Source organism: Ictalurus furcatus, chromosome 17 (genome assembly GCF_023375685.1).
Source record: "Ictalurus furcatus strain D&B chromosome 17, Billie_1.0, whole genome shotgun sequence".
In the NCBI taxonomy this organism is placed as follows: domain Eukaryota; kingdom Metazoa; phylum Chordata; class Actinopteri; order Siluriformes; family Ictaluridae; genus Ictalurus; species Ictalurus furcatus.
The window spans coordinates 5,358,701-5,502,879 of record NC_071271.1 but is presented as its reverse complement, the minus strand read 5'-3'; the positions used below and the strand labels follow the sequence as shown (position 1 = coordinate 5,502,879).

Here is a 144,179-nt window from a genome sequence, read left to right as displayed (position 1 = left end):
GAAGGAGCTGCAAATAAGGTTGATGTGAAAGTTTTAGTATTACTTGGATATCATTCTGTTCAGCATCCAGTTATGTGAATCAATAAAATAAAGTTTGGCTTTGTACCAACCATATTGTGCCAGGAATTTATACAGGAGGCAGTTCCAAGTGCTGATCATTTCTATAATATTATAATTATATAATAAAATTGATAATGTAAAGCACAAACAACATCTGAAGTGTAGCAAGGAGATGGAGTGAAGCCCATGGCGAGGCCCTGAGCAGTAATGGCTTCCTCCGTGGGGTAGAGGGATAGAGGGATGTCCTCAGTGGGGCAGAGGGATAGAGGGATGTCCTCAGTGGGGCTGAGGGACAGAGGGATGTCCTCCGTGGGGCACAGGGATGTCCTCAGTGGGACAGAGGGATAGAGGGATGTCCTCTGTGGGGCAGAGGGATAGAGGGATGTCCTCCGTGGGGCAGAGGGATGTCCTCTGTGGGATAGAGGGATAGAGGGATGTCCTCAGTGGGGTAAAAGGATAGAGGGATGTCCTCAGTGGGGTAAAAGGATAGAGGGATGTCCTCAGTGGGGTAAAGGGATGTCCACAGTGGGGAAGAGCAATAGAGGGATGTCCTCAGAGGGATGTCCTCAGTGGGGTAGAGGGATAGAGGGATGTCCTCCGTGGGGCAGAGGGATAGAGGAATGTGCTCAGTGGGGCAGAGGGATAGAAGGATGTGCTAAGTGGTTCAGAGGGAAAGAGGGATGTGCTCAGTGGGGCAGAGGGAAAGAGGGATGTGCTCAGTGGTGCAGAGGGACAGAGGGATGTCCTTCATGGTGCAGAGGGATACATGGATGTGCTCAGTGGTGCAGAGGGATAGAGGGATGTGCTCTGTGGGGCAGAGAGATGTCCTCAGTGGGACAGAGGGATAGAGGGATGTGCTCCGTGGGACAGAGGCATGTCCTCAGTGGGACAGAGGGATAGAGGGATGTCCTCCATCGGGCAGAGGGATGTCCTCAGTGGGACAGAGGGATAGATGGATGTCCTCCATGGGGCAGAGGGATAGAATGATGTCCCAGTGGTGCAGAGGGATAGAGGGATGTCCTCAGTGGGGCAGAGGGATAGAGGGATGTCCTCCATGGGGCAGAGGGATAGAGGGATGTCCTCAGTGGTGCAGAGGGATACAGGGATGTCCTCAGTGGGGCAGAGGGATAGAGGGATGTCCTCCATGGAGCAGAGGGATAGAGGGATGTCCTCAGTGGGGCAGAGGGATAGAGGGATGTCCTCCATGGGGCAGAGGGATAGAGGGATGTCCTCAGTGGGGCAGAGGGACAGAGGGATGTCCTCCATGGGGCAGAGGGACAGAGGGATGTCCTCCATGGGGCAGAGGGACAGAGGGATGTCCTCCATGGGGCAGAGGGATGTCCTCATTGGGATAGACGGATGTCCTCTGTGGGGCAGGGAGGGTGGGATATAGTCCCAGCCTTGTTGAGAAGCCCCTCCTTAATTTTTTTTTATTTTATTTTTTTACTTTTTTAAGATAACATTACATTTTATTTAAAACCACTTTTGCAATAAATTACATAATTCATAAATGTTATACTATAAAAACAAATACTGTATATTATACATTATAAACTCTATATTTAGAAGTGAACAGTTAGCTACAAATTATGTTTAGCTTTATGTTAGCCAACGAAACACTAATTTCACGACCAAGTGCTAAGTAGCATATGCTTGTTGACGTGGAAAGACATAATTTGTGAACATCCACAAAACTATTAGAGAAAGGACTTACAACACTGCATGTGAAGTAATGAAAGTAAAGGGTTTTTTTTCCCCCTTGCATCAGCACTAAAACAAGATGCAGGGATGTGAACAGGCATGCAAATTTATGCACCAAAATAGGTCCAAAATTCTATTAAACTGGCAAATTCACATCCCCTTTTGTGCACTTTGAAACATGTCAGCACAGCACATTCATTTATGACCACAAAAATACAAACAGAGGACAAATGTAAAACCACTGGCTTACATCAATCCAAAATGGCAGGTTGACTAAAACCAGCGAACTTCTGGAAGCTAAAAGAAGCCTATGAATTGATCATGCTCAGTTGATATTATCAGGTGGTAGCTTCAGCCAAAAGCTAAACACACATGCATGTTATAATTAAAATGAAGCAAATATATGACTAGCAGATCTTTTAACAAACACAAATGGTTAACATTTAAGTGCAACATTCTTTATGTACTGTATGTATTGGTTCCTAATTTTAATCAGATCCCAGCCTGCTGGTTACAGGCTCCAATTTAAAATGAATTCAATTTCCCATCTTTTACAGAAGTGAGGCGGAGGGGAGGGGTATATATTTATTAGACAGCAGGTGAACAGTCAGTTCTCAAAGTTGACGTGTTGGAAGCAGGAAAAATGGGGTGTAGTGGTTAGTACCTACCAAAAGTGCTCAAGGAAGTAGAACCGTTGAACTGGCCACAGGGTCGTGGACTCCCAAGACTCATAGATGTGCATGTGGAGTGAAGGCTAGACCGTCTTGTCCGATCCCACAGAAGATCTACTGCAGCACAAACTGCTGAAAAAGTTCATGCTGGTTCTGACAGAAAGGAGTCAGAACACACAGAGCATCTCAGCTTGCTGCGAATGGAGCTGTGTAGCTACAGAGTGGTCAGAGCGCCCATGCTGACCCCCTGCACACCTCTGAAAACCACGTGAGCATCAGAACTGGACCATGGAGCAATGGAAGAAGGTGGCCTGGTCTGATGAATCATGTTTTCTTTACATCACATGGAGCCAGGTGTATGTGCATGATTTACCTGGTGAAGAGAAGGCACCAGGATGCACTATGGGAAGAAGGCGAGCTGGTGGAGGAAGTGTGATGTTCTGGGCAATGTTCTCCTGGGAAACCTTAGGTTACCACCTACCTAGACATTGTTCAGGAATGGTTTGAAGAACATGACAAAGTTCAAGGTGTTGACTCGGCCTCCAAATTCCCCAGATCTCAGTCCAATCAAGCATCTGTGGGACGTTCTGGACAAACAAGTCTGATCCCTGGAGGACCCACCTCACAACTTACAGGATTTAAAGGATCTGCTGCTTTTTTTTTGTCTTCATTGTCTTCTTTCTTGGGTCTTCATATAAAACTTTGTGCTTGAAATCACACTAATACATTTTTTTTTTTTAATAAATAAACATTATGATAACCATATGATGTGATAAACTGAACCAGACTAAGCATGGATTCAAATCATTCTTTTTTTTTTCCGTCAATATTTGTTGAAGATCTTCTCGTCACATCTTTAAGGTTCAGAGTCGTCCGTATGATGCAATACCCGACCCACACTTTCTTAAAAACGTGGCAAAATAAAAGTCTTTAATTGTCCTTAAGGGTATCAGAATTTATGGATAAAATATTGTTTAATGAGTTGAATCATTATTCTGTCCAATTCTGCAATATGTATATATATATATATATATATATATATATATATATATATATATATATATATATATATATATGTTAAAATCAGATCAAACTGTTTTATTTCAAATTTTATTTGACTAAATTAGCCTTTTTAATCTGCAAATTTGTTCAGACAGCTCACGTTTGTAGGTTTTGGGAGGCAAACATTTTATTCGATGCACTGCAAATGAATTCACATAAAGGACATATTGTAGATGAATGTCCCATATGCTATATATTATTTAAAAAATGTTATAATATGGAAAAATATTGGACTTGGACACAAAAATTCATGTTATGGCACTGCACCTAAATATTATATATATATATATATATATATATATATATATATATATATATATATATATATATATATATATATATACTGGGAAATGCTGACATAGCAAACAACATGATTTTGCTTTATCAAGCCTGAACACTAGATGGCATCAGATTGTTCCTGTAAACAGAAAGCTTGTTATTGCCAAGATGTGTACGTGTTTTTTTGTTTGTTTGTTTGTTTGTTTTTTGACAGTTACAGGACTGAAACTCACAGCATCCCAATCAGTAGTCCTGAGTCTGTGATCCAGAACTGCGGAGTCACCACTGGCCATCATTAACGTTTTTATCGGATTCAAGCTGGAATTATTTCAATATTGTAAACTCCCTACAGATCTCCCAGAATTATTCACATGTACACTTGATTTTCTCCAATACTACCATAGCTTGAAGACTGGTGGGGTCATGTTTGACATCTAATTAGAAATAAAAATGAGAAAGAAAAAAAACCCTTCATTGCCCAACATTAAGCCTCTCATAATGTTACATAAAATGTCCTTTTTATTAGCAACACAGCACCCTTTTGGTAATTAGAATTAATTCGATGTCTTCACTTCACTGTGTGTCTGCAGTCTGATCTAAATGCAATGATGGAAAAAAAATGTGCTCGCTGAAGTGCAAAACAAAACAGGAACACTGTGCGAGTGTAGGCGAGAGAGAAAAGAGAGAGGAACTACGTAAGATATTAAGGGGCGGTGCCTTTCTGAGTAACTCATACATTCTAATGCTCTGGACTGTACAGAGAATCACTCAGAGACAGAAGAACTAGAAATACATGTATACGGTCAATCTGATGTATTTGAAACAGTACAGCACTCTGATGTATTGTCGATGTTTCAGACAGTTTTTTTGTGAGCTTGTATCTTGATATGATACGAACACAACCATGGATAGGAGCCCTTGGGTTTCAGCTCTAGTCATATTACTGCACTTGACACTTTACATATCAGGTAAGAGAATTAAATTTTTTGATATATGTTACTCATGGAGAACCGATTTAAATAAAATACTAAATTAATCGGGTGTTATTAAGAGTGTTAACGCAAGAGAGCGTCATGTAGTGTACATTTTCCATAATTACATAAGAATGGAGTTTCTATGGGTTTCATCATTTTCCATTATGTGTATGATGTGTGTGTGTGTGGAAAAAGTGATCGTATGTGATATAGCACTAAATTCATATGAAGCTATGACATAAGCTTTAAAAAAGAAAAAAAATCTGGGAAATTTTTTGAAAAACCCACTCCAACCTCACTTCTCAATATTCAAATGGTTTCTTTGTTTGTCAGGGGAGACGAGACCGAGAAATGTTATTGCACACATATGGGAGGGGAACGTAACTATAACCTGGGAACCTCCTCAGGAAAATCCTGGGGATTACCTCTATCAAGTTCAACTGTTACAGTAAGTCTTTCTCTGTGTCTGTCTGTCTCTCTGTCTGTCTGTCTGTCTCTCTCTCTCTCTCTCTCGCTCTCTCGACAAGGTGGTTTGGTGGTTAACACACATTTGCCTTGCACCTTCAGTGGTGGGGGTTCACAAGGAAACACAGTGTATACATATAATATTATATATATATATATATATATATATATATATATATATATATATATATATATATATATATATATATATATATATATATATATGTATATGTACATACACAACCTCACCATCCACTTTATTAGGAACACCTGTACACCTGCAGTTATGTGCAGTTATCCAATCAGCCAATCATGTGGCAGCAGTGTAATGTATAAAATCATGCAGATACAGGTCTAGAGCTTCAGTTCATGTACAAATCGAACAGCAGAATAAAAAAAGAATGTGATCTCTGTGACTTTAAACGTGGCATGGTGGTTGTTGTCAGGAAGGCTGGTTTGAGTATTTCAGAAACTGCTGATCTCCTGGGATTTTCACACACAACAGTCTCTAGAGTTTATAGATAACGGCATAAGGTCCACAGGTGTTCCTATTAAAGTGGGCAGTGAGCGTATGTGTGTGTGTGTGTGTGTGTGTGTATGTATATATATAATATAAAATATTTGATTAAAATATAAATACTGCACTATATGGCTGCAATCACTAATAAATAATATATGCACCTCTTTGTCTTGTCCTAGTTATACTGATTCTCCTGCGGTCTGGGAAAATGTTCCCCACTGTAATCTCCTTAACGCCACCAAATGTAATATTGGATATCTTTCAGTGGATTCAAACATCAAAGTGAAAGTTGGAGCACTCACGACTCAAAACAATATTTCTTGGAGTGTTAAACGGAATATTAATATTCGTCACAGTGAGTATTTGAGCTGCTTTACCCTGTTTATATTAATCTTGTGACAATCTACAGGTTTTACAAAACTTTTTCTTAAACAGTGGAGATTTATATCGCATTTACTTCGTATAAATGGCATTTTAACTACAAATTACTCCTCTAATTGAATATAAAACCTTTGTGTTGTAGGTCAACTGTTTGCCCCAACGTTCAGTCTGTCATCCACCTCATACACTGTGCGAGTCAAGATACACAGGAAACCAATACTTGATGAGATTTTTAGCAGTGGAGTGCGATACACCACGTATCTGTGGCAAGATGGGCAGGAAAACCAGGTATGATTTGCACTAGAATGTACTCATTAAACTCACATTTGCATGATGTCCCAGACCATTCAAAGAAATATTTAACCTGTTTTACATGTTCATGTTACATGTCATGGCTGGTGAAGAGTGCTCTGTCATTTCATAATGCTCTTTATTCCTTGGTACACAGACAGTGACAAAGAGTGATGATGACACTGATGATGATGGTGAGATGACATTCATCTCATTGCAGTCACTGCAAGTGTACTGTGTGTTTGTGAAGGTGGAGAGTATAGCAACTGATGCTAACAACAGCTCTCCTGTACACTGCATAAAGCTACCAATAGGTAACATCAATATCCGTAGATTGTTGTTTATATATGCTCAGAGCAAGGCTGAAATGTATTGCCTTGGTCCAGTAAATACTTATCTTGCTTACCCATAATTGTCTTGTTTACAGATGTGAACCTGATTATTTGCATCGTTTTACTGGGACTATTGGGCATTATGGCGTTTCTAATAATCTTTATATGTTTTCTGAGGCGACCTCGGAAAATGCCGAGTGCTTTGGTGAGTCATCTCTGTCTTTATCTAGTTTCACCCAAACTACATATAGAGAACAAGCTAGTTTCAGTGAGCAAAAAAGGAACAAAGTAAATTCTAATTGAAGCTTGCGGTTGATGCATGTGACCAGTGAAACAGTCAATCACATTTCTTAGAAATCTAACCAGCAGGGAAACTCAGGGATTTTTCGGAACAATTTACAATTACACTATGGCCGTAAACAGTTAATTCAAGTCCACTAATCACACCCCTATGAGTAATTATAACACCCCGTATTGGATCCTCAGGTACTATGTCTTCAGTGGGGTTGAAGTCAGGGCTCTTTCACCAACTCTTTCAACCTTGGCAAACCATGTCTTCATGGAGCTTGATTTGTGCATAAGAGCAATGTCATGCTGGAAAATATTTGTGCTTCTTAGCTCCACTGAAGGGAATTTGTAATGCTATACAAACACATTCTAGGCAGTCGTGTGCTTCCCCAAGAGTTTGGGGGAGAACCACATATGGATGTGATGGTCAGGGGTACACAAACATTTGGCAACCATTTAGTTTTGACTGTTTGTGTGAGACCCACTTGTCTGTGTTTGTTACATAAAGTTCAATTCTAGCAGTAGTTTGTTATAATGATACTGTTACTACACTAACTATAGGCTTCTTTGGAACTATGTTCATTTTTGGAGGAAAACTAAACTAAATATTTGGCCATATTGTGTCTGTAATGTCAGTTACTGGAAACTAATCATGCAGTTGTACTGAAAATCATGGTTGTTCACCTACAGCCGAATCACAACCGTTCTGATATTCCATACAGCAGCACACTTGTTCATGGGAAATTGCTTAAATATGTACCTTGTGTGTTTTTTTTCCCTCTCAGAAACTTGTTGTAAATGCAGGGAAGCCATTGATTATCAAATCCGACCAAGTGGAGACCGTGACAGACAAGGGATGGATCGTCATCACCAACAACTCCGACACAAAAAAGAGCATTGAATTTACCGAGGAAGACAAAGGGAGGAGAGGAAGCCTGGACAGTGGAGTGAGCGTAGAACAGCTGCACCTGACCGTCAGCAACGCAAAGACGGAGGAACAAAATGGAGATCTGCAAGTGGACAGTGGTTGTGGAAGTCTAAAAGGAACCGAGGTCAGTGGAAGTGTTGGGAGAGTCACAAGACAATTCTCCATGAATGAGATACACCGCAGTGGTGAAAATGGTGGAAGTGAGGACAGTGGATTGGGATTGGGCCCTCATGAAGCTTCTGGTTCTCTAGAGGGGGAAGACACTGGACTATTATCCGAGGTAGTTGTAGGGGATGGATATCGGAGTCAGAGCCCCTCAAGTGTGGATGTACAAAATGACATGGACTCAAACATGGCTGCTCCATCAGCCGGATATAGGTCTGGTCAGGTGACGTGTACGTGCGCAGACCACGAATATTGCATTTGGTGCAAATTTAAGAATCCTTTCACTGAAGACTGTCCACCAGTAACTCAATCACAGACAGACTTTAGACAAACCGACGTAGGGAACTCTGTGAGTTCGAGCTACTTGAAGAAGACTTTTATGCAAACAGTAAACCTTTTAAACATGGAAGTCCCAACGACAGAGACTGCCCTTTCAGATAATGACTGCACCGAGTCTCCTCTGCTTCTCTTGTCATGTCCACTACTTCTCCAAAATGAAAAGAAACAAGACGGCATAATGCACACAAGGTCTTTCGCACTTGATAACATGGAACTTACATTTTCCTGAACTGCTGTCTGGAGACCTTTGCTTGAAAAAGAGAACAAATGTGGCTTGAGATAACTTTCAGCTGGTACATCAGGGTATTGTGAAAAATGGACTAATCTTATTTTCATGCATGTTTTTCACACAACCTTGTTCACTGCATAAATTGTCATTTTAGATCATTAAGAGTCTCATCATCTATTGGTGATGAAAGTATATTGTGCATCAAAGCCGATTTGGACAGATGGGGGGGGGGTGTTCTTCCTACGAAATAAAAAAAAGGCAAAAGAAAAAAAATTTTGCCATATGCTGCTCTTGACTCACGTGTAAAACATATGGTTGTTGTTTTTTTCTGAATGTCTGAAATGTACTACAGTGCAGTAATTCGACAGTGTATGCCTCCTTGGTTTTTACTTATTTGAACTAATCTGTTCTGATCAAGTACACAATAATTATTTGTAGTTGTAAAAATGAGCACTTCATGACTTCAGAAAACATCGCATTGATTATTCGATTACAAGTTAAATGCTGCATTGCTTCAGATGGACTCGCGCTGGCTGTATGAGGAACGATTCACGCACAACACTTCTCGATGTCTGGCCACGAGGATCGAAGTGATGTGCACATGCTTTTCATAGACCTCAACCCATCATAAGCAGAAAAATGGGAGGAATCAAAGTGCGGAGCATTTTGTTCTGCCATTCAGAGTGGCTTTATCAAGCCTCGAAATGACTTTATACTGTGTATATAGAAGATATTACAGCATTAATAAAGTACAGCGCATTTGCCCTGATTGTGGTCTGAACCAGAGGAGATTGGGCGCTGATGCAGAACCAGTACTGGTCCTTATCTCTACTTATATTAAGTTTATTTATTTATTTATCTATTTATTTATTTACATATTCACTCACTCACCTATCCAAGTACCAATTTTTATTTTATCACCATAGGATAAACAGGATAATTCTCTTCTAAAATCAAACAACAATAACAACAGCAACAACAAAAACCCCAGCAGGAACACTGAAGCCAAAGTTACAGTAAAGCCAGCAGACTTCTCAACAACCAGTAGGGAAGTGCTCTTCTTGTGGAGGTTGAAAAAGACTTTTTTTTTGGTCAACAACTTTTCCCTCGCCCGTCTAAGCGTTCAAGTAATAAACTCTTTACTTGTGCTAATAGAGATTACCATGCTTTGGAGATTACCGCATGGGGAAATGGCAAGGCCAAATGAATAAAAGAAAACTGTTCAAAACAGTATCGAAACTGAGCCCATGACTATAGATAGACTTTTTTCTTTCATTCCTCTACTCTGGGACACTGTGCGTTTTCTTGTGGGCGGTGGAAACACCGAATTTGTTTGTGGAAGCACACGGTTATTTTTCATTCATCATATTTTCATGACCTGTGAGTTTAAATGAAAACTGCTTAGTGCAATTTCAGGTCAGTTTAGTCCTAAATTTGTAATAACTGATAAATAAATAAATTATTGTCTAATATAGACTATATTTTGTTTTTGTTTTTACTTTTCCATAAGCAATCACTTCATAAGGAATTTAGAAAGCCTTTTGCTAAGCGATTTGTAGCACTATCGCTAATCACTCAGCATTTTTGCTAAGCTGTTGTTACTTTTCCTCTCTGTAGGATAAGACAGTGTGAGGAAAATTTGTATTTTTAGCATATGTAGTTCGAAAGTACATCTCTTTCTCTCTCTCTCTCTCTCTGTTCCTTTCCAAAATGAGAGAATATCATCTTCCAAAGATTAGCCTCAATGAAAGATTAGTCCCTGCTGATTTGCGATAAATCACTCAGCCCTGATTCTACCACTGCACGACTGCACACATCTGCGTCTCCATATCCATGACAACGCCATGTTTCTTAATATTTCATTGCTAGGTAGTGCGTCTATATTTCAATCTTTGCTTAATTATCTTTATTTGTTGACGTTTCGATGTAAATGAACGTTATTAGTCATTTTTAAAGTTGTTGTTTTTTTCCATACAGGGAAATTTAAAGTGACTTTAAGCAGTTTTAAGTCAAGTTGCATCGAAGAGAAGTCGGATAGACTGTAATGAATTATGAGTGCACATAATTCTTGCTGTTATGGGAAGTACAGTAGGAAACAATAATTGACAGATTCAAATAAGAAGTGTTAGAGTAAAACTTAGATGACATATTATTATATACCAAAATATCACACCAGCACACAACATACAACATACAGTATGTAGATAACGTCACCCTAAACATAGAGCCTTTTTTATATGTGCATTAATTCAGGGGGTTCATTTGAGAGCAGTGGAGCTGGATATATGACAGGCAGGTTAAGGGCCTTGATCAAGGGCCCAACAGTGACAGCTTGGCAGTGCTGGGGTTTGAACTCATGACCTTATGGAGCTGATGTAAATCCTGAAAACAGTAGTAACAGCAGCAAGCAGAAGTCAAAAGATTAACTTACTCATCAAAAACAAATAAATAAATAAAATAATAATAATAATCCCAGCTGTCTTCTAGGGAATTACCTTATTTCTACTTATGCACAGATTTACAAGCTTCAACCCTGATGTCTAATGTTATTTATTTATTTGAGTTTTCCTACATATTATTCCATATGGAAAAATACAATATTTTTGAAGGTTTTAATTGACATTATGACAACTGAGATCATCTAAGCTCTTGTTTTTTGGCTGAATGTTTGTCTAGGTGTGGACTGAACAAAAGTGTTTTGTCCTGAATTTGTCTTTTAAAAACACACACACATTAAACCAGAGAAGTAATGCATCGGTAAACAACACTATCACCTAAATCGTATTGGTAAAGCAGTGCTAAAACAGCTTCGGCTATACTACCACACGACATTTTTAGATAAAAGATGCAGTGATATATTGTGGTAGTTCAATATAAAGCAAATAGAATTCTTTCTAGATGTCTACCAACACTGTGGAGAACTTTTCTCTTATCTCTGACCTCAATCTAAATTTGTATATGAGGCAGAAACCAGTTTACAATACTTGACAGTTTCATTCAAGATAAATACTTACAGACAAACCCCAGACTTCGTACTACATAGCAAATATTGTATATTCCCTTAAAAAAAAAAAAGATCATTAGGATCCGATTTCTCTTTTCAAAGGAATTCTCTGATTGATTTGGAACGTACTCGTACGTTAGATTGAGTGTACTAATCATGTGCCTTTTTATATGCAGGATTCATAACACACTTTTACGAGAGCTTTCTCCTTGGTGACACACGATGTCAACACTGAACAGTGTCACGATTGGAAAAACTTTCCTTACGAGATATTTTGGAACATAAAGAAACCGTAATGGATTCCATCTAAAGTGTCTGTCATTTTCATGCAGAAATGCTTTTGACTTACTTTAATCACTCTCTAAGGGGAACTTCTATGAGAATTGCAGCATTTAGAAAAAAAATGCAAGTTGATACACAAGGCAACTTCCTATTTTACATTACAGTTCTTAAAAAAAAAACACCCCCAAAGTGTAATAAAATAACAAACTAATAACTAGTAAATCCCTAATAACTTCACTCTTCAGATCAGCTCTGGAGATTGAGAAGGTCAGGGATTATTCTGTTGCAGGATACACAAACATGCCACGTTTATCATTTTGACGTTTATTTATTTTTATATATAGATAAATAGACTGGCTTGGTGTTGCAGCGACTGATCAATGAATGTGCTCTAAACATACAGTACAAGATGTGAATGAGGCACTCTGCTATTCTATTGGGGTTTTTTTTAAAGAAAGAAAGAAAGAAAGAAAGAAAGAAAGATAGAAAGGGTATCCCAGGGCATCAGCTTGAGACTAATTGTCTGTAACCGTGACTGGAATCCTGCAGGAGTCAACAAAAAAAAGCTGCTCAAGCAGGAGGTTTTTACTTTGATGGGAACATGAAGAGTCTCTCATCAACTGGAGGCTACAGCCTGGAGATTGCTGAGGACTGTGCCGCTTGAAGTACCATGGAAATGGTTTTGGACTTCACTTTGACATGGACGTTCTCGCTGTGGTTGCTGGGACTACAGTTGCTGCAATGGCCTTGGGACTGCAATTACCACATGCAGTTTTACACTCAGGTCTCCATTAGTGAACAGTGGACTAGTTCAACAAAGACTTCATATAAAAACCATACTGAACTTTCCTTTACTTTCACACTATCTGTTGTTACCCAGATGAGGATTGGTTCCCTTCTGAGTCTGGTTCCTCTCAAGGTTTCTTCCTCATATCAACTTAGGAAGTTTTTCCTCACCACCATCGCCACCGGCTTTCACAATATAGATCAATTCACACACTTAAAGTCTGTATCCTGTGTTTATATGTTTCTGTAAAGCTGCTTTGAGACAATGCCCACTGTTAAAAGCGCTATACAAATAAAATTGAATTGAATTGAATTGAAGAGTGCAAAGCTTGGAGGACAAACAAAGACCATGTTCATGTTCTTGTTCATTAACATATGGCAGTCTGTAGTAACTTCCTAGTCGGAGTTGTGATGGGTAATATTATACGCTAGAATTTCGGGAAATTAAGCCAACTAAATTTGTTAGAAAGAATGGCCGGAAGATACAAAACTAAATAATATCTGCATGAGCAGGATTAAAAAATAGTTTGTAGTTGAGACCAATTATATATATATATATATATATATATATATATATATATATATAAAAAAGAGCATGCTGACTGTGTTGGTATTTCTACCTCTGTCAACCCCCCCCCCCCCCCCCCAAATCCCATGCATTTTCCAGGTCTTTTTTTTTTTTTTTAAAGAAGAAAAACAAAAAACAAACAAACCCACCTCTAGTGTAGACCACACTCACCCTTTTTTTTCAGAATCCATGGGTGATGCAAACCTTTGGCCTTGACTATAACTCAAACAAAGAAGGTAAAACCCTGACTGAGTGAGTGATGTTTTTATATCATGAATAGAAAGAATTTGAATGTAAAGCCCCACAATTATTCATAAACCATCACCACATAGAAGCTCAACAACTCTAACATACTGTACCTTCATGATTCTCCATAAACCTCCTGATTTTAAAGACAAATCAAGTTTGTTTGTTTTTTTTATTTTTATTTGATAAGTTCTTCATTTTCTCTCAAATGCAAGAATTGTTTGTTTCATGTTCTTTAAAATGTGGGGAGGGTGGATGTACTGAATACTAATGCTGGAGTTGGTTTAACCTTTAGATCAAATGGAAATGAAAACCCATCAAATGGAAATGAAAATAGCATTGAAAGGATGGTTTAGGATTGTTTAAAGGAAGGTTACCTACAGTTTAAAAGAAATACTTCAGTGGAGTTTCTGTTACTTCATGTCTCATGTCTATTATCATAAGCTTAGTCATGACTGGTGGTTGGTTTCCACCCACATGTTCTCACACATGACTTCATCATCACTGCATGATCGGTTTGTTCAGTGAATGTACAGACTCTACAGAGAAACAAGAAGGATATGGGGATTCAAATATGATTTTCACAGAGATCATGCACATACACTCATCCAAACTGAACAGCTGGAAATTAGAAAAGAAATCCTTCAACTGTCCACATTGGGTGAGTCTGTGTGAGTGACTGTTCAGAGTAAGTACGGTATTTCCTTCCTGACAGCTCAAACAAACCTGGCCATTTTTTTTTTTTTTTTGCTGATCTCTCACATCAACAAGGTGTTTCCATCCACAGTTTTTCACACCATTCTGTGTACATACGCGAGACTGTTTTTTGTGAAAATCCCAGGAGATTGACAGTTTCTGAAATACTCAAACCAGCCTGTGTGGCACCGCCAACCATACCACAGTTAAAGTCACACATTAGAGATCAGACTTTTCCCCGTTCTGATGTTTGATGTGAACATTAACTGAAGCTTTTGTCTTGTATCTGCATGATTGCTTATGCATTCTGCTTCTCCCACACAATTGGCTGATTGGATAACAGCATAAATGAGCAGGTGTTCCTATTAAAGTGGGTGCTGAGAGTATGTTTAGATTTACATCTTGTTTTAGTGTTTCAGTTTTAATTGGTAATATTTAGGTACTTTTGTTATACAGACCATCTGACTGTAGAACATGTTGTTTTGCAGCTGCCTTCCTTCTTATATATATATATATATATATATATATATATATATATATATATATATATATATATATATATATATATATATATATATATATATATATATATATATATAAAGGTAAGGCACGTCATCCAAAAGCTCTGTGCTCATTATTTTCCAGGTCACAAGCTTTTTGATACCCACAATCCTTCTGCATTAGACAGTTTAATGCACTCAATGGTATTTTCACAAGATATTCAATTATCCCAATTATCCACGAGTTAGCTGTTGAACAATAGCAGCTAACATCTAATAGATAAAACACTAGCTCTGTATTTCATTGTGACAGGCACTGCATGGGGTACTAATGACATGTTTCAAATAATTTCCAATGGAAACAATTTATTTAAAAAAAAAAAAAAGGAACGTGGTCTTGCAGAGTCCAGTGATTAATATGCAGTACTGGGTAACCCCCTGTTTGGTTTTGAGATGACATTTTTTTCTTCGTACTTAACGCTGTCTTTTGCTAGCGTGAAACCAGCGATGCATCACCCTCAGAAAATGTCATGAAGGCTAACAGCCCTGAACTCCCACAGCGGACTAATTTATTTCAACTGCTTCAAACTAGTGAAAGGAAACCACAAAATGTCTGTTATCATGCATGAAAACTAACAAACCAACAGTCCTCATACCCCACATCCTGTCACAGCAGCAGATCACCTTTTTACATATTTTTTTCTGAATTTCATGCTCTCTATTCACCTTTAAGAGCTGAGGCTTTCTGTAGAATAGAAAGAAAAAAAAAGACTATTAAAGGAACTAATAAAAAGTGCAAGAAGAAATTTCTATGAGGAAAAGCAATTAAATACATGGTTTGGATGTTATTTTGTGGGCTTTACAGGATTTAAAAAATATATATATATTAATTTAAAAAAAAAAGTAAATATTCTGTAAACCAATTCACCTCTCTCATTATATCTGTTTAGACTAAAAATACCCAACAGTCAGTGCGTTTACATGGATAACAATAATCCGATATTACCCCGATTAAGACGATACTCTGATTAATAAACTAGCATGTAAACAGTGATTATTGATGACATTAATCCGATTAAAGTCATACTCGAAGTAAACACAAATCGAATTAAAACATGTGGAGTATTCACCAGCGCTCTGAATACACTCCAGTGTTCTTTTGCCTACTTTTGGGAAGAAGAAAAACAACTTTTTTGATTATTGAGCTTTTTTCGATGAGGAAATGACACTTCTTATATGTTCTGCTTTATTCTAATCCATCTGTTTTCATGGCTGTTTCTTTTCACTCACGTGCAAAAAGAAAAGGTCAACATGTGTTAGTTCAAAAGACAGAAAGAAAGAAAGAAAAAAACACTTCAGTAAATTTCTTGATATACTGCAGCTCACTGTACCCAGATGGGACCGACCCAATGATTTATTTGTGATGCGTATTTTCTGACTTTGTTTTTTGCCACAAAATACACATGGATAAAAAAATAGCGCACAACACGAGAGCACACAAGTTCCCTGTGAAAAACTTGCAAACGCACAGGTTTCTAATCTAACACAAGACACACAGCGTGGAAGAAAGGGAAGTGCGTCGAGGCGCTTGCATGCTTCAGGAGCCAGGCTGAATAATCTCATTTGATTTATAATAAGGTCATAACCAGAAAAAAATGTATTGGATCAATTTGCACATATGCAGTATAAGAAAGCACAGAAGTGCGTGTATGTATTTCTTATGACAGCTAATGAAACTGTCCTAGGGTTAGGGTTACCCATCCATATACAGTTCTACAGAACCATGATTCACTGCATCTTAGCCAGTGAAAATATTACGAATATTGTCAAATATATTTTCATGTTATAAGATTACAATAAACCAAATATGAGATTATTAAAGATATTTATAGGCATTTGTACTCATTTCAAGCTTGACATATTCTACTGGCAGATAATTTAGCTAATTTTAAGAATTTCTTTTAAAAAGAAATACTGTGGTTTACTGATAGTTTCATGACGTATGATTTAATCTTACAAAATAATTGTTTTTCTAAAATGGGGCTCTTTCAGCCTTCTGCTGTTTCATATTGCGGTGTGTGACTATCAGTAGTGCCTTGTGTTTGTTTTCTTCTCCTACCATGTGCATGTGTGTGTGTGTGCAGTAACATCATGCTCTCCTCAGTCTGCAACAGCAAAAAGATGTTTGTCCAGACTGTGGATGTGCAGGTCATAAGGAGCTTCCTGACCCCTTCGTCCTGTTCCATTATTCCACCAATAAGATCTCTCTCGCCCTTCTGCACAGGCATTCCTAATGAGGACCGAGAGTCCTGAAATCTTTCTGGATGTGCAGCTGGGAAAAGACCCATCCACTGAAATGTCCCCACACTACACTGATGACATCTTCAGCCTTCCTTCGCTTCAGGCTTTTACTTCCTCTTTCTCCACATTTCACCTATCTTTGGCGTATACATGGAGTATTGCTCACCCTGGCTTGAATATAACATTTTTCAACATAGATTTCACCTTGAAAACCAGCATCCATTAAAAAGTGGCACTCTCAACTCAACTCAAACCTCTTGCAGTACAGCATCCCAATCCCTGCAAAAATCCCATCTCTTATTCACAGCAAATGAGAATTAAACACATCTGCAGAGAGAAAGAAGAGTTTCATGAGAAAACTGAGGAAATGTGTGATTTTTTTTTTTTTTACAAATGTGGATTCCCTAAGAATTATTTCATAGATTCAGTTTCAGTTACCATAGATAGCATATTTTGATACTTTAAGCTCTTAGGAATATCTGGGAGTTAACCTGTTCATATCCACATTTAATAAAGAGATTTATTTATTCTTTAAAAACCAGCTAGTGTTTCTGTGTTGTATAATTCTTCTATTCATGGAAGTCTAACCTTCAGGTTGCATCTGAGCTACTTCATGTGTACGATGGTTGTATGTTTATGGCTCTCTTGGGGCCACGGAGGATTTCTAGATTATATTAATATATAATATTAACTATTACATATTACAGACAAAAAGTTTACCCCCTCCTCAGGATGCAGGGCTTCTCCATATGGTGATTGGTCGTCCACGCAAAGGGGCAGAACCTTATATCATTATTTAAAAGAAGTAAACAACATTTTTTTTTCTTTTTCGTTTTTTATTCTGCAAATATTAATGCCCAGTTGCTTTATATTTAATGAACTTAAAAGTAATTGTTTCATACGCAAAAATTTGGACACCCTACTAAAGCTTCAAATAAATGCTCATCAGTCAATCACAGCTGGAGTCTTTCTAGTCTTGCTTTAGGAATTTTTACCCAATTTTTCCTTGGAGAACATTGCTAGTTCTGAAATATTCTTGGGGAATCTTGCCTGCACAGCACATTTAAGATCTACCCATGTATGTTTCAAGACAGGGGATGGTGAGGGCTATTTCAAAAGCTTCAGATTATATTTCTTGAAGTTCCAGCATGACAATGCCTCTGTACACAAAGTGAAGTCCATTATAAGAATTATTACAAGACATGGTTTTGTCCTGCATTGAGTCCTGAGCTCAACCCCACTGAAGACCTTTGGTATGTTCAGTGGAACCCTGACTGCGCACCAGGGCTTCTCACCCAGCCTTACTAATGCTCTTGTGATTTAATGAGCACAAGTCCCTACAGCCACACTCCAAAATCTAGTGGAAAGCCTTCCTAGAAGAGCGGAGGCTGTTAGAGCACCAAAGTGGGAGCAAAAACACTATTAATTCCTATGGGTTTGGAATGGGAGGATCGAATAAGCCCATATGGGTGTGATGGTCCAGCGTCCATCATACTTTTGGCCAGATAGTCTATGTTTTGCAAAAGCCAATCGATTTTAAGTTTCAGCTTCTTGACTGACTGAGTCACATTTGCTTCCAGAATCTGCTAATACATGTGTATTCTGCATCTACCGGTACAATGTTTCCTATACCACTGACGGCCACACAAACCACAATACTTAACAGTCTGGTTTCATGCAAATCATGTCTGTGTATATAATGCTACCGCCACTCCTGTGTTGCATCAAACCTTCCTGCAGGTCCTCAGTGTCATTTGGGGATTTTGGTTTGCCTTTCTGCCCAACATTTGGCCAGTTATAGCTGAGAGTTTCGTTGCTCTTCCTGATCTTGCCTTGACTTCTACAGCTCCCCTGTGGAACAGTGGAAATTGTGAATTGGAAGCAATTTTTTTTGTATCCTCTGCTTTGTGGGCATCAATTAGCTTCATTTTCAGAACCTCAATCAGCTGCTTAGAGGAGAGGAGTCCATGGTTGTTGAGTGTTAGCACAAAGTTTGAGAAGTCAGAGAATTACCTATGCACTGGAATTGTTAGACCTAATGACAATTCTTGACCTGTGTAAAGAGTTAGTTAAGTTCTGAGACTTTACAGTTGGGGTGACCAAACTTTTGCACATGCTGCATTTTTTCCCCCAATTTATTTAAGCTAATCAAATATAAAGTCGACAGAGAGCAACGTCTTCTGTGGGGCAGAGAGACAAAACAGGAAACTGGTGTGAGTAACCATTGAGACATGTGACCAGGTCATGTGATGTGCTAGATAATGTAGTTCTTGCTGCATTCATTACTGGAACTAAACAGTAAATGACACCCAACATCCCAAGTACAGTTGCAAGAAAAAGTTATCAAAAAGCTATTTATGTTAATAACCTATGCTACACAGTATGTGGAGATTTCTCTTAATTAACCAATAACAGTGTGTTGATGTCATTTTAATAAACCATTATATAAAAGAATTCTGCATAATGCATAATATATCTGTTTTACTGATATATGACTTTTGCATTTTGGGTCACTTTCAACTAAAGTGATCAACGTCTCATTTGGCCTACAACACTGATAACAAGCACACATGGATGTGATGTTCAGGTGTCCACATACTTTTGTGTGTGTAGTCCCACGTGTCCTATTTAATTGGATCATTTATCCATAATTTATAATCTATCCCATTGTTAATTGGGATTTGAAAACACACACATACTGTATACTAAAAAAGACACGGTGCCCATGACATGGCGTCCAGATGGTGTAGCGAGTCGCATCGCCACCTCACATCTCCAGGGTCCCGGGTTTGATCCTGAGATTGAGTTACTGTCTGTCTGCTGTTTCTATGCATGTACTCTCCATCTACATTTTGGATTTTCTCCGGTTCCTCCCACCTCCCAAACAAGCGTCTGAGTTAAATCATCCTAGGTCCTAGAACGTTCAATTCAATTCAGTTCAGTTTTATTTGTATAGCGCTTTTAACAATGGACATTGTCACAAAGCAGCTTTACAGAAATATATAAACACAGGATACAGATTTTAAGTGAGTGAATTTATCTCTATTGAGCGAGCCGGTGGTGACGGTGGTGAGGAAAAACTCCCTAAAATGATATGAGAAAGAAACCTTGAGAGGAACAAGACTCAGAAGGAAACCCGTCCTCATCTGTGTGAGAACAGATAGTGTGAAACTAAAAGAAAAGTTCATTATGGTTTTTACATGAAGTCTGTTTGTTGAACTATTCCACTGTTCACTAAAGGAAGTGTGAATGTGTGCACATGGTGCCTCACAGTGGACTAGTCTACAATTCAGCGTTCAATATATTGAACGAATGCTTCACAAAACAATGACTTTCCACGCACAGAATGATTTGCTCCATTGGAAAAACATCCACTTCTTACAAATGGGATGAAAACTATGTAAGAGGAAAGATGATTCAGCAACAGCCAAGGATAAATGAAAGATTATTTAATTAACCTTCCGTCTAACTGTATCTCCTGTAAATCTTTAAATCACACATAAAGTGGCTTATGCAGAATATTATTCAAATGAGGTCAATTATTTTTTAACATATCAGTTTAATTTACAAAAGTACAGCCTTGTATTATTTTTGCCCGTTGCGCCATATTATTCTGACTGACAGGACATGAGATGACTTGACTAACATTATGTAAATATAAGACAAAATAAACAGTAATATTGTGAGGAAACGTCACCACGATAAACATTTCTGTTAAGAGGAAAAGGAATTTCAGGGGTTTTCCCTTGTTCCTCCTACTGCTTATTTCCTGGAATGGTGTTGAATTGAATAATAAAAAGCCTTTGATTCGGTCTCTTTTACTTTAATTTGACACTCACACCCAGAATACAGACGCAGACTCACCCACAAAAACACGTATTGAGTCACAAAATAATGACATTCACTATATTAGCATAGCCATGGGACAGCGCTGGCCCTGGAGGGCAAGGCATCAAAAAAATTCAATAAAAAGAGGCAACTTTTATTTAAAAATAAATAAATAAAACAAATAAAGAAGTAAACATCAAATATAAAAAGGCAACTTTTTAAAAAGGCAGTTTTATACAGACATTATTATGGAACTGTGCAGTCAGGTCCACATACATGAAAATGTAAAATCCTGAAGATTTCAGTAATGTGTTGTATAATTACTGACTGCTACCAATTTCCCCCTTTTTACTCCCTCCATTAACAGACACAACATGTCCATGAAGAGCGTCAGTCTCCTAACTCGGATCTGCTCAGTGTTAGTCCTGAAAACAGATTCATGAGTTTATTGCTCATCTACCAGTCAGGATTTACACTCACATCAATCAGGTGAAATTGTAGGACTAAAATATCCGTCCTTCCATCAATCCATCCATCAGTCCATCTGTCCATCCATCAATCCATCAGTCCATCAGTCCATCCATCAAGCCATCCATCACTCCATCCATCAATCCATCAATCCATCCATCACTCCATCCATCCAACAGTCCATCAGTCCATCCATCCAACAGTCCATCAGTCCATCCATCCATCCATCAGTCCATCCATCCAACAGTCCATCAGTCCATCTATCCATCAATCCATCAGTCCATCAGTCCATCCATCAAGCCATCCATCACTCCATCAGTCCATCCATCCATCCATCAGTCCATCCATCCAACAGTCCATCAGTCCATCCATCCAACAGCCCATCAGTCCATCCATCCATCCATCCATCAGTCCATCCATCCATCCATCCATCAGTCCATCCATCCATCCATCAGTCCATCAGTCCATCCATCCATCCATCCATCAGTCCATCTGTCCATACATCAATCCATCAGTCCATCCATCAATCCATCAGTCCATCAGTCCATCCATCAATCCATCAATCCATCCATCACTCCATCAGTCCATCCATCCAACAGTCCATCAGTCCATCCATCCAACAGTCCATCAGTCCATCCATCCAACAGTCCATCAGTCCATCAGTCCATCCATCCATCCATCAGTCCATCCATCCAACAGTCCATCAGTCCATCTATCCATCATTCCATCAGTCCATCAGTCCATCCATCCATCCATCAGTCCATCCATCAATCCATCCATCTGTCCATCCATCCATCCAACAGTCCATCAGTCCATCCATCCATCCATCAGTCCATCCATCAGTCCATCTTCTGTACTGCTTATCCTTACTGGGTCGCAGGGAACCTGGAGCCTGTCCCAGGGGCCATGGGGCAAAAGGGACACCCTGGACGGGGTTCCAATCCAACGCAGGGCACAACACACACACATTCACACACTACGGACACTTTATTGGACTAAGTCTAAAATATAAAATTATTATCTTAGTTGCTGCTCTCCTATAACTAAAGACGGACATACTGTAGGTGCAGCCCTGTGTGTTTAAACTTTATTACTTAATCTCTCACTCCATTCATTATTTAGCTTAATAGACTTTTAATTAAAGTACTAAAACGACAGAATCTTGGTGTTCAGATAACATTTAATCGAAAGCAGCTTCAAACTAAGCTTTCATTAAAAAAATAACATTCCTAAGTCAGAGGCGTTTATATAGCCTATTTATTAAAGTGTTATTCTGTTAGCTCAGAGGTTTCTATTGATGTACAAGCCTAGGCCTTTTTTATTTACTTGTCAGAGGTTTCATTTAAACTTGCAAGTATTATCCTTTTATATTAGCTTTTCAGATGTCGCATTCAAACGAGTCTAACATACATAAGTAGTGTCTGTGTTACTTATGTTAGTAGGAGGCATTAATATGCCTGTTCCTCAGTGGTGGAATGCACTTCCAATCTCAATCCGGACCGAAGAATCTCTCACCATCTTCAAAAAACAACTAAAGACCCACCTCTTCTATGAACACCTAACAAACTCAATAATAATAATAATAAAAAAATAAATAAAAAAATTTAAAAAAAAGCACTTACACCTCTACTCTGCACCTTGCTTCTTCTGGAATTCAATTAATAGATCTCGTATGGTAGCACTTCTTGTATTGTTCTCTGCTTGATATCGCTTTGCTTGTATCTTTCTCATTTGTAAGGCGCTTTGGAGAAAAGCGTCTGCTAAGTGAATAAATGTAATGTAAATGTAATATCCTTATCATCCTTATTATTAAAGGGCAATATTTTATTATCGAAGGGACATGTACTGTAAAACTATAAAGTGATAGTTGACCATAATACAAACCTTCTAACAACAGTGTTTGTGTTTGTAACTGCTCGGGTTACACTAAAAACACTCGTTTGAATGAGTAGGTGTATAATACAAAGTTTAAGAACAAGCTCATAATATCAAAAGAAGAGTTTGATTGTTAGACTGCTTTTGGTTAAACTTTTGGTTATCAGTAAATGACCCAGAATCCATTTTATTTTTAAGTTGAAGAATTAAATGTAAGCGGATCCCCTGCTACACTGAATATCACTTCCTGAATATTACTAGAAATGATGATTCCCGAGGGCACCGATGCCAGTAAAAATCACCAGTGGGTCATCGTTTTGGGTTTCAGTAACCAGGATGAAGGAAATGTATAACAATATCGCAGAGAAATTCAATCTGTTTAATACTGCAGTGCTGTGTATTTGATTGAAGTGAAATGCTATGAAGAAAGTCTTTATCTGCATTTAATTGCTTTCTGCGTTAGGCATGAACTTCTACAGCGGTTCTTGAAAGTTTGTGAACCCTTTAGAAGTTTCTATATTTATTCATAAATATGATCTAAAACATCATCAGATTTTTACACAAGTCCTACCAGTACAGTATGTTATGTTTGGAGAAAGGAAAACTCTTATGCATTCCAGCATAAGAACCTTATTCCTTCTGTGAAACATGGTGGTGGTAGTATCATGGTTTGGGCCTGTTTTGCTGTATCTGGTCCTGGGCGACCCGCCATCATTGATAATTGTGCAATGAATTCTGAAGTATACCAGAGAATTCTAAAGGAAAATATCAGGACATCTGTCCATGAACTGAATATCAAGAGAAAGTGAGTCATGCAGTAAGACAATGTCCCTAAACACACAAGTCGTTCTACCAAAGAATGTTCAAGGAAGAATAATGTTAATGTTTTGGAATGGCCGAGTCAAAATCCTGACCTTAATCCAATAGAAATGTTGTGGAAGAACCTGAAGCAAGCAGTTCAAGTGAGGAAACCCACCAACATCCCAGAGTTGAAGCTGTTCTGTACTGAGGAACGGGATAAAATTCCTCCAAACTGATGTGCAGGACTGATCAACAGTTACTGCAAACGTTTATCTGCAATTATTGCTGCACAAGGGGGTCACACCACATAGTGAAAGCAAAGGTGCACATACTTTTTTAAAAAAAATTATCATCATAGATCAGCTCTTTCATCGAATGTGTGTATGGAAAAAAAAGTCAGTGCTGATTGGAGTGTTGAAATTACTGTGCATATTTATTAGTTACTGATACAGTACTAATAATCATATGCCAACACTTTTTCCTTGATTTTCTACTTGACCTTCTGATTTATGGACCTGCTGTAATTGACGTGTATATAAAAGGAATAATCAAAGTCCAGGTTTATGCCATGCCATTATGCAATAAAGATTAACTGTATGAGAACATGTTTTCGGATATCGTTCATTTTTCCGTATGTCACCTGATGTAGGCATACAGATGGGTGAGAAGTTTAAAGAAAAGAAAAACACCCTGAAGCTCTGCTATGCTGTAAAGGTTTAGGGTTGTTAGCATGGCTTGGGCTCACTTTTCCCGTTAGAGGTTATGGTCACTGCAAATCAATACAGTGTTCTTCTCGCTGAATAACACTAGGAATATGGGAGGGAAGCATGGTGTATTTATACAGTAGGGATAGGTTAGAGCCAGAGAGGGAAGGCAAACAGATTACAAAAGAGCACTGTCCAATAAATAACCGAGCAATGGGAAGAGACCTAGCAGCGTGGACAACAAGTGCATGCAGTCATTTTCACTGAAACCTTATTCTTAGAGAGCAGATCATCCAGACTATCTGTAAGAACAGTAAGTAATTAATACGTTTTAAACTAAAAGCTTAACTACAATGCTGTTTTTAAAAGTCCTTTTAGTGCCTTTAATGTGAAAGTAATCACAGAGACGTTGTCCTATGACTCACCATGTTTACTCACTGTCAAAGCTCATGATCTGTTTATGAATTATTTCCTATTATTTTGCAAACTGCGTAGTGATTGCCTCAAAAGATTTATGACGTGAAAACAGCTATCTACAACCTATATAAAAACGACTCTGCATTTAGATCTATGGGAAAGACATTTGTAAATATTGTTGGAAATTGTGGAAATTTAACGACCGCATTGCTTCGAATTGCACCTGATGTCAGCAAGAACAGAGCGAACAGAAAACTTAATAACGGTGCGTTCTGTGTGTATTCCTTGTGATGAACTCCTTAATGTCATTGAAATTATTCTTTTTATACTATTTTATCATTTCCTTTGGTAAGTTGCTTTTGAAAAACGCATCAGCCGAGTGAGCAAATGTAATCGATTATATTTTATTTGAAATTTACAGTATATTACTGGAAATGTACATATAGTGTGTATACTGTAAAAAGTCATATACTGTACAATAAATGACAGAACCCTAGGCATAATGCATATTTGGCATATATTGCATTTAAGCCACTGTGAAGCTTATTTTTCAAACGAAATAATATAAATAATTCAGCTGCAATGTTATTTATCTCATGAGATTATCCCTGAAAATGTTTTTAACAAACTCAAACTTGCTTTATGTGCTGCAGGTATATTAAAATTAGCAGAATACAATTTATGTTGAAGATTCATTCTTATATTCTATATAATTTATTTTATTTAATTGGTACAGGCAAATCTGTGCACTCGAATTTATTAGTAATATTCCCCCAGGTTGGCAGTTGTTGGTGTAATTTTCACCAGATTTCAGCAACTCACCCCAATCACTCAGTCACAATATTTGAGGTTGATTATAAGTAACTACTGATGCCATTAACCTCCTACCGAGATCTGTGTCATGTATAATCATGCTGAGCCAGCCTAGCTGACCTCGATTTTGGAAGAGGAAAACATCTAACTGGCTTTGGCAGAGGTTTCATTATCAGTCACAGAGGCTTCGCTCTGTTTGAATAGGAACAGTGAGTAAAATTACCTGCATTTAGATCTATGGGAAAGACATCTGTAAATATCATTGGAAATTGTGGCCGAAAGCAAACGTTTCATGACGGCATGGCTTCCGAACTGTTGTTAAGGGAAAAAAAAGATCAACAGTTCTTCAGGCAGCTGAAAAGTCCATTTAAAAAAAAAAAGGTAATAAGTTATTAGAGCTCATACTAAATGTTTAGAAATTAAAACTAAATCTAAGATAAAACAAAGGCAGTCTTAGTAAACACAAAATACAGTTGTAATTATAATTATAATGTTATTTATTGAAGCAAAAAAGTTATCCAGTACCAACTGAGCCTGTGTGAAAATGTATTTGCCCCCCTAGTTACTAATCCCCCAAATCTATGAAACTGCATTCATAATGGGGTTTAGCTGGACTAGACTCAACCAGACCTGATTACTGCAAACCCTGTTGAACCACATCAACACTTACATTGAACTTTTTCAACAGCATGAAGTACATTAAAAGTTCTTACCCACTACGCCAAAGTTGACAAGGAAGAAGGTGATGGAAATACATCAGTCTGGGAAGGGTTACAAACCTATTTCAAAGGCTCTGCAGCTGCGGCTCGTCTGTGGGGCTGAGCCTCAACAAAATATTCAGCCACTTGAAAACATAGAACTCAATATAAACTTAATCAGAGTTTCTAGGCTATTTTAAGTCGTAAATTGAGATATGTTAAAAATTATCGCATGGCTTCGGTTGACAGATTGGCTATATTAATGATTGCACTAAGCTTGGCTATATTAATGATTGCACTAAGTGGGGCAGCTGGTCTTGGAGCCCTCCCGAGCTCAACAGCGCCCCACATTTTCCCAATGTAAATCTGTGGTGAAAAATGGAAATGCAGCACACTGTAACTGAGAGCCATATGGGTAGATATGAGACCGCCACGCTTGTTTTTACGTTACACGAACGTAGTTCTGGACAACGCTATATCATTCCGCATCAGCAAAGCATATGTGAGCCTGTGTCAGTTAAGCAAATGCATCAGATCGTGAAGATGGCGAGTGGCACAGATCATCCCACGTGTACTAGTGTCAAGTTTCTGTTACAGATCTCGTTTGACAAGCCAGATATAAAAATTGTAAACAAACAAAGGATAATGGTAGGTCATTCAACAGGACATTTTCCAGGTCATGGTACGACAAAGTCTTGGCTGTATGGTTGTGCTAAACAGAATAAAGTTTTCAGGTTCAAATGCTTGCTTTTCCATTCTTTAACAGGGGGACAGTGTAGCGTAGAGTGTGTGGAGTGGCGTCGGTGTGTGAGAGTTAAAGCACTTCTCTGAAAAGTCTAAAAAAAAAAAAAAAAACATGAATCTAGCCAAGCTCATCTTAGCTGTGCAATGAAACTAGCCATGTTTGGACAAGCTAATATAGCAGCACAGTTAGATGAGAGCTACAGTGTTGGTGTGCGAAACCACAATCTGCCCCACCTAAATTTATGGTCAGGAACCACTAATGAGGCTCTGGGACTCCAAAGAACCACAGTGAGAGCCGTTATCTCCAAATGGAAAAACTCGGCACAGTGAACCTTCCCAGAAGTGGCCGACCTTCCAAAATTCCTCCAAGAGCAAAGAAATGACTCATCCTGGAAGTCACAAAAGAGCCAAGGACATCAAAGAACCTACAGGCCTCACTTGCATCAATAAAGGTCACTGTCCATGACTCCACTATCAGAAAGACACTGGGCAAAAATGGCCTCCATGGAAGAGTGGCGAGGTGAAAACCACTGTTAACCCAGAAGAACATTAAGGATCATCTGAATTTTGCCAAAACATACCTCGATGATCCTCAAACCTTTTGGGAGAATGTTCTGTGGATTTATGTGTCGAAAGTGGAACTCTTTGGAAGACAGGGGTCCCGTTACATCTGATGTAAACCAAACACAGAATTCCACAAAAAGATCATCATACTTACAGTCAAGCATGGTGGTGGAAGTGTGATGGTGTGGGGTTGCTTTGTTGCTTCAGGACCTGGGCAACTTACAATAATTGAGGGGAACATGAATTCTGCTCTCTACCAGAAAATCCTCAAGGAGAATGTCTGGTCTTCAGTCTGTAAGAAACTCGAGCGCAACTGGATTATGCAGCAGGACAACGATCCAAAGCATCGGAGCAAATCCTAGTCCTAGAAGTAAGTGAAAGACTGATCTCCAGTTATCAGAAGCGTTTGATTGCAGTTATTGCTGCTAAAGGTGGCACAATCAGAGTTTAAGTTTAAGGGGGCAATTAGATTTTCACATGGGTGACAGGTGTTGGATAATTTTTTTTGCTTCAATAAAATAAATAAATAAATCTAAACAGTATTGTGTGTTTACTCGGGTTGCCTTTGTTTTACGTTGTATTTCGTTTGAAGATCTAAAACTATTTAGTATGAGATATACACAAAAACAGAATAAATCAGGCAAATACTTTTTCACAGCACTGTATGTGTGTGGTGTATTGTTCATTTGTTTATGTATTATTGTATTGCTATTGTAAAGCATCTTTGAGCTCTGGAAAGGTGCTATATAAATTAAGCTTATGGAATGTTCAGTATTGTGCAAGATTAGTTGGGTAGCTAGATAGGTAGATAGAGAGAGAGAGAGAGAGAGAGAGAGAGATACAAACAAGTCCACACAAATACCTGTAGGAGTACTCAGGATGGTGTGTGGGAGTGATCAGTTTCTGTGAAAGATGGTGGATGTGATTAGTTTCTGTGGGAGTGGTCAATGTGTGCGATTTACAAAAACAGTCTTACACACAACTATAATACAATGAGCTATTTCAAAATAACAACACAATAATGGGTGTAATACAACGCCTTCTTTTCCACTCCCTTGTAGTGACGTGACTATCCGAGAAGCTCTTCTCATCATCATCATCATTCACAGATTAACGGTAGGCTACTAAATCGAATCTTATCATATCATATTGTAGCAGACACAGCGGTTTTCTCAAAATATTGAATCCTTGGTTTATTAATTAAAAATTTTATGATATCGTGTGAAATCCTGAGGTTTACACCCCTGCTCCCTTATAACCGCTCTTTCATTTTAATTACTATAATCTGTTCACTCCAACGAAACTTCCTCATTCCATCTCAGTTTACAGGTGTTAGTGCACTTGAAAAGTTAAACATTAGAAGATACAGAATTTAATTAAAAGTGTTCCAAAAACAATGTTGTAGAATGGTTTAAACATATCCTTAGTTCATAACTAAGAGTTTCTTTTTACAAGCCAATACAAGAAACTGCTGATAGAAGGTTTTTTACTAAAGAATTCCTACACAAAGAGTTGACCCGGCTGCTATGGCATGGCATGCTTCATGAAAATGCGCAGTGTAAAAAAACAAACAAACAAAAAAAAAAACACATGAAAAATAAAATGAAAAGGAGAGCATTGCTAAATTTCATACATAAAAGCACTTATCTAACGCGCACATGGTCTGCACTCATATAGCGCATTAAAACCAAAGTGCTTTACACTGTGTCTCATTCACCCATTCACACACACACTCGCACACCAGTGGTAGCAGAGCTGCCATGCAAGGCAAGGCACTAACCTGTCATTGGGAGCAACTTGGGGTTCAGTGTCTTGCCCAAGGACACTTCGGCATGTGGGCCAGGAATCGAACCTCCAACCCTACGATTAGTGGACAACCCGCTCTACCACCTGATCCACAGCCGCCCATCAAAATATTTTCAGCAAATTGTCAGTAGAGACTATAAAGTATGTGAGTCATAATAAGAGAATTTGGGGTTTTTTTGTGTGTTTTATTAGAGTAACAAATGAGAGCATGAAGAGCAAAAAGTGGTGTGGTGCTAACATCAGGTGTGGGGCTAACTACCAGGGTGTAGTCATTGGGGCTGCTTAGTTTTTTTCAGTTATACTGAAGTATATCACTGAGAGTTGGAACAAAAGGACTCGTGCAATATAGGAGGTTATTGTTCAACTGTGAAAAAGTATAAAACTTATACAGTATAATATACTATAGAGCCATAATGATGAATGAATGAATGCTGGTGCAGTGAATAGATTGATAAAAATCTAAGTTGAGAGTATTGGATATACTGTACATCCTTACAGTACAAGTGTGGTGGTGTGGTGACATTCTTTACCACACTGTAAGTGGAGCAGATGATTACTGAAAGAGCTGCCAAGTGCCCTCACAGTCTCATGGATGGATAGGAGGTGTTGTTCATTTGGCTAATTTGGTTCAATTCCACCCACCTTCTTGAGAGAGTTCAGTGGGCAACCCAGGACGTCTTGATCAGATTGTCCAGTCTATTTTTTTTCACTTCCCCATCACATCATTGCAGAAAAGACTCCAAAGGATCTCAGTCTTCTCAGTAGGTAGAGCAGCTCCGTGATTTTACTCACAGACTACTGATCCAGTACAGGTTCCAGGATGCTGTGGAGCTGTTCACTCTAGCTCACACCATTTGATCACATAGTGGTGATGATGAACGTAGTGGTTGACTGATATGGGCGTTCAGTGGCCGATGCTGATGCTTATATTTACACAGAATCTCCTTTCACAACTGAACAATGTAATAAACAAATAAAAACGCAATATTTTTGAACATATGTTGCACTAAACCTAATTTCCTCTGCATTAAACATAATGATAATGGGGCTTTATTGGCCACATATACATTACAGCACAATGAAATTCTTTTCTTCACATATCCCAGCAAGATAGTTCCGATCAGTAACCCAGAGCTTTAACCACTAAACCACTACTTCCCCTTAAACACTAAACATCCCTCATGCACTTGTACACACTGCTTATGTAATAAATGGTGGCTAACTCAATTTAATTAACTCAAATGACTCAACTCTTTGAGCACTAGACATTCAGCCTTACCATTTGTTCTCTGGGAATTCCAATACCAGTGCTTTCTCTGAAGCATTTCATTGTGTTTGAACGCAGACAAAAACAGGAGCTTGAGCACTTTTATTAATCAGTCATGATTGCAGGCTGAATGGCCGATGCCAATTACATTAACACATTTAATATCGCCCAAATTAATCAGCCAGTGCGATTGATCAATCAATCACTAGTTGAACGCACCAGAGAAGTCAAAGAATCCTTACAGTGCCTCCTGACCAGACAGCAGGTAGATGACTGAATCATCCACCTCAATGTGTGGCTGGATCCATTGCTGGGCTGAATGGGGTTCTGTTTGAGCCTTCCCAGCATCTTCATCCGTGTGGTTTGGTGCTAAGGTCACCAGGCTGTAGTCATTGGGGATGTTCAGTTTTTGCTGCTGGCACCAGGCAGATCACAAGATCTTCCACAAGACTGTAAGTCTTGTACAGGAAGTTAGCATAGCTAACCTGCACATGCCCAAAGCACTCTGGAGCTGATGCCATCTGGTCAGTCCAATAGCCTTCCTCATGATGATCCTCATCAGCTCCTTCCTGCCATGGACAGTTGTGATGGACAGCTAGGACAGAGAAGAAGAGAAGGATTCATCGTCAGGAGGCAGGGCAGGGCATGGCAGGAGGAATGTTGGTAAACAGGTTCAGCTTGTTGTCCCACTCCACACTTCCCTCAGCGTGCCTGCCATTGTTCGCCATGTCACGACATGTACGTCATGTGTTCAAACATACGTGATGATTTTCAACATAAACTCCATTCTAACTGCAGGAGACTTTCTATGATTCACCCACATTTTATGCTGAAGTCAGTCCTCTGATCTTCTGCTTCATCCATTTATATATCCATCAGATATATCCATCTTTATCCCCCAATGCAATATCCACATACGTTTTGCCATACAGAGTGGCTCAGTAGGTTAGGACTAACCATTGAAAGCAATATCAAAACATTCTTTATGTAAGAAGCATTGTCTCTCAATGACAGGGCTCACTGTCAGGTAAGATCACTTGACAGCAGGAACTGCCTATAACATGGCCACACCCCGGACAAGGACAAAGAGAGAGACGGACGAATGGAGAGAGAGAGAGAGAGAGAGAGAGAGAGAGACAAGAGAGACGTGTCCGGTTGCATTAGAACAGGAGTAGTGTTAAAGAATGTGTCTTTCTAAATCCTATATAGAAGAAAGCTCCAAATAACCACTGAATATCGTGTATCTTTTATGGTGAAGACAAAGCAACTGGGAAGGATAAGCACAGAGAGGGACAAAAAGAGAAGGAACACAGGTACACAACTAGTAAAGAAGAGAGAAGAGAAGCGTGCCGAGTTTTAACTAAGACGCCTGCATTCCTTCAACTTTGAGCGCTGCCTTTCAGGTGCAGCAACAAGAACATGAGGGTGAGTCACTATTCCCCCATTCTCAATTCGTCAACTCAGTTCCTCATATCAGATGAACAGTAGTTAAAGATCAGGAGAAATCAGATGGAAGTTTAATGCTATAGTTTGATTTCAGGGCTTTACTGGTGTATAATACACACTGTTTACAAAGTTTCATTTCAAAAATGACAAAACTACATACAATGTTCATATATGTAGCAATATCGATCAATATAACTCAAGTAACATAATATTCTACTACGACAGAACTGCCTCTAACAACATTTAGATGACTTTACTTATCCTGAATGTATTTATATCTGTAAAGCTGCTTTGTGACATTAAATGTCCATTGTTTAAAAGCACTATGCAAATAAAATTGGATGGAATTGAATTGAATTGAATTGAATATTAAAGCAGTGAATCTCAAATTGGGGAAATCATTGCAATGACGAATGGGTTAGGGTTAAAACTTCTCTAACTCGAAAACAAAACAAGTAGCTAGACCTAAAAATAATCCCAACATGGACTTAGCGTATACAAATAAAATAGACTAAAAGTATAAGAATGAAAAAGCTCTATGGTTCTAATAAATAGCCAGAATATTACTCTACACATTCAATTAATGAGGCCAATTATGGAATAGTTTATAAAATAAATTTGTACTGAGGGGATCCATGGAATTAATTCTTCACACAGTCTTATGGATGAATATAATTAAATATACACTTTAAAGCTTTAGTTTTTCAGGAAGCCATTCCGTCAGTGACCTAAACGTCTGTGATGGCTGTATGCAAACAGTATGCAAAATAAAAACCTGCATATTTCACCTACAGCGCAGTGTACCTGCTCTAGGTGCAGGATCACACAGTGTTGTTCATTTTTTTTGAGTTTTGAACGGAGACCATTTCAAAGCTTTGTAATGAATGTTTCATGGGCACATGTTCAGAAATAAACACCTGGCTGATAGAAAGTACGGCGAATATATTTGCTGTTTTTAAATGAAATACAGAACGAATTTGGTTGCAGGACATCGTACCTGTTTGTTTGCCATGATGGTGTGTTTTGACAGTTTTAAAACCTGTTTTGGAAACACATGTGGGTGGCTGATTTGAGTCAATGCTGTATGAATGCCTTCTAAGAACATAACTAGAATTTGTCATTGCTTTGACTACCACTTGGCAACAAGACATTATTGCTAGCCACACATCGTTAACATGGCGATGCTAAAAGTTTCCACTCACTAAAACCAACCTGAACAAGTAAAAGTAAAAGAAAATGATGCTATAGCGATTTAATGCACCACAAAAACGAGACACAAAAAAGGAAAAACTTTCCTCAATTTTTATTGTAGTAGTGTCTTTATGGATATAAATATAATGTATTAGAATGTGTGTATATACATGGATATATATATATATATATATATATATATATATATATATATATATATATATATATATATATATATATATATATATACACACATATATATACACACACACACATTTTTTTTTATATATGTGTGTGTGTATATATATATATATATATATATATATATATATATATATATACACACACACACACATACACACACACACACACACACACATACACATATACATACACACACTTTGGAAGATGAAAAAAGAAGAAGAAGCTTTTATTTGTCACATATAAACTACAACATGGTGAAATTCTTTTCATCGCATACCCCAGCTTTTTAGGAAGCTGGGCTCAGATATGATACGGTACCCCTGAAGCAGAGAGGGTTAAGGGCCTTGAACCCCCGACTTTCTGATCAGTAAACCAGAGTAACCCAAATAAGTGTTATGGTCAAGACAGTTCATGTACTGTCACTAAAACAGGGAGCAAATGTTAGTGTAACATGAAAGAGATAAAAATACAACAGACATTTTTTCTTTGGATTCTGATTCTGATCATTCGCTCGGTTTTCTTGTTACTGTGTGAATGCAGAAGCATGAAATCTCACATCAGTCATAACCACAGACACTTGACTCAGGCTGAAAGCCATTCCATATACGATGCAGTTAGTACAAATGAAAAGCACGTATTAAATTTGCAGGTCCAAGCTTCCCTTGGTCTATGAGAAAGAACATTTTTTTTTATCAACCGATGCCATTGTGACTCAAAAAAACCAAGATGTCGCCGACTATTACTGCAGTAACGTCAGTTTAGATTAGATTAAATTAGATAATCAGATAGTTGTAACATGATCACAGCTCTGAGGCCTACAGCATTTAAACGGAAACTTTATTAAAGTTTTTTAACACATTCAAGAAGTGAGTTTCAGTTTGAATCTCTGAGTTTCTCTTTGTGGTCTGAACTCAACACAAACCTTGAGCTCATAACGAAACTAATTCTCTTATAGGTTCATATAATAAGAATGTCTAGTCCAAATCATTCCATTTTTCCAAGCTCCAGTCTTATGGGAAGGCTTGGCACTAGATTTTGGGGGCGTGGCTGTGGGGATGTGTGTTCATTCAGCTACAAGAGCGTTAGTGAGGTCAGGTAAACCTGGAGCTTGCTTTGTAGTGCTGGAACAGGATTGGGTTTCTAGGTTATACTGAAAGGAAATTTGAATGCACACAAATACATTGTAGACCAGCGTATGCTGCAAAAGTTGTGGGAAAATTTGTGGAAGAACCTCATATGGGTGTGACTATCAGGTGTTCACGTACTTTTGGCCATAGAGTGTTTTTGGAACCTGCCTGGCTTTAAAAGTAAAATGAACTGTAATGAGGTGCAGAAATCTTCTTTTATTATTTTTAAGGAGATTATTTAATAACATTCTTCTCGCATTCAGACGGCAGACTCGACGGCTGAAGACAGCTCTACTCCCTTAAACTCAAAAGAGCAAGGTAAAGTAGGTGTGGCCTTGTTGATCTTCAAACCTTCTACCTGCTAAAGATTTATATACTGTGTGCATATAGTGAAGAAGCTCTCTATTTGACTCGGTTCTCTCCCTCTGTCTAAGGTGGAGCCAGACGTGGCAAGCACAGAAAGCCGATGTCAGCCACAACGCCACGAGGGAACGACTGTGCATTGAGGAAAAAGTTCCTCATCACTATCCTCTGTGTAGTGGTCATTTTGGCCATCCTGGCAGTGGCTGGATATTTAAGTGAGTATGTTTATCATATTATTTCATCACATTCATAATCACAATCATTTCATGCGTTAACACGTTCTTCTTCTCTCTTCTCTCTTTTATTGCCGTGACTTAGTCGCCCAACTCGTTCAAAGTAAGTATTTCTACTGCTCCAAGTCACTGAAGTTCATTCCCCTGGAGAAAGCCTGCGATGGCAAAGCGGACTGTGCAGGAGGAGAGGACGAGACTTCGTGTATCTCCCATTTCACAAGCAACACAACGTTTCCCGGTAAGACGTAGTGTTGCATCAAAAACACACACATTCAAATGTTCATACGCATTGTCACACGTATACCACTACTACCTGCATAAAGTCAGAAGAGCCTTTAGGGTTTAAAACCAGTCAAGTCTAGTCTAGGTGGGGCTAGATGACTGCAGCATTAGAACACCAAGGACCCAGAGATCCAGATAAAGATAATGAGCTTGTGGAACGACATTTTCAGGCTTGTGCCCTTAAATAAGTGCTGTTGCATAACATCAAGAATAACGTCTGCTCTAAATTCATGGAACGGAATCATCAAATTTCCTCCAAATATAATTTCAGAAGAGAAATTAGATCAAAAGTTTCTTCACTGTAAGCAGAACCATATAAGCAATTAATTATAAAAAAAAATAACTAATAGAAAATTATACTAAGTTGGTATAGAGATTTAATGTGTCTACTGTAAAGGGTTAGGGTTATTGTAGTATTGCTTTATAACCATGAATATAAATATGTATAAACATGTGGCTATAATTTGGAAGATACTACTACTAATAATAATAATAATAAAATATTTAAGTGAGGTATGTCACATTCTGGCCCAGGAGTGAGCATCATATCTCACTTTAACGAGGTTCTACTGCAGACGGCTGCAACAATTCCATGACGTTTATATTTTCTGAGTTTTTTTTCCCGACACACTTCACCATCTCAAACTGTCCTTATACAGAGGTATTGGTTTTACTCTCTGAGTGTCTGTGGTCTGAGCTCGCTCTGGCTATTGAGAACAATAAGTAGCACAACACAACACTGTCATCTAGTTTCATTTATAAATACACACATAAACCTGTAGTCCAAATCACTCCATTTGTCTGCAAAATTAATCTAGTAATCATTTTCATTTAGAAATGTTATACATACTGAGAAGTGCGAATCAGATATATTCGGTAACATTTCTTTTATATGATAGAACACAGTGCGCATGCGTTATTAAATATACAATACGGTACAATATACAGTATAGAACAAATCAGAAAACATAAATCTCTTCAATGCATTTTCTGTTTTGAGTGAAGTGCAGTGAACTGAATGGTTAATACTAATATCACACACCCTGTTTTTCAGAATAAACTACTGCTTATTTTACACCAGAGGCAATTCACTGCATGTGACAAGCTGCAACCGTTCAGCTTTTTATTACACCGGCATGCTGAGCATTCATTTCTGAATCGTTTTGTGTTGTTTTAGAAAATATTGTGTCTGTTCTAACCATCAGATTATCCTAAACATGCATCACCACTGAAAATGATTGTGTACGGTTCTTTAATCTTACACTTTGGTACCAGTTAGAAACGCTTTTTACAGTGTCTGCTGCAACTGTATGTCTACAGACTCGGTTATAGCTGCTGCGCTGGTTAGATTTTGGACGTACACTGCACAACATAACGTTATACAGTCAGGTGGTGACCATGTGCTACACAATACGTTTGGCAAACAGGTAACGCAACAGCAGGTGAAGCTGAATGAGATAAAGGGTCAGGAAAACAATGACACCAGTTTGAAATCCAGGATAATGCTCAGAAAATGACATTGCAGAATTCACAAAGAACAGATGACCCTGGTGTGTTCATTTATCATGGAAACAGGTAGTGAGCTGGAACTGTATAGCAGAGGTCACGCCCTCTGCTGGCGGCGAGGGGTAATGTCCTGGGCTGGTCTTACACATCATGAATCAGGAATAATTTATGTTGTAATGTTAAGTGTACTGGACGTGATGAAAATATGGTGAAATAGGCTTTAATTGGCCAATTGCACTCTTAATTGTAGCATGTGATGTGCACTATACTGTACTGCTGTCGATTCATGACAATTAAACTCAAGATATTCTTTACAGTAGTAAAGTATTATTCAGTTGTTTTGAGTCTTTACCTTATTCTTGTTTGCATATGACCCTGTAAGTCTAAGCTTCATGTTTGTTTTTATGCTGTACGGTAGGACAATTGTGGGGAAATGTACGTCCGCATTTTCTTTTCTTCTTTTTTTGGGCTGGACGGAGGGACACCTGCTTGTTTTACAGGCGTAATATAGTTTAAAAAAAACTCTGACTTCCTAGCACCCGATATCACAGAAAAAGCGAGCAGTGAAATGAAATTACGAAAATCTGTTGAATAAGAGGATATAGTACGTGTTATAAATGAGCACTCGCTCATCTCTCTATGTACTTTTGTTACATGTTGCCTAAAACTAAACATCAGAGCCCATATCTGAGGTACCTGAGGAGATTTATTGACAGGATCATAGAGTAGTTAGAATATGAATATGAGCTGAGCTGCTCTGTACCCTGACTAAGACCTTAGAGAGAAAAAAACTTTCAAAATGTTGAAGCCTAGCAAAAGAATCCCATCTTTTCAAGCCTGATGTCAGCAATAAGCATGGCTCTCGTTCATCTCTCAATCTAAATCTGTTTTCCCATATCTGGGACACACCTCTTCAAGTCAAGTAGGCTTTATTGTCATTGCTCTCATATACCTCCAGGATCTTATTCAGTTATCTCTGTGTTAGCATTGTAGTGAAAAGGCTCATTACTCAAAGCTTTCCAACACAGTGCGCGCTAGTACCCTCTGGTGGTCAAAACTGTAAAGTGCATCTGTTAATGTGAGTGACGTTGCAGATTTTTGGGCTACCACCAACACACCTGTGTTGAAGTAATTGAAAACATTGGAAAACATTTTTACCCAAAAAGAATAAAGGCAGCTGGAAACACTAAATACTGTTTTAAGCATAAATAAATAAAACAGGCACACGGCTACAATAGTTTACATCTGTGTTTTTAGCAAACCTATTGACATGTAACCTTCATTCACATATGAACACACATAGGAACCTAACCCTAGGACTACACCCATTACTTTATAGGCAAGGTTCATTGTTGTATTGTAATTATTTATACATTCAGTTCAGTTGTATGTTTTATATTCTAGGCAAGGCTAAGCTTTTGTACATTGATTTATTCATCCGTTCATCCTCAGTAGCCACTTTGTCTGGGTCATGTTTGCGGTAAATCTAGATCCTATCCCAAGAACAATGGGCACAAGGCGACATCACAAGCTTTTAACCTTTAATATAGTATATTTCTGACACATAGCCAAAGTTTCGTTGTTGATAATAAGTCTAAATTATTTCCTAAAGTTCCTACGTTTCCAAACTTCAGAACACACTCTTTTCTTTGCTAATTACAGATGTATAAAATGTCTCTACGTCACTTAAACACATTGGGCAGCCCTCAAAGCAAACACTTGGGTTTGAGCTTCTTTTGAAACAGATTCCAGAGCAGTCCTGTGATTGCTTTCATGGATACATTAGTTTTTCCCTCTTAATATCCACTTGCTCACATTTGATTGGCTCATCCAGTTCTTTCCTCATTACAAACGTAGTGACACTGCAGGATATTTCCAAATAACTGAGTTTGTTTGCTTGTGTGTCTGTGTTGTGGTAAGGAATTATTGTTTAAGGAATTATTTGTTGGATGGTAAACAGCAGATGTGATCGGATTGAGCTGGTGTAATGCCGTATGGTTTTATTACAACAGCAGAAATCAAGTGAATGTGACAAATTTTTCATTATCAATAACAGATCCCTCAACTTCATTAACATTGGTAGAGATCATGATCATTCATAGATGTACAGGTTCATCTCAAAAAAATTTGAATATCGTGGAAAAGTTCATTTTTTCCCCGTAATTGAATTCCAAAAGTGGAACTTTCATATATTCTAGATTCATTGAACTTTTCCCTGACATTCAAATTTTTTTGAGATGCACCAGTATAACATTAACAAACTAATTGGTTGGAGATGTCACGGGGGTTGTCCCGCTACATCATTTATTGCTGCCTAAAACAATGTAAGAATTCAGGAATACAGCACTGCTGTGACCTGAAGCTCAGTCCGATGCTTTGGGACACATTAGCAATAGCTACTGAATGTTCATGGAATTGTCTAGCTAACATGTCTTTTACTGTGTCTCTGCAGTTCGGTTGGCCACGAATCTCTCCGTGCTTCAGGTATATAATGCCACTGAAGACAACTGGAGAAGTGTGTGTACAGATGGCTGGACAGTGAAACACACGATATCAGCATGTCAGCAGCTGGGATACACAGTGTGAGTATGAACACTCACAACTTAACACAATGCAAAATTTAGTGACGCACTTCACATATCACATGTTAATTTTTTATATGATAATGACATGATGAATATTGGCCTATACTTGATTAATGATCAAATCGCAGTGACCAAGCCGATTCTCGGCCATCATCGGTTATGATATGGAAAATAATATGGGACTTGCAAGATCTGTGTTGTCAGTCAACATTAGACACTTTCATGTAATATGTTGCAGTAAAATCCATTTTAAAACTAAAAATATGTAAAAAAAAAAAAATAATAAGTCCAATCTACAGATCCACTTTTAAAAAATGTATTTAGAAAGACATGAAACTAAAATGATCTGCAACTTATTCGACCACCCCCCTTCTCCCTGTGTCTCTGTTTTTCTCCATCAGTAATCCTGAACATAAGACAGTCCCACTGACCGATCTGTCGTCTGATCTGAAGACGTTTTTTTCTGCTGTGGGACCAGACGCCACGAAGCCGATTTCCTCCAGCGTATCAAATCAGTCAGTAATGAATCATGAGTTCACTTTACTCCCATACACATACACATATATCTTATATATCTATAAACCTGTATCTTCATCATCATCTTCATTTGCCACCATGCTAGTACAGTTCATTCAGGAATGTCTCGTGATATCACTTTCTATATGGTTGTTATTATTTACCTACACACCTGCAAAGTGTAAATGTCACGTGTGGATTATATCTACATGCAGGACAGGGCAGTTACGACATCTTTTCTTCTCTCCTCTAGAATAACATGCAGTTCAGGTTCAGTAGTTTCTTTATCCTGCTCAGGTAAGTTATTGTTTAAACATAACAATAAAGTAATAGTAAAATGATGTGTATGAATAGACTTCACTGCAATTTTCTCCATACACACCCGTATCACCATGAAATGTAGAGTCCAGTATTTATGTTATTTTTGTTCTACAAAACAAATGACGTGGTGAGAAAGGGAGTGTATCTTCATTATTTTGGTCAGCCAATTTCATTAGACACAGCTAACTTCAGCTACACACTAACTAAATACAGAGTCAGTCCTAATTATTTTCTTCATAGGAAATAAGAACAATTGTGACTATACAATGCATATTTTATATATATATATATATATATATATATATATATATATATATATATATATATATATATATATATATATAATATTCATGCACATAAATACTATATTAAAACGATCTCCATATGTGTGGCACATCTATCCTTTAAATGCTCAGTCCAGTTCAGAAGTCAGATAGTACGAGTCTGATCTCTACTGGCATCGGAGCCATACTAAGAGAGGGAAAAGAAACATTTCATACCTGCTTCAGTAGATTTCATCTCAGGGTGTGATTGTGTTTTTGCTTGTAGACTGTGGGCCATTGGTACAGAAGAGCAGGATTGTAGAAGGGCACAGTGCACTCATTGAGAACTGGCCATGGCAGGTGAGCCTGCAGCAGAACGGCCAGCACTCGTGTGGAGGCTCGGTGCTGTCTCCAAAATGGATCATCACTGCAGCCCACTGCTTTACAGGGTGATTGCGTCAACTCTGCCTTCTCATATGCACAGTCCTGGATGCTTGCATGGAAATAAGCGATGTTTTTTTGTTTTATAACTGCATTTATTATTATTATTATTAGCATTGCAATGTCATTTGGGGGAAAATGTACTATGTTTTTTGGATTTTGTACAATTAGCATTTAGAGCAGTGTTCTCCAAGCCTCTTCCCCAGGGAGATCGTCCTTCCTGCAGTTTTCATCTCAAACCATATTCTAACACTCCTGTTTTACTTGATCAAGAACTTATTAAGGCTTCTAACTATTAGATGGTCAGGTGGGCGCCATAATAGTTGGAGCTAAAGTCTCCAGGAAGGTAGATTTCCAGGAACGGGGTTGATCTTGCTCTTTTTAGCATGAAATTTTATCTGAATATCTGTATCCCTCTGATTTTTCTCGAGCAGCAGGGCAGAGGTAAGCAGATGGCGGGTGGTGGCAGGCAGTACATACATGACATCACTAGGGGGCTATGCTGTGGATAAAATCATTGTGAATGGAAAGTACAACAAACAACTCAACGATTACGACGTGGCAATGATGAGACTCACAAAACCACTCACTATACAAGGTAGGATTGGGGGTCGCAGCATTCATTCACTTTCCAACAAACACGCAACTAATTACTTTGGCTTCAAATACTTATTGTCTACTGGAACAAACATGATGTACTCAAATCTACGTAGTGATAAAGTTGGATTACAAATTAATAAATTCATTCTGGCTCTGCATCAATTAATTTGCCAGTAAGCCTAGGTTAGTTTGGATCTTAGTTTAATCCTCCCAAGCTTTCACTATTGTAGTATCAGGGATGCAGGAAGTGGTGGTGCTGATGGTCTCCATGCTAAAACAATAATAAAAAGATATATACAAATGAAGAAATAGGCTAAACAAACTATAAAACTGAGTATTTGAGTACCTTATACTCAACACTGGCATGCTTTGTAAGCTCTATTTCAGACCATCAGACATTTCAGTCTTCAGTAGTTGAATGAAATCAAGATTTGAAGAGAATCCTTGAAAGGTGTTTGGATATTAGCACACTCACTCTCCAATGGGGTTCGATGTTCATCTCATAAAATCTGGAGAGGTGCATGGCAATGCCCAGGTGGTAGTTGCAGGTGACATGTCTCTCAGTAGTGTCCATGAGGATTAAACACTATTTATAAAGTCCACAATAGGACTTGGGCTTCTATCTCATTCGTAGGCTGTGGTGATGAACCCTCACTCAGTAATCCCAAACCCTACTTAGATATATATTGTACCATATGAACAGCTGAGCTTATGCCCAAATAGCCACTGTGGGTCCCAAATAGTGATGATTTATGGTGATAAGGCACGTACTGCACTTACGGCAGGGAACATTCTACCTGTTGACCCCTGTAGGATGGAGGGAACCTACTCTGGCTGTATGCATTTTAAAGGAACCCAATGATTTGAAATGCGCAAAAAGCTCATATTGATGCATTTGAGAGAACTCAAACGTTTAATTGCTGCAAAAGGAAGGGATTCACACTGAGGGGGTGTGTTCAGCAGTTTTTTTTTAATCATTATTTTCAAATAACTCCTAGTACATTTAAATCTAAAAATATTTTATTTTATTTCTGTAAAAGGTCACTTCAAAAGGAGAAAAAAATATATCCCAGTCTGATGTATAATTAAATTTGTTGCTCCAATACAACAGAAAGAATCATCACTGGGGGCGTGAATACTTCCTGGAAGCACCGTACCTTAATGAATTATAAAACAACACTTTTTCTCTTAAATGCAGGAGTTTTTAGAGAGGAAAAAAAAAGCTAGGGGTTATGGATCATTTAAATGCAAACAAATGAACAACAGAAAATTTCCCACTGTAGTAATGTTCTATTATTTTCAAATAACAGTTTTAATAGTAATTCTGTAAACCTTTATTTCTTATAATCTTATAATTCTTCTAATACTTGTTTCTTTTTCTCTAATCCTGTTTAGAACAGAGTAATGTTAAGAGTGACGGTGAAATAGTTTGCAAAAGTTTTGATCTTTTATTGTTGTTAATTCCCCGTAGCCACGGTGAAACCAGTGTGTCTCACACCTCATGATCTCGGACTCAAAGGACGAACCCCACTGGTGATAACTGGCTGGGGCCATCTGCAGGAAAATGGTAGCTTCACAGTATTTATTTCCTAACAGCTATACACTTTTTCAAAATTTTGCTTTTCATGCTTTTTTCTTTATACTATTTGTGGATATTGAATGAAATCTATCTATATATACATACACATATATATATATATATATATATATATATATATATATATATATATATATATATATATATATATATATATATATATATATATATACATATATATATACATATATATATATATATATACATATATATATATATATACATATATATATATATATATATATATATATATATATATATATATATACACATATACATATATATACATACACATATATATATATATATATATATATATATATATATATATATATATATATATATATATATATATATATATATATATATATATATATATATATACACATATATATACATACATACACACATTTACACTCATGCAGCCCCAGACCATGACCCTCCCACCACCATGCTTGACTGTAGGCAAGACACACTTGTCTTTGTACTCCTCACCTGGTTGCCGCCACACACGCTTGACACCATCTGAACCAAATAAGTTTATCTTGGTCTCATCAGACCACAGGACATGGTTCCAGTAATCCATGTCCTTAGTCTGCCTGTCTTCAGCAAACTCTTTGTGGACTTTCTTGTGCATCACCTTTAGCAGAGGCTTCCTTCTGGGACGACAGCCATGCAGACCAATTTGATGCAGTGTGCGGCGTATGGTCTGAGCACTGACAGGCTGACCCCCCACCCCTTCAACCTCTGCAGCAATGCTGGCAGCACTCATACATCTATTTCCCAAAGACAACCTCTGGATATGACGCTGAGCACGTGCACTCAACTTCTTTGGTCGACCATGGCGAGGCCTGTTCTGAGTGGAACCTGTCCTGTTAAACCGCTGTATGGTCTTGGCCACCGTGCTGCAGCTCAGTGTCAGGGTCTTGGCAATCTTCTTATAGCCTAGGCCATCTTTATGTAGAGCAACAATTCTTTTTTTCAGATCCTCAGAGAGTTCTTTGCCATGAGGTGCCATGTTGAACCTCCAGTGACCAGTATGAGGGAGTGTGAGAGCAATGACACCCAATTTAACACACCTGCTCCCCATTCACACCTGAGACCTTGTAACACTAACAAGTCACATGACACCGGGGAGGGAAAATGGCTAATTGGGCCCAATATGGACATTTTCACTTAGGGGTGTACTCACTTTTGTTGCCAGCGGTTTAGACATTAATGGCTGTGTGTTGAGTTATTTTGAGGGGACAGCAAATTTACACTGTTATACAAGCTGTACACTCACTACTTTACATTGTAGCAAACTGTCATTTCTTCAGTGTTGTCACATGAAAAGATATAATCAAATATGTACAAAATGTGAGGGGTGTACTCACTTTTGTGAGATACTGTATATATATATATATATATATATATATATATATATATATATATATATATATATATATATATATAATTTCCATTTCTCTATCTCCTTTATCCAGGCCAGCTGTCATCAGATCTTCAGAAGGCCGACATTGAGTTCATAGACAGTGCTCAGTGTTCTGACATTTATGGTGCTGGCATCACTTCGAGAATGATTTGTGCAGGGTTTCTGCAGGGCAAGGTGGACGCATGCCAGGTAAACTCCTTTCTTTCTGAAATGGCTCTCATCAGCCTATTTATTTTTATTTATTCGTTCATTTCTCTATTTATTTTGGCTTTTACTGGGCCACTTTAAGAAACGAACCAGTTTTCTGCACAGTCGCCTTGAAAGCTAGGGTTAGGGTTATTGGAGGCAATTTAGGGTAAAACAGTGAATTACCTGAATGCATAAGTGCTACTTACTTGGAAACCCACAACCCATCTGACATTGATTCTTGATGTTATTCTTGTTCTCTGCTAAACCGTAGAGCATACAGATAAGAGACTGGGTCAATAGATGATACTTCCTCATGCTACTCAGGCAAAAGAATGAACCTGATGGGCCTGATGGTGGCATTATTGTGCAGCGTTTTACTTTTCGGACTGAAACGAGTCTTACTGGCAAAATCCTTTTTTCTTCTTCTGGTTCCTTGGCCAATCGCAATTCAGACATTTAAGATTCAGCGTTTTAATTTGTACTCTTATTGTCAAAAACAACAGCAGCTTAAAGAAACAGCAGCTGGTGAGGAGTTGTTATTTTTTATATAGAGGAAGCACAGCTGTGTGTTATATACACACACATTACATATTACACACAGTGTCTGGCAAAATTCCTTCTCTGGAATTCATCAGATTTGTCTGAATACCAAGTGATAAATAAACAATATTCTCATATTTTTAATGCAAACTCTTGCATTTATTAATATATTATTGGTCAGCAAGAAAAAAAAAAAAAACCCTGAAAAATGCTGCTTGCGTAAGTTTTCAACCTCCAGACGACATTAAAACAGCTCCAAAACCACCTGTCAAAGTTGAAGAGATGGTCAGTATGAAGGAAAGGAGCATTCTAAAGAAATAAAAGAAAGGTAATAGAATTTCATAACTCAGGAATAGGGCGTGAAATTCTATCTAAGAGGTTGGACATCCCGGTAAGCGCTGCTGCTGGATCGATCGCGAGGAAGTGGAGGCTGTATGACACTACCCGAGCACTAGTTAGTCAAGGTCTCGGTGCAAAAACAAGAACGAGAGGAAAGCCACTGTGAGGACTAGAGCCGCTCTGAAGGAGTTACAGAGGCAGAGAGTGAAGGTGCACCAGACAAATATTTCAAGAGTTCTGCGTAATTGAGGACTGTTTGGGAGTCTGGCTAGAGAGAAGAGTCGTATGAAAGCATGAGAGAGACCCAGTGAAGATCTGTTTTTTTCTGTGTGATGAAACCAAGATTGAGTTTCAAAGTCCCATGTGTGGTACAACTCTAACACAAGGTCCAACCATTCAGCAGGACAGTAATCCCCAACACAAGGCCAAAGCAATGCAGGAGCGGTTAAAATCAAATAAGTGGGCAAGTCAAAGTCCAGATCTGAATCCCAGTGAGAATCTGTTGCACTTTTGTGCCAACCTGAAGAACCTGGAGCATATCTGTAACGGCTCATTCACAGGGACTTGTACAGCAGACGCTCCACATAATCTAAGACTATTAATAAACACAGCCAATCAGCTTCGCTGTCCCACGAGAGCTCAAAGGACATTTCATTCCGGGCTTTTGAATTAAAATCGTGGGCATTTGTCTGCGCTTTTGTTTAATTTTCAGTGTCTTCTCCAAGTATGAGCATCAAAATACTCTTTTCAAAATCGGGTCAACATTTAGCAGTTTCTGCTATTGCATGCCAAAATGCCACTAAGCTGCTAGAAGGAAGGAGGAGGAAGTGACCTCTAGTGAAACAGTCTTATACATTGTGTGCAACAGAACATTATACTTACATGCTATTTTCAGTATTTACAAATGACAAAAATAAAATAATTTTCTAGTGTGTACTCAACTAACCGATACCACAGCTCCAAGCGATTCTGGTTTGAGATGTCAATCATGTTCATACCGTTTCAGTGATTAGCAGCTGGTTATCAGGTTCTGCTCCTGTTTGAGAAATCTCCCAATCATCATATGGAGAAACCGTGTGTCTAGGCAGGAAATAAAGAAGAGTGCACTGTCCAATAAACATTGAGATATTTTTTATGCAAAACCCACCTGCGCACACTCTCATTTGACCCCGAGATGGTCTCAAAATGACCATTTGCCATATTGACAGGTAGACTCAGACCAAGATTCTGAGGGTATGTGCAAAATTTGTGGTAACTGTGAACTGATTGGTTAAGACATTGCTGCTCTCAGCCAATCAGCTTTCTGCAGGGAGGTTAGCATAGAATCTCCTTCATGGAACTTAAACAATATGTTCAACTAAGGTCTCTTTATCTCTCTCTCTCTCTCTCTCAGGGTGACAGTGGAGGTCCTCTGGTGTATCAAAATGACCGCTGGAGGTTGGTAGGAGTGGTGAGTTGGGGTGTAGGCTGTGCCAGACCAGGCCTACCTGGTGTTTACTCTAACGTGGATCCAATGCTCAACTGGGTCTACACAGTCATGGAGGTAATCTTATGTTTATCTATACATCTATAGTTAAAAGAAAGAATCACATTAAAATAAGATCTGACCAAGAATGAAATCGGTCTAACTGTTGCTCATCCGTTTTCTTCAGCAGATGTCCTGAACCAAAGCCGAAAAGAGGACATCGTACAACATATGACTACAAACGCAAACATTACGTCAGTGCAATGCAAACTATTAATTCCAAGTAAACTCTGAGGAGGTTCTTATGCACGAACAACATACGTAGTAAATGCACAACCGGCAAAAACGGAAAGGTTCTGATGCACTCAGGATCTGAGCTTTAGAACTGGTGCAATTCTGTGTCATCTTCTCAGGGATCATTTTAATCTAATAGGCAGTAGTTGTGTAGTTCTGTAAATGCAATTCATTATAAGACTTGAATAATATTAGCTTTATACTGAGTATTAATCAATGGTTTTGTAAATTGACTACTGGAGATCCACGTTGGTGCTTTTACCATTGAATTGCTGATAAGGGGCATTTATTTGTAATAGTAAACATGACTGTGTTTCTTCATTTGCATTTTAATAATTGAAGTTTTGGGATCAGTGGGCTTAAATTATAAATAGAATACACTTATGAGGATTTGGAGTCAGGATGTTATTATTGCACATGTGGCTTATGGCTATACATGATCTCTTATCGACTCGGAGAACAAAAATCAATTCATCGTGCATTTGTAATATTTAATATTTCAATATTTGATCATGTTCGTTTCGATTTCAAATTTCGGAACGTTTCACGCTTGCCAAAATAAGCTCACACTGTTTTTCATGTCATTCTGGCTCAAAACTCTCATTCGGTGTGCGATATGAAAGGATCTTCATTCCACTGCGTTTGTATTGTACATATTGTAAAATTTTGAGACAAATTTTGTCTCATATACTGTTTTTTTTTTTTTTTTGGTTTGTTTTCAACATGTGTAAAAAGTGAAATGTCTGTGCAAATACTGTATTCGATAAATTATGTAATTTAAAAGGATGAACGCCGTGTAATATTTTCTTCCCAAACAAATACATAACATGTACAATCTCATACGGACGTTATGAATGACGACACAATAACGTTTTTTTTATGAAAATTTTTTATTTCTTATATTCTTTTTAGAGTTCGATTCAGCTACTGAAGTGCATAGTAAAGGAGAATGACAGACAGTGTTACAGAGAGAGAAGCTGATTGCACGATGGCTTTTCTAGAGTTCATGTCGATGAGGTTTAGAAGCATTTTCAAAGGCAATGAGGACAGATATCGTGGAGAAGCTGTTACTCCAGTGTTCGCCACACAGACACACTCAGAAGCTCTATTTAAAAACCAAAAAAAAAACCAAAAAAAAAACCTGAACGTTCTTCAGAGGACCTGTGCAATAAGGGAAGAGTTCTCAACAAGCTACCAGGTTGTTGTTATTTTTTAACCATGTTCAGTGCTGTGTGATTAAAAACATTTTTAAATTGTGTACTCTGCGTACTGCACGTGTTACTACAGTATAGAATCGTTTTGCTCCATCTTGAAACATCAGTATAAAAAGAGAGAGTGCTCTCTGGAGTGGAATGTGTAGCGTGGAAAGCAGATCTCACCTAGTTGTGGCTTGGCAGTGCGAGAAGGATCTGTTCCAGCAGTGAAATCCAGTTTTTCATTTCATAATCTCATGATTTCGCTGCTCTACTGTATATTAAGGTCGAAGTGTCTTGTTTTGCTGGAGAAGAAGAAGTGTGCCCATTGGAAATTCGGCGTTTTAGATTTAAAAAATGTAGCTTTATATTTTCAGGCACACAATATTTAGCTATTTGTATTTTTTTGGCAGGATTCACATACATCAACCCCATATTGCACAGGATGCACTGTAAAACCGGATAAGTTCATTTAACTCAAAAAAAAAATTGAGGAAACTAATTACCTCGAAATTTTTAAGATGATAAATCAATTTCTTTAAGCCAAATACACTTAAATATAACAAAAATTTATTTTAAATTATAGAGTTCATTTTTTTGTTATATTTAAGTGTAACAAAAATTAATTTTAAATGACAGATTTAATTATTTGTTATATTTAAGTGTAACAAAAAAATTAATTTTAAATTACAGAGTTCATTTTTTTTGTTATATTTAAGTGTAACAAAAATTTATTTTAAATGACAGAGTTCATTTTTTTGTTATATTTAAGTGTATTTGACTTAAAGAAATTAATTTAACAACGTAAACATTTCGAGATGATTCGTTTCCTCAAATGTTTTGAGTTAAATGCACTATCCGGGTTTTACAGTGTGTGTGACTGAGGACCACAAAATGTTTTCAGTATTAAAAACAGATATAATCACTGAATCTGTCTTAGACAGACCAAGTGGGCAGGACTGGGGTTTTTTTTTTGTTTGTTTGTTTGTTTTGTTTTGTTTTTAAAGTACACTTATACATTTTTAAAATGATACAAATAAAAATCAAAGATTCAAAACAAAAACAAAAAAAAAGTAAAGTGTACTTATTTAAAAGACGCACTTTTTGAATGCACCAGAATGCTCTCGAGACATGCAGGCACTCGTTTCTTTGAACATGACATATTATTGTACTTTTATATTAAGCTTTATCTTATGGTATTATGCTAAGCATCGAGCTGCTAAACCATCCTTAAGAGATAGGTGCTATAGGTTGTTTTAATCGTCGAACATGGCGTTATACGTATTAAGTCCGTATTGCTTACGCATGCTTAAGTAATAACAAAAAGAATGGCTATAAGAGATGCAATGAAAGTGCACCGCAAGCTAAAGTACATTCGTATATTCTCGTGATTCTATATTAATCGTTTCATATATTGCTTAGGCATGCTTAAGCAATAAAACAATGATGGTGAGAACGTCTAAAGGTAAAAGGCTTAGCCAATAAATTTGCACCGCGAACTACAGTACATTCATGTACATCAAGCTACTAGTTTCGATTGAAAATTTTGCTCATACAAACCGTTTATATACATTTCCCTTAACGTTTACTTCACTTGTTTTTTGAATCGATTTCATGGCTAACTTCTACAAAATGACGTCCTGACGTAGCTTACGTTCGCTCGAGTCGCTGTAGTTTATCTCGCCGAATGGTGTCACTTTTTGACATGCGCTGTAAATGTGCGTTAATATCGTGTTTATTTCTGCTGTTTCAGTTGGAGTTCATTTACAAATAGATCAAGATTAAACTACAGAATGAAGTGCATTCCTTCAAAATGAGCTAATCATAGTTAGCTATCAAGTCCTTTGCTTATTGCATGTTTTGCTAGACTCTTGCGATCTCCACTGGAAACAGCAGCACACTTCCACAGTCACTGTATGGCCTTCTCTCACTTTTTTTTTTTTTTGGCTTGTGAATGAAGTTTGACACCAAAAACGTACACGTGTACAGGTGAGAGGTACGACAGGGAAATTCAATTGCGGCCTCCATGGAACAAACAAGAAAGAATGACTGACAAGTATTGCCTTTTGAAATCAGAGCATCTACCTAACTCCGGAAAACATCAGTGTAACGCAGACAGTTAACGCTAATGACGTCAGTACAAAGCGTCGTACGTCGGTTCCTCGACAGACATCGAGCCTTCCTCAGAGCTTCAAACCGTACGGCACAAAAACTCCGCAGTTATTGCTGCCACACGTGAACACGTCAAGTAAATTCAATTATGTCAAGTGAATTCAATCAATCCCTACCAACACACACACACACACACACATACACACACAAAATAAAACTGCTCTGTTAAAAGTATCCCAAACAACTGAGATTGTTGTGCCAGAGCCCCTGAATTCTGAGAGTCAACTCTAATGGAAGACGTATATAGACATATGCTCTTTATATACTTGTAAACCATGAGTGTAATAAAGAGCGAGCAAGCGAGTGAGCGAGAGAGAGAGAGAGCGAGCGAGAGAGAGAGAGAGAGAATGTATTTATATGATACAGTGAAGTTACTGAAACGAGGTCTCTTGTTTTCATAGACATGAGTATTATCATTTCCGCCTCAGTTAATCATTCCTGACATTCAGCATGTCTTGCAGTGTAATATATATTTATAATATAACTTACAGTAATTATACAGTAACATAACACACCTTTTATTTACAGTAGTCTCCTTCACTGATATTTAAACTCTGCTAATAATTAAAGCCAATGCTACTATTACAAGAACTTCTGTACTTGTAATAGATATAGCTGAATGATTTTCATACACTGAACTGATATTTTTTGGGTTTATCACTCAGTCAGCAGAGTCTCTCTCTCTCTCTCTGTGTGTGTGTGTCTCTCTCTCGTATCTGTACTCTCAGTCGTGTTGTTTTTTTCACTACATCCGAATACCTTACAGTCATAAAGTAGGTACATTTATGTCACTTGTACTGTAAATGAACCCACTCTTGCTTCTCATTGAACTCGTCGTCTGAGCGGAGTGGTAAAGCCGATATAAGAGCACATACATAAATCATTTATCATTTAACATGCTTTCTTTTTTGTTCCTTTAAAAAAAAAAAATGCATTGGTTAACTTGTTAAAAGCAGCATCAGAAAGGATCATTCATTTTCTGCAGGGAGAACCTTTTTTTTGTTTTTCACTTAAAGGGGTGGGATTGTCTTAATTTACTAAGGAACTTATTTTATAGGACATTTCTTCTTTTTTTTTCCCCCTTTCAAAGCAGATAAGTTTTCATAGCAATTAAAGACTCCCTAAAAGCAAGAAAAGTTCGAAGCATTAACAGGCACGTGTGTTTTTTTTTTTTTTTTTTTGTGCGTTTTTTTTTTTCCTCTTCTAAACATGGATATTACACTAAAGCTGCCCTGGAAGGCCAGAGTACTTAAGAGTTTCTCTTTTCTAACACCCAACGTTTCTAAGTTCACCTCCAGAAAACTTGTGTGCAGAACCAGGTGTGTTGGAGAAGAGAAGACTTCAAAATGGACCTCCAGGACATCCAGGTGGTTGCAAAATAAAAGGTTTCCATTTCTGGGCTGGATAGCACTTTGTACCTTTCACACATTCACAGATAAACGTGGTTAATATCCAGGCTGCATATGTTACAGATGTTTGTATTTATGGTTATTGTTTAATCCAGAAGGCAGGGTAAAATATTAAAGTATTTGAATTACTCCCAGAGGAGTAGATAAATTCACAAATTCAGGTGACAAATTAAAGGAGAAATGAGTGGACAAACACCGGTACTATTAAGCAATTAAAGTGCTGAGCATGCTCACTTTACCTTCACAAAAGGAAAAGATCTAAGTGACTTTTAAAGAGATTCATTGATGGAAGGCGCTTCAGTCATAAAGATGCTCACCCGGCGAGTGTTTCAATGAACGTGTGTGAAGTAGTGAGGGAAAAATTTGTCATTGACTGCGTTTACATGGACAGCAGTAATCTAATTATTGAGTAAGACAATATTCTGATTAAGGTGTTTACATGAGTCGCTTTAAGAATACTCTTTTCAGATTCAGGTTTTACATGTTATAGAACATAGAGCGATTAACAGCACACGTCATTACGTCCCCACGACATGCCGTCCCTCCAGAATTTCACGTATCGACATACAGTTAGTCTTCGTTATGGAACCGTATACAGTTCTGGGTGTTTTTATATAAAATTTGACGAAAGCTTCAAGTGCAGTTAATTATTTGTCATGATATACGTGCAAATAGACGACTGCTTGAAGCCGTGGGCTGCGTCCCAATCCGTGTACGTACCGTCTATATAGTAGCTAAGTATGTACTTCACCTACTATATACTGTAATAGGTAAGTACGTGGTTTGGGATGGAGCTGTGCTCTCTTGTTTGCTGTCAAACGGTTGAGCACTGCCGTGTGTGAACGTGAACGTGTCCTGTCGCAAAATGCGGTGAAAACTCCCACATGACGTTAATAGTGTGATTAAGGTGTGTACATGTCTGTAATGCACGTCGATAATGCGACTAAAACAGGAATACTCCACACGTCTTAATTCCATTTGTGTTTACTTCGAGTATGACTTTAGCCGGATTAAGGTCATCAATAATCGCTGTTCACATGCTAGTTTCTTAATCAGAGTATCATCTTAATCAGGTTAATATCGGATTATCGTTGTCCATGTAAACATACCGATAGAGAAATAACAATAATGTGGTTGAACACCTTGTTATTAAAACACTCGGTGTGTGTTTCTCCTTTAATTTGTCACCCATCTGTATGTATAATATATACAGTACTGTTTAAATGTCTTAGACACCCATTCTATTTTTTCAACAAAAATTTGTAATAGATATTTATGACTTCTACATTTTGAGACGGAAACAGTTTCGATTTTAGACTATTCTCAACAAAAACTTCAAATGTAACAGAAAATTATTTGTATGTTTATAAAAAAAAAATGAATAAAAAATGTAAAAAAGCAAATATGGACTTTTAGTTTATGACTGTTTCTTTATAGTCTTTTTTTTTTTTTTTAAATAGAAATGTTTGCGTTATTGTTGAAGGCATCTTTGTTTTACAGATTTTTTTTTTTTCTTATGTGCCTAAGACTTCTTCTCAGTAATGTATATTTAAACCCTTTGTAAACCAATCAACTGTCCAAAGGTGTGTGCAATCCAACCCAAAAATCAGACGAAATATTTCTAAAATATATTGAGCAAATTTCTATATATAATATAATATAATCTTAATTCATGTGAACATTTTGCTTTCCATAAAGATAAAACAGTCCATATTTATAGCTTTAGCTCTATATCCGCAACATCCATACATCTGCCCATTTATGCATGTAGACTTTTTTTTAAGCCTTTGGTGATGCTTTGTTGTCTGCTTTGGAACCTGAAAGGCCATTTTCTGTGTTGTCATTTCCTGAAGAGCTCACAAGGCACTCTTTACTGCAAATAGAGAAAGAAAGAAAGAAAGAACAAGTGTTTGAGAGTTTGTACATTGCAGCGTGGGAGAATAAACAAATCCAGAGAGTAATACTTAGTAAAACAAAAAGGTTAAAAATGCAGTAAAAATTCAGTGTAGATCAGAAAGTTTACAGAGAAAAGGACGTGTAAGCAAAAGTTCCCATGAGGATGTAAGAGGTGAATCCTGTAGACATGCGAAACGACTGCTGATGAAATATTTCTCGTCATGACATGACATTCAAATACGTGGAAACAGAAATCCTTTGAACAATTCACTAGACGTGTACCCACGCTGTTCCTGAGGCACACTGATGACATTTTTAACACCTGCTTACACAAGAGCTCCAGCTGTTCATTTCTTCTTTCTCCACATTCCTCCCAGCCCTGGAGTATACATGAACCATCACACACCATGTCTCCTGCAGAACCTTTTTGGACATGGTAGCGAATTCATTAGATTCTTCTTTGGAAAGCACCGTCCGTTATAAAAATACACAATTCTATTCCTTACTCGCTCAGACTTTAGATTGAGAACAAAAGATCTGCTCCAGAAGAAGTGGAGGACTGTGGATGGTGGAAGTTTTTAATAATCGGAATATCACTCCTATCATTTGAGATGTTCCACTAATTTCTTGTTCTTTTTAATGCCGGCTGTTTTTAAAGCAATTAGGCTTTATAATGCTTACGCCAAACACTTTGAGTTCACTTCACAATTTCTATTTTAATCACAGGAGAGCAAATGTGTTTATACAGAGTGCAATTCTGGGTGCTTTCTGCCTCATGCCCAGTGTTTCCAGAATAATATCCAGACCCACAGTGACTGCGACGAGGTTAAATCACTTAATTAACTCATCGTATCCCATCCTAGAAAGAATTTCGAATGGACAAATTCAATTGGACTTACTTTTTCTCCTGGTTCTTGTTGAGAAAATGGATGACCACTGCCTTTATTACCATGACTATAATGATCAACCCAATAACTCCTCCAATCACGGATACAATGATTAGCGTCAACGTGTTGTCCACTTCCTTAACTGTTGGCAAAGTGACAAAAGAAAAATAAATTACACATTGAATTATCATCAATATTTGATAAAGCTTGCAATAGCAGATAAATACTACACTGTGGACATAGATGCATAGTAACAGTATCGCTTATACCAGTTGTTTTCAAAGTGGGGCCGCGGCCCCCTTGGGGGCCTCCAGGGGGCGCCCTGGGGACCTCAACAATTTGGTGTGCCCATCCCTCCCACTAGTATGTTTTCTCTTTCTCACTCAATCACAGAAAACCACACACACACACACACACACACACACACACACACAATCAATTCTTTATGTCAAGTAAAGATGTAATTATTAACAAAAAATAAAAAAATAAAAAAGGGAAATATATTCAGAGGTCTGTATTTTTAATGTGTTTTAAAGACATCTTGCAAAAGGGGGGCCTCAGTCAAATGTTAATGCCATTTGGGGGGCCTTGCCCTGGAAAAGTTTGGGAACCCCTGGCTTATACTATGACAGGTATAACACTTTCCCCAAAATAAACTAAATGTCCTTTCATCGTTTAAACATTTGGTAAAGAGCTCCTGATTGACACATTGGGCCAGATGTACATAAAGTATGTGAATGTTTATATTATTAGCATTTAAATATATGACGCATGTAAGGTTTAAACCCCTGGGAATATGGTCAACCATAGTGCTGTCAAAAATCTTGAGACTGAAAAAAAAACAGAAATGCACATTCAGTACCCAAGAAGTACTGTAAATGTGTTAATACTGAAGATTCTCCTGTCAGAACAAGTAAACAGTGTGCAGGGTATCAGTACACCAGATGTGCAATATTTTATGCATGTGGTTTTAGCCTAATGAAAAGAAAATGCTTTATACACAATAAGCTGCACATCCTGTAACTTTAAAAACATGTCAGTATCAAGTCTTGTTTGGTGGGTTGCCAAATCTGCATGACAAAAGCAGCCCAATGGGCACGCAGTATTAAAACACATATACTGTTAAACTTATCAAGTCAGAAAATGAATGCTCAAAGTGTAAATCAATACATGTTTTTCTTCCCTTGCAATGAGAACATGACTTAATTGACAGTGACGATAAAGGCATCTTATCTTATTTCCTCAAACACAGAGAACACCTATTACAGAGTCAGTTTGACATGCATGGCAGTCAGGTACACGCAGTTATAGTAGTTTATCCAAACAGATGATGAGGGTCAAAACGCAAAACACACACACACGGTTTGCTTTGCATCACAAAGCCTGGCCGATTCAAGTGTCAATAAAGACAATAGCTGCCTCCGAGTTGAAGAAATCCCTCTGATCTCATTTGAGTGAAAAACAAAAAGAGCACTAGACTTTCCTGGAGATATTGAGCACCAAGAAATAGTAACCATTCTTTTTCATCAAGCTCACTGGGCCCTAGCTGAAGGTGACGTTTGTATCATGACAGACCACCAAACACATTGGATTCAAGCCCTATAACTTGGAAAATATGCTCCAAATATGCGGCATAACTCCAAATACAGTGATGTGAGACGTGAAATGAGAACAGAAACCCCGCTGTCTCAGGGGTCATAGCGCTCACCGTGCCCAGCTGAATGGAGACACTCTTATAAGTTGGGGTTTCTGATGGCTGGGTAGAAAAGACTGTCAGCCTGCTTTGGAACAGTGACCCAAATATGTCAATACATGTTCCATTTCTTGTTGGCAGCATGTAATTGCTGAGATACAATATTATGGAGAAACTGATTAAAGGACAGTTCAGGGAAGCAAATGTCCTGGACACACTGCACACTTGTGCAAAGAGTTGAGATTTGACCAAGACCGTGAGTAAGATTAAAAAAAAAAAAAAAAAAGGTCATCATTTGTGCAGATACAGTAACCTGTGTTAAATGTAAACTCCCAACCAATCCAGACTCCACTGTCCCAGCTGTGCTATTTGAACCAAGCCATAAGAACACACAGCTAAAGCAGCTGGAAGAGGCAGACATCATATATGGCCGTATACAGTAGGAATCCCCTTGTATGGGTCCCCATAGGCAAACTTAATAACAATAGTACAAACAAACAGATAGAAAGTCAGACACATCTTTCGCTAGTGCTGAAACCAGCTTATATGCAAGCCTAGGATGTCCGGACACGTGACCAGAGATGAGCCGTCTGACAGAAAAACAACAAGGGATTGTGAAGAAAATTCTTTATATGGAATTGACTCAAGTGTCCTGCACAGAGCCTTCACCTCAGCCCCACTGAACACCTTTGGGATGAACTGGAATGCAGACGGTGCCCCAAGCGTTTTTCCTCATACCAATGCCGAACCTCACTATGAAATGGCACAATTCCCTACTGCCAAGGGGTGGGGTGAACAACTCCATATAAAGGCCCAGAGATTTGGAATGGAATATTCAACAAGCATGTAGGGGTCTTGTTGACGTGGCCAACAGGTAGACCCCACATGTCAAAACTGGGAAGCGAGTGCATCTTTCTTACTTTATGCATTAAGCGTTTAAGGGATCTACTCCCTTAACACCCCTCTTTGGAATCTATGCAACTTGCCGAACTAAAATGGGTGACTGCTGCTAGCAGTCAATTCAGCATACAGTGAGAGACCTGCATGCTCAGGATAATACAGTGCCTTGCATGCATTGGTAGCCAGATGACTCTGGTCAAAGGTGACCTTGTGGTTGATCTGGGATTTCTGCCCAAGATCATATAACCAAATTTTATTAATCTGTCAGTGCACCTTGAAGCCTTTCATGAAGGTGAGCCTGTACAGCATTCCTTGCTGTGACCTGTACACACCCTACGGTACTCTTTAGACCAGGCAGTGGCCATTTGATCCTAAGACCATCTGCCACAGAGGAAAGACACAAGGCTTCCTTGTCTAAGCAGAGACTGGCCTGTTGACTGATAGATGTCTACATAATGGGCTATAGACAGGCTGAACACTCAGACTCTACTGTGACATGACGATAAAGAGCAACATCTCCTCCCCGTGGTCATTATTTAGAGTTGTATTGCACCAGGAAATACACACTGCAGCTACTTGGGTGTCATTATGTACTTTTACTACTTATAATAATAATAATAATAATAATTAAACCAACTCTGCTAAAACTATTAGCATTTTAACTAAAAATGACTCAAAACAACCCACCAATCCAAATAGTATTCTGAAGGGTTTAAAAAGAGTCTTACGCTGGTCAACTACGATGAGGTTGAATACGGCACTGTGGTTTCGGTTCTTCTCTTTGGGGTTGCGGGCGAAGCAAGTGTACTCGCCCTTATCCTCGAAGGTGACGTTCCACAGCAGGACAGAAATGTTACTGTCCTTACTGGAGCCCACGAACATCACACGCTCATGGGCGATCGTCACATGGGGCTCCAAACCCTCAGCTGGGATGACTCCTTCACAAAGCTGAAGGGAACAGAATGTTTAGCAATATGTGGAGATGCATCATACCGCCTCTAGTATGTAGGATCAGCTATGTAGAATACTTATATAGGTGATTTTGCTTTAATGGTGATTTATAGGTGAAATGCTTTACATTTCATATATAGCTAACTTCAAACTTCTGTATGTTCCTGGACCAGGGTGGTTTCCTGTGGAAATGTCCATGTGTTTGTTTCCTTGCCAAGTAATAATAGCAAAGTCATGACTCCCACATGGGTAGCCTATAAAACTACAATCATCCTCTTTTATACTCTTGTGTTTCCAAGGAATTGAGAGATGTAAATATGATAGCATAGCATAGCACTATAATAATTTGTTTCATGCTAATAAGCATGCTAATGCATTTAACTACTGAACTTATGACTGTACTTGCTATGTTTAGCTGTGTCTTCAGAACAAGCACATGGCTTATTGTTTGTGTGGACATGTATGCGTGTCATATGCATGACAAACAGATGTAACATATACTGGAAATAAACAATATTAGCTAGTATTAGCTAGTATTTCACTTGCTAATTAGCCAATTATGTAAACTTCTGGAATCGGTGCTCATCTAACCTGGCATTACCAACTATATTAGATAAATATAGCCAGTTAACTCAAACAAATCAGCAAAACTTGCATCAAATTAGCCGTAGTTCGTGCCTTCTAGGAAGACAAGAGAGACACCCTTGATTTTATACGAGTCTTTGGTTACTTCAGTAGCTTATCCATCTTCCGGTACACACTGATAGCCATAGCATTAACTACATCGTGTAGCATAAGAAGGTCACCACAGATGACCAACTGGCACAACTCCTAATAGTTTTTTTTACACTGATGAACCTGATTGGATGATCTAAACTGACATGTACTGTAATTAATAGCTAGAAGAGAGTAGAAGTACTTTGAATGCCTAAACATAAAAGTAGAGATTAAAACTTAGAAATCGAATTCTTGTAAGAGTACAAGTATTCAATTTCAATAACTGCCAAGCTTCTGCTTCTGGGCCCTTGAGCAAGGCCCTTAACTTAACCACAACTGATCAGTTGCATAAATGAGAGAAACGTAAGTTTGCTCTGGAGAAGGAGCACATGTTTTCAATTTCCCTTTTTTAAAAACCTCATCAGCTCCCTAGGGCATTATTATTTTGGCCATCAACGAGTGAGGACCCTGAGCTTTTTCTTCAATCTCCCGTTGCTTTTCACTATGGGTGAGTGCATACATTTTACTTGATTTTTGCAATCATCATTATTATTTTTATCATTGTCATTATATGTCTAGTATGTAAGTGAGTGTTCACTATTCTTTTTTGTTTACTTTCTCAGCTGGCCAGCGTCCTTTTCTCCTTCCATCCTTCCAGGACACAGGCTTGGACCTAAACACACACTATCAACTGGCACACATTTCAGCAGGGCTCTGCTGGTTGAAGCCCCTGCTGCGGACCCTAGTGTTTCTGGTTTCCCACCCCCTCTGCGTTATGGGATAACACCTGCCAAGATATTTGTGGATGTTTATACTGGGAATCTGATGAAGACATGGCTATCTCTGGGGTTGACCCTGGCGTTAGCCCTGCATCCGGTTCTCTCAGTCGCATGCCATATCCTTCCAGCAGCTCGGAGTATTCTCACGTTACTTCTCCTCGCTCACCGTATCCCTATTTTTCTCCCACGCGCCCTGTGACCTGACCTATGTTACTCTCCATCTGCAGTAAACACCCCATATTTTCCAATGCTTGTCTTCCTTGTGATTTATTTCTATCGTAATTTTCATCCAACAGTGTCTACCAAATGCTGTAAATGTAAATTAATAATTCGGTTGTATTGGAGTACAATTGCTCATTTATCTTCCAGCCATGGAAGTGTAGCATGGGTGCAGAGTAACTCATTTCATCATTTTGTAAGTTTATAAGTGCATAGCTTGCAAATTTGTACAACTTTTTAAACTTTCCCAACCTCTTGTATCTTATCTAAGGATTTGTTGATGATAAACCTGGTTCTTCTCAAGACACAGAATATGTATTAATACCCAAATTGTTTGGGACCAAGAATCAATTCGACAAGCACTTAGATCAGGGGTGTCCAATCTTATCCGGAAAGGGCAGATGTGGGTGCAGGTTTTCATTCCAATCAAGCAGAAGCCACACCTGAGTCTACTGAAAGCCAAGATCAACTGATTAAACAGGTGGAATCAGGTGTGGCTCCGGCTTGGTTGGAATGAAAACCTGCACCCACCCCGGCCCTTTCTGGATAAGATTGGACACCCCTGACTTAGAGTCTTGGCCTAACTACAACATAATGAAAATATAATGCTCCACCAACATACAAATGAAGCTTTCCAGCATCGAAGACCTTGGTACTTAGATCTTAGTACAATGGCAGAGACAGAACTTGTACTTTCAACTGCTGCATCTCATTCTATAAACATGAGGGCCACCTTGGCAGAGAGTGTTGATAGGCCGTCATCAGAGCATTTTGAAGATCAGACTGTGACTCAGCAGAGGCAGTTAATGCACAGTTGGGTAGTATTAAGGCTGTATTTTCAAACTAAACTAAACTAAAGCTGTATCTTCCACTGAACACTACTGATCAAATGTCTAATCCATTTTGTAGTATGTACATTGTACGCTAACCCCATGGATCAGTCTGACCGATGTTGGCAACACTGACTGATGCGAGGGGTGAACAAACACAATAGGTGATTTAACTGGAGTGACCTATCAGTTCAGAGCCCTTTGGATTATAAGACCTGAATCCCACAGTGTACTCAGTCCACTCCTGAACTCCCTGTGTCATCAGGCATTACCCAAACTCCATCATTTAAATGTGCACTATTGTATTTGGCTTGATCCACAAAAGTGATCAGAAAGCCTACAGGAATGAGATCTTGTGGACTAATAATGCACTAAGACCAACTTCAGGAAGGTTATGGAACTTATTGTTGACTTCAGGAAGCTGAGAGTAGACTCCTTCATCTCCACAAATGGAAGTGCTACAGAGAAAACCCACAGCTTAAATTTCCTCTAGGTTCACATAACTCATGGACCCTCCTCATTTTCTACCCTCATCAAGAAAGCCCACCAACACCTTCACTTCCTCAGAAGGCTGGTTGCCAGGGTACAGAAAATTTCCTTCCCTCTCAAAATCCCTCGCATCTCTAAAACCACACAATAGACCTGGACCAAAAGAATTCAGCAACTAGAAAAGTTTTCCTCAGCCATTGTGTGGCAAACATGTATTTCACACATTTCTCATCAGAAATATGGGCGTTATCTACTCCATAATCCTTTCCCTCTCTCGATCTTTGCAATATATCTTACAGTAGAAATGGCTCTTTACATTATAGACTTTCATCATAGACAAGGCATGTCTACACTTACAGTTTGCCTTTAATAATGTTATGGAAGCTATGTGGGGAAGTTATTAATATTTGTTGAACAGCTGATATAAATGCTTCCCCACCTGACCCCTTAATGACGAGCCACCACAGTGAATGAACGTGTGAATCTGTGTGTATGTGTGTGTGTGTGGTTCCCTAACCCTAACCCACTGACATAGATGGGTCTTCGATGCCGCCTACTTGCTGTCCCAGCTACAAGGTTCACTATGAAGCAGAAAACCACACACCTTGAAATTATGGGTCCCCCTGGCCAACTAGCATATTTTTCAGGGCTTAGGTACACTCTTCATCTGCTAGTATGTGGGGAAGTGAAAGTTTTTTGTGATGTGAAAGACTGGGCATAAACCCTTGGAGGAATTTTGGAAGGTCGGACACTTCTGGGAAGGTTCACTACCGTACCGAGTTTTTCCATTTGGAGATAATGGCTCTCACTGTGGTTCTTTGGAATCCCAGAGCCTTTAAAATAGCTTTGTAACCCTTCCCAGACTGATGTATTTCAATCACCTTCTTCATCATTATTTCTGAATTTCTTTCTACTTTGGCATAGTGTGTTACTGGGTAAGACCTTTTAACCAACTTCATGCGGATGGAAAAACTTCTATTTAAGTGTTGACTTGATTGAACAGGATTTGCAGAAATCTCTTACTGACTACAACCTAAACTACACCTTAACCCTAAAGCTTGTACCAATGGAAGAAGCTTAAGGAAGCTGCTTTGCTGGCCATCACTATAACCTGATGAATTAAATGTGCATTGAAAACTGGAGTTCAAACTGATTGTGGCCAAATCCAGCATTCCTGCCAAATATATTGATATTACATGATACTAATAAAGTAATAATTAACTAATAATTAAATTTTTTTAATAATTTCTTTTATTAGCACTTTTATTGCGATCACTTCGATGAAAGAGAATGGCCGAAGAAGTAGTGTTTCTTAGCAGCAATCTTTTATAGGCTACCCATGTGGGGGTCACGGTTTCAAGGTGATGAGAAGGAAACAAGCGGATTAGTTCAGAGGACAACCACCCTGTTGGTCATAGAACCACAGGCTTTCCTTATTTTCTCGGTCCTTCTTTATATTACAGCTTTAAGGTACGACTAAGCAAAACTGGTGTACAGGTCTCACCATATCCATTGTCCCATTGTCATTATACTTCCAGTTGAAGTACAGGTTCTTGATGCCGATACAGCTACTGTAGCTACAAGGTAAGAGTACAGAGCTGCCATTCATCACCTCAACAAAGCCAGCCTTCCCCACTGATACCTCCAATGCCTGTGCACACCATACCCCTGAAAGAGAGTGTGAGAGAGAGAGAAAATATATTAGGACTTGTATATAGAGAGCTTAAAACAACAAATAAAGCACTCCTTTGCAAGTAGCACCACAAGTGGATAATTTGTGTATGGTTAGTAGAATACTAGCAGGTGATTAGAGGGACATACTATTGAAGATTCATGACAAATGGAGAGAGAGAGAGAGAGAGAGAGACTTCAACATGCTAGCAGACACTTCAGACTCCCTGACACGCTTTCATATTTAAGGTATATTTCTGAAAAGTATCGTTTGCCATGTCAGCTGATGACATCATTAACACGACTGTAGTAATAGTTTCAAACCAGGACAAGGAAGTTTAAGTGATGAACACAGAAGAGTGCAGTTAAACACACAGTGAAACGTCCCTGTGCGGTTTCAGTAAATATACAGTAAGCACACTCAGAACGCGGCTCGACCAATCAGATCAGTGGAACTGTTCTATCATTCTTTTTGTTTGTTTGTTTGTTTGATTTTGTTGTAGTAAATCATTTTTGTCTTGTGTTTTTATGTTGTGGCTGGAAAGAGATATCAAATTATGCCCAGTACTTATAGATGCGAATCAAATCCAAAATAAAATAAGATGACCAGGTTTATTTCAGTGCAGGTACAGTGTGGACCTTCAGTTTCAGCTCATTCGCTGGACACTAGTCGACTTTCTAGTACAATGTTCATCTGAAATTCTTTTCAAAAGTGAAAGCTGTTGCTCTCAGAATACACTAAACCGCACAGATTTATACTGAACACATACGGCGTCATGCGACTCACGACCTCTAGGTATTTCAAATATCCTTGCTACGGCACTGGTCTCTGCTGCCCCCTTAAGGTCACGGGGTGAAATAAACCCTCATTTCAAGTCTCCAGTTAGATTCAGGTCAGTGTTAGGGGAAACGTGTAACATCTAAACAGCAGAATTAACCAGAAACAGTTCATATGAAGACACTGAAGGAACAGACTGTCATCCTGGACCTCACAGCTACTTCACTATTTTTGCTTATAATGTAAATGTCCTTAATTTCTCCATCTGGGGATTAATAAAGTATTATCTTCTTTTACTGAAGATTTCAATCCATTCTACTACTTCCACTATACCATGATAAATCATCTTTATCCTGTATACAGGACCTTACATGCATGTAAGAGCTTTATAAGTGTGTGTGTGTGTGTGTGTGTGTGTGTGTGTGTGTTTGTGTGTGAGACTGTGGGAGAGAAGTATCGATCAGACTGTACTGCATGTTAAGATCCACAGCAAGAACACAGATGAACATGACCCAGAATGTGTGGCAGAGAATTTTTACCCCAAATGTGTGTTTATTAGGTCAAGTGTAAAGGTGAAAGGAAGAAGAGGGTAAACAGAAGAAGGAGGTAAGGAAAGGGAGGGGTGTAAGGGGGTAATGGGGTAGTTATTTTCTGACTCCCAGCCTGGTATTTTGACCATGTGGTTTAAGCGGAAGCGCTGAGAGGACTGTGCTCACTGGCTATTTTTAAATACAGCCGTGTCATCTCAGAATTTCATTCCTTGCAAAGATACTATGTTGTGTTATCTGAAAGTGTGCGTGTGTGTGTGTGTGTGTGTGTGTGTGCATGCACTGGTTGAAATGAAGTCAAGATTGCACATGCTCAGCTGTTATCTGAACAGTTAAAAGCAGCACAGGAGAGCTACGGCATCATGTTAGAACAGGTACATTTCTGTTACAGAATGATTTCAGTCTTCTGCAGTCATGTCGAATCTCTGCACATATTATCGTAAAGGAAAAGTCATCTGGTTACCTTTCAGTGTTCTATAGTAAGCTGTTAAATAAATCCAAGGACAGTAAAAGTCACTTTAAAACCAGAAGCGGTAACAATGCCGCTTCAGCACTGTTGTGCTTATAGTGAAGTCAGTATTATACAAATAAACATGAAGGTGAATAATCAGTAAACATTGTTTGTAGTAATGTTGGCATTAAATGTTCTAAAGGTGTGGCTTCTGCTTAGTTGGAATGGAAACCTGCACCCAGACCAGACCTTTCCGGATAAGATCGGACACTAAAACAATCATTATTATTATTATTTATTTAGTATAACATTGTAGACATTGTCACATTTACAGAAATATATCAATTCAGTATGAGTTTGCCCCTAACGCACAAGCCAGAGATGACGATATGAGGAAGAAACCATGAGAGGAACCAGACTCGAAAGCTCAAAATGACTGTTTTGGGGTCAAGTTGTTGAGAAAGGAAATTCCTTGCAAGAGCAACAGGAGAAGAAAACACATAAAATATCCCAGACACAATGAGCATATATATATATATATATATATATATATATATATATATATATATATATATATATATATATATATATATATAAAAAAAATGCTCATATATATATTATATATAAAAAAAAAATGCTCATATTATATATATATATATATATATATATATATATATATATATATATATATATATATATATATATAAAGATATACTAACCAGCACTATCCGAGATCCAGTGCAGCTGTAACTGAGGGAAATCCCTTTTATTTATTTAATAGCACGACTGAGTTATAAAATAACTGAAGTGCACTACATGAGATGCTCGACTCATCCGGTGCACGCTTATCTTCAACTGTAAATTCTTTGCAATCTTATTCCTTGTCTTCGTCAGACTGTAGACTTCCCTAGGGGTGCAATTTCATTAACTATGTGACTTTATTTGTATTAATTGTGGTGAGCAAACTGTACACACAGCTTAACATACATTCCACTCCACCTGCTTCAGGGAAAGACATGCATTAGCATTAGCAGTGGCAGATTTTCCCAGTTAAGGTCTTAAGCTACTGCAGCATCGACATGTGGTATGTGGAAAATGGTATAGTATATGTATACGAGTTGAATTTTCTAAAATGTGCAAAATAACTTGTGCCAATTACAGTATGAGCAATATACATTTTTATACAACTTGGGCGATACACAATTGTATTGAAATGTAGGCAGGATCTGTTAGTTGTATTTAAAATATCCCTTCAAATGAAGTGGTATGGAAATAAAAAGGGGGCTAACATTTTTGAGCATGTAAAACCATATAAGAATTCGTAGACAGAAGCAGGAGGGTGTTTTAGGGCTCTGTTCTGTTCTTCTCTCTTACTTTTATTCTGTAAGCATGTCTGAGTCAGTTGAGGGTTAAAGGTATCTCCAGAGGTTGAAGCGCTGAAGAACCACTGGTACAAGATCTTCTTTAGATGTATGGTACAGAGACGTGCTGTCAGTGCACCATGATACTGTCTGCACGTCGTATCTCCTCCATTTACTTATTACCGTTATACTGCACCTTCTATGTTCATGCTCGCTCTTATTCCATTACACAAACTCATCCCTGCTTTTTACATACTTCTGTTTAATGTACACTCCACTGTGCCGAGCTTGGTTCTGTGCATAATTCCCGCAGGCTCTAGAAATGGAGTAGAAGTGATATCGCGGTGGTATTGCTTACAGTAATGTGTCTGCTGAAATAGACTTAATGCACAGAGTGTGTGGTTCTGCAGAACGGCTAGTGCTGATGGGGTACTCTGTTTTTGCTGTTTACTAATTGATGAGCTGAACAGTATGGATTGTGTGTATGTAGGTGCACTATTAGGAGAGTTAATAATACACAGTGGTTTTTTGTGAACTTCCAAAGTTAGAAGTCAGCCGGGGGGGAGGGGGGGGGAGAGAGGTGAGAGAGAGGGAGAGAGAGAGGGAGGGAGAGAGAGAGGAGAGAGAGGGAGAGAGGCGGGAGAGAGAGGGAGAGGGGAGAGAGGGGGAGAGAGGGAGTGAGAGAGGGGAGAGAAGGGGGGAGAGAGAGAGAGAGGTGAGAGAGAGGGAGGGAGAGAAAGGAGAGAGAGGGAGAGAGGCGAGAGAGAGGGAGGGAGAGAGAGGAGAGAGAGGGAGAGAGGAGAGAGGCGAGAGAGAGAGAGGGAGAGGGGAGAGAGAGGGAGGGAGAGAGAGAGGGAGAGGGAGAGAGAGAGGAGAGAGAGAGACAGAGGTGAGGGAGAGAGAGAGGGAGTGAGAGGGGGTAGGGGGGGAGAGAGGGAGAGAGGAGAGAGAGAGGGGGGAGAGAGGGGGGAGAGAGGGACAGAGGCGAGAAACAGAGGGGAGAGAGGGAGTGAGAGAGAGAGTAAGGGAGAGAGAGGGAGAGAGGAGAGAGAGAGAGGAGAGAGAGGGGAGAGAGGGAGTGAGAAGGGGAGAGAAAGAGAGGGGAGGGAGAGAGAGGGGAGGGAGAGAAGGAGAGAGAGAGTGGAAGAGGGAGAGAGAGAGAGGGGGAGAGAGAGAGAAAGAGGTAGAGGGGGGGAGAGAGAGAAAGAGGGAGAGAGAGAGGGAGAGAGGGAGAGGGGGGAGAGAAAGAGGGAGAGAGAAGCGAGAGAGATGTGGGGAGAGAGAGAAAGAGGGAGAGAGAGGACAGAGAGGGGGAGGGGAGGGGGTTGGGGGGTCCGTCTACTTTATTCCGGACCATATCTCATTATCTGTCACAGTTCCGAGGCATTCCCTGTGGAAACTGGATAATTATGTGGGACTCTTATTAGTTAACAGTAGTGCACTTCTACCTCGGTGGATCCTCTCGCCCTCCGTACCTGCCCGAATTACGCTGATGCTTCCATCTTTCTGCACGTTTGACTCACCTTCTCCTGCTGTCTCTATTCGCACATCGCAAACACACTTTATGCCCAGTGCGTAAGCGTCCATGTTCCTCTACGAACCTTCCATGTTCCTCTATCTTCTATGCTTTAGCTTTGTACCTTCTAAAAACTGATGCTGTAATCATAAAGACTGTCCAGGACTCGTATTCTCTCATAACACGCTCAGAACAGTTTACTCAGGATAAATATAAACATTTCAAATGTAAAATCTATATCTGGATTCCTCTAGAGCTGCTCTGCCACGATGCCAATTGATATCGAATTCAAATTCAATTCAATTCAATTTTATTTGTAGAACACTTTTAACAATGGACATCATCACAAAGCATCTCTACAGAACTATAGCACTTTGAAGTTTATAAATTTATCCACAATGAGCGAGCCAGAGGCGATGGTGGTGAGGAAAAGCTCCATGAGACAACATGAGGAGGAAACCTTGAGACAATACATGGTCAAAAAGTGCAGTTGTGTAACCAGTGGAACATCCTATTAAATGCACATATTACTGTTTACCTTTACTCTTCTACACCTGTACAGTGTAATGATTGCGCAATCCCACTATTCAGTGTCGCTCGTTCTCTTTCGAGTCTGGTTCCTCTCAAGGTTTCTTCCTCACATCTTCTCAGGGAGATGTTCCTCACCACCTCGCCACAACCGGTTTGCTCGTTAAGGATCCGCTTTGTGACGACGTCTATTAATTCAAACGGAATTGAATGATGTATAATTAATGGGAAAAATATCTACGTAACGATTCTGTGCACTGAAAGACATGAACACACCCCACACACAGCACTCGCTTACAGGAGCGTCACCATGTGGTGTGCAGATGCTGTGTGCGTGCACATGTGGGTGGGTGTATGGTGTATGGGATCATGCCAGGACACACTGTCCCCTTCTGAAACAGAAATAGTACCACACATTGTTAAAGGAAGACTGGTTGCCAGACCCATGTCATCTCAGCGGGAGTCTGATTATTAGTATTGTAGGTTAATCCAAAAATCTGATATCCTTCACTAGAGTGTGACTCCATGTATAACCTTATCACTTCAATACAGAGGAAGAATGCATGCATTTCAAATCTGTTCCGAGTTGTTAGAGACTCAAGTCAACACTTCAAATATAACGCCCCTGCATTGACCACAATGGTGCTTTCTGTTCATAAATAATCCATCAGATCTTCTATTCTGTTTTTACACTTATACCTTGAATTTTAAATTTACTTATGCGAGTTTTTCCCCCCTCTTACATAGTCCACTATAATGCCTTTTTAATGGACTCCTCTCACTTCAGTTCACAATACTCTCCTCAACCATACTCTATATGCTCTATATGCGACTTCATCATGTGGGATTGCTAATACGATCGCGGTTAATGCTAGCCAATATGAACTGGTGCGATTTTTTTTTGTACGTTAATGAACTGGATTGTACAATTAAAGTAATTTCCCCACCCCTGTCGTTGATACCGAATAAATAAATGGTATAGAAAGAAGCTTGTGGTGCAGCAAGGAGGAGCATTAACCAAGCAGAGACTGTATAATAAACAGCTTAGAAGTCTTCTATTTTTAACCAAGCATGTGACTAAAAGAGTTAGGAGGCACCTAAAGAGCAAAACAGGTTCAACTGTCAGACAGGTAAAGCAAACATCTGTAGCTACAACAGGACACGTGGGCTTTCTTTAAAAGAAAAATAAATAAAGCAGGCATTAGAAGCAGCTATCCAGGGTCCAGAGGTAATGTCTGGAGTAATCAGTCGATCTGATCACAGCTAATCTAATCCAATTAAACCTAGCCAAACTAGGTTGGTGAACCTGCTGAACCCAGGCATTGTCATCTGATATTATTTACTTGGGTGATTTCTGTAGGCCTACGCTTGATTATCTGATCACGGTTTGATCAGATTGGCTATGAATTAACTCGTATTGTGAGGTGTGAGTTAGTCATAACAACTCCCAGAAGAGTGCACATATAAGATTCTGTCTAAGATCATTTTATATATATATATATATATATATATATATATATATATATATATATATATATATATATATATATATATATATATATATATGTTCAATCAGACAGCAAACTAAACAACACAATAAGAACCCTTGTCTGTTCAACACCTTGATCAACTTCTACAGTGTCACTGAATTTTAATATGCTGTTTGTACTACTGTTAAATATTTAACATAATATTAACTGATTCTGTCACTGTGGAAAATGTGGGGCCACAATATAAATAGATTAATAAACATAAGAGTTCTGATTTTAAAATACCCATATTACATTCATATAATTATATTAAATGGTTTTATATCATATACAATCTGGGCAGTTACTGGCTAGAGTGACTTGCACTTCATTACTGTGACTCTCGCTCACTCACTCACCCTCTCTCTCACTCTGTCTCTCTCTGACACTCTCTCTCTTACACTCACCCTTTCTCACTCTCTCTCTCTCTCTGTCTGTCACGCTCTCACTCACTCTTTCTCTCTCTCTGTTTGTTTGGGACCCATGAAATGACAGAAATCAATCTCTGCTAACCTTCACAACCTCTCCACAAATGGAAGGGAACTGGACTCTGTCACCAAATCAACCTTCACAGCAACAAGTACACACACATGCTCTCCCAGACCCGGGCGGGTGTCCAGTTTTTTGCAAGCAGTGTAGAAATCATAGCGTTCTGGCAACAGCTCTAGCACCGACGAGAAGGGTAAGGTAGAGGACATAACAGCCGGGGGGGGGGGGGGGGGGGGGGGGTGTACAGAGAGAGAGAAGAGGACATAAATGACAATATAAAGCAAACCCGCAGGCTTACCAATCAGAAGGGTGATGACTATGCTAGCATGGATCCCATCACCAGATCTTGTGCTTCTGTGCAGGATTGATCCTCTAGTCCTCCACACCTCCATGTCCACTTTTCCATGCACACGTTTGTCCATCTGCCTGTTTTCTTGTTTGTCGATCTGTCTTGCTTTCCTTTGGCTTCGTCCTCCAGTGCGTGTGTGTGTGTGAGAGACAGAGAGACTTGGAAGTAAGGAATTCTTGGGTGGGATGGGGAAGAGCGAGGGGTGAGGTGGGACTGATAGCACAGTACGGAGAAGAAAAAAAGATGGGGTGGGGGTGAGTGGGGACCTTTCAGCTGGATAAGTCCTGCAGTGAATGCCTACCTCTTCTTTCTCCTTTGCAGTCGGATCCAGAGAGAGCGAGAGTGAGAGAGAGACAGAGAGGAAGGCAGCGTTTTGCAGCCTCTGTGCAAATAGCAGGATGGATTCAAAGAGAGCAGATAAAAAAGACCACTGGCTCGCACTCACCGGGTGAAAACCGCTGAACAGATGAACCAGTCCGCATGTGGAGAGCGTCAAGTCTGCTTTTATTCATACGGAAATAGCAGCCGCACCGCGCAGTGACAGAAGGAGCGACAGTGTGAGAAAGAGACGACACGGCTATCAGTCTTTACATTCAGTGTAGCTGCATGTAGGCAAGGTGGAGGAACTATGAACGCAGCAAGCACGTGCCTGTATCTATGGAGCAAAAAAAAAAAAAAAAAAGAACCGTGAACGCTACCGCAGAAGTATGTGGTGGGGGGGGTGGAAGTACGGGGTCTTTTAACTTGATCACATCTCAGGAGAATCATAAACACTCCAGGCTTTAATATTGACATGTCATAGGTTACTCCTGCGGCCAGTTTCATAGACCATTAAATATTTCCTTGCTTCTGTCTAGTTTACAATTCCACACGCTGACTTTTCACACACACTGACATTCAATCAATCATTTCTAGTTTCTTACCTTACTGCGCTTTTATTCGGTCACAATTCCCATCAATCGTTCAGTACGTTAGACATGGTACGGTACAGTATGGTCGATAACTACAGTTATTCTTCTTCCAAATGTTTTCCTGCAGGCTAGACCCCGTAGAGGTAAGGCTCCAAGGATCAGAATATCACGTCTCCTAAGCACGGCTATAGATAGCAAATGGGTTCTGTGCTCTCTTCTATCTCGTCTATTAATGTCTATGCACGGTTTATAGATCACGTCTTATGATATGTGAATAGCAATACACTGTAGTTGACTCTGAGCATATACATGTACGAATGTATATACACACACATGGTATCCTGACAGCTGTCCCAAGCCCCAAGCCCCAAGCTATAGAGAATGCAGATGAAGGTATTATATTCTCTGTTCCCAGACTGCAACACTCTCCTGATCCTCTGGAGAGACCATCTGGCTTCTGCAATGCAAAGTGATCAAGAAGACATGTGAAAACAGCAGCCCAGTGAATCAAGGTGTCAGTCTTTAATCGACAGAACGCACACGAGGGAAAACGTACACGTCGTGTCCGAAGAATTACGGCTGCGGTCTCAATGTCACCTAGAGTGTATTGCTAGTCAAATAACGCACAACTCGATCCAGATGAACTAACTAATGTGCTTTGAGGTCAGTACGCAATGGAAACGCTACTGATCTTTAGATATAGTTTATATAAAAGATACCTGGAGGATCTTCACTGGACTTAAGTTGCATTTGCGTCACAGAAGAAGATCGAAGCCTCCGGAGACACCATACCGCACTGCTGAGTGTGCAACCATGCATGCGAAGACAACAGTGCAGCGATAATGAATAGATACATATATACATGCTCAAGACAAGGTTCGACGTATAATAGGAACGATAATTGATTCTTTTCTAACGAGGCTTAGATATAGCAGTCTAGCATATGCAATGTCTGTAGCCCAGTTATGTCAGAGATGTGCGTGTGTGTAATAAATCTGACTAAAACACACTGAACTCATTCTTGGGATGGTGATTTTTATGAACCAGGCTCTATATCTACTGGGCTACAAAAATAGACACGCAAACACATTTAACGCTCGAGTTTGTGCCAATGTGACCTTGATATGGAATAACATATCAAATGTGCGTGTGCGTGTGTGTGTGTTACGTCTCTACACGGAAGTACGAAGGACGGTAATACAAGTACAAGGATTTATTTTATGGACCTTCAAATCATTAGACAAATGAAAAGCTTCTGAATGTAAAACTTTAACCTGTGTATGAGGAATCGATTCAGAAATTCTAAACATTTCTACAGAAAGGAAAGACATCAAAGTATAACATGAGGAAGAGGAAGGACAAATATATAACATCATAAGGAATAAAGTAAAGGTAATATACTGTACTGGCAAGAGGAACGTGATGCAAATCCTGAAAAAGATGAGGGAATGTCTGCATTTAAGTGCATCCTATAGGTTTAAGAAATTGCTCTCTCTTTGTCTGACCTTCAATCCAGTTATCCCATCTCTCTCTCTCTCTCTCTCTCTCTCTCTCCCTCCCTCTTCTTACCCCCTCTCCTGTTTCCCGTTCTCCCTCTTCCCTTCACTAAGCTAAGCGCATTCAGCACAGAACACAAGGCCTGAGAGAGAATATGACTAGACAGATTAGTCTCCTTCATTTCATTCATGTGAGAATTTAGAAAGAAGTTTGAAAGAAAATAATTGCTATTGTACAATTTGCATTTTGTTAAATAAATAAATAAATCAATCAATCAACAAATCTCCTGGATTCAGCAAAAGTAAGTAAACATTTTTTCCCCTCTAATGGCTGTATGTGCATGCATAAAATATTCATGTAAAAAAAAAAAAAAAAAAAAAAAAAAAAAAAACCTTTTAAAAATATCTGTATGTAATTATAAACAAACGGCAGTAACAAGGAAAGAGATCAATGAAATAGAAAGGAAAGAAGTATCAAATCTTTTGAGACTAATTCGGGTTGGCCGGATCCTTTTTATGATGTTTTAACACGGCACTTTCTTGGTAGAAAAAAATGTAAGTTCATAATAGTGCATTTAAAAAAAAAAAAAAGAGCACAACACTATTATTATTATTATTATTATTATTACTATTATTATGGATCTTGTTCTGTTGTCCATTGTGCATTCATTCAAAAGTTTGACTCTTTAGAAACAAGACCTAGGAACAGTCATTCAAAGCCAGCTTGTTATTCCATAATTAGAATTATTGGATTCAATTCAGAGGATATGTTCAAATAGCTTGAGAAAGGCATATTTTTGCTGTTCTATAAGTCCAGTCTTTAAACGTAGCTTTCTTACCAAATGTTTTTGGTTATTCAGTTAGCACCCAAGCTTTGCGGTTGTTCATGAGTTTGCAGGATGTTCTTGTTATCTGCATGAGACGTCATTTTGATAGAAGTGTCTTATCACACTGCAGTAGTTTTGCCCCTTTGACCCACCTGTCACCTCTTCACTGCACAACCTATATAACACCACCTGACCTAGATACCGCAACCGCTCCAGATTGGTGCCATCAGAAATAGTATGCATTCTTTGTTATTTGCATTTGAATAAATAACAGATAACAAATCTTTTACTAAGAAAATATGGAGGTTATACTGATTTTGTTCTAGCTTGAACGAATGATTATGGTCTCTATTCCTTTAAGTACATCTGTCCATATGGATATGCATATCATTTTCTGTAACGGCTGTATCCTGGTCAGGGTTGCAGCGGATCCATAACCTGCTCTGGGAACACTGGGAACACTGGGCACGAGGCAACCGTGTATATTTTTATTAGTATGTCTAAGATGGGAAAATGGTGTGGATGTGGATATTTGAAATCTAAACCATAATAAGCAGAGATCTGATCAGTTCAAGTGTCACTAAATACGCAAACATTCATTAGTTATAGTGCTGTTAGAGTGATTTCACACACACACACACACACACACACACAGTATATAAAATAAAGACAAAGACTGACTAGATATTAATCAATTCTACTACTACTATTAATAATAATACTAATAATGAGGCAATAAAATAAAATGCACAACAGCAGAATAATTTACTTTATAGTTTATTTTAATTCTGTCTAGTGTACATTTTGCCCGATGCAAAAGCAATGACCCACATTAACTGAACAAAATCTATGGTCCACCTGACATTTACTTCTCATTCAGTTTAAAATTTATGCAGGGCTATGCAGTACATAATGACAAATCTTATACAATATACATACAATACCTGCAACATCACATTCACATAAGCACTGGAAAAAAAAAAAAAAAAAAAAAGATTGGAACAATCAAAGATGTGCAATATATTCAAACCGTGCATTATATGGTTTTTAAGGGACTTCTTTTATACAGCTGTGTATCGTATCTCTACTGCGTTACGTAATCATGCTGGTCATTCATTCATTCAGGTGAGCATTAGGCGTGTGAATACTGAGTAAAGTTAAGGCTGCATTCCCTCCGTACTGCGCTCAAAAATCAGGAGCGTTTCTGTAAACCCCTCAAGCTGCGCTGTGATCTTTTATTGGTTTATTCAAGATCCTAATCACACACTGTGCATTTAGAAATGACATTGGAAACGAATCAAAATCCACAAATGATTAAAGAAAGCATTAAACGTTTACGAAAATATGGTTCAATATCAAGAAAGTAATACATTTAAAGGATAATGCAGATGAATGGAGCGTGAAGGTCATTTTGAACCGAGGATCGTAACCTGAACCACCGTAGTGCCGCTTGCAATACAATATAATCCTGTGTTAATAAATGCTGCATTTTAATGAGTCCATAGAATAAAGAACGAGTCCAATGTTGGCATTTGCCATGCGAGTCCTGCCAGTGCAAGCGCATGGTGTATCTTTATAATGTGACCTGACACTCAACCATTTTACTGGAAAAGTTTTTTTAAAATATATTATCTTTGTTTATTTGCAGGTTTTTTTTGATGCATTGCTACCAAAAAAATAGTTTTTTTTTGTTTGTTTTTTTTAATGGATTTGGTGTTTCAGCGTTTTGTAAATTTAGTAGACCTAAGAAAGATACAACTGTTTTAAGTAGTTTGCACTGGATTTTCCCCCTTTTGACCCCTCTTACCCTGGAGAGGAGCAAAAATAAGGTGATTATGGGCGATACAGGTGTCTGTGATTTTGTAGGAACCATAGATGTTACATTAGCAAGCTAGCTATCCCCCCCCCCGCCGGATCTTCACAAAGGTTTGCAGGGTTAAAGTTCACCTAGATCAACTGCTACCACTACCTAATTCCTTTTTACATCTTTCTTTCTTTTCTATTCCAATTAACTGGCTTTTTTCCCCACCTGGTTGTGACCCTAACCAAGTGAAAGCGGCACCTATAAGAGAACGATGATTGTATACAATGATTATAATGAACGATTCTATTTAAACAATTGGAGACAGTGTTTAAAAAAAGTATTATTCTCAAAAAAAACTAACACTTTTGCTGCCTCTGACAGTCTATTGTTATCTCAGGGAGTTTTTCCTGGGACAATATCGATTGTTAAAAGTTGTTCTATTGTTATAAAATTTTGTAATTGTATACTGTATGTTGCCTTTGACCAAATATAAGGATGCAGACATAACACTGCTGTGTTATCCATTACCACTAGCTTGAATGCATAAGTCCGTTCTATTTGACCCGTCCTAACTGTCAGGGGTAGTGAGAGTCACCTGGGTATCTTCCACCTTCCAAAAAAGTCACGATGTAAGGTATGATGCAGTTTTTTTTTGCAATAAATACTAGCCATACAGCCATCTTTCTCTTTAATATTCTCACCTCGTACACATGTAGGACCACGTACACACTGTATGCGGCTATCAGCTTCCCTGTCTTTCAAAGCTGAAGATGGGTTCCTCAAATCTCTTTGGCTCTTCTAGCACAGTCAGTGTATTTTATACACTGTGAAAGCCTTTTCTAGGTACTTGATGTGTTGTTTCCCCAGCACTAATCTCTCATTTCTACTACTGGGTTGAGCTAGTTTTCTCTTACTATACCATGCGTTGTTGACTACTGGGCCTGATAAGTTAAGTTCTCTCGTATCTGCAACAATTGGACCATTTTTGCAACCAAAAGCAAAAAAAAACAAAAACCCAAGTGCTAATCTTTAAGCATAACAAGAAGCCCAGAAAGCATTCTGTGTGAATTTTGAGGTCAGTTAATGGCTTCATGACAGACCTGACTAAAATGAATGGTTTTGGAGTTCTCAGAGCACAACTCAGACAGACTGCTTAAAGAATAGTCATCATCTCCATTCCTCATTGGAAAACTAACCTCAACCCTAACCCAATGATGCTGTATCTACACCCACATCAGGAGTTTCTCCTAGGCTCATGTCCTAGCAGTTAAACTGCCATATGACTCAAAAATTAGCCATAACAGTCTCCAAATTAGCCATAGCAATCACTCTTCAAGCTACAGTGGCCCAAGTGGGATTGGATTCTGCCATACAATCAATGACACTGAATGCGTTCTTTTGCATGGCAGAATTCAGAGTACAAGGGTATTGAGATATTGAGATATCAACAGATATTGAGAGCTTTAAAGAACAGTTCAAGCTTTGTGACAACTGCCAAGTGTGATGAGAATAATCTGCTCTGTGGTTAGCATAATCCATACAAAACATTGCCAACTACAATATCAGATCAGCATGTACTGATGATGATGATGCAGGAATACATGTACCCAGTCCTCAACAGTTTGAGACCACAGGCCCTTGTTGACATCAGACCCACAAAAGGTTGTTGCTAAGACCCAAGAATTTCCATTTCTCTTGGCCAGAGACACAAATGAAAAGGTGGACCTCACTGTTCATCTTGTTCAGAAAAAGAATGGCAATTTCCATCCAATTCGAGACTGGTTCCAAAAGATCATCCCTTTTATGCATGATATGGTGGTCAAACTGGTTCTGAAAGAGTGGCACAAGCTCTAGTTTGCTAGAGATGCAAAGTTTTCTAAGGAAAGGGGTCTGCTGAGCAGAGATGCTCCATCAGAGTGAGTCACGACAGATGCTCCAGTTACAGGCTTGGGGGCAGTGTGGAGCTACAAGGGCATAGCGGCATGTGGAACCCTGATGTAAGACCAGAACACATCAACTATCTAGAATTGAGAGTAGGCAATCTGACCTTCAAGTTCTCTTTACCCATTCTGAGACACTTCCAGGTTTTGGTTAACTCTTGTTGAGTGGAAGAAGGTTTTGAAAGGGTTGTAATACAAGTATTTCAAGCTGATGATGATGTTTCTAGAAGGATGGGACACAGCTGGATTGTAGTGGAATCACCTCATTATGAGTCCCGTTAGGCCCCTCCTTTTGAGCAGCCAAAGATGAATGTTATTGGTTGCCCATTGTGTGGTGGACATCACCACGGTCTATAGACAGGCTGGATACCCGGCCCTAAATGTGATATGCCAAACTATGCGGAGCATCTATGAGGTATCCTGCCATGCAATTCTTCCTAGTTCTACAAGGTGAACCTAGCTCCCAGTGGTGTGAATATGGTGGTCATCTTCAAACACCTTTCCATTAAGGCACACCAGGTTCCTGATTATATTGTGGCTAGTGTAAGTTATACAGGTGATTCTCAATTCCACTGGTGGTTATGAGGGGTGAATAAGGCTAGTAACATATGTGCCTGTATGTAACCTCCATAACAACAATCTGTCTGGAAGAAAGTCTATCTGAAAGCAACCCACATTATGCAGTGCCTGAACTTCTTGCTACATTGTGACTAAAATTGATGTTTGGTTTTAAGTTTGGTCATATTATAAGCTTTCGGCCAATAATTCAGAAACAAGTAGAATACTTGCAGAAGTATTATTTGCAATAACTAGAAAAAAAACTAATATATAAAAATAAATCGTCCAGCTCAAAGTACAACTCATTTATTTATATATGTTATTCATTTTAAATATATATTTTTGCTCATTTCTATAACAGGTGCTAAAGAGTTGTGATCTAAATCAAGCTTCCTATGTCAAGTCAAGCCTTATTGTCATTCCTTCTCAACACAGCACAGTTTTTAGGGAATATTTACAACATGCAATGGATACAAAACATGCCAGAAACCACTATTCAGTACTAAAGTCAGTAGTAAGCTAGGAAATGTTTCTTGATATGGAAATGAGAATGTCTTATTGTTTATGTTTTACTACCAAACTATGTACTAAAGAGTGTATTTTACTTTAAACTGCATGTAGAGCAAGCAGCGTGGTGTATTAGATTATCATACTTTTGAATGGCTAAGTTATTAATATAGATAACCAATAATATTGTTTTCTACAAAAAATTATAGTGGAAATACCTTGAGTATAGACAGATTTGTCCAGCATTTCCGATTATAATATTACAACAAACCAAACATAAGATTTTTAATCCTATTTTTAGCCATGCTTATTAATTTCAAGCTTGAAATAGTCTTGTATTATTGCCAGACAATTGGGCACATTTTTAGCATTTATTTCTAGACAGAAATGAAATGCTCTGCCAATAGAATAAGAACCTTTAAAGCTTGAAAGTCTAGAAATAGGTTTATTAATAATATTATATTTGCTCTGTTGTAATCTTATAATAGGAAATACTAGATCAATGTGAGCGTATTTAAGATCTTTTCACTTGCTAAGATGATATTTTTGCAGTGTGCTGTTACTTACATAAGAAGTAGCTACATATGTTTTTTTCTACATTAGTGATGCTAATAGTTTAGAAAAGAATTAGAAACTAATATTAGTCTCAGGCCACTTCCAAGTGAACTCTCGCGTGGTTCGATTAGAGTGAAAAGACAATTTGGCCCCTGCTTACAAGACATATTTTTGTGCATTAAATAACTTTTACTTTGTGCACATAAAAATGACTCCATGTATTTGTTTGATTGTTTGTTTCGTTTGATTATCTGAAAACAATAAAGCAGTGTCGTATATATATATTACAAATAATGTAATAGTTTAGAAAAAAATAAGAAAAATACTCAAGGAATGTTCGACAATACGGATCACAAATACATTCAAGCATACTATATATATATATATATATATATATATATATATAATTTTTAATCTAAATATATTAGAACGAGTTCTATCTCAGCAATTTTCCCTGAATGACAATTCAATGTCATTATATGAAGACCAAATAGGAAAAGAAAAAAAAAAAGTCAGAATTACTTATTGAACATACTGCTGCTAAAATACCGTTCTGGGGTGCGTTTCTTGAAAAGTTTCATAATGTGTAAGGTTCCTAAAGTAGTTTGTTCGCTTCATCTTAAGAATGGTCTTTAATTGTTGCGTGCTCACAGAGCTAGGTTGTCTTTTTTGGTCAGCAATCTGCCAGCTTATGGTGGTCACCCTAGCTTAAATTTGCTGCTCAGTGGTCTACCAGCTTACAATGGTCATCTCAGCCAATCTTTACTGGTTTAATAATATAAAATAACTCTTTACTGGTCTTTGGTGGTCATTCGTCTACCGGCTCACGTTAACTAACACATCGATGTTTTGCAGAAAGTAGGTTTTATTTCTCCTTCAACTCTGGAACAACCTCTCTTTCCAACATGCCAAAATCACCTTCTTGAGTCAGATGTGCCTTCAACTGACGGGAGCCATGCCTCATTGTCCATGCTGCCCTTCGGTGGTTTGATCAGACAGCCGTTCAGTACACTGATAATTGGTCATTCTTTCACAGTCTATAAGGACACCCCACTTAGTGACCTAATGCCATTCCTTCACTATCACACTAGCTCAAGTCTCAGCTTTCATCCTTCCACTATACAAGTCCATCTGGCTGCACTTAACCCCAAGAAGCTCTTTAATTGGATCCTTTCACACCTCCTCCGACGATTTTCCGATCACACTTCTAGATCAGTACATCTCCATGGGCTCATCTCATAGATACACTACAGCTACATCTAGACCAAGATACAGGGCCGGGCAACTGACTCTCATAATCCAGCATTTAAATTTAGCACAGATAAGTAGCTGATCAGAACTCTAATCTAAACTTAAAGTTCTCCCCACTCCCTCAATCTCAACAAGAAGTTAAGATCTTATTTAACTCGCAAAATGAAGTTAGAAAAAAACTGAAGCTTGGACCACACATCAAGGACCACACATCAACCTATAACTTCTTCTTAATTAAATTCCTAGAAATTCCCATCCTTGTCTTTCTCCATTTCAGTAGTTGAGGGCGTGGTCTTCACCCGTAAAATAGATCTTTCAGTGTCTGACATTTTGCAGTTATGTTAATACAATATTGTGCTAACATAATTTGAACTGTATCAATTATGCTTAATCATCATTTTGTCCAACTTGTCTGACCATGAAAGATGTGGTATGATCTGACAAACGTAAAATTCTCACAGGATTTATTACATGATTTGTTCTACATCAGACTTTAGTTAATTCGCAACTTCTCCCAACTAACATTTCAAAGTAAAATAACCTTACTTAAACGTACTTACAATTACCTCAGACTAGTGAACGAAAGCTAATGTACGGTAAATTACCTCAGACTAGAGTAGCTAATGAATACTAATATTTAAAAAAATACCTAGCTAGCAAATGCTAATGTAAATTACCACAGATTAGCGAACTAACGCTGAGCTAAAATACCATCGATTAGCTTTGGAATGCTAACGTACATGATGTCAGATTAGGTAGCGAAGTCTAACATAATTTACAACAGACAAGCTAGTGAATTCTGTGCTAAATTTTAACGACGAACGCTAAATGAAATGAGCTCCTGCGGCTAAATGCTTACTTAAATGAGATCAAACATCGTTAAAATTTTACCTTTTTCACAAATGACATTTATTAAAGTATTAAAGTACATCAATAACTAAGTGATATCCATAAATGTCTATTCATTTCTATGCTAGCGTTATAAGATTTGCACCGTTTCGGTTTCTGATCCGTCGTTAGAGTTTATCTTCGCTGTGAATCCAAAGTCTAGCAGCTTGTATTGATTTAAGTATCCGTTAACAAAGTTCTTCAAGAAACACACCCTCCATTGGTAAAGAAGGAGCAAAACACATTTAAAACACAAAAGCAAAGTGGCTTTTTTTTTTTTTTTGGAATGTTGCTGTACTCGTAAGTACATTTGGCTCTCAAAGAGAAAGAGGACTTTTTTTTTTTGCATCAGATGAGAAATACAAATAAAGTCGTCAGAATCATCTATAAAAATCAAACTACTACCAATTAGGCAATAGTAGGAATAGTGTGCTTTACCTTTAACAATAGTCACGCTGTGAATATACTGGCAGTGGTTGGAAGACACTAAACAAAAAATCATTTTAAAAGTGGTGCGCTTCCTATAAATACTGTGTGGAAGATTCTAAGAGTTACACTGAAGAGTGGAGAACAGAAACCTGATCTGAAGCGTTACACTGGCTCACTTGGAATGTATAGCAGGTATAGCAACCGAGTTTTCCGGGGAAAAAGAAAGAAAGAAAAAAAAAGTAAAAATCAGATTGTTTATTGTCTGCACAAATGAGGAAAGATCCATACCAAGGAAAGTACTGCAGAGACAGCATGATGGCTCAAGAAAACATCATTTCTGGAAGAAAAAAGAAAGATTCGAGATAAGACAAGTTATTTTACGCGAGTTATTTATCACCGTTTGAAGAGAACGGTCCAAAACTGAAGAATTATGTAATAATAAATTATGTGCGTGTTTCTTATTAATGCTTCATGTTTGTAGATTTGAACCTAAGGAGGCTGAAGAGCATCAGAACGCACCGCGACGCTTATGAGTAAAAGTGAGTTTTGAAATATCAGAAATGTTCCTTTGTACAGAACAATATTCACACTTGTGTTATAATTACTCTTATAGTTATTCTTTCTACAACCTCGTAACGTTTATGTCTACAAATACCACACTACCATTCCAACATGCTAATCACAGCTGGGCTCGGATGTTGTGGATGCTGTAACGTTACAGAAAACAGTGTGTGTGTCTGTGTGTGTGTGTTGTTTCCCTATATATTAACATGCAGTTATAAGCTAGATGTTTACCTGCATGTGAAGAATGGGGCTCAACCAAAGTTTAGGTCCTTCAGGTCATAGGCATGTTAAATTTGTCTGTTTCATTGAAAGCAAAAAACAAAAAGAAGTTCATTATGAATATCATTAATATAGTTTACATTTTGCAAAACGCAGAGATTTTGGCTACCTGTGAGCATTGTTTATGATGTGGTTTGTCCCAAAGGTATCCATACATAGGGGAAATTAATGCTCTTTAGCAAAAGGATTAATATATATATATATAAAATTTCTTTTCAGATAGCCTTTAAGAACACCTTTGACGAAAGAAGAGTATTGAAATCGTCCTGATGGCTGATTACTTGCGTAACACCAGATGTATTGATCATGAGTGTGAGAGACGACTCCGTGTGTGTTTATAAAGAAATGGCGATCATGTAGAGGATGTTTTGTAAATAAAGTTACATTTTGCTAATAAATAAATAAATAAATAAATGAGGGGTTAACTTCCACCATATATATTAGAGAGAGAGAGAGAGAGAGAGAGAGAGAGAGATTTCTGGGACACCCTGTAGAAAAATATCTTCATGTTTCTATATTTTAAGTTTATACAGTGCTGGTGGAAGTTCCCTGATTCACGCCATGATCTTCATGAGGCGAATTTGGTGCGTTAGAAAAAAAAAAAAACCCAACAGACTCGGACTCGGACACAGCTTAAGTGTTCGGATTGATGATGTTGATTTACTACATTGTTCAAATTGCAGCTGTGTATCCCATTAGAACAATAACGGTGGGGGGTAGGTATGACGACAACAACAACAACAGTTCTCACTTGGTTCCTTCTTCTGTGCCTCCATCTCCATCTGTTTTCCCCTCCTCCTCCATCTTCTGTTCATCAGAGATGAGCTCCTGTTTCTTATGTCTGCGTACACACTTGATGATCACCATGGTGAGGATCACCAGAGCCAGCATCCCTCCTACAGATGCTCCGACTGCCACCGCGATGGTCGAGTCTCTGGGAGGGGGCACTGCACACAAAACACCGAGTACCTTCATTTGGATTGAGATCATTAGGAACACACTGGGTAGTGTAGAGGCATTCCTCACAAACTCCAGTCAAGTACGGAATAAAACACGACAGGGCACGTGGAGAGCGTTTACCTGTAACCCAGAGCAGCACATGCCCACGTTTTTATTCCTCTTACACCACAGCGATTTGACCACAATTACGTTTTTTTAATTATTATTATTATTATTATTAATTAAAGAATGACAGTTTATATGACTTTTTTTTTTAACATTGAAATGTTGTGAAATGCCTGAGGCAAGTTACTTCCTGTTATCCCTCATGTTAGAGCGGTTATAAACAATCATCCCAGAAAGTCCTCAACACACTCCTGTATAATCACTATATAAATGATTACAAGTTTTTTATCTCTTAAATAACAGTACATTTTTTAAATCCATTTATTATTATCCTTTAAATTAATTCAGTATTATTTACTCTTATTCTCCGGCCCAGTATTAGCGGCTCCGGATCCACTGCGACTCTGACCAGGATAAAGTGGTTACTGAAAGTGAGTGAGTGAGTGAGTGAGATTTTATTACATTTCTATAAATATATGTAATTTGTTATTTCTACAGTCCGGAGTTTTATTTGTGATTGTTGCGGCCAAAAATGCTCGATTTTGCTGAGGCTTTTTTTCAAAATTTGCGATTCAACTTGGAGTTTTTGTGCTTTATTGCGGAAAACTAGTGCTAGGGTTAGGATTGGGCAAATTGGCGAATTTACAATCGCACAAGATTGGTCTGCACACTCTTTCACAGTGGTGTCTGTTGGGAAACAAGACCTTTTAGCTTTACTCATGTTCGAGGCACGTGAATCTAAGAGGACTTTGGCTGAACGCGCCTCGTGATGACGTCACATGACGCGTCTCTGTGGAAACTCTGTGGTAATTTTGAAAAAACTGCAGCGCCTCAGGACGTCACGTAGTTTGCTTGACTTTGCGTTCATTTCTGCGATGGCAAAACCGTGCAAGCCTGGAGGGACTGATTACAGAATTCATGAATATTTTCCAGCAAACAAAGTCTGCATCACAGGCCTTACTTTTTCCAATTTAATACAGAAAAAGTAATACAATTTTACTCTCACTGTGAATTTTTGAAAGCTGATTCAGTCACTCTATAACTGGATGGAAACCTGGTGCAGACTGTAAAGTAAATCTGTGTATTTTTTTTGTTGTTGATATTTTCACTTATTTTAAAAGACGTTCGCTTTAAGCTTAAAATCAAGTGCTCCATTTAACAGCAGCGAGTTTTGGAACTGCTTTCGCGTTCTGCTTTCGCAGTGGTGTGATTTACACTTACACTCGGTGACTACAGACAGCTGGATACTGCCATGGCCCTCGACACGATCAGGAGGATTGCGTACAGAACATTTATAGATCCCCTCGTCTGACAGCTGCACGTCTGAGATGGTAATGGAAAGGTCATTTTTGTCCAGGTTTCCAGCAAACTTTACCCTGTCCCCAAAACGGTCCGTCCTCAAAGGAGTTATTCTGTTCTTAAAGGTCATAAACTACAGAAAGAGAGAATAAAAAAAAAAAAATAGTTAAATCAAACAGGAGAATCAGAATCGCACACATACCCTGGCCTTTCAAGCCTAACTGAGCAAATAATAAAGGAGCATGCGGTTTAGGATCGTTGGTTGAGTTTTTAGTTTTTTGGGCTTTATTAAGCGCTGCTAAACATCATGACAGTTAAAAGTAAATGATCCTTGATGCAGTAATAAACAGCCCTCAATACACACATCCACAATATGAAGATGAGAAATGAAGAGACTTGATGTTCTCCTCACCATCTCCTCTGTATCATTTTTGGTCTCCTGGTAGGTCCAGTTCATAGCAAATTTGCTGATGTCCAGTTTGTAGCAGGACGTAAAGGTGCAGGAGATCTTTACCATGGTGCCATTCAGGGCATTGATCTGCTGTGCCACGAGCACTTCCATGGAGGACACAGAAGAGACTAAAACACAAACAATAACTCATTTGATTCCAATTATCCACAGTAATGTTTTTTTTTTTTTACGCAGTTTGTCTTTAAAGACAAGCATTTCTCTTTAACCCCCACCGAAAAAAAAAGAGGTTTAGCAGAAAAGCGGATTACATTGTCCCTTTTGCAATGCGATGTAGAACTGTGGCTCAGGCGGTAGATCGGGTCGTCCACAGATCATAGGGTTGGCGGTTCGATTCCCGGCCCATGTGACTCCACATGCCGAAGTGTCCTTGGGCAAGACACTGAACCCCAAGTTGCTCCTGATAGCAAGTTAGCGCCTTGCATGGCAGCTCTGCTACCATTGGTGTGTGAGTGTGTGTGTGAATGGGTGAATGAGACACAGTGTAACGCGCTTTGGATAAAACCGCTATATAAGCACAGACCAGAACTAAAACAAGAGACGACTCGTTGTACAAAAGGGGCAATCTAATTTACTGTTAATATATTAACGCTGTCTGTCGATGCAGAGACGATCGTAGCCATGATAAACATGTCAATCACGTGATCACAGTGAAGGTCTCAATTTAACAATAAGCCGGTGATAACCCACATTTATTTATTCGAGTCAGCCTCTAAAATAGCAGGTTTTACAGCACGCCATATGATTTGCATGATGAACTAGGAGTAATATTCTGTAGTGAGTGCGGCTGAAAGAGATTCTTTATTGATCTTCTTTCCTCTGCCGATATAACAAAGACGGAATCTCTTTGCTGGGAGAATCTTTAAGTGCGATATTAATATTGAATATTGACAAATTTATCTAGGATTTCCAATTATAAGATTACAATAAATCGAATACAAGATTAGTAAAATGCTTTCCAAGCTTGAAATAGTCTTGCTCTTTAAGCAATTATTTCTAGAAAGAAAATGACTTGCTAACAGGTGATAAGAAGGTTTAAAACTTGACCTTATGAAAATAGAAATCTAGAAATCAAAGTCAAGTTACAGTGCGGATTCTGCTCGACTCTGTAGAACACGGTTAGAGAAGACACATTATTTATAAATCGCGCAGATGAGGACGAGTTCCCCTTCGAGTCCGGTTCCTCTGGGAGGTTTTCCTCACCACCGTCGAATCCGGTTCGCTCAGAAGCGAGAAATTAAAACGTTTATGTCCAGAGTTCTGTCGAGCCGCTTTGTGACGATGGCGAATATTAAAAGTTCCATATACATAAATAACACTGAATAAAGTTAAAAAAAAAAAAAAATTAAGTTAAGATTGCGCCAGTGAAAATTCTCACACAGATGGCAAAGCTGTTATTATGAGCGTGATTACAGTCTGTAATTATACCAGGCAGAAAAAGTGGATTCTTTAGACCATCTTCTTCTTCATCCTAAAAATGATTCACTAGATTCTTACACAGAACCAAGAACTGGATGGAAAGAACATGGACATTATATTTATATATATATATATATATATATATATATATATATATATATATATATATATATATAGATTATTATATAAATAATATTGGATATATGATGAGTCTGCAGCCACACCCAGTCCTGCAGTATAACTGCACCAGGGCGGGAGCAGACTCTCAGAAAGCAGCAGAGCTTAGGCAGCACTTTTTTACAGTCCAGACAGATGACTGCATTGCTGCAGCAGACACACACACACACACACACACACACACACAGTACATAGACTTTTTCTTTGTGTGAATACTTTATTTCTGTGCTATATGTATTAATGGGACACTAATTCTACATTTTAAATATAGTGTAAATAAGTGTGAGACATTTATAACATATGCTCTGTAAGTGTGTGTGTGTGTGTGTGTAATAACATTTTTATGCTGTTATTGATAACGGTATGTTACTCAGTCACAGTGCATCACTTTGTAGTCAGGAGTTGTGTGTTTATGGACAAACCTCCCATTGCTGCTGCAATTATTTTTCACTTGCCAAGCTTTCACTGCAGTAGCAGCAGAAACTTAATCCTGCCCCTCCCTTTTCTCCTCTCTCTCTCTCTCTCACTCTCTCTCTCTCTCTGCAGAATTGCTAAGCCCCTCCCTCTTAAAAGTGACCTTTCTTTTAAGGAGAAGTGTGCACCTGTCCACACACACACACACACGGCAAAATAAATCTGCAGTACACATAGTAAAGCACTGTGTACAGCTGCAGCATCCTGTGTCATGTTAATAAAAGCGCTCACATGCACATTACTGCCACGACCCCTTCAGTCAGAAATGCAGAATCGATATTGCAGTGGGTGAGTTATACAATAGCAGCAATATGTCGCCCACCCACTGCTTCCACTTTGTTCACATCTACCTACTGTCTCTTTTTACCACGTACAAAAACAAGTATCGTTGTTGGAAAAACTCCACCAATAACCTGAAGAGAGAGAGAGAGAGAGAGAGAGAGAGAGAGAGAGAGAGAGAGATTCGATGAATATTTAGGACTGTGTGTTCTTCTCTTTCGGTCATTATTTTAATGAGTATGACGTGCTGTAATGTTCGTCTACCCTCTAGCCATGACTTTTACCCTCCCCTTATTGCCTGGGAAGCAACACACACACACACACACACACACACACACACACACACACACTTCTACTTACTGCAAGTAAATGTTGTGTGATGCTATGACCTTTATACAGCAACAAATTACCGCATTGTTTACATTCTAACTCCAGCATGTACTGTATATTTGTTATTGTATTTCCCCAACAAGAACATCATCCATCCATCCATTTTCCATACCACATGTAAACTCCATGCATAAATGGCAGGGGCAGGATTCGAACCCCGAACGTGCACGGCAAACAAGCTAACCACTGAGCCAACGAGCCCAGAGTGTTTTTGTTCAGCAGCCTGGTCTGGATCGTGGGAAAGGAGGATGTGTGTCCCAGCAGTTCCCTCTCATCTACCAGAGCGATCGGTGTTAAAGTGCGTGTTCCTTCGCTGCCCTTGTACTGATGACCACATCCTCACCGAGATGCTCACTCTCCAAGTTATGGACCAGAAGTGTCCTTCAGTTTCCCACAGGAGCTATTGGCGCTAACTGGGCCAGAGTCTCTCTCTCGACCCTGTGCGACCGACCGCATCCCTGCCAAGCTGCTGACTCTGTACCAATTTCACTCCAGATCATGGGGTAGGAGGCATGAGTGCCCCTCTATTTCCCTCTCATCACCTGGGGCTATTGGCACAAACGGGGCTGGAGTGCGCGTGTCCCAACCGAGTCCCTCACTCGACACCAACACTTGTACATAGTCCTCCACTCTTGCCTCGCCAAGTGCAACTTACCTACTGGGAAGGCACAGTGGTGCAGTGGATGGCTCTTGCACCCAGAAGTGGTGCAGCAGATCTTGGAAAAGGCACAGGGCGACCTCTTTGCCGACACACAGCCGACTCATTGTCAAGTGATTCTCTTTAGCTGTACTCTGAGACAAGATGACTGGCTTTGCAGTCATGCGTTCCCACCTCCATTGCTGGTTCTGCCCATGCTACACTGAATTCAGCAATCCAACCACAGACTTGTACACATGGCTCTGGAATGGCCAGCAAGAACCTGGGTCCCACTGCTTAAGAAAAGTATCAATATTTGAAAATCATATTTAATTGTACTTCATATATCACTAGGGACAGACTCTTAACTGTCATATTCATATTTGTAAAATAAGTGCTATTCTAAACTAACACTTAATTGTAACTCTAGAAGATGCTTATGGCTTGGTGTCCTTCAGTGGAATATATATATATGTATATATATATATATATATATATATATATATATATATATATATATATATATATATATACACACACACACACGTCACATAGAAACTCTGAGCATTTATTTGTATTATTATTTTCCTATTTCGGCTGCTCCCATTCACCACAGCAGATCACCTGTCCGTATATTTTGATTCTGGCACAAGTTTTACACACCAGTTCGTGCAACCCTCCAGTAGCTGGGGTTGGTTTCCTGACCAGGAATGGAACCCGGACCACCGCACATGCTAGCACTGAAGCTGTGCTACCCAACCAGATGCCATAAACTCATCTGTTAGCTGAACAAAGATAGTGACCAAGCTATCTAGCGTTACTTAGCGGTTAGTTTCTTAGTTTTCAAGCATGGCATGAATGCATGGACTGAAGATTTGGCTTGCTGTGCAGCTACAGGACCTGGGAAACTTGCAGTCCTTGAGACAAAAATGCACTCCACTTTATACCAGAATATTCTTCTGACAAATGTGAGGTCATCTGTCCAGCAGGTCAATCTGGGTTGAAATTGAGTCATGCACCAGGACAATGATCACAAACACACCAGCAAATCAACATCTGAATGACTAAAGAAGAGAAAAACGAAGGTGTTGGAATGGCCAAGTAAAAGTCCAGACCTCAACCCCATTGAGATGCTGTGGTGGGATGTGCTCATAACGAATGCCTTCAAACATCAATGAACTGAAGCAATGTTGTGAAGAAGAGTGGGCCAAAATTCCTCCCAAACGACGTGAGAGACTCCAAACCTCCTACAGAAAACTTAAGATTTACTTCAAGTCATTGTTGCTAAAGGTGCTTCTACACGTTACTGATTTATAGGATACACTTATTTTATCCCACCAGGTTTCTGAATGTTGCTTGGTGCTTCTAGACAAACCACGGCATTTGTAGCAAATACGATTTGGCTTGCTCTTAAAAAAAATAAAAATAAATAATAATAATAATAAAAAAAGACATATATATTTTTTTTAAAATCTCTATTCTCTTGCTTTGTTTTTGGAACCAGGCTGGCATCGGAGTGATGCGTCTGACACTGAGGTCTATTCAACCAACTTCTTATTTTTCATTACAATTACAGATTTCATCAGATTTATTTCAATAGCCTAAAGCCGGTTGTGAGATTGCTGAAAACCGTCTACGCTCAAGTCTCCATCCATCCATCTTCTATACTGATTATCCTTCTCAGGGTCACGGTGAACCTGGAGCCTATCCCAGGGAGCATTGGGCACAAGGCGGGGTACACCCTGGACAGGGTGCCAATCCATCGCAGGGCACACTCACATACACACTCACACACACCCATTCATACACTACGGACACTTTAGACACGCCAATCAGCCTACCATGCATGTCTTCACGGTGGGAATCGAACCCCCGACCCTGGAGGTGTGAGGCGAACGTGCTAACCACTAAAAACGCTTTGAGTGTCTAGAAAAGCGCTGTATAAATATAACTAACTAATTATTGGATACTATAAACCTCTTATAGATAACACTAATGAAATAAAAAATGACATACTGAGGATCCTTTCAAATCATTCAGTACTGTTTGACTTTACAGTATGCAGTTATGATAAGTAATGATGAGAAAGACCAATTTTTTACTCATTTCAAGCTTTAAACTTTCTTATTTTATTTCTAGTTAACAACAGTGTCGATGTGTTTGAGTTTCCTTAATAAGATACAGTTATTAGTGCTATGCTGTATTAGAAAGCTTCATGGAGAGAAAAAAATAAGTGTGACACGCCCTCTAATGGTTTTCTAGAGGAACTGCAATGAAAGTGGTTTTGATTTTTTTTTAAAAACAAACAAAAAAACCTACAACCTTTTTGTTCTTGTCTAATGTTTGGGACGCATTAAAAAATGATCAGACTTAATCTTACATCCGAATAAATACATCGTAAATAATGATACCAACGTAATTCAGTTTTAGTCTTTATTTTAAATATACAGTAGGTACATATACTGAATAATGAACACCAGATTTAACTAAAATATAATCTTTAAAACCTCCTGTGAGTAAATAAATCCACAAAGCCCAATATGAACCCATGCATGAAGTCAATTTGATAAGTAATACCTAGGGACCTAAATCCAGTCTATTATAACACCATATGTACACTATATACATTTACGCTTTTGGTTATTTTGGCACGAATTATCTCTTAAACGAGCATTAAATCAGTGCACATGTTAACTTTGTACCTCTCTTAATGTATATAATGTGTGTCTAGGGAACGCAAAGTCCAGTATCACCAACTCACTAGAAGTTTCTCTGGAAAAGGGTTCGAGATGATAAACAAACCGACAGAAACAGGAGGGTAGATCTGACTGGGAGAATATTATTCTTAGTATTACAGCCTGGGATGTGCCTACTAGAATCTAATTAGTCCTGATTAGAGATGCTAATGGATTTATATAAAAGTGTCACTTATTATTTAGTTAAAAAGGTAAATACCTAGGAACATCATCATCATCATCATCATATTATTATTATTATGATGATGAAAAAGGAGTTGTTATTATTATTATTATTATTATTATTATTATTATTATGAAGAAGAAGAAGGAGTTATTCTTATTATGAAGAAGAAGAAGAAGGAGGAGTTATTATTATTATTATTATTATTATTATTATTATTATTATTATTATGAAGGAGTTATTATTATGATGATGAAGAAGAAGGAGTTATTATTATTATTATTATTATTATTATTATTATTATTATTATTATGAAGAAGAAGAAGAAGAAAAAGAAGAAGGAGTTATTATTATTGTTGTTGTTGTTATTGATAGCTAGTCATGGAGGAACACACAGACACACATGTACATGCAGAGAACTGGGACTGAGGATTCTTTTGATCATAATGCTAAATGGTAAGGGGGGAAATCTAAAACGAATATAAAACCATGTCAAACAGATGCACTGTCATTAGTGTAGGCCACATGAATAGGAGACGGAATGCGCCGTCATTGTGGATTAGAGATAAATGAGGCTTTGCATCTTGAATGATTATGTAACACCATCACTGTTTACATGCAGACCTCCAGACCACAGGGCAGTAAACTACACTAACACAAACGGGTGATGTTTTAAAGAGATCATGTGCCAGTTGTGTGTGTGTGTGAGAGAGTGTGTGTGTGTGTGTGTGAGAGAGAGAGAGAGTGTGTGTGTGACTCACCCGTAAACACCAGCAGTGCTGATGCTATAATGGCTGACGCTCCTTGTCTCGTGTCTCGCGCCCGCAACAGAAGAGACATTTTCATACACCAGGAGATGTCCTTTAATATGACTCTGATCAACACACAGGAATTATCTGGTCGTTAGATACATTTAAAAAAAATGAAATAAAAAGCTATCTAATAAGGATTATTATCAGCGCTGTGATATGGTTGGCAGTGTCTGCAGCTGTAAAAATAAAAAAAAGAAAAAAAAGAAAGAAAAAAAAAAAAGAAAAAAAGGGGGTTGGTTTTATGGTTGTGGTTCTATTTCTAGTGATGAGGGATGATTTATTCTTAATTTTTATTCTCCATCCTGTATAAAAGTGTAGACACTTTCATAATATGAGTGACATTCCCAGAGTAAAAATAAAATAGTTCAATAAAATTTTTTGTATTTGATCATGCATGCTTGTCCATAACTAATACTAGTAATAATAATAATAATAATAACAATAATAATAATGATAATAATAAAGATTCTGTGATTCAGGGTGAATTCAGATATATTGGGACAGGTTTTTTATTTTATTTCTGCATAGTCTAAGCTTTCTTACTGTTAATAAACCAAAAACCCCAACACACACCACATTTACGAAATCATTTCTGAAAGGTTGTTTTTTTTTTTTTTTTTTTTTTTAGAAATTATTTAAATGTGAAGGGGACATGTTTAAATCATATTCTGAAGAAGCATGACTGAAAAGCACGGCGTTTTCCTAATTTGGGGAAACCTGTTGTGAAATTTTGGGTTTATTTGGGATTTTCGTTGGTTTAGGAGCGAGAGGCATCACTAAATCATAATCACATCTCGATAATAGGACTTTAAAGATTCATCACCGTGATGGAACGCTGCATGTAGACAGGAGCTTGAGTAATGTTGGCTTACGGTGAATTTCTTACAGAAATAATAACAATAACAGGGTTTAGAAACCAGCAGTAAAAAAAGCTGAGGGGTTGTATTTAATAAAATAAAATGCAGCAGAAGCATGAGACAGAATTTAAAAACAAAACCATCAACATTTGTCTCTAAAATCTAAAAGTAAAAATTTATGCATATTACATTTTTGTTTGTAGTTCTCTTTGCCTGCCTGTCTGTCTGTCTCTCTCTCTCTCTGTCTGTGTCTCTCTCTCTCTCTCTCTCTCTGTGTGTCTCTCTCTCTGTCTGTGTGTCTCTCTCTCTCTGTCTGTGTGTCTCTCTCTCTGTGTCTGTGTGTCTCTCTCTGTGTGTCTGTCTGTGTGTCTCTGTGTGTGTGTGTGTGTGTGTGTCTCTCTCTGTCTCTCTCTCTGTGTGTGTCTCTCTCTGTGTCTCTCTCTCTGTGTGTCTGTCTGTGTGACTCTCTTTCTCTGTGTGTGTCTCTGTCTGTGTCTCTCCCTCTCTCTGTGTGTCTGTCTGTGTGTCTCTCTTTCTCTGTCTGTGTGTCTCTCTCTCTGTCCCTCTCTCTGCGTGTGTCTCTCTGCGTGTCTCTCTCTCTCTCTCTGCTATGTGCCATTGTATTTTGCAATTAAAGCATCATAATTAGTGGTGTGTTGTCAGAGGTTTAGAGTAGATTAGAACAGTATCAGTGTGTTTTACTTCATTGGAAATGTATATATTTTTAAGATTAACCCAATTAACCAATCTGATTCGCTGAATTTAGAGGAATTATTGGAGTAAGTTTAACAAACACGAGCATGAACATACAATTCTTATGACTTTTTAAGAAATTATGAATATATTGTGGGGGAAAAAAAGAAGAAAAGGGATAAAGAAAGAAGGGAAAAAATCTGTGTTGCCGTTGCAGTCAAACATAAAAAGGGAGGCTTTTGGAAGGGGGCGTGGTCAGTAATGATGGACTTGTGAAGACACCCACAGCTTTGAGAACTGTAGCTGCCACATTAGTGCGTGTTTTCTATAATTACTTTGTCACGTCAGAGCCCTGGTCACATTAGCGGGGGTGTCAGTAGTTTATCAGCAGTGCTGAATTCCCGCTGTCTCCAGAACAGGCTCAGTGATGCTGACAGGTTACTGGACATTTCTGCTGTTACTGTTCTTCTCTTGGGGAATTACAGTTAACCTTTCATTTCTCAACACAGGCAGAACACAGGCAGAACACAGGCAGAACACAGGCAGAACACAGGCAGAACACAGGCAGAACACAGGCAGAACACAGGCAGAACACAGCAAATTTTACGGAAGAGATCAGATGTGCTTCAGTCATAAAACAAAACAAAAACCAAAAAATTTCTAATGAATATTGTTGATGGCTTGAAATTGAAATCTGGTGTGTTTTTTTATTGGCACCTGAGATTATTTGTTTGTTTATAGAAGTTGGTGAGGACCACACAAGTGTTATTTAGAGCTTATAAATAAAACCATAGACTTGAAGGAGGGTGCACTTTCTTTTTCCTATGACTGTAATTAATGTCATCTTTACAATTAGGACTATTGGAAATGCGTATAGTTGAGCGGACTATTTGATTTTTCTCTCAATGATTGCAATCTGCTTATTCATACATCAAAGAATGATTTTTTTTTCCATTTTTAAATTGCCTCTTGTTGTACATCGTATTACATACACTATAGAGTCAAAAGTATGTGGACATCCGAGTCCAGAACCATGGGCGTTAATATTGAGTTGTTCCCCCTTTGTTGTTATAATAAGCTCCACTTTTCTCTTCAGCTACAAGAGCACAGGAAATTGGGCACTGATGTCTGGCAAGAAGACCTAGTGTGAAGTTAGTGTTCCAGTTCATCCCAAAAGTGTTGAGGTCAGGGCTATGTGCAAGACACTCAAGACATAAACAATGCCTTTTGAGTTATAGTCCTGCTCTGAATAGAACCCGATGGACCATTTATGGAGCTTCCTCTGAGCCTGCATGGCCACAGCAGGTAGTGAGATGTACAGCAGACCCTGACGCTGGACGCTCGATGAAGAATAAGGTAAGATGCAGGCAGATGATTCAGCTGCTCAGCCCTCATTACAGGGAGAGCGTGAGAGTCTTTACTACACTGGAACGTAAAGGACATGGTAGCTAGCATGAGCCAAATACAAAAGCAGTTAATGCAACAGCATAATGAAGTGCAGAGGCGTTTAGATACCCATCCTGACTCCCATATACCCTCTGAAACGCTGACATTCCACTCAACAAAGCTGATTAAATATGCCGAAATATGCGCCTGGACGATTGCGCAATCTAGCATTGTGTGTATTACAGAGCTCACTGCAATGGCAGATGCGAAGGCAGTAAGGTTGAGATGGATGCCTCTGAAGCTCTGCACTCATCACACACACAATAACAATGCTAATTATAAAGGCCGAATGTATTTCTAATGGGTATTGTCATTCAGTGGGAAATTTTTACAGTACATTATTTTACCACATTAATCAATGATTCACAAGTTTTAAAGCATATTTCCTTTTTCAGAGATGGTAAAGTGGATTTGTTCGAGATGTAATACATCCCCCAACTCTTCGAGCCGCTTCTCAAATGTGAGGGACGGTTTCTGACTTTTCCGATAGTACTCAGGGAAATGGCTCCTGCCTCCGAACTATTAGTTACTATATCTGGATTCAGTGCAGCAAATAGGGCAGGTAGTGCATCAGCACTGATCTGCTCCTCAAAAGCTTATGAACAATAGTTACCCAAAAAAACAAAAAAAAACAAAGACATGAACGTGTTTTAGCTAAGAAAATGATGAATTAATGCACGGGTCTGTTAACGGTGACATGTATATATTTTCCAAGTTGTACTGGAAAGAGATAATGCCTGTGTGTTATTTTGAAACTGAGTAAACATTTGTTTTTTTCCTGCCATGTACTGTGAAGTATTTGATGTTAGCTTTGACATGAACAGCCTACTTAAGGATGGGAAATGGTGGTGATGCGTTTGAAGCCTCTACACACATGGCTGAGGTTGGCTAAAAACTATAGCCCCAGGCTGCATCTGCTCATCTCATTGGCATGGCAACCACAGCAAGGGCACTGTTCAGCGCTCGGAGTACAATTTTATACTTCTCCTAACCCCTCCTACCCATACTGTTCATCTATAAAGCTTTTTCTCTTTCTCCCTGACTTCCAAAACCCTTTCAATTCATTATGCCCTCTTTTACATGTTGTGCATTCACATTCAAGCCTAAATGGGGAGGGAGGGAGAGAGAGAGAGAGAGAGAGAGAGAGAGAGAGAGATAAAGGCAGACATATAGATAGATAGATAGATAGATAGATAGATAGAGAAGGGGAAGAGAAAGGCTGACACACAGATAGACAGATAGATAGATAGATAGAGATACAGAAAGAGAAGGGAAAGGTTGACACATAGATAGATAGAGATAGATAGATGGTAGGAGAGATAGATAGATGGATAGATAGATAGAGGCTGACACACAGACAGATATTGATAGACGCTTACACACAGACAGATATAGATAGATAGAGATAGATAGATGGTAGGAGAGATAGCTAGCTAGATAGATAGATAGATAGATAGATAGATAGATAGATAGGAGAGATAGATAGGATAGACAGATAGAGAGATAGATATTTTTAGACTTAGATCTAGAAATAAATGAAAAAAATGTTGCATCGATAATGATCGTGGTCATTATGAAAGACTAGTTTGGAAGATTTCACACAGCAAATAATACGCATGTGGAAAGGTCATGGATCCACAATTAATCCTCATTGGACAGACACACACACACAAGATTTCACAATGCCCTCTCAGGCTCACGATGAAGAAGGTAAGATGGAGCCAGCGGTCACGAAAAGAAAAGAGTCGCAGGACGACCTGAAAGCAGCAGGAACAACTACACAGAGAAAACAAGAAGCAGTACAACTGCAACACAATCACCTCTGTTCCTACATCCTGGGCAAAAAAAGATCATCACAGAGATGTGCATCTAAAAGAATTTAGAGTTATTTGGAGAAAAAGGGTTGGGGCTCCTGAGAGGAGCATCAGAAAAGTGTTTGTCCTGTTGCCTGGCGATCACGAGATCCAGTCCTGATGGACACAGCCATCTTTAACCAAGAGACCAAAACTGGACGTGCTCTCTGAGCTGTGAAATCATGCATGCTGAATGGGGTGGATAGACTGCGTTCCTCTGAGAGTGGTGCTCTACTCCATCAGCAGTTTGAAAAGACGCGGTTAGCTTCACATGTGTCGGAGGACGTACACGATGGGGTGACCTGACTCATAGGTGGGACTAAATTAGCGAGAAAATGAGGGGGGAAATCCATTTAAAAAAGTTCCACAGTGAATATGGGGCGGCTTCTCTCTAAAAGGTACTGGAGCGTTAAACGCCATTGAAGCGGAGAACTTAATCACATCGGCCAAGAAACTGAATCAGAGGAGACGGTGGACATTTCAACAAGACAACGATCCAAACATACATCCATAATGACTTAAGTCACGGCCTGGCTGAACTCCATGAGTCCATCTGAAGGATCCTCGTAACCTTGGGGAACTGAAGACGATTTCCGAAAGGGGAACGAGACAAAATTTAACCACAGTGCACGAAAAAATAATAATAATATTAATAACTTCATACCGTAGACATTTAGAAGCTGTGATTGACGACAACAGCTTTGCAATAAAGTACTAATGTTGCTAATATCTGACATCCAAATACTATCTTTTTTTTAAAAAACCTTTGTTTATGAATACAGGCTTTTCTGTTCATATTTATAAGAACAATGTCAAAAGATATTTTGTGTGTAAAAACAAAAAAAATGTCAAAATACAGGAGAGTGTATTATAAAGGTAATATTGTAAAATCCAAATAATCTTTACAGATCTTTATTGGAAAGGGTTTAAACAATGTTTTTCATGCTTGTTCAACGAACCATAAACAATTATTGCACATGCAGCTGTGGAACAGTCTTTAAGACACTAATAGTTTACAGGCGGTAGGGAGTTAAGGTCACAGTTACAATAAGTTAGGACACTAAGAGACCTTTCTACTGACTCTGAAAAACACCAGAAGAAAGATGCCTAGGGTTCCTGCTCACCTGCGTGAACATGCCATAGACCTGCTGCAGGGAGGCATGAGGATGGCAGATGTGTCCAGAGCAATAAACCGCAATGTAAGACGCCTAAGACAGTGCTACAGGGAGACAGGAAGGACAGCTGATCGTCCTTGCAGTGGAAAATGACATGTAACCATGACGTGATTGAGACGTGATCGAGAACTTGCGAATGCCTTGGTGGAAGTGTGGAGGAACATCTCACAGCAAGACCTGACCAATCTGGTGCAGTCCATGAGGATGATATGCACTGTAGTACGTAAAGCAGATACTGACACTTCCTTCTGATATCGACCCCAACTTTGTTCAGGGACTCATTATTCCATTTCAGTTCCTCAAACGTCTGTGAAACTTCTTCAGTTTGTGTCTCAGTTGTTGAATCTTTTTATATTCACACAAATATTTACACATGTTAAGAATTGTGCTGGAAATAAAAGAACGCGAGAGGACGTCATGTTTATTTTGCCGAGTTTACTTCTCACTGTATTTTATCACCAGGTTTATCAGCATCACAGCCCAGGTAAAATACACATCATCATCCAATCATAGTGTACTATGTAACCAGCATTACACACATTATACCGTATATACACTGTACACTGACTGGCCACTTTAATAGAAACACCTAAGGAGTGATTAGAGGAGAATATTCTGTGGTGAGGAGAAAAAGATCTCAACACACGTTGAGAGTCCAGCAGAGGTTATACTGCCCTGTACACAAGGTGTGTCCGCATGGGCTATACTGAGTAGTAGCTCAAAAAAGCATTTATTTCAAACAGAAATATGGGTTTATTCGTACGCGCACTAAGGCAGTGTTTAGGTCACGTGACTGGAGCAACCCACTAACAACAAAACAAAACAAAACAAAAAAAATAGTTCATCTCTTGATTCATTTACTGATATTTATTCCAGAGCAGTGTTGCCTGGTTCTGCGTGTAATATCCACCTGTCGCAGGCAGATCCTGCACATCCTAAAATGCACATTACTGTTACGTTGAATTTTTCAGAAACCTGGCAACCACAAGCTTCATTAAAACTACGCATTTAAGTAAAAACCTCACGTGAGTATTTTTCTTTCATTAGACCGAAGCTGGCATGTTTCTTCAAAACAAACAAACAAACGCAAATCCTCCATTTACAGTTCGGATCCGTATGCGTAGGGGTCGTAATCCGTTTAATCAGAATCACGTATTTGTATTCGGTTTACACGTCTATCACGCATGCGCACAAGAACGAACCCATGTGACCTTCAGACCTTCTACTGACACTTGGTTAGTAGATGGTGAAACAGAAGTAGACTATCTAGACTGCGTGTGTAAGGCTCTGGGAACAGAACCGTGACATGGTTGGAAATCTCTCGCCTCTCTGGTGGTCACCTGTCTAACAGTAAAGGGCAGTATATAATGTGACACAGTTGAATTCTCCTGTTCATGACTGCTGTTCTGACGTATTTCTAGATTGGAGCGGTCACCTGTGATACGTCTGAGATATAGGATACATTTGTGCTGGTAATTTTCCCTTCAGAGAGTCCCATGTATTGAGAAGTACACATTATATCTGTTTTCCATCACACTGTCAGATAGACCGAAGACTCTTTTCCTTCAGCTACGATGACGAGCCTGTTGCTTAAACGTGGGACGCTCAATGCTCAGTTTGGACAAGGAGAACGCTCCAGCGTGTCAGTTTGCAGTGTGTCATTAAACATCATTCGCCTGAGAAATACTGAAGGCTCGTGGTGAGAAAGCTGTTACGGAAAAAAAAAAAAAAAAAAAAATCCTACACAAAACACTAAACGAATACTTTATTATCTATCGATCTCTGGGAATAGAAAAGGGTCTTTCGAAGGACAAAGCAGGGATCAATTATTAAAGCATATGAACGTCAACATGTATTATGCTTATCCTAACAAACGAACGCATTGCTTTGTTTAATGACATTTGAATGGCTACCAGCTGCTGTGATGAGAAACAGGAAGAACCAGATAGCTACACTATAATCAGAGACACAGAGGTGTCATTTTCTCCTTCTTATAAACATGCTATTTTAATCATTTTCACTGGAACTGGCATTATTAATATGGAAAGATTGCTTGACGGTAGATGAATTAGTGTCCTCACCTCTCGTACTGCTGTCAGACATCCGCCGGAAATACACAAGCGTGTCACACTTACTGCACCGATTTACTTATACAGATTATCTATTCTTCTCAAACCACAAGCGTGTCCCCTGCCATTGCATGACATCACCGCAAACCTCTTCTCCAAAGGATAGTAAAGTGTGGGGTTTTTTTTTTTTATCAGATCTATTTTTTAAGTGCATATTGGTTATAGACCCTCGCTTCCAGACATACAAGTGATGAAACAATGATCGAACAATGCTAGCTCAGAGTGCTAAGTTCAGTGTTATTAATTATGTATGTATGTTTGTATGTAAATGTTGCTAATCTGTAATCATACATAATGATTTTACACAGGAAAATATTTTAGAGCTTTGATCCATGACTGACCGAGCTACCGTTTGCTACCAAGCTAACATTAGCTAATCCATCATGTCAATCAAAATAATACATCAATTTTAAAAAATGATACCGTTAAATAGCAGTCAAAATTTCTATACTCGACATATAGAGGGACAAAATGGGATTTTCGGGAATTTCCCCATCTGATTGGTGGTGAAGGGAGGCGGCCATTTCAAGTTCTCTCTCAATCGCAGAAATCCTTCTAGCGCACTGGAAATACCCACAATGCACCGCAAAACCCAGGGAGCATCGATGCTCACTATGTTCCAGTACTGCAAATGATGTCATGTTTTCCGAAGTCTCTCAGCTCGAAACAAACGGCCGATGAACTCCACCTCTCAGCTTGTTATCATTGGGTTAGCTCTCGAATGATTACTTACGTTAGCGCTTCTTAGTTTTATTTGATGTTCTCTATATGGTTTGTTTGAGTCTAAGACTTTTAAGTGTTTAATGATTTTTACAAACAATCCACTAGCTAGTGTACGATCCTGCTTGTAGTACCATGACGGAAACGCATGTGCTTAGGCTAAGAAATGTATAGGACATATAAAACTTAAATATTTTTAATGTTTCTAATTTTAGGTGACGTTGTACAACACGAGTACGTAATCATGTTAATGGAAATCGAGTCGTCAGTGTCCCGACGTGTAGTGAGCCAGGGTTCATACTGATTCACCACCTCGGGAGCTGATCGAGACACACCCTAAATGTTTCAGTTTGCTATTGTTATCTAGCAGCTAACTAACAGGCTAGTTTAGGCATCAAAATGAGCCACATACTGGGACAAAATGAAAACGGGTCTGTTAGAACAGTTTACAGCAGAACAAGACTTTGCTACAAATCTCTGAAAGAGATCAAATGAGGTTAACATGGATACCGTCTCAGTTAGAGCTTCAGATATGTACATTCATGAGGCTAGACTGTCATTTCAGCCCGCCCTGCAACTGTCAATCATCTCATAAGCCACACCCTCTTAATAATCATCCACTAACTTCGACAAAGCGAAGTACTTATCATATGGAAAATGATTGGGTGAGATATCAAGGTCAACTGAACTTGTAAACTGGGCTGGTTTCCATGAACTAACATGAGGACAGGCAGGGTTAAAAAATAAATAAATAATATATATATATATATATATATATATACACACACACACACACACATACACACATACTGCAGCCAGCCACTAGAGGGCCTCAGAGACATTCCTGCTCCTGGTTTCATGTTTAATCCCCTGCTACAGCATCCATCTACACTGTATACACAGGCTTTGGTTCGATCCCTAGCAAAATCAGTGCGTTTCTAATGATATGTTCATTTTATTATTAATTTGAACTTTAGAAGAATACATAGAATTGTTTTAAATAAGAAATTGGAAATGCAGAAATATTGTAGATTTTAGACAAAGGGAGTAAATGGTCGAATTTAGCAAGCTTTATGATTTAGCTAATCATATTCATCATTAACATAAATTGTGAAATGATTTAGACCCATGCATATTCTAAATATATTTAGGCACATTCTTATGCCTGCAAATATTTTTCTTATTGCTATTTTTTTTAACGTTAGCACTGTGTCACACGTCTCACACCTTGGGTCCAGGAGAAATGTTATTTAATCTGACTGTATACTGCACACTGTATTAAAATAAAGATCTACATGGCTTATTTGGTTCGGGGGGGGGGGGGGGGGGGGGGGGGGGGACCACCATCATTTAGTATTTACATATTTGCAGAGGATTTTTCTAATGACTCGATAGCATGAATAAAAACAGCTGTTTACTCTGGCCCTTCGGTTTTCAACTGTAGATATACACATACACAGAGCAGCACGGGCTCCAAAGACCTCCTACAACTATTCTGTGAGAAAGCTGTGGAAAGGTTCACATCAGGTGAGGGATATAAATAGATCTGAAGATACCCTGGAGCACTGTTACATCCATCGTTAAGACATCTGGGCGTCCATCAAAACTAGATGACCAGGAAGGCAGACACTTGGTCAGAGAGGCCACCAGGAATCAAATGGGAACCTCGAAAGACCGACCAAATTTTATGGCCAACAGAGAAACATGTACATCATACAACAATATCAAAAGATATGGACAGGTGGCAAGAAGGCCATTTCTCAAAAAAGGTCCATCAGGAGTCCTGTTGAAGTTTGCACAATGACATCTGAAGGATCCTGCAACAAACTGGCAGATGAAACCAAAGTAGAAAACAAATCGGGTGATTATTTTTGAAACCCCTAATTAACTGTCCAGTTTGGGCGAATCTGTGCCATGGTAGCCTCAGAGTTGTTCTTGCCTGACAGGAGAGGAACTTGATGTGGTCTTCTGCTGTTGTACCTCATCCACCTCAAGATGTTCTGTGCATGCTGAGATGCTTTTCTGCTCACCACGGTTGGAAAGACTGATTATATGAGTATACGCTTGTGCTGCTGCCACATAATTGGCTGATTAGATACCTGCACGAATGTCCAGGTGGTACAGGTGTTCCTAATAACATCAACCGATCTGTATGCAATCTGCATGTAATCATGAACAGCAAGAAGCAGACAGCCACACCTGCAAAAACATCTGCTTTGGGACAATGTCCATTATTAACAGCGCTATGCAGATAAAACTGAATAGAATAGAATTGAAAAACATTGTTCAACGGGTAACAAAACGAAACCGTTCAACTTTTCACAAGCTAGCATGAACTATTGATTGTGTAATTCAGCCTCCCGAAGCCATGTTACATTAGCGTCTGGTCTTTTAGCCGAGCCACACTCCCTGATGACCGCATTATCAGTGAACTGCTCTTTGCATTATGAGCCACTTTGAGGGTATGATGGATTCACTGATGTCTATGCAGTCCAGAATGTCCAAGAGAATACATTTGGTGAACGAGAGTATCCAGCAAGTCAAAAACTGCCGTCCATGTGGCGTACTGATTTGTGCTTGATTTCAGGACTGATGTAACCTGGAAAGGGGGAAGTCTGAGGTATTTGAGATCATACAGAAGTTTGTTTGATGCACCACAAAGCTTCTGTAGAAATATTCACCATTATAACTTCTTGATGGATTAAAAGTACAGCTGTTTGATATACGAAATGTTAGTAACTATACCATATGTTTTCTATTATTCATTCTCTCTCTCTCATTGGCACCCTGTCTAGGGTGTACCCCGCCTTGTGCCCGATGCTCCCTGGGATAGGCTCCAGGTTCCCCGTGACCATGAAAAGGATAAGCGGTATAGAAGATGGATGGATGGATTCTCTCTCTCTCTCTCTCTCTCCATTGCCACAAGATTTGCCAAGATGTTCATAAATGTGTCCTGATCGTCTCTATGTTTAGAATGAACGTGTAAGCATTCATCTATTCAGTTATTCAGCCATTTCTACTCCTGCGATTTTGTTTAATATCCAGTTTTATATATTTCATACACTCTAAAAGCAAGTGTTCTGTGTTAAACACATTGTTTTTCATATTATACTGCCCTGGGGGCAGCCAAGTGAAAATGTGCCAAAGTGGAATAATATGAACATTTTCTCCAAAGAAATGAGTTTATCCTCAGTAATCACTGTGTATGGAATATTTACAGTAATCAAAGCATTGTTTAAAAAAAACCTCATTAACCAAGCGTATACTATAATCATTGATATTCAATTTACTTTTTGCAAATTTCCAATGGGGAGGGGAAAGAAAAAAAAAAAAAAAAGCATCCTTGAAGGAACCTCAACAAATCAATGACCAAATATATATAAAACTTCTACGGGGTACCACAGTTGAGGTCAAAAGTGCACCCTTGATTCTCAATACTGTGTGGTGTTACCTGGATGATCAACAGCCGTGGATGTGAGAGTTCTTCACAAGTCCCGTGTTTGTCCTGAGCAGTTCACCTACTCGCTGTTCTTCAGAAACCTCCTCCAGGTCCGGCACATTCTTTACTTTTCCAGCATCTTCTGCACATTTCAGCCCTTTCCAGCAGCGGCTACATGATGTCCGGATCCGTCTTTTCACGCTGAGGACGACCGAGGGACTCGTACACGACTATTACAAAAAGGTGCAAACGTTCACTGATGCTCAAGAAGGCAACACGATGCGTTAAGAGCCGTGTTCCTGTTTAACTTTACTGTATATACAGTAGCACAGCTAAACAGGATCACGCAGTCTCACACACAGCCAGGTATCAAATTCTCCATTATGCTGTGGTGGGCATTTTGCTGGAATGGTTTGGCTCGACTGGTCCCCTTAAAGCACACATTCACATAAAATGTGAAAACAAACAAGGCCTTTTGGAGAATATAAATATAAATATATAAAAACAGCCCAAATCATCCCATTTGCCCAGAGATTTTATTGTCTATTAATAACTGGCTAATAAAATAAGTCTTATAATAGAGTAGACCCGACAACACTGAAGAAAAAGAACGTGTAGCCCCACCGCCTGAGTAAACGCAGTGAACAGTAAAAAAAACAAAACAAAACAAAAAAAACATAACAGTACAATTTCAATATTGTTCTTTTACAGATCGCTCGTCTAACGTCCCTCGTAGAAAACGAGAAACGCTTCCACATGGCCGACTTCACTGTTGATCTGCTGCTCAAGCTGTTCGAGCACGTCTGAGAGCCGACCGGTCAATCCTTCCAGACTCATTTGTCGGTTTATTCATCTGTCCTTCTTTTTTTATTTTTTTATTACAAAAAAATAAAATACCGAAAACAGCTGTGCTGTCACATTTCTGAGTGATAATTCCTTATTTCTTTCAACGTACTCCGACGTGAACATGCAGAGCTCCTGCGCAAAGTGTGTAAAGGGTGGAATGTCAGTCATTTAAATCGAATTTTTTTTTTGGAATCACCAAGAATTCTCAATCCAGTTGAACATATGGGAGATTTTGGATGTTTTGAGCAGTGCTCTCCACCACCACCACCGCCACCCCAACTGCAGTGATATCTTTTAGAAGAAGTGTTAACGCCACTATAGTTCCAGACAATTATAATATGCCAAAGCACACTGACCCTCTTCCAGAGGCGTGTGGTAGTCCAACACCTTACTAAGACAATTTACGTAACTTGTACATTTGTTTGTATCTTGTATTATTGTTATAAGACTTCATATGCTATTATAGTGATCTGATTATAATAGCATGAGATTCGTCTCTAGTCCATCGTCTCCAGTAACTAATGGACAATTTGAGTCTGTTTAAATCAGAAGAGAGAGATTTATTTCATCTAAGAACATTTCATGAATTACCCCATATGAAAAGATATAAAGGTTAGTGTTAGGGTTAGAGGTGGTGTTAGCATTCATCATATATTTTTTTTTTCCATATGTTTGAAGGCAAACCAAATCCAGCCACATGGTCCTTGGGGGTTTACCTGTAACTGGTCTTTGGCAGAGTGAGGTTTAGGTTCTAAGGTTCTTCTGTGTAATCAATTCCTTAGTTTACTTCAGGGTGTATTATTTCCCCTTACACCATCACCAGCCCACACATGTGAATAGTGCGTTTCCTTTCACTGTGTCAACATACTTTATGTGTTTGTGTTGTTACATTAAAACTTCATGAGTTAAACACTCTTTATATGATTACACACCATAAAAAATACATGTACAAAACTATAAGATTTGAAATTGCTTATGTACAGCTATGTACACTACTAAATAAAACACCTAATTAAAGTTACAGAACATTAAGAAAAACAAAACAAAAAAAAAAAAGTAGACATATACTTGTGCTCCCCAGGCACACACACCCGTGTGTCTCCGTTTATTAGCCATGTATCTGGTGACAGTTCTGACTTCGGCAGACGTGGGAAAAAAAAAAAAAAAAAAAGGACATGAGGAGGAAGAGGAGTGGATCAGATCAGCTGTGTATCCTGCATCTCGTTCTGAAATTCTCGAGATATCGGTAAGGATGGGAAAGGGTGAATACCTAAAGAAAAAGAAAAAAAGACAAACAAAGTCAGACCATGGATCAGATCGTATACGTGCGGCCTGTTTACAAACAACGTGGAATAAACAATACGATTAAATTGTACATGCAGGTGTAAACGACTTGGAGCATGGCTAAAAATCTCTGAAAACCTTGGGATTTTAAGGTTATTTCATTTCAACGGCGTAAAAAATTAAGACGCTATATAAATATAAACATACATATTCATCTGAAATGAAAAAAAAAACCCAACAACTTAAGAATGCATTATATGGGAGCTATTTATAATAAATAAATATATACTGAGAAAATATAATAATCATTATTATTATTATTATTATTATTATTATTATTATTATTATTATAATAAAGCAACCCTTGGGCATATGTCGTTATAAAAGGGCATTATTATTATTATATGCACTAAACGGTAAAATTCCATCATACCAGGACGTAGCCAGGAAAGACAGGAATCTAATGGAACTTCAGCAGACATTCTTTATCAGAGCAATATTAAACCAAGTGTGCAGTTTTCTCTCTTTATTTCAAACTCTAAACACATAATATCATCTTGAAGAGTTTTGAAATTCTGCATAGCATTTAAATACCAGTTCAACCTGTAGGTCTGTAGGGTCTGCTATTACTAAACGATCATATCCGAGTCTCTGCATGAAGACTTCTCTAATAAAATTCTACTAGGATGCGATTAGAGGCTGCGTCGGAGCAAAGGAAACGCACGTAAGAAGGCTTGCGCCAAAAAAACCCCTCCAGAAAACAGTTTCTGAAGAATCTGCAATCTGCTAGGAGCACATCTGTGTGAATCTGATTGTCTGGGCTCTGCTGCAGATGTCGTCATTTTCACATTTCAACAACTCCAACACAGCAACACATCGACAATCGGTCACGTAAGTGCGGAGCTGCAGTGCTCTTTAAATTTTACCCATCAAGCAGATGTCTTGAGCCCAGATGGCATTATGTTGTGGAGAAAGCAATTACTATGATTTAATATAAATTTCACAATTCCAATCAGGACCGTCAATCGCTCTTCTTAACCATGAAGACAATATGCTAATAAAAATACGTATACTATGTGGCCAAAAGTATGCAGACACCTGACCATGCATGACACCTATATGTGCTTGTTGAAGATCCTAGTCCAATGGCATGGCATTATTATGGAATTGGCCCCCTCCATAATCTGGTATAATGCACTCCACTCTCTCTTCTGGGAAGGCTTTGCACTGCATTTTGGGGCGTGGCCATGGGGATTTGTGTTCATTCAGCTACAAGAGCATTAGTGAGGTTAGGCACGGATGTTGGGTGAGGAGGCCTGGTGTGCAGTCAGCATTCAGATTCATCCCAAGTGCAAATGTTTGAGGTCAGGGTTAGGCTGCTCGAGTACTTCCAAACCGACCTTGGCAAACCATGTCTTTATGGACCTTGCTTTTACTCATGGGCATTATCATGCTGGGACCGGTTTGGACTTGGCCTCTTCGTTTAGACTGGTTTATCATCACATATTGTGAAAGTTCTGAGCCACTGATCTAGTCTTGCCTTGTTGTGTATGACCCTCACCTAGTTTTGTATTACCCTTCTGTTTTGATCGCTCTACTCACTGAACACTTTATCAGGAACACCTGTACATCTACTCGTTCATGCAATTATCTAAAATCAGGCAATCATGTGGCAGCAGAGCAACGCATAAAATCATGCAGATATGGTCCAGAAGCTTTGGGTAATGTTCACACTGAACAAGAGCATGGGGGAAAAAATATGATCTCTGTGATTCTGAGCGTGGCATGATTTGTGTTGCCTGATAATGACAATGACTGATCTGGGATTTTCATGCACGAGTCTGTAGAGTTTATACAGAATGGTGTGGTAAAGAAAAAAAACATCCAGTGAGGAGCAGTTCTGCATACAGAAAAGCCTTGTTGATGAGCGAGGTCAGAGGAGAACAGCCAGACTGGTTGGAGCCGACAGAAAGGCTACAGTAACTCAGATAACCACTCTGTACAATTGTAGTGAGCAGAAAAGCATCTCAGAATGCACAACATGTCAAACCTTGAGATGGATGGGCTACAACAGCAGACGACCACATCGGGTTCCACTTCTGAGGCTGCAGTGGGTACAGGCTCACCAACACTGCACAGCTGAAGACTGGAAAAACGTCGCCTGGTCTGATGAATCTCGATTTCTGGTGAGGCACACAGATGGTCAGGTCAGAATTTGGCTTCAACGGCATAAATCCATGGACCCAACCTGCCTTGTGTCACCAGTCCAGGCTGGTGGAGGTAGTGTGATGGTGCGGGGAATGTGTTCTCGGCACACTATGGCCCGTTAATACCAATCAATCATGGCTTGAATGCGGCAGCGTATTTGAGTATTGTTGCTGACCAGGTGCATCCCTTCATGGCCACGATTTATTATCTTCTAATGGCTACTTTCAGCATGATAATGCACCATGTCACACAGCAAAAGTCGTCTCAAACTGGTTTCATGAACATGACGACGGGTTCGGTGTTCTTCAGCGGCCTTCCCAGTCACCGGATCTGAATCTGGTAGCGCAGATTTGGGATGTGGTATAACAGGAGATTCACAGCACGAAAATGCACCTGAAACATCTGCAGGACATGCAGGATACAATTATGTCAACATGGACCAGAATCTCAAAGGAATGTATCCAACATTAAGAGCAAAACGAGGCCCTAGCCAGTATTAGTAGAGTCGTCATAATAAAGTGTTCGGTGAGTGTATATTGACTCATGCTCAGTTTATAGACCCGAGATTGGATTGGGACTTCACTTGTTCGCTTTGTTGTTTATTAAACTTCTGAACATGAAACTTCATCTGTTCACAGAGTCTCCTGTGTTACAGCTTTGTTTAAATTATATTCCTCAAAAGCTCAGGCTATGTTGCAGGTATTTTTACACGGTTTAAAACAGACAAGTCTTAAGAGTGACCGTATGGCTAAATGAAAATCAAACAAGTAATCAAAAATGATCAAAGAAAAACAAAAACGGACAAACCCCACAGCATAAAAAAAGTATACCGGGTTATTTGGAATCAAAGGCTTCTGCAAACCAAGAAAGACAGTCTACCGTTAAACAATCTCGTCATATGAATAACGTCACCATAAAACCATGCAAACCAAGAAAGACAGTCTACCGTTAAACAATCTCGTCATATGAATAACGTCACCATAAAATACCTTTATGACATTATTCAAATATGCTAGCAATATTTCATCTCATGAAACCAGATCTACCCTTGCTTTTCTCCTCCTGCAGTAGACCTCCAGTTCTTCACAGACTATCTCCTCGATATACCTGAGCTCAGAGTAGCTACAGCTAGCTTTCAGAACGGAAATGGGAAAATGCATGATTCTGATTGGTTAATCGGTTTCTCACCATAGTAGCTGGCCAAAAAAACAAAAAACAAAAAACAAAACAAAAAAAAAAACATGATTAAACAAACCAAGGTAAATCTCAAATCTCAAACTACCCCAAAACCGCTGATGGTTATGTAAAATGCTACACCAGGAACCCCCTGACCCACCCACCCCCAATATGCACCCCATCTCGCTAGCATGTGAGACTAGCAACAGGTTTTGAATTGCCGCCCTTTTCAAAACGAAGAGTAAAGAAAAAGAAAACAAGAAGAATTGTGGTAACGTGGTGGAGTTAATCTAATAACGAAATATTTAATGTAACACCAACTCCGCATCATTTTTGGCAAGCAAGCAGCTAGCTAGCATTTGGTGCTCAGTTTCCGAGCACGTAGCTTTCTTTGGTAGAATTCGTGATTTTGTTTAAATTGCCTTGTACACTCGGTATTTTAAAGAACATACAGATCATAAAAGCCAACCCTTTACCAAAGGTGTTCTGCTGTAGCCTATGGGATGTCGTTATGGTTTATCTAATTGGGACGGTTGATCTAGCACGATATCAAAACATACAGAACATAACGCTAACACTTTCAGACAGCTACCCTGATACTTTTATAAAGGCACCTGGGTAATATAATGGCAATAAAGTGGAAAATATACCAGCTGCATTTTCCTGCCAGAGGCCCCCACAGTCACTACAATTGCCTCTGTTGATGTCACATCAACTGACATTTATTTTTATCAAGCACTTCCACTGGAAGGGCTAAAAACGTCATCAATTTCCAACCTGAAATAACAACAATAAAAACTGTCAGAGCCAGAATTCACACCCCAAGCTCACGGTGCTGGCATTTCTACCTCTGGGATCTCCCCCCAGTATTTTCAGTGCTCCTAGTCGCATAGTGGCCTAGCCATAGCCATGCCCACTTCAGGTTTAAATCCAAATACAGAATACTTGGAACATGAATCAGATTCATATACAGTCATGGAGTTCTCTGGTCTTTTTTCCAGTCTTCTGTCCAGTTTGTGTGAGTCTGTGCCCATGATGGCCTCAGATTCCGGTTTTTGGCAGACAGAAGTGGAACCTCATGTGGTTTTCTACTGTTGTAACTCATCCACCTTAATGTCTGTGCATTCTGAGATGCTTTTCTGCTCACCACGGTTGTAAAGAGTGGTTATGCGCGTTACCATAGCCTTCTTGGCTTCTCCTCTGATATCAACAAGGTGTTTCCGCCCAGAGAACTGTTGCTCACAGGGTGCTTTATGTTTTTCACAGCATTTTGTGCCTAGAGGCTGTTGTGCATGAAAATCCCAGGAGATCAGCAGTTTCTGAAATATTCAACAACCATGCCACGGGTAAAGTTACTGAGATCACGGAGATCCCCCCTCCCTCCCCTCATTCTGACATTTTATGTCAATATTAACTGAAGCTCTCGACCTGTATCTGCACGAGTTTATGCCCGGCGCCTCTGCCACATGATTGGTTGATTAGATAACCGCATGCAGGATACCACAAGAGTCCACCTTGGACTGGATCCCTTCACAATTTTGTTTTGCCCCCCCCGCGCTGACCTTCCTGTGTAGAGTTGCGCTCTCTTAACATTTATGTGCATAATAAAAACACTATGAATTCTCCTTGTACAATGAATAATGATTTCAAATATTGTTTTTTGTTGTTGTTTTTTTTTTTTATTGCTTAATGAAGCTTTTATGACTATAAAATCCTAGGATGAGTCGGGAGGGAATAAATATTAGACAAGGATCAAACAAACAAACAATATGTATGAATGATTAAATAATAAGCTGAGACTAAAGGGTTTCTTGATGATTTTACAAAAGATCTGATTAAAGACTAAGTACACGCTGAATATTAGAACCTTTCCGTATTTAAATCCGTGCACGCTGCAGCACAACAAAGTGTTTAGACGGCTTATCTGTACGTCATCAGCATGAAGCACTAATTAAGCATGCAATGATCTTTTAATTGACCGATGAATTAAGCTCGACAAGTCAAAGTGACTTTCCTAATGAAGCAAAATGGTAAAGACTCTAAATTACCTTTAAACTGGACTATTAGCACAAATGTAAGTACCAGAGAGATCAAGCTAAAAAAGGCATTCAGTACAAACTCAATCCGTACCTACAGTTCTGAACTCAAGCTGTGCCATGTTTAGGTTCTTCAGTACTTTCTGGATCGGTACACATCCGAGGAGACGTATTAAAAGTGACTATATGGACCACAGGTGCATATACATCACTGTATACCATATACGAATTAATATTTAATATGTAGTAGATTTAATCCCTTTGCTTTATTAATAAATAAGGAAGTCGAAATGTCTGATAGATCTTTGCTTTGATCTGTACAAGGAAGTCTGTACCCAGAACCCGATTCTGTACTCGTCTGGGGAGGGGGATCGTACTCGCAGGTTTGCTGTTACATGCAAGAATTTCTTCAGAAATGCGTCACATTTGTGCAAAATGGTAAACAATAGATTCATCAGGTTTGCTGGGGGGGTTTTTTGGTATCAAAATGAGTTTGAGAAGAACAAAGTTTCGTCATTGTGCAGGAATACCTGTAAACAAGGAGCAGGTCTCATATACGAGTTTTTTTTTTTTTTTTTTTTTTTAGCAATAATGATGATAAGGAGGCTTTATTGGTCACATATACACATGCACAGTGAAATTCTTTTCTTCACATACGCCAGCATGTTAGGAAGTTGGGGTCAGAGTGCAGGGTCGGCCATGATACAGCGCCCCTGGAGCAGAGAGGATTAAGGGCCTTGCACAAAGGCCCAACAGTGGCAGCTCGGCAGTGCTGGGGCTTGAACCCTCGACCTTCCGATCAGTAACCGAGAGACTTAACCACTAAGCCACCAATGCCACAATACAGGCTGGCATGAGACTTTTATTCCTCCACACAGGTGAGCAAATTACAGTACTCCAGTCATATAATAGTCTGGTTTTATGTATCAATAAGGCATTCCGACCCTTTCCCTACCATCAAGAAACTTGAAACAGGAAGTGTCACAACAAGTTAAACCGATTATGTTACTCAGCACGCAGCGATGATAATAGCGGACAGGTTCCACACCTGATTCGGACCACACCAGGGGAAGGGTGAAGCCATCTTAAAGTAGACGCTGCCATACACGCCGTCTTAAAGTAGACCAGGGATCAGATCTCTGGATCGCTCTTGGGCTCAAAAACGGTTTTTCACACTTCACCAAAACACACTGAACTCTCCAAAAAAAAAAAAAAAACAGATTTCCAGTCAGGAAAATATTGTAAGTGTGAAAACTACTTTAGTCCAACCACTCTGCAGCCAAGGTCGTTTTCAATTCAAATCTATTTATTTCTAGAGCACATTGAAACAGCCGAAGCTGACCAAAGTGCTATACAGCGGAGAGGAAACGAGAAATCCAGTTCCTAGACTTTTCAGACGTCGGATTACACGTGCGCTTCGTGAGCTGAACCACACCCTGAAAAAACACAAAACCTTAACCAGGAGCAACATTAAATCGTAATGTTAATGATGGTATGTAGAAACAAAACATTGTAGAAATTAGAAGACAACTACAGCATTTCTACTGGAATCCATTATCTTACAGTATATCTTCCCGATATATCTGTTAATCTATTATTCTTACACTAGCTACAACAGGAGAAAAAAATCAAAACGCTTCATCTGAAAAAAAAAAAAAATTTAAAAAATGAGGGGGAAACAAAACTATGCTCTATATGTACGGACGGAGCCTTAAAGAGACGAGACATAATGAGCGAGACTTTACTCACCTTCTGTTAAACAGACCGTTCAGGTAGTGATGATTACTGTAACTGGTAGAAAACGAGACCCTCGTGGCCGCAGTGAGGCTAGAGGCAGTACAGTCCACAAGCCAGAGACGGACAACAACCATGTGCTCAGTTTTCTCTGTTCTTGCAAGAGCTAATCCTTAAAGTCCCTAAATAGAACATGGTGTAATTTTTTGAATCATCCTGGAGATAAAAGGATGGCACTTTTTTTTTTTTTTTTTTTTTAAAGAAATGATTCCCTCATTAAGTCATTAAGTTTTCCCTGATTTCAGGTCATCTCGAGAGATCTGGAAGAAGGAAGGGAAAGAGGACAACAGACTAAACGTAAAGAACAGACAACAACAACAATAACAACAATAATAATAAATAATAAGCAACTCCAGCCGTTTCTGTTTTTAACCAGCTATAAATATGAATATTACATAAATACACTCATCGCACTATTGAGAAAGCTCAGAGAAACATCATATGCAGTTTAAGAAAGAATAATTAGTCCCCACCCCATTACATTCCCCATAATGCCTGAGGAGAAGCAGACAGAAAGAAGGAAGCCATTACTTGTCAGGGTTGGCGGCTGCCTCTTGTTGGACAGCAGCAGAGTTCATCAAATTTTTAAATTGCCCCAATCTGGCAACGTCTGACCTAGGTCATCACTGACCTGCTGTCCTGTGGTGTCTGGATAGAGAAGGCAGAGAGGTATGCATTACGAGCAGAATAACAAAGTCCTGGGGGGGGGGGGGGGGGGGGGTGGTTTGCACAATCTTTTAATAGTCTTCATATATATATATATATTATATATATATATATATATATATATATATATATATATATATATATATATATATATATATATATATATTTTATATCTCTCAAGTAGTCCATTTTTCAGAACAGTATAAAATGTCTGTGTAGAGTCAGGAGTCCATCTGAGGCAGAACTTTGGAATTCGATTTTTCAGTTATAATCTACTCAGGGAGAACAAATCCATAAAAACCAAACCTAATTATTCAAAAGCAAAAACAGAAAGCACAGAACAAATCCATCATGCGAGTGAAAGAATGTAGGCCATACTGGAATACTGAACTTGTACTGAAATATATATTTTATATATATAAGTTGTTTTTAAGGACAGAATATAATACGCTGCAGATTAGGTTATATTGTCCTGTAATACGCAGGCCGATTCAAATTAGCGCCTGGTCTTCATTCAGAACTGTACGTAGGTTTATAAATCACCAGTATGAGATATGACTCCCTCACTTCACCACGCCTCAGGCTCTAAAGAGCGCTTACAGTACTTGTTTATACGATATTTATTGGAGTGATATTACATTCCCATTTAAAAGATGTTTAAAAATACCCATGTTAGTTGACCATGCATAGCACGGTCAGAGTTCAGTTTGATAAATAAGAGGCGTGTCTTCTGTAAGGATAAACACACTCCACATCACATGTCTGCGATGTGTGTAAATGCCAGGAAGTTTCCCAACACAGGAGAGAGGAGTTTGCATTATTCAGGTTTCTCAGTCACATGACAAATTGTGTTGTATTTTTTTTTGGGGGGGGGGTCTTATTAACCTCAAGATAGAAAAACAAAGGCTGGTGAGCGACGACTTTTTATTATAGATACTATAATGTAAGTAACTTCCTTATGAACATATTGTAGACGTTCAAAAACATGACGTATCTATAAAACGGTTAAAAAGCGTGATGTGTTTTCATTAATAAATAAAAGATTGTAATTGTCGCCACATCACTGTGGTATACGCAGAATAACACACTCCATATGAATGTAATCCATGGTGTGATGGAACTTTAAGTGACATTAAAAGAACTGATGTATCACCGCAACGTGGAGTGGATTACTTCTCACATGAGAGCACAGGCTACCCTGTAATACCACACTACAGCCACTGGGGGCAGCAGCGCACACAACTGCACCACATAAAACGGTTTTCAGGCCAAGCACTGAGGCAGCTTTAAAGATCAAACAGATCGCTGGATTTTTCCTACAACATAAAGGCTTCCCACTTAGATAAGAAGAAGCCAGACAGAGCAATCAGACTAAATGTAGAGAAAAAAAGGGTTTAACGCAGTTTCACACCAAGTTCATGTCTCACGAGGGTGAGAAGTGTCCTCTCTCTCTTTCTCTCTCTCTCTCCGTCTCTCCAGAAATACCCTTAATATACACTTCAAACAGGAAAGAAGGTATTGAAGAAAAATGATTTCAGACACGTCACCTTCGGGTGACCTTGACCCTGTTTGGATCAACTGCAAAATTTAATCAGCTCGTCTGCTGGTTACAGTGATGAGTCCATATAAATCCTACAAACATCCACCCACTCTTCTTCAGATATCGGGCTGACGAGAATCTCGGCTGGAACGAACGTACGGGATGGACGGAGAGACGGACAACCTGAAAACATAATGCTTTCACCACTTGGCATTATGCCATAATAATCAAAAAAAGGAATTCTCTAATTCAACTTTTCTTTAACAGAGAAAACTTCATATTTATTATTATTATTATTCAGCTATGAATAATTCAGAATGGTGATCTTATAACAATAAAATTAACATCGTTCAATTGCTTCGTAATTCATTTGCTTTTAAATACACCTACTCTCTGATCGTGATAGATACCGTGTTGCAAGCTCTCTCTTCTGCACCATGAGATCCTGATTAAATGCATCGACCTCCTAACTTTAGTCTCATTTATTGCCAATTCATCCAGAAACTACAATTACCTGTCTGGAACCACTTATCTCTGAACACCAGGGTTTGTTTAGAGAATCCTTGGACCTTAAAAAAAAGCATTTGAGGAATGCATTTTTAAGGTTTAGAAGGAGAAGCAAGCGACACAGTTACAGTACATTCTCCTTAACTTACTTGCTTCGACAGTTGCGGTCCCATCAATGGTGGACAGCGAAGGTTGACCTTTTTGCTCTAGGCAAGTCCTGGAGAGGCGTTTTTGTAAGGGTAAAACATTTCCCTCACTGCTTGCTTCAGAGTTCTGCATTCCCTTCTCACAATCCATGACTAAAGCCATGGTAATGCAGTCTTTGAGAGAAGAAGTTGTCACCCTTGCGCCTCCACCAAACCCTGATCCTTGATCCTCCTGCCCCTCCATGACTTTGGAGCCTGAGCATGGCATTTGCCCAGGAACCTGTCCTCCTCCATTGCTTTGTGAACGGACCTTGCTCTTGGCTAGTTCTATCCCGGGCTTGGGCCCCTGCTGGCTGTAGACTTTGTAGCGAATCATAAGGATGATGATGAAGACCAGCACAGATGCCACGATGATGCCACCGATGATGATGATTATGGTGCCGCCCAAGAAGTGGCTGCGCAACACATGGCACTGGGTGAACTCGGCATGTGTGATGAATGAGACGCAGCCCACCTGCCGTGTGGCAGTCAGCGAAGTTATGCCATCCTCATACACAGCCAGCACGCACAGGTCGTACTCACGCCCAGATGCCAGATCTCTCACCAGAAAGTCCTGATTTGTAGATGGGATCATCCTACAGAGAAAATAGTGTTTATTCACAGCCAAATAATGCTCGAAACTTCGGTCTTTAATAATAACATTTTCTCTCGAATGTGTTACTGACGTCACTCAATAATACTTCAAATGTATAAGTATGAAAATAGTGTCATCCTTTATACATCTAATTGCAAAATGAAGGTGTAACCTGGCTAGAAATTGGACCCATGAGCACACACACACACACACACACAAACATACATACATGCACTTGTGTGAAATAAAATGCCTATAAGTAACAGTTTGAGTGTTTACTAAAGCTCATGGACAAAAGATTTGAGACACTATGAAGCAGAACAGTTTTCAGACATAGTCTTAGCTACATGATGTGGGTTATGATCGCAATCACATCAGTCTGTCTGAAAAATGAGAATGACCGTGCCGGAGTAAGAACTACCACTTACCTGTAGACCAAGGTGTCATCTACTGAGCTGTTGTACTGTATCTGGAACATCCTGATACTTGGGAAATGCTGCTGTGAAGGCCATCTAATGAGAGCCGAGTTTGCAGTGAGCTCAGCCAGTACTGTTGTCTTATCTTGCGTCCTTGTATCGTTGCTATAGGAAGAGCTGGACTTGGCAGATGTCAAGATATCAGATGGTCCTGGATCAGGTTCCTGGACACGATTAGTGCTATTGGCCAGGTGAGGAAGTGGAGTGACCACAAGTTCCACAGTGCCTGTGGACTCACCAGCAGCATTGGAGGCAATACAAGTGAATACTCCCATATCTTTCAGGGAGGTGATGTTTATTTCCAGGCTGCCATTGCTAAAGGTGAGAGTGCGGGAAGTGTTCGAGATCAGACGACCTTCGGGAGAAATCCAGTGGACTTCTGGGTCCGGGTCACCGTTGGCTTTACATTTTAAGCTAGCTGGCTGACCCTCCATAGCAAATGTCTTGAAGGACCTCCTTGTAATAACAGGTGGCTCACAGATGAACTCTTCTTCAGGAATTGTCCAGAAGTATTTAGCGGTAAGATCGCTAGGCGTGGCACACGTTTCCAGGTCATCTTCTCTCGTAAGCCGTCTTAACCAGAGGAGCTCACAATTACAGTGGAGTGGGTTTCCTCCAAAGCTAAGAACAAGCGAGGTCAGTGGAGACCCCTTGGACTTGGCATAAACTGGGATCCTAAGAAACAAAGGATCAGGAGGAATTTTTTTCAGTTTATTGGATGTCATATCTAAACGTGCTAGCTTGTGCAGGTTAGAAAACACTCCTAAAGGGACATGCTCGATAAGGTTATGGTCCATATTAAGTGTGTTTACATTGGTGAGCCTCCCAATGGTCTCCCAAGGAATGTCCATCAGGTTATTGTAAGACAGATCCAGGTCTTCGAGAGTCCCCAGGAAGTCATCAAAAGCATGTGGAGAAATGTTATGGAGCTGGTTGTTGGCTAAAATGAGGTGCCTTAAGTTGGTCAGACCCTGGAAGTGGTCATCGGTGACCACACTGAGGCGGTTGCTGTCCAGATGCAGCGCTCGCAGCCGTTTGAGGTCAGCAAAGGTGTAAGGCATGATCTGGCTGATGGTGTTGCGCGACAGCGTCAGGTGAAGGAGACTCGTCATGTTGGTGAAGTCCCTCCTCCTTACTGCCGTGATGAAATTCTCAGTAAGACGAAGTTCTACTGTCCGGCGATCAATAACTGCGGGTACAAAGAGCAGGCCTGTCTTGGCACAAAGAATAGCAAGCGACGGCGACAGGTTTTGGCACATGCAGCGCTTGGGACAGAGATGTCCGGCGGTAGAAACAACCAGTATTAGCAGAGAGATGACGAGCCACTCCATCCCTTAGAGTTTTGGGAAACTGCAACACAAAACAACAAGACATGCTAATGTGAGAACAACGAACACATTCTACGCAGATAATCATTTAAAATCCCATTTCGTAGCTGTAAAATGATGCAATATTATAACATCGCATACGCAGTATATACAGGGATACACAAGATTCTGACACGATAATTGATATGAAACGATACACTTTTATTTTATGATGATTTCCACCTTCATTTGATTAAAACATTATAAAAGTATAATAACTGAATACTAATCGTACAGCGTTTCCTCCTACACTCAAGGTGGAGTGTCTGGAGCATAAGCCTTCTTATTTTACATTCTGCTGTATTATCTAGGTGTGCTGTGAAAGTCACGTTGCCATCTGAAGCCCTAAACATGGTTTTGAATCCTGCGTCCTCCACCACCGTGTAGAGTCTCATATCTACAGTTATTAACTCGCCGAATGCCTCAGTGATTCCTTTAGCTGGACTGAATCAGCCGGGAAAGGCTGTCTGAATGCAGCAGAAAGATTTTGCTGTGTGTGTACGCGTGCGTGTTGCTTTATATTTTCATCTAGTTCTACAAACCGACACAAATGGGTGATGTCAGCTGAGATTCGTTGACATGTTTGTGGAATTAGCACCATTGTATGGTTCCCTGGCACATTCAGTTCCTACTTGCTGCTGACTGAAACGATTTTCACAAGGAAATATGCTTGGCTTTGAAACAAAGGACGGTGTACTTTCTTTCTTTCTTTCTTTCTTTCTTTCCAAACCACCAGGGAGGTTTCCTTCAGAATCAGTGGCATATTCGCATTTGCTTAATTCCTTGCAGAGCGGCAATAGTAGAGTCATCCGCTTGGCTCCTATTCAGAGCTGAGCATTACTACTCAGGAAGTCGCATGAGAGATAATGTACTGGGGTGAAATTTACCGATGCATGTTTAAGTTACGCGTGACTCGGCGCCTGAATTAAGTCCATCTTGTTCAGTAAAGGCTCGGGTGAGCAGCAGTATCGAGCACAATCACCTGATAATTCGACGTGTCCACAATGTTTTTACCCTGAAACGCATCTTCGACCATATAAATACACTCTAAAAACTGTGGAATGGCATTTAAGGGCAACATTAAATATAGATATGATATTATGTAGTCATTTGTATGACTCGAGGCTAGGATTTTTACTTTTTTTTTTTTTATCTGGTGTAACGGAGGATACCGAAGGAGAGGGCATCTTAAATTGGATACGTTACTTGTCCGACTTATATATGTCAGCTTGATTATTACAATAAAATTAGGAACTCCTCCTAGGCTTATTTAAAGTGAGCTGTAACCATAGCAGCTTATCCAGAGAGACCAGTGGGCTCATTAGTGGTATACAGGCTGATGACGCTGTGTGGATAAGTCCATGCTGTGCAATGCCTGAATACAAAAGAGCAAACATGATGGTTTGTAATGTATATAATGCACTGGAGAGTGTAGGTTGTATCAATAATACTGTGGCACGCTTGCTCTTGGCCCTTAGAGAGATGCATAGAGATCCTACAGACAGCACTTCAAGCTCTGTGAGCCATAACCATAGGTGTGATGAGTCTCTGGGGCTGAGAATACAGATAAGAATCCAAGTTTGTCTGACTCACATCCCATTGCCAGAGCCTGGAGAAAACACCGTGCAACAGCTGCTACTGGTGCTGGACCGGTCTTCGTTGCACACGCCCAGGAGGCCCGAATTGCTTGAGAAACAAGCCAAAAAATATACGGCAACAGATTACCTTTACCCTTTCCAAGCCGTTCGATCATTCATCCCGAGTTGGGTTTTAAAACGCTCAACAACAGCTACACAGGATGCAGCTTATTGGCTTTTCTTCTGCACCCAGGACGATCACAAAGGGTTTGGAGAGTTGCCTCGAGCCCGTGCAATGCCTGGGTCTGCGATTCCTCCCCTATTTGGATGACCGGCTGCTGTGTAGAGAGTTCCAACTGCAGATCATGAGCCAGATAGAGCTCCTGATATCACCTCTGCACACAGGACAGGACATCAGCATGAAGCTTGGAGCATGTGCCATGTGAACCTTTCTGACAGAAGACAGAGTCGTCTCGATTATGGATATGGTCAGAGAACACACCGATACATACAATGCACATACGTAAGGCTTCGATGTCTGCCAGGGATGTTCACAGCTGAAACCATGGTTTTACCCAAAACGCGGCTGAAACACGGGGAGTCTGTCTTTAGTCGCTACAGGCCTAAACTGTGGAACTCTCTCCCTGACCACCTGCATGCAGTTCATTCAATTAGCACTTTTAAAAGGCATCTCAAAGCGCATTTGTTCACTGGGCATTTCCTCAAACCAGTTCATTTTCCATACTTGGTTTTATTTTATCCTATTTTACTTGCTTAGCCTTTTATTTCTTACTACTGATTTTATTTCTTCTGTAGTCTTCTATAAAGCACTTTGTAAACATCATGCTATATAAATAAAGCTGAGTTACAGTAACAACAGGTATCACCTGGGTCAGATGGGTCGACAAGAATGGCCAGAACATAGCAAAGATGACGCAAGGACCTTTTATACGTTACTCATATGGGTTCATGGACACGAGATACTATTGTCACTCTGCAAGCATACTAGAATCCTCCACTAGTTCTGAAGGAAAGTGTCCTGGTCGACCCCCTATTCACTTTTTTCCTTCACTTTCTATTCACAAATTACTGACTGCAGATAATTATTCAGACGAGCTTCTGCTGAGGATTGCACCACTCGGTCCAGCCCAACGTGGTGCAGCCTGGAGGTCACTGGGATTGCTGAAGACGGTACCACTTAAAAACCGTAAAAGATGGCTGTGGACCTCAATTCATGTGAACAGTTATGCTGTGATGGCCAGGACTACAATTACTATTATAGCCTCAGCACTGCAATTACCATAAACAGTTTAGCACTCAAGTCTCAATCAGTGAACAGTGGAGAAGTTCAACAAAACAGACTTCATGTAGAAACTGTAATGAAATGTTCCTGGTTACACAACTGCACTATTTCAGCATGTAGTATTAGCGCATTTATAGAAGGGGTGTATTTATTTATTTATTTATTTATAATCGTACTATCTGGTGTCACCCAGATGAGGACGGGTTCCCTTTTGAGTCTGGTTCCTTTCAAGATTTCTTCCTCATAGCGTCTCAGAGTTTTTCCCTCAGCACCGTCGCCTCTGGCTGCTCATTAAAAGATAAATTCATACATTTAAAATCTATATCATGAATTTATATATATTTCTGTAAAGCTGCTTTGGGACAATGTCCACTGTTAAAAGCGCTGTACAAATAAAACTGAATTATTCACAGTGCGCTTGATTTTAGTTACTGAAAGCAATTTCATTTTCAGACAGGGCCCTTATTTAAATTGCATACAGTTGATTGCATGGATTACATTGGGGGGGGAAAATCAGCGTTTGCTGCAAATTGAATTGCCTGTTCACCCTGAGTGTCAGGAAATTATGTATCTGGGGACATCCTAATTGTGTCACGCCATATGGCTGGTACGACACGGCTCGGGGATGAAGAGCTGCCAGGTCGCATTTAACATTATTTACTTCATCGATAGGTGCCGTTCTCCAAAGTGACATAATTAAGACAGTTTACAATCCAAACTGTTGATTACCCTTCAATGATTTCTCCATTGCTATAAAAAAAAAAAAAAAAAAAAAAAAGAACAAAGAGCATGCCCGAATGAGTCCTGATTTAGTTCTAAGCAGAGCATTCCTACTGATATTCTTTTTCTGCACTTTCATTTTTAAATGTATTTCATGCATGAAGGCATAGACTATTCCCACACGGTCTACTGAGTCTAATAAATTAGAAGGCTTAACCTCTTCCACTTGACACTGTTGTGTTTGGCAATTTCCTCTTTAAGAAATTCTCAGTGCAGAATTCCCCCTCCAGAATCAGACGTGTGCGTGTCTATTCTTTCATTACATTTTGGCTTATAATTAATCAATCAATTAATTAATTAATTGATTGCAATAGACATCATTTACAGAAGATGAAAACAAGTCCATACACAGTTTACTATTAAATTCATTGACTGTCTCGATGGATGATGATTTTTGCTGTTGATGGGAGTAGGAGTAGTAATAATAATAATAATAATAAAAATAATAATAATAATAATAATAATAATAATAATAATACTACAGTAGCCATTTTGAAGAAACGTCTGACAAAGCTTGTGAGCCTGTATGCGTACCATATCTACATCTGTGATCTCATCTTGTATTATGAGAAGAGTTAGGAGCAGCTCTGCATTCACACCCCCACAGTCCAGGGTAGTCAAGAGCAAATATCCTGTCTCATTGGACACATCCACCCGTCCCCTAAATACATCAGCACCCAGAAAGGCAGAAAAGACCTGCAGTGTAACTGTCAGACAAGCAGAGTATAATGGCACATGGCACTGCATATCAGATAAAGATGAAGAGCCACAGAAGCCTAAAAATTCACTGAAATGTTCTCCAGAATTGCAAATGATCTCGACTCTGACATACTCTCCACTTCAGCAGTTTCAGATGTTTTAGCTGCTTCAGATGCTTTTCGTATTCTCGAAACAATTGGACAGAACACATGCATTTGCACAAAAACCAATCTTGCAAAAAATATAAACAGTTATTTATGACACCGGCTACAAACTTTGTGACGATGTTGCATCAGACATTTACATGGGCCTTGTCAATGACAACAAACTGTCTGATTACTGGAGCAAAAGCTCGGTTCTGACTTCTGTTTCCCAGATTCACAGGCAAAGACTGGCTCCTAACCATCTCATTGTCCCTTCAGCTACAGAACCCGGAAATGATGGTAAGAAACAATATATGGATATCGAACAGGAGTGTAACGATGCATCACAATGCAAAAATTTGTAGATGTGGAAAAGTGGGATTCACATCGTGGGATTCACGTCTAAAGCAATCGCTGAGAACACAAGAGATCCCAATCTGTGCAACCCACAGAGTTAAAACACTGTATATAGAGAGTATGCTGTTCCTGATGGCTCCAGATCAGAACAACCAGCACACAACTACTATATAAACAGTAAAAAGAGCTTTTTAGTATCAAGTGTCTCTGCAACCTACAGTGCCCAAGAAAGAGGTTGCGGAAAACGGGCATCTTAACCGACTTTGGAGCTCTATTTGCTATGCATCTATTTGTTATTTCCCCACTTTAGCGGGGACTTTGATTATTCAATCCAATTATTCAATGATATTCAATATCATTATTCAGTGATTATTTGGGGACAATTTATACATTTATTTATTTATTTTTAAGATATGGTAAACCTGTAGTACATTACAGGTATAGTACAATTCTTTATTTATTTACTTTGATACAAACAAAAATACACATTGCTTGGCAGTGTTTATGATTCAGACAATAAACAAGGAGTCTTTTCAGTCATAATTTTCCTTCAGTTAAATTTTATTCAAAATATTCTGAGAATCAAACTGAATCAAATAGCGTAGCCAGTATCGTGAAACGAATAGCGTCATGGCCGAAATGTGTCGTTCCATGCCTAATGAAAGTCGAATCTACAAAACGGGGATATAAACTGTTTGTCCTGCCTGACTAAATCTCTGATTAAACTTGGAAAAATATTTTGTCCATCAAGAAAAAAGGGGCCACCTGTACAAACAGACAATAAGCCTGTTGGATGTCTCTCTGCTCAAAACTGGTTACCAATTAGGCATAAATGTGGAGAATTTTCACACCAGTCCCTCTCTGTTTGAAGAGCTGAGCCAACTACAAATTGGAGCCTGTGGCACCGTCAGCCAAACAGAAGCGGCTTTTCAAAAACAACTGCTAATGACCTCCCGAAGCGAGCAGAGATTTGACTGTCTCAAGAAGGGTAATGAGCGACCAGGGTGGCTGGAGTAAAAAGGACATTTCCATTCCAGCAGCTGTGCTGGATTACAACAAACACCAGGAGTAGAGCCGTCAGATGCTCTGATAGGTTACTACAGCGAGGACATAAGTTCCGATTATTTTCCCAGCATTACTTGGACATTTCTGTGATGAATCTTTGCCTACTGCAGAAGAAGCTGTTGGAATCAAAGCAGCAAAAGCCCCTTACGCTGAAATCCTTCCCTGAACATGATACTGTATATATATTCTACAGTTATTTTGTACTGTACAGATTCATTTATAATTTATATACTTATATTCGGTCATTATATATTAATACTACAGCGCTGCTGAGCTCTAAATATCATCGGGGCCTCCCTAAGCAACATTGACAGCTCATACAAAAACCGCCGCATCCGCAAAGCCACCAACATTTTGGACGACCCTTCTCACCCCTCTCGTGGCCTCTTCACCCTCCTGCATCACAGAAAGGTACAGGAGCATCCGTACCACCACCAACAGACTCCACAACAAATTCTCCGCTGAGACAGACTGATTACTCAACACCCTGCTGCCTCCCGACGCTCCCCTGGGCTAGTCAAACACCTAACCCAGTATGACTCAGTACCACTGCACTACCACCTGCACTTTACAATCCTGCATCATATCCTTTTATACTTATAAGACACTAATTGCTGCTACACCATACAAACGTTTACAGATTATTGCTGCAACAGCTTTGCCACACCACACGGTTGTGTTGTCCTGTACAGTCAATGTGCGCTGAACTGTGCGTTCACTGCTCTGTGTATTTATTGCCTTGCGCTCGTCTTACCCTGTTGTGTATTTGTACTTAATGTAGTCGTGTGTACTGTACTGTTATGAGTTGAAAAATGCTCCTGGAGAAATGACATTTTGGTCCAATTTATACCAGTTATATAGCGGAATGACAATAAAAACCTACTTGAACCTTGAAACTTATTGCACACATCTATTGTGCGACAGAAATAAAAGGTATGGGTGACTGATTTAGGGCAATGCAACGGGCATGCTTGAGATTTACTCCTAGGATTAGCTCCTACTCTTTTCTCCAAGACTTGCCCAGAGAAACATTACAGCACTTTTTTTTCCCCTTCCAGAATTTTCATAAATAGACTTCTAAGACTATTTTAAGAGTAAATACCAGCCCAGATCTGCACCGTTACCCAAGAGAAATAAACACTTTTAGAAAATTCCTGACTAAACAAATGGGTATTCGATGTAGACTTAAGAGATTGAGCTTGTGTCTCTAAGTCTTGAACGTTAACAGGAAGGTTGTTCCATAGTGCACCCCCCCCATGTAGGCTTAATTATTCCAGATACTAATAAAGATCCTGCACCTTTTAAGCAGATCATAATAGACCAAATGTTTGCTCAGGCACTGTGAAGTCTAGAAGATCATTCACAGGTCATCAGTGGTATTTAATCATGGATGTGGAAGTTTCCTGGGAGGCAGTGTAATGTGGATAATGCAGGGGTAATATGGTTTAAAATAGCTGTAATATGGTCAGGGTACATGTACTGCCTCAGCAGGCTTCAGGTCTCAATCGAACGCATTAAGCAGTCATGTAATAGCGTGGAAACACTCCTTCCCATGAAAAGTCATGCACAGTTTTCAGTTTAATGTATTTAAGCATGTAATTCGGTGGTTACACTACGCTTTGCAGAAGACCCGGGCTTGTCAAGAGAATTTATGAGACTAGTTTTGTGCCTGCAGGCATTGGATTTACATCTGAACACACAATATTCTGCATGTCTGTTGTGAATTGCTCATCAGATCAACAGAAATCCATCAAATGTGCGTGCAAAAACTCATTTTATTAAGCGATTTAAAAATGTCAAGGAACCCCCCCCAAAAAAAACAATGCGATAGAAAATATAAAGGCTGTGAGAGAATATCTGCACTACCTTAAACAGATTTTTTTCCTTTAGACACCTACTGTCTCATTAATGCCACCGGTTACTGGGTAATTAAACAAAAAAACTGACTTTTCCAGCACTGGCCATGATGCCGAGTGCTGAAGATTGTGCACTTGTCCTTTAGCCACTCAGCTAATTAGATTACAGTTCCTTTTACAATTTTTTTTTTTATCCTCCAGGAAAAAAAAAAAAACCCAGTTCTTAATGACTCAACTATTGCCCAAAAAATTTGTGCATGCTAAAAATGCTGTACACTTACTTTTTCAATCAAGGTCCGTCAAGGAGAGAAGAAGCTGAGTGATTGGGAAATGTGCACAATCGTCAATAAATACCGTTTTGAGCTCGACTGGGAGGTCAGGCGCTTAGGTCAGGAGCTGATGATTCATAATTATGAATCTTTGCATTCATAATTTTTCCTTCAGTAGTCCACTTCAGTTTTATTTATCATACTTTATTTACATAAAGATTTCTAGACTATTACAGCCTCATTAACTTCACTGTACGTTATTTGGGAAAGGAATTACGTGTCTTTTGCCTCTTGTACTAATCAGACATACCACATTTACTCTTGAATGAATTTAGATGAACTGCAGTTATGATGAAGCACGCACAAATCTATTTGATGTTTAATCCCGAACCTCGGCATTCTTTCCTTAATAAGGTCCTGGAATAAAATTACAGCACACATTCCACGCTGGCAAGAGGGTTTTACAGAAACAAGAATTTCGAGTCCATAGAGCGTTCCATCTCCAAGCTACACAAAAGAGTTGCGTCTTTTTTTTTATTAGTTTAAAAGGACTCCGAGTGAATCTAGGAGGAAGAGGTTATAATTATGGCATGCTTTTGCCTTTCCATGTGTCCGAGTAAGACGGATTCTGGGTCGCTAGACCACGCTAATCATCACATTACGACGTTTAGTCAATTCACTGCTATTTTGCAGAACTTGACTGCAGAGCATTTCACAAGCGTGTTATCATGCATCTCTCACACCGCTCTCTCTCAAGCTTCTCCACTGTAAGAAGTTCTGTAACGCCTGCTGTGGTAAGTGCTCCCATTAAAGTTGAGAAGTGCTCCAATAAAAGATTCGACTGGAAATGCTTAAGTTCCCACTGAATGCCCCAATTTCTTACTCTTGCTGGTATGTAGATTAGAAATGTATCCACTAAAATCTAGACACAAATAACTTTTTTTCTCCCCCACTTAGATTAGATCTGCCAACTCACACACACACACACACACACACACACACACACACACACACACATCATGTACAGCGGATATTTAGAAGGAAAAAAAAAAGTTTACAGACCCTTATTAAAATTGCAAGGTTTTGTGATGTAAAAAAAAAAAAAAAAAAAAAAGGAAAGCAAGAAAAATCACGTCAGATCTTTTTCCACGTTTAATGTGAAAGATTCAAGTGAAAAAACAAGTAGAAACATTTAAGGAGAAAAAATAAATAAATCAAAGAGAAACGTACAGTAACCTGGTTGCATAAGTGTGCACACCCTTCAACACCTTTTGCTTGTAATCCAGCACTCAGATTTTTGGGGGTAAGAGTCTACTAACTTCTTCATTTGAAGCCTTTCCTTTGTTGACTTGGAGTTGTGCTTTGGGTCGTCGTTGTGTTAGAGGGTGATTTTGGAGCTGTCCATGATTCCCTCTGTCTTGACTAGAGCCTCAGGCCCAGCTGAAGTTAAGCAGCCCCATAACATGATGCTGCCGCCACCATGCTTCACAGTTCACAGATATGGTGTTCTCTGGGTGATTAGCTCTCTGGTTTTGGCTCCAGAGATAGCTTTTAGAATTATGCCCTAAACAGTTTTACTTTCATCTCATCAGTGCATAATACACACACCTACACAAAAAAAAAAAAAATTTAGGTAGGCTTGGATATTCTTTTTTTTGGTGAGAAGGCTTCTGTCTAGCCACACTGCCCCAAGCCTGGACATATAAATAACACAAGAGATTGTGCGGGGAGTGATCAGTTCTTGACGATCCAGATGTTCCTGCATCTCCTTTATTGCAACCGTAGGTCTCTCGGCAGCCTCCCTGATAAGTTTCTTCTTAAAGTTTGGAGGGACATCCTGTTCTTGACATCGAACATTTGGAAATTCTTTTATTGCCGATACCCTTCGACAGCGAGATCCCGTACATGCTTTGTATGCTTTCTTTTGTGGACCATGGTTTCAGCAGTCAGATGAAAACCAAGATCGTCACAAGAAAAGCCTACAGAAACAGCTGGTCTTTATTTGGTTGTTGATCAGAATCACTTCAAGGATGACAGCTGTATGATAATTATTTCTGAGTAATTATGAGTGAGGAAGAATGAGTTGAAATGTTCATTCTGAGCACAGTCACATGCACACCTACGCAACCAAGTAAGCTTTCGTTTTCCATTTCTGCTTGTTTTTTTACTTGAAATTTCTTGATCTCTATCACAATTAAAATACGGTAAAAAAAATAATGACACGATTTATCTTCATCTTTTTACGATCGCAAACACCTCGAATTCGTACAGCAGTGTGTTGACAGTTTAGTATTCACTGTAGTTGAACCTTCTCGTTCAGAAGTACATAAACCCCACAAACAAAAATGGAGAAGATAACTGCAATACTTTTTTGGGAAAAATACCAGTGTGTACCTGACAAATAAATGAAAAAAACGCCAAGCTCTCCAATCTGACGCTTTCTATTTCCTGCAATCTCGAACTGTAGAAGGTGCTCTTGTTACTTTCACAGGGGACTGAACTGCAAATAACCGCTGATCAATACGTTCTATTTTCGTTACAAGAACCGAACCATAGCCCTGCAAGCTGTCCTGTAACACCAAGGAAAATGCTGTGCTGATTATCTGGTACATAGCGACTGGTCATTTGGAAATGTCTCCATTCTTTTATTTGGCTCTGGGCTCCTGGAATGTCATGACAGAAGTCATGAGAGTTTTTTTGCGATTGTTGCGGCCAAAAATGTTGGACTTTGCTGCGCTTTTTTTTATTTTCATTTTTAACGGAAAACCTATTTCAATTGGCGAAACTGCTGTTGCACGAAATAGTTTTGCGCGCTCTTACACAGTGATGTTTGTCGGTAGACGAGACCTTTTAGGTGTACTCATGTTCGACGCACGTGGCTCCAAGAGGGCTTTGGCTGAACGCAGAATCGGAGTTGGCCGTGTGCGACACACAGTATCGTATTCAGTGTTGGAAACTTAACTTTAGGGCTGCAACTAAAGATTATTTTCATAAACGATTAGTTGGCCGATTATTTTTTCGATTAATCGGATGGGGGGCAAACTTTCAGGTTCGTGAAAAACTAATGTGTTCCATTTGAGACGATATCACCTTTCTAAAATTCATACACTAGACCAGTGGTTCGCAACCTTTTGTGAGCTCTGGACCCCGAGCATATTTCGAACAATCCACAAGGGCCCCCTCACTCCACAACAATTATAGGTTATATATTAAACGGTCATTTCTAATATATGTTGCTTTATTTTATTAATATTTAACATTAATAATATTAACATTGGACATTTCAAATTGAATTAAAACATTTCAAGATTTAATTTGGTGTGACGTTTAATTTGACTCTCTGAATTATCTTTTGTTTATTTTATCCATCAATGCGATACTTGAACTTATCTACCACTCATAGGTTTTTGCAAATGATCATTTCATTTGTAAATAAATTTAAAATAAATCCACCAATGAACGATCGTCAGCACAGCTAACGTGATCTTTGCAAATAAACAAATATATTAATATTAAAAACATCTCATTTGAATATGTTTTGATACAGTTAACAAAAAATATATATGTAATATATAATTATTATTATTTAAACATTTTAAAAACTTTCCTACGGACCCCCTGCAATTACACCACTAACCACTAGGGGTCTGTAAACACTGCACTAGACGGTAGTGCATAGCGCATTAACTTCAAATCTTACACCAATATTTAAACAGATTAGGTTGCTTGCTTTCAGTGACGGATTGCACAAAAACTTTCCCATTCACCCATTCACAATATGCAAATCCCTTTTATGTAATTCTTGCCTCTGAGGCTGACGGAGTAGAGCTGTCCAAGATGGGGTTTTCCCCAATAGCGTCTACACCACCACCTTTAAACACAAACACTTGGCTTTAAGCCTGAAGTATACATGGGGATAGAAAACACAGACTGAAGAAGCAGATCAGATTTTATTTTCTGTGCGGTCAAATCTAAAACAATGCAACAAGCACGAGCAACAACTAAAAAGAGAATAATATAGAACAATAAATGAACAAAAAGACTGCAAGCTAATTCAAATAAACATAAAATAGGAGTGTAGTGTACGGCCATATCGCCCAGTTACTGCCACGTGAGTAGTCCTAATTGAAATTAACCACTTCAAAATTTGGTTGAATTGTACATTACATCCAAATCAGGTAAAAAAAAAAAAAAAAAAAAAACAACCATACAAACAAATAAATAAATAAATAAATAAATAAATAAATCTTATTTGGATAAACTAAGAATCACAAATTAAGTGGTCATTTTTAATATTGTTGCAGTCAATGACTGCCTGAAGTCTGGAACCCAAAGACACCAACAGATGCTGGGTTAGGGTTCATGATACTCTGCCAGACCTTTACTGCAGCGGTCTTCAGTTCTGACTTGTTCTTGGGGAATTCTGTCTTCACGGATTTCACTTGCTGAAGACGAAACTGCTCAGCCGGATCCAGGTCAGGTGATCGACTTGGCCAGTGCAGAACATCCCACTTCTTTGCCTTAAAAAAAGTCTCCGGTTTTGAAATATGCTTCAGGCCATCGTCCATCTGCACTGTGAGGTGACGTCCAAGCGTCTGGTTGAATGTGAGAAGATAATATCGCCCTATACAGAATTCATCCTGCTGTCTTTAATCAGCACTCACATCATCAATACAAGGGAATCAGATCCACTGGCGGACATTCACGCCTACACCATAAGATAAACTGATACACTTGAGATCATGAGCAGTTCCTGCATTTCTCCATACTCTTCTCTTCCCATGAAGTTGATCTTTGTCTTATCTATTCATAGGTTTTTGAGACTTACAAACTTGTGGCAAAGCCTCTGCATTCACACTGATGAAGTCTTCTCTTGGTTGTTGACATTGAGACAGATACGCCTACCTCCTGGAGGCTGTTCTTGATCTGACCAACTGTTGTGACTGAGTTTTTCTTCACCAGGGAAAGATGTCCATGGTCTTCCAGGCCTTTCAGTGTTCCTTAACTCAGCACGGAGTTCTTTCTTTTTAACAAATGGACCAAAATAACTGATTCCGCCACACCTAATATTTTTACCATCGCTCCGACTGGCTTGCTTGTAGCATTCTGAATGAATAATATAACGCAAATGTCTTTTGTTAATTTAATGTGCTCTCCTATAAAGAAAACATGCACACAGTTCTAACCGGTAAGCTGACCAATCGCTCATTGCATCGATATACGAAAGATTACTGACGTGGATTTGACGTGTCGTTTACTTAACCAGCAATACAAATGCCTTCCAGGGCAGGAGCAGCTGTGTACGAGCGTGTCCGATAAGAAACACGAGGATGAGCCGCGCTCTCTTCTTTCCAAACGCAGCTGCAACACGACAGAAGAAATGGCATCTCGCAGACAGGACTTTGAACAATGGCGGCAACGAGAGAGGAGTCAAAAACACTCAAATCAGTAAACGCATGGTACGATGCAGTGCGCACAGAAAGCAGCGAAACGATTAAAAACCAAAGCAGCTAAAAACTCCTGCTTGGGAATAAGTGTAATGAACTGAACTGTTGATGTTACAGCATTATATGGTCGGGGCTTGATTTTTTTATTTTTTTTTTCCTCGGCGTAGCAGTAAAATATGTGTAGTGACTTCGGAGTTTAATGAGGCCGATGAAGATTTATGACGAGACAACGTCTGTGCGATTTAGAGAGAAAGATCCATTTAAAGATCCATATATTTCAGATTATTCTTGTGTACTCATTTAAAGCAAATTCCTTACCAAACTCTTTGTTCGTCATTTAAATTGGTCGTTATTGTAACAGGGAATCGTCAGTAGAGTAAAATGTTTTATATATTACGTTATTGCAAAATTGAACCAGAAACCCCAAGTGATATTTATTACGCCGATTTATCTATGATTTAATCGGTTATTTGTCGATCTAATCATACGAATAAACTACCATAAAATATGCATTTTTTTGCAGTCTAGATGATGTCATAAGTGTGTGTTTAATGCTGGCTTGCACACGGCACCTACTGCCATACCCGGAATCATAATCATGCTGAAACCGGAAGATAGGTCACCCAGAGCACCGAGCAGTCAGGTTTAAATAAAGTTTAATTATATTAAAAACCTGCAGCGTGTGCTTGAACGATGTGACAGAACATTCCGATTCGGTGCAAATAAGCTGTATGTGAACGTTTGCCCTATGAGATTGGGTTGGTATTTCTAGCAGGGGTGCGTACAGGTATTCAAACAACTAGTTAACTGTTTAAAACCACTAAATATGATACCTAATAACCATTTGAGGAACGAATAAATAATAATAAATCACTATTCGATTATCCGTTAAGTCCAATTGTAGTCAGTGAGAATGTATGGAAAAGATGTCTGGTGATATTCTGGTGCAAAAAGCAGCACTCGCATGGCGTCCAAGTTAGAGGTTTAAAAAAAAATTATAATAAGTATTTGGAGAAGGGTTTTTTATTTATTTATTTATTGTCATGAGGACAGGAACAGGTGGTCAGATATGAAGCTGGCAGAGAGCTAAACATTTACAAAAGAGAGACAATCCATTTCCAACAATGTTCAGTACAACTCCATTAGGATTATTAAACTACAATGGGCACAAATCTGGTACGTCTGGTTTGTAGACTGAAACAGCAGACACTAAAGCTTCTGCTGTGCATTTAATACTTCTGTATGTCTGACAATAAAATAAATATAATATTCGCCTACACCACATTACTGACGCATAATTCATCATCATCATCTTCTAGCAGTTAACCAAATATATACACTTTCGTTACGGATATAAAACGAATTCCACGTGGCTCGACGTGCGCGTTTGTTTTTCTGTAAATAGCTAAAATATATTTCAGTCAAAACATTTATGACCTCATACAGTAATTACTCGTTATAACGGATCTCAAAATGGTTAACGTAAAGAATTCGTATTTACATCAGTACCTGGTAGTTGCATTTACGTGATCAAGCTGCAGAGTCTCTAAGAGAAACAATAAGAAGTGTCCATCAAAACACACACCGATTCCTGACCAATCAAGCGGCATCTATAAAATGGAGGCCATGACACGGCGTCCGACTCATTCATTACATCAGAGTAAATAATCCCTGATATATACCGATTTTTAAAGGCATGGATTAAAGTCGTTTTCATGAATCATTTATGAGGCTATACAGGGGTTTACATATAGCATATGTTCCAGCTTGCCACACAGATTTCATTACGAAAATACACCCTTATTAGACGATTAATTAAAAAATAAAAACGTATTTGATCACTTAATTATCCCCGAAACGTGTGTATTTAGATAGGTTTGGTGTTCATTCAAAATTAAGGTGTAGAAATGTTATTATACTCCATAAATTAACCGGTAACATTTAAGATGATGAGAAAATTCAGTCTTTAGAAATCCCTTTACTGCGGATTGTCGGACGAAACAAACTCATCGTCTAAAAGACGCTAGGAGTTGTACGAGTGCTGGATTTTGACTGTCTTGGGTTTTGTAAATGAACTGTTGCCATGAGCGCTCCCGCTCCCCCCTCCCCCCAGGTCACATCGAGGTTCCCATGGCGACAAGCGGCATCATCAGAGTCTTTCTCGGAAATTCAATTTGTTCCCACGACGTGAATGAAGGTCAGAGCGCATTTTATAAAATCTAGGTAAATCCAAAAGGACTCACAAAAGGTTTGAAAACGCAGTGTAATCACAGACTGTGAGTGCTCGCTGCCCTGCGGTCATCCACAGAAGTGCGGTGTGAATACACAGGAATAAGGCTCGTGTAATTGAAAATAATCATACTGCACACAAGCAGACGTCCTGCATCAAGGCCGATCTAGAAAATCTGTCGAATTCAAGAGTATTTTAATTAGTGTTTACCTTGTGTTTGTTCTGAACTGCTAACACTATTAAAGACAAAAAGGTCAAAAGGTCGTCTAACGTTATTCATATTAGTGAGTAAAAGGAACACATGTTGGTTTAGTCTTTAGGACAGTTTAATCTACACTTTTTGTGCACAAAATGACAAACATTCATCTTCAAAAAAAAAAAAAAAAATCTATAAACAATCTCCTACAGCGCTGAATGTCATGCTTTGCTACGTTGCATCACTGAATATTAGCTAGATTTTAGCCCTAACCGAACGGGTTTATCTTTCTATTTAACTACGATTTCTGAAGGATTATAATGACGCTGTTGGTAATTTAGTCTGGATTACTGTACCCTGGCTTGTGTATGTTAATACAGTGCTACATCACATGCCCCTTTGTGCAACAGCAAAAGCCAATTCGCACCCGTATTTAACTATTCATTTCTTAACATGGACAAATTCACACGCCGCACTGTAATCAGTAATTGCTTACATGAAACACATACTATGTGGCTAAAAGCATGTGGACACTTGATCTTCACACTCATATGCGCGTGCTGAATGTCCCATTCCAGCCTTATTCCCGTCTTTTGCTGTTATAATGCGCTCCAGTCTTCTGGAAGGCTTTGCACTAGATTTTGGGGCGTGGCCGTGGGGATGTGTGGTGGTCATTCAGCTACAAGAGCGTTAGTGAGGTCGAGGTCAGGCGCTGATGTTGATGCGAGGAGGCTCCAGTTCCAGTTCATCCCAAATGTAATGAGTCAGTAGGGTTGAGGTCAGGGCTCAATGCAGGATACCCGAGATCTTCCACACCACCCTTGGCAAACCGTGTCTTTATAAACCTCGCTTTGTGCACAGGGGCATCGTCATGCTGGAACAGGTTTGGGCCTCTGGGTTCCATATGGGTGTGATGGTCATGGGGTGCAAATACTTTTGGCCATCTAGTGTATATCGAGTTAAATTCTTCAATTATAATTAATGCTTGATAGTAAATGGTTTATAGGGGTGATTATAAATCTGCAGTTGTTTATGTTTATGTGTACAGTAAAGAATTTGGGGCAGATGCAGATATATAAAGTCTATTATTATTTTAATTATATGTCGGTTCATATCCGTAATCGTTTTTAACCTGTAATGAAGACCACTAGATGGCATCAGCATATTAAAAAAAACTATAGCATGGTAGTCTAAATCATATATAAATAAAATTTGATATATTAGGCAGAATCGTCTACCTTGAAAATCTTGATACGCTACCTACTATGTATTTAGACCAAATATAATTTAGAGTATTTATAACGCTACAGAATCCGTGTATGTTCCACGTATACTTCTTTTATACTCCTAACATTAGTATAGCATTTAAATTGATTTGCAGTGTTAAGAAATAGAAATAACACAGATATGTTTAAGAAGTGTAAATGGTACTGTGTTTTCCTCAGACAGTACGCCGTACGTTAGTGGGACCAGCGTGGCGTAATTTTATCACTTTATACCCAAACCTGTTGTGGCCAAATTGTACTTCTTACTGTATTATTGCCTTCCAAATATGAGAGATGCTTGGATTGTGGCTCAGCTCTCTGGCGTGTAAGGATGGCATTTCTCTCTTCCTTATCGATTAGTGTGACACCGGCTAATTGCAGGTTTCATGAGCTCAGGTATACGGAAGAAAGCCGTCAGCGCCTACTCTAAACGAGTTCAGCTGCCCTGTGACATTGTTCGCGTGACAGTTAAAAAAAAAAAAAAAAAAGAAAAGAAAAAACAAAACATGCAGCCTCGCAGCTGCTAGCTGTCGTAAGTGGGCTGGAATTGACAGTGAGTAAATGGGGGTAAAGAAAGGAGAAGACTAAGCATGAGCACATGAGATTACTACATCACTTCCTCATGAAATGTTTATGCAGTGTCAGTTTCTGGAATCTAAAAGTAATGATAAACCTTTTAGTGGCTTAGTCGTTAGCACGTTTGCCTCGAACCTCCGTGGGTGAGGGTTCGAATCCCGCCTCTGCCCTGCGTGCGAGGAGTTCGCATACTCATCTCTGAGCACGGCGGCAAAATGCGCTGCATTGCCATTTCATTTCATTTGAGCTTGGGTAAGTGTCTGTGCAGCATTTCCCCATTTTCGTGTAGGTTTCCTCCAGGTTCCCCGGTGTCTTCAAACACACAGGTAGGCAGATTGGTGTGAGCGAGTGTGCGTTCATGGGGCTCTGCTGAGGTCCCATCTGGGGTTCAGGATTCTCTTTATCTGCTAGCATAAAACCTGAAAACCTGCACTTGTGTCCATCCGCGCACTTCAAGACGGTGTTAAAAGGGAGAGGTTTCGATGTTTCGCATCTTAGAAAGATCTTAAAACTTCCTTAATTATCTCAATAAAAACCATCATCAAAGGAGGGAAAGTTAAGGCAAAACATCTTTGGTTGGTAATTAAGTGGTCAGTTTTTATCTTAAGAGGGGAAAAAATCAGTGGTTTAGTAATGAAGAGAAAATCCCGAATCCCTACACCAACCTCCTTGATTATCTGAATTAACTCACTAATCCAAACGGGTGAACGTTTCAAGGGAAAAATTGATAGTTTTGCCTCTTAGAAATCTTGACCCCATACTGTTATCATCTTTAAAAAGGGGTTCTTTCATTGTGCCACATATGTGCTATGGAAAATCAACCGGAAAACAACTGAATCAAATAATAAAGATAGATGCATTCTCGTACAACTTTAGCGCGAACTTTAGCAAACAAACTACGCGCACGCATGTCATCCACACACATTAGCAACGCTGCCAAAACTGACGAGGAAGAACGAGTGACCCCTTCGAATTTGAATCTTGACCTCATCAGAGGCAGGCTTTGCTCTTCCTAATACAGTGCCGCTGTAAGTCTTTGGCAGCCTGTGCTCAAGCTGGCATGATAAACTAAAACTAAACGCAAGACTTGAACAGTCCACATTACTGGAAAAAAAATAATAAATAAATAAATAAATAATAACCATCATCCCCATCAAAACATCAGACTAGCCAGACAAAAGGCTGTTTTCCCACTGACACAGCTCTGTCCATGCCTCGTCAGCCCTCTTGGGAAGGACACCAGGATCTAGGCTTGTGACCTGAAACATCTGGAACAGCATCCACGCTCACATCCTTGAGCAGAAGGCAAGGAAACCTGTTAATGAAGTACTTTAGATAGGATGAATGTTGCAGTCGGGTATTTCTGTATATCGGTCACAGCTGCGTACTGAAGCAGGTGTACATCACAACATCCGAACTACGGGGAAACTTCGACACCATATAATCTGCTGCTGTGATGAAGAAGGTCCTCGTAGAAGAATCCAGCCAGCTGTAGTTTTTTTTCCCTTCTGGCTTTCTATAAATACATGTTTTTTATGCCAAACGGCCAGCCCTTCATCTTCCGGATAACGTTCCCTTTTCATGTAAAGCGTGGGCTTGCTTCCACTCCTACTTTCCATCCATCATTCTCATCACTTCTTCAGGTTTGCAGAACGCCAGTGAAAATTGTTCTGAAGCGAATGTGACAAGGGAGGTTTGAACGCAAGACTTTTCCATCTAACGGCACGGGTTTGCGCTTGAGAAAGAAAGACTTATGAGCGAGGCTCTTGGGAACGTGTAAACCTTCTCAGGCTTGTCATCTCTTGTTTTCTTCTTCTTGTCATTTTTCTTGCTAGCTAATGTCTGCTTGGTGAAAAATTAAAGCACTCGAGTCAAACTCTGCTGGGATCAGGCTGGGATAAGCGGTTAATATCGGAGAGTTAAACACCTGCGCAAATATCAACCGGCTCATCTGTCTTTTTTGATTTTTCATTTCGTGTGTGTGTGTGTGTCTGGGGCGAGGGGGGGATGGGGTTTGGAGGCCAAGGGTGGAGCTCCTACTCAAAATGCATTAAGCTTTGGCAGGTCTGCATCTCCAGGAGTGATCTACTTCAATATAAACTGTACTAATTTCATTATCTGTAATAACATACTCAGCCTATTTGACATTACGTCTCCATAACAAAAGCTACATCGCACGGCTTAAACACTGCAGCCGTAGTCATCCCGACACTCGACTCGTATTATCCTGAACCCAAACGATACAGTTCCGCCACGTGGTCCTCACTTGTAGAACAGTATACAGTCTATACAGTAGTATATATTATAGTATAGTATAGTATATAGAAACAGAGTGTATAGAAGGTTGAGGCATGATCATTTCTTGTCTTTTTAAACCAGATGTGTGCACAAAGGACATGTTCCAGGGCTTTATTTTGCCTGGTTGTGAGCAGTGTATGACAAGAAGGCTTGTATAAAGCACACTCCAGGGACATTTTAGATTCGCCGCCCGTATAAAAACAAAAAAAAGCATGGCGTAAAAGTTGCGCTTCGTCAGTCAGAAGGTCATACAAGAGAGGCGGTCATTCAGGAAGGCTTGTGTTTGATCAGTGCTGTTTACTACACACAGCTCCATCCCAAAGGATCCTAGCGCAGGAACTCAAGTGAGTCCTGGAACTATGGTATAAGATCTAAAATTGGATTCTTTTCTTAATATTTCCTTGGTTCTTAAAAAAAAAAAAAAAAAAAAAGTATGTTTTCTGGTGTAGAAGCTAATATTGTTCCCTCTCAGTGCCTATACACCATGAACACACCTCATTCAACTCATACGTTTACAGTATGTAAAGATCAGAATTAAAACCATTGCTGAATTTTATAAAGTCCTGAATTACAGATAAACGGTTAAAATGTCTAACATTGTTTTCAGACGGTAATTCCAACTTCTCATGTATCTGATCAGCGGACTGAGTTTCACAAATTATTCGGGTTTATTAGGATGTTCGTGTACTGCACTGCAAACCACTAGATTTTCTGATTAGAGTTAAAAAGGTCAACGCTGATCATCACCATTACTGATTATATCTACAAATGTTCAGGATAACGTCTGCGCAGAAGTGTGCTGAAGCGGTGATTTATTTCCCTGGGTGAAGATGCTGACGTTGGATGTTGATGCTACTTTGGATTTGACTTACTTGTTCAATTTAGATGTAAATTATTGAGTAAAATTGGTATAATAGAAATTACAGTTGTAAATAACCTCAATTTGCACCAGTGGAAAAAACACAACCTTCTGTGCGGAGCCTTTTTGTGCGAGTGTGATGTCTGATTGATGCATTATAATGATATAAACTGCTTAATTCTTATATTAGATAGATACAGCGTGTTCTGTATCTATCTAATATAAGAATTAGACAGTTTAACGACGCACCTAACAGAACTCACACGATAAATTAATCACAATGACAGTGATCAATTTTAGTTAACAAAGAGTGCAGTTGTGTATTTATTTCTTTACTTGTTGCATTTCCTACCAGGAAAACAGCACTGGAAGGACATGGGCTCTGGAATGACAGAACTATGACTCAGACAGGACAGAAATAAGAGCATCTCGGAATCTGATCAGCTCGTAACATCTCGAAGAGACTAGTAACAGTAAACAGGACTGAAAAAGCCGACCACGACAATTACTTGTTCGTAAATCATTTGATTCTTGACAAAGCAAAATCAGCTATTCGTCTCCAAATGAGACCCGTTATGCAAGATCAACCTTAAATGCATACTGCAGAAACATGATATGCTTATGTAATAACAAGCTACAGACTGGTGACAAACTGAAGGAAAAAAATCGGTGACACTGTCATGCTATGAGAGACATTTTACTGCACTGGTTTGGCTCCACTTGTCTCCTCAGGCGGAAGGGTGACTGCAAATCAATACAAAAGTTCTTCTGACTGATCACATTTATTGCTTTATGAAAACATTTCTTTCCTGATGGGAGCGATCCTTTCCAGGTCGACAACGCCCACATCCACAGGGCACAAAAGAGCTCAGTGTTCGACGAGTATGAAAATTACATGCATCATATGCTGTGGCTTTCGCAGCTACCAGATCTCATCAGAATTAAACACCTATGGGATTCTGGAGCGATGTATTATATAGTGCTCTCCAGCTCCATCATCCTCCTCCTTCTCCTCATCAAAACACCAACTGAGGGAACATCTTTTGTTTAAGTGGTGTTGATTCTACCAATACCATACCAGAGACTTGTAGAATCTATGCCTAGGCTCATTGCAGCCTGTTTGGCTACTCCTAATGGTGCAACAAGCCAGTACGTCACATTAGGATCAATTCATGCGAGTCCTCCAGACTGACCGTCTCTTTTTTGCTTCATACTTCTTGAAAATAATGTCACTATTCCCAATAAATAGCGAGCAAAACTGCAGGTCACAGACCGGATTATGCAAAAAACATCAAAAGGTAATTCTGTTCATAATCTGTTGGACAAGTAATGAATGTGAGCTCATTACATCAAGTCATTTGAAATTGCTCAAATGTACAGTTCTGAAAGTCCTACAAAATCTACATATAAAGGACTGGTGAAAAGGGTTCACACATTCATTACATGTCCAACTGATTATGAATAAGCTGACCATTTGAGAGATTATCTTTTCTTTTTACATAACTGTTCGGCTCGAGATACCAACTTCATATTGTGTGCATTTGTTAATTAAAACATGGCATTTCAAGTGGTACACTTATTCTTATGGTAGACCTTGGTTTATTTTTAAATTTATAGACATCAATTTTTTTTTTTCACCTTGTAACACCTTTGAGTTCTTTCAGACATACACCTAGTTGCTAAAAAAGAACTACAACTTGAATAATAGATATGAAAATCTGAAAGATCTGATGTCCTTTAATGTGCCAATATAGAGCGCCAACGCTCCAAAGCACAAAAGAATGTTTGGGCTTTTGTTTTGTTTTTTTAATTATCACATTAAAAACAACTCATACAAGACAACAATTCCTGAAGATTTCATGCAGCTAGCATGAACAGTTTGAAAGTAATGACTTATGGAATTTTGTAACTTTTTCTCTAGCACTCATTCTCATAGTAATATCAGTGAAAGCCTGGATTGTCTCAGAAACTAATGCAGATGCAAACCTGAAATTCTGCACGCTACTTATTGGGAACAGTGACATCATTTCCAGAAAATCTCAGATGTCAATAAGGAAGTTTTTTTTTTTTTTAATCTTATGACTTGAGGTAGAATTACTCTATGTTGATTTTTCCTTTAATTTGTCACCCATCTGTGGTCTTTTATAGATTTAATTTCATCAGCAAATTCTATTCAAACCGCTTTTTAATGCGTGTTTTTATGATAATCAGCTTTTGATTTCTGCCTTGAATGTGCTCTTAACAGAATGTACTGTATAAATCTTGGGGATTGTTTAACAGTAATTTGTTAATGTCACCCTCAAGAACTACTTTGCTTAATAGCAGATCAGTTCGAAAAAAAGAATAAAAAAACTACAAAGTAGCTTAGTAACATTGCCCTGGTGCTAAATTCTGTATGCAAGAAGAAAGAATCTGGATTGTTCAAATTCTACATGCAAACCTTGGCTTTGCTATATATATACACACACACACACACACACACACACACACACACACACACATATACACACAGACAAATAAAATATAAACAATTATAACACATGAGGGAGAAATAATCGACATCATGAGTACCATGATTTTTTTATAGATGAGGGTGAAGATTACACAACATTAGGATAATGAGAATACACATCTGGAGTGAAGTAGCTTTCAAAAGGTAGCACTCTAAGTAGGGGAGATGATTGGAAAAGGTGCTCTCGTCAGATATCCTTTTACTTCTGAGGTAACGATTTCAAACAAACAAAAATCATTGCATAGAAACGATGAGGTATATCAAACACCAGCAGGAATATTTCTGAAACATTCATTTCAAAAAGATATACACAGGGAAAATAAGGTTGAATTTTATAAGGAAGGACTGTGTAAATCACCGTCATATCATCATACCTCCAAGCAAACCGAGGACTCATACACACACAAACACACACACTTCCTGTTTATGGACTATAAAAGGTTTCATCTCACTGCAAGGTCTTG

General features: G+C 39.1%; 6 protein-coding genes across 10 annotated transcripts; 2 read left to right on the top strand and 4 right to left on the bottom strand.

Moving 5' to 3' along the window:
• Positions 1-888: 888 nt before the first annotated feature.
• LOC128621697 (putative uncharacterized protein FLJ45035) lies at positions 889-1,407 on the bottom strand. The gene has a single exon (XM_053647648.1). It carries the CDS (start codon positions 1,405-1,407, stop codon positions 889-891), a length of 519 nt encoding a protein of 172 aa, XP_053503623.1.
• Positions 1,408-4,543: 3,136 nt separating this feature from the next.
• il10ra (interleukin 10 receptor, alpha) lies at positions 4,544-10,146 on the top strand. The gene is made up of 7 exons (XM_053647739.1): positions 4,544-4,741; positions 5,081-5,195; positions 5,912-6,087; positions 6,256-6,401; positions 6,562-6,718; positions 6,832-6,941; positions 7,810-10,146. The coding sequence occupies exons 1-7, from the start codon at positions 4,678-4,680 to the stop codon at positions 8,683-8,685; spliced, it is 1,644 nt and encodes a 547-aa protein (XP_053503714.1). The 5' UTR covers positions 4,544-4,677; the 3' UTR covers positions 8,686-10,146.
• Positions 10,147-24,906: 14,760 nt separating this feature from the next.
• On the top strand, positions 24,907-48,777 carry tmprss4a (transmembrane serine protease 4a). Of its 4 annotated transcripts, XM_053646410.1 has the most exons (14): positions 24,907-25,057; positions 29,042-29,096; positions 35,285-35,339; positions 35,456-35,599; positions 35,703-35,855; positions 39,858-39,987; positions 40,392-40,505; positions 40,760-40,803; positions 41,377-41,539; positions 41,966-42,129; positions 43,603-43,698; positions 45,213-45,349; positions 47,622-47,771; positions 47,881-48,777. In XM_053646410.1, the coding sequence occupies exons 4-14, from the start codon at positions 35,488-35,490 to the stop codon at positions 47,890-47,892; spliced, it is 1,275 nt and encodes a 424-aa protein (XP_053502385.1). In that variant the 5' UTR covers positions 24,907-25,057; positions 29,042-29,096; positions 35,285-35,339; positions 35,456-35,487; the 3' UTR covers positions 47,893-48,777. The 4 variants fall into 4 exon arrangements, with proteins under 4 accessions (XP_053502385.1, XP_053502384.1, XP_053502383.1 ...); XM_053646409.1 differs by lacking the exon at positions 29,042-29,096; XM_053646408.1 differs by lacking the exons at positions 24,907-25,057; positions 29,042-29,096 and adding an exon at positions 32,147-32,478 and having other exon boundaries at positions 47,884-48,777.
• Positions 48,778-53,361: 4,584 nt separating this feature from the next.
• On the bottom strand, positions 53,362-73,105 carry scn4ba (sodium channel, voltage-gated, type IV, beta a). 2 transcript variants are annotated; one of them, XM_053646412.1, is made up of 6 exons: positions 72,266-73,105; positions 71,292-71,997; positions 63,627-63,790; positions 58,866-59,085; positions 55,557-55,686; positions 53,362-54,634 (listed from the first exon to the last, which is right to left on the bottom strand). In XM_053646412.1, the coding sequence occupies exons 2-6, from the start codon at positions 71,413-71,415 to the stop codon at positions 54,541-54,543; spliced, it is 732 nt and encodes a 243-aa protein (XP_053502387.1). In that variant the 5' UTR covers positions 71,416-71,997; positions 72,266-73,105; the 3' UTR covers positions 53,362-54,540. The 2 variants fall into 2 exon arrangements, with proteins under 2 accessions (XP_053502387.1, XP_053502386.1); XM_053646411.1 differs by having other exon boundaries at positions 71,292-73,105.
• Positions 73,106-75,339: 2,234 nt separating this feature from the next.
• On the bottom strand, positions 75,340-93,507 carry scn2b (sodium channel, voltage-gated, type II, beta). Its single transcript, XM_053646414.1, has 6 exons — positions 93,241-93,507; positions 86,128-86,294; positions 85,638-85,848; positions 84,103-84,298; positions 83,304-83,369; positions 75,340-82,845 (listed from the first exon to the last, which is right to left on the bottom strand). Exons 1-5 carry the CDS (start codon positions 93,323-93,325, stop codon positions 83,360-83,362), a joined length of 669 nt encoding a protein of 222 aa, XP_053502389.1. The 5' UTR covers positions 93,326-93,507; the 3' UTR covers positions 75,340-82,845; positions 83,304-83,359.
• Positions 93,508-115,167: 21,660 nt separating this feature from the next.
• On the bottom strand, positions 115,168-120,489 carry zgc:172282 (leucine-rich repeat and fibronectin type III domain-containing protein 1-like protein). The gene is made up of 4 exons (XM_053647520.1): positions 118,869-120,489; positions 117,810-118,441; positions 115,479-115,595; positions 115,168-115,207 (listed from the first exon to the last, which is right to left on the bottom strand). Exons 1-3 carry the CDS (start codon positions 120,245-120,247, stop codon positions 115,525-115,527), a joined length of 2,082 nt encoding a protein of 693 aa, XP_053503495.1. The 5' UTR covers positions 120,248-120,489; the 3' UTR covers positions 115,168-115,207; positions 115,479-115,524.
• Positions 120,490-144,179: the final 23,690 nt, after the last annotated feature.

Coding starts and splice junctions, on each gene's coding strand:
- LOC128621697 (XM_053647648.1), bottom strand. CDS start 1,407: ATGAGGACATCCCTCTGCCCCATGGAGGACATCCCTCTGTCCCTCTGC.
- il10ra (XM_053647739.1), top strand. CDS start 4,678: ATGGATAGGAGCCCTTGGGTTTCAGCTCTAGTCATATTACTGCACTTG. Junction 5,196..5,911: donor TATCAAGTTCAACTGTTACA/GTAAGTCTTTCT, acceptor GTCTTGTCCTAG/TTATACTGATTCTCCTGCGG. Junction 6,719..6,831: donor CTGCATAAAGCTACCAATAG/GTAACATCAATA, acceptor TCTTGTTTACAG/ATGTGAACCTGATTATTTGC.
- tmprss4a (XM_053646407.1), top strand. Junction 39,988..40,391: donor CAGCAGCTGGGATACACAGT/GTGAGTATGAAC, acceptor TTTCTCCATCAG/TAATCCTGAACATAAGACAG. Junction 42,130..43,602: donor AAAACCACTCACTATACAAG/GTAGGATTGGGG, acceptor AATTCCCCGTAG/CCACGGTGAAACCAGTGTGT.
- scn4ba (XM_053646411.1), bottom strand. CDS start 71,415: ATGGACAAACGTGTGCATGGAAAAGTGGACATGGAGGTGTGGAGGACT. Junction 63,791..71,291: donor AGTCATCACCCTTCTGATTG/GTAAGCCTGCGG, acceptor ACTCTCTTTCAG/GGGTATGGTGTGCACAGGCA. Junction 55,687..58,865: donor CCTCATCGTAGTTGACCAGC/GTAAGACTCTTT, acceptor CTTTGCCAACAG/TTAAGGAAGTGGACAACACG.
- scn2b (XM_053646414.1), bottom strand. CDS start 93,325: ATGAAAATGTCTCTTCTGTTGCGGGCGCGAGACACGAGACAAGGAGCG. Junction 85,849..86,127: donor AAAATGATACAGAGGAGATG/GTGAGGAGAACA, acceptor CTCTTTCTGTAG/TTTATGACCTTTAAGAACAG. Junction 84,299..85,637: donor GCTGTCTGTAGTCACCGAGT/GTAAGTGTAAAT, acceptor TTTTGTGTGCAG/TGCCCCCTCCCAGAGACTCG.
- zgc:172282 (XM_053647520.1), bottom strand. CDS start 120,247: ATGGAGTGGCTCGTCATCTCTCTGCTAATACTGGTTGTTTCTACCGCC. Junction 118,442..118,868: donor GATGACACCTTGGTCTACAG/GTAAGTGGTAGT, acceptor TTTTCTCTGTAG/GATGATCCCATCTACAAATC. Junction 115,596..117,809: donor GACCGCAACTGTCGAAGCAA/GTAAGTTAAGGA, acceptor TTCTCTATCCAG/ACACCACAGGACAGCAGGTC.